The 144,179-nt window shown below is 39.9% G+C and overlaps 1 protein-coding gene and 1 non-coding gene across 2 annotated transcripts; both read right to left on the bottom strand.

The window, feature by feature from the left end:
- Window positions 1–13,352: 13,352 nt before the first annotated feature.
- Window positions 13,353–71,140, bottom strand: STMN2 (stathmin 2). Its single transcript, XM_005898577.2, has 5 exons — window positions 71,021–71,140; window positions 41,745–41,840; window positions 36,973–37,145; window positions 23,036–23,227; window positions 13,353–14,702 (listed from the first exon to the last, which is right to left on the bottom strand). The coding sequence occupies exons 1-5, from the start codon at window positions 71,037–71,039 to the stop codon at window positions 14,643–14,645; spliced, it is 540 nt and encodes a 179-aa protein (XP_005898639.1). The 5' UTR covers window positions 71,040–71,140; the 3' UTR covers window positions 13,353–14,642.
- On the bottom strand, window positions 56,681–56,752 carry TRNAY-GUA (transfer RNA tyrosine (anticodon GUA)). Its single transcript has one exon. It is a non-coding gene; the product is annotated as a tRNA-Tyr (tRNA).
- Window positions 71,141–144,179: the final 73,039 nt, after the last annotated feature.

Genomic DNA, 144,179 nt, shown 5'->3' on the forward strand with positions numbered 1-144,179 from the left:
TGATAATATATAACCTTGACGTACTCCTTTTCCTATTTGGAACCAGTCTGTTGTTCCATGTCCAGTTCTAACTGTTGCTTCCTGACCTGCATACAGATTTTTCAAGAGGCAGGTGACCAACTTAGAAGACATATTAGAAAGCAGAGACATTACTTTGTCAACAAAGGTCCATCTTGTCAAGGCTATGGTTTTTTCTGTGGTCATGTATGGATGTGAGAGTTGGACTATAAAGAAAGCTGAGTGCTGAAGAATTGATGCTTTTGAACTGTGGTGTTGGAGAAGACTCTTGGGAGTCCCTTAGACTGCAAGGAGATCCAACCAGTCCATCCTAAAGGAGATCAGTCCTGGGTGTTCATTGGAAGGACTGATGTTGAAGCTGAAACTCCAACACTTTGGCCACCTGATGTGAAGAATTGACTCATTGGAAAAGACCCTGATGTTGGGAAAGACTGAGGGCAGGAGGAGAAGGGGATGACAGAGGATGAGATGGTTGGATGGCATCACCGACTCGATGCACATGGATTTGGGTGGACTATGGGAGTTGGTGATGGACAGAGAGGCCTGGTGTGCTTTGGTTCATGGGGTGGCAAAGAGTCAGACACAGCTGAGTGACTGAACTGAACTGATACCTTTATGAGGTTGGTACTATTATCATTCCCCAAATTTACCTGAATAAACAGAGGGAGAGGGGTTAAGCTCCTTGCTATAGGTTGTAGGTTTTGAGACTGGTACAGAACACCAAGGGAGTAAGAGTGAGAGTAGATCGGTCCAGGGACTGATCCCTGAGGGGCTCCAACACCTAGAGGTTGGGCAGAAGCAGAGGATTCTGCAAAGGAGATGGAGAAACAGCAACACTGAGATGAAAGGAAAGCCAAAATAACTTAGGGTAGTGAGTGCCAAGTGAAGAAAGATGTCATGGAGGAGAGAGTTATGTCAAATAATAGGTCAGATAAGATGAGGGTTGAGTATTTACCGATTTGTATCTGGCACCTGGAAATCACTGATAACCTGACCAGAACAGCGTACATGTAGTAGAATGGAGGTAAAAGCCTTATTGGAGAGGGTTCATGAGAGAAGAGGAGACACAGGGTAGTGAGGGGACCCTTAGGAATTTTGCTGCAAGAGGGAAATGTCAATAGCTAGTGGGAAAAATCAATAAAAACTGTTTTATAGTGGGAGAAATAATAGGCCGTTTGAATATTGAAACTGTAGAAAGAAAAACATGATGAACTAGAAGGGAGAGGAAAGAATACCTGGAGCGATCTCTCTGAGCTGGTGAGAAGAGGTGGGATCTAGGGCACAGATGGAAGGGCTGCCTTTGAACAGCCCACCTGTAGTAACAGACAGGATGGCCGAGCGGAAGTGTGGAAGGTGGAGCAAGGTGTTAGTGGGAGTGTGTGGAAATGATCATACAATTATTTCATCTGCTCGATGAAGGAGACTCATAAGCTAAGTGTGAGGACAGGTAAGAGGAGGTATTTAAATTTTCAGGTGGTTTGAGAGAGTATAAGAATAGTAAACTACTGTGCTTAAAACAGATAGCTAGTAGGCACTTGGTGTATAGCACAGGTTGCTCATCTTGGTGCTCTGTGTTGACCTAGATGGGTGGGATGGTGGGGGGATGGGTAGGAGGGAGGTCCAAGAGGGAGGGGATATATATATATATATATATCCGCTTGTGTGCATGAGAAGTAGCTTCAAGTCATGTCTGACTCTTTGTGACCCCAAAAACTGCAGGCTGGCAGGCCCCTCTGTCCATGGAATTCTCCAGGCAAGAATACTAGAGTGGGTTGCCATGTCCTTTTCCAGGGGATCTTCCCAATCCAGGGATTGAACCTGACTTTCCTGTGTCTCCTGTATTGGCAGGCAGATTCTTTACCACTAAACGAAGATCATGGCATCTGGTCCCATCACTTCATGGGAAATAGATGGGGAAACAGTGGAAACAGTGTCAGACTTTATTTTGGGGGGCTCCAAAATCACTGCAGATGGTGATTGCAGCCATGAAATTAAAAGACGCTTACTCCTTGGAAGAAAAGTTATGACCAACCTAGATAGCATATTCAAAAGCAGAGACATTACTTTGTCAACAAAGGTCCACCTAGTCAAGGCTATGGTTTTTCCAGTGGTTATGTAAGAATGTGAGAGTTGGACTGTGAAGAAAGCTGAGCGCTGAAGAATTGATGCTTTTGAACTGTGGTGTTGGAAAAGGCTCTTGAGAGTCCCTTGGACTGCAAGGAGATCCAACCAGTCCATTGTGAAGGAGATCAGCCCTGGGATTTCTTTGGAAGGAATGATGCTAAAGCTGAAACTCCAGTACTTTGGCCACCTCATGCGAAGAGTTGACTCATTGGAGAAGACTCTGATGCTGGGAGGGATTGGGGGCAGGAGGAGAAGGGGACGACAGAGGATGAGATGGCTGGATGGCATCACTGACTCGATGGACGTGAGTCTGAGTGAACTCTGGGAGTTGGTGATGGACAGGGAGGCCTGGTGTGCTGCAATTCATGGGGTTGCAAAAAGTTGGACACAACTGAGCAACTAACTGAACTGAGGGCTACCTGGAAAGCCGAGATATATATATAGTTGATCCAGTTTGTTGTAAGCCAGAAACTAACACAACACTGTAAAGCAATTATATTCCAATTAAAAAAAGAGAATAAAGCAGGAGAAATAAAGTGTGATTTCTGGGGAAAATTAAGGGCTCACTTGGGGTTCATGTTCATGAATTTAAAGAAAGACCAGTGAGAGTAGCTCTGTGGTATCTACAGCTGTGTTCATCTGCATTGGTCCAAGCATGGACTAGATAGAATTAATTTAGCTGGCATGTGAGTCTGGCCAGCTGAGAACAACATATTAAGGGAGGGAGTTGTAGGGAGGTGTAAGGTAGAGATTGCAGTTGTCCATGAAAAATAAGCTGGTAAGGAGGGAAGGGATGACTGAGGAAAGTAAGGAACATGGAACGGCTCTATCAAGGAGCTGAAGTCTCAGAGTGAGTGAAAGATAGGAGTTCAGGTACCAAAGGGATTAGACTGGAAAGACAGGAGGTGGTGATCAAAGAATAGGTTGGTAGAATGGAAATAATGGGGGGAATATTATTATTGATAATAACTGATAATAATATGATTATTGATGAGGTCTAGGAAATAACCTGTAGACTGAATGATTGAGGAGCAAGATCACTAGAGGAGGGGAGGTCAAGGAACTCAGCAGAATGTGGGAACTTCATCTGGAAGGATATTACCATTAACACAGAAGTAGAGTTGAAGAGAGCAACAGTGATCCAGGAAATGAGGGAAACACCCCTGGGGGGTTAGTAGTGAACCCTAGCAATGAAGATAAGAGATTGAATAGTCTGGTGACGTGAGATGCAAGGGGGCTTCCCAGGTGGCGCTAGCGGTAAAGAACCCGCCTGGCAGTGCAGGAGACATAAGAGACCAAGGTTTGATCCCTGGGTGGAGGGCATGGAAACCTTCTCCAATATTCTTGCCTGGAGAATTCCATGGACAAAGGAGTCTGGCAGGCCACAGTCCATGGGGTCGCAGAGAGTCGCACACGACTGAAGTGACTTAGTACGCATGTACATGAGGTGCAAGTGTGGGTGTTTAGGGAGGAGTGAGAATGATCTGAAAGTGGAAAATAAGAGCGCAGTCCTTGAGAAGCCTACAGGGGAAGCAGAATCCTCAGGGGAGAGAGGGAAAGACATTGTTTCCACTGGGACTTTCCACTGGGAAAGACATTGTTTACATGGGGAATTTAAGGCTTAAAAGAGACAATGCTTGTACAGTATTCAGCACAGAAATGCCAGGGATTTTTTTTTCTTTTTCTTTTTGTTACCAAACCCTGAGAACTGTGCCGGTGCTGGACTTTCCCATTTTGGAAGAGAGCTCAGTTCAGTTAGACTCCATTTCCTCAGGAACAAATGATAGCTTCAGGCTTCAGAGCCCTGGATGAGCTGCTGACTGAAGTGGCATGATGAGCAAACAGAATCAACAGCCTACATGGTGTGATCTGTTGGGACCAGTGTTGGTTTCATTGGTGCCAGTTGCTCGAAGTGTTACCATTAAACTCCTATCAAGGAGTTGCCTGTGAGTAATTTTATTGTTTTTCCTCTATGTGCGTGCTAAGTCCCTTCAGTCGAGTCCGACTCTTTGCGACCCTATGGACTACAGTCCACCAGGTTCCTCTGTCTATGGGGATTCTCCAGGCAAGAATATTGGAGTGGGTTGCCATGCCCTCCTCCCAGGGATCTTCCAGACCCAGGGATCAAACCCAAGTCTCTTATGTCTCCTGCATTGGCAGGCGGGTTCTTTATCACTAGCGCCACCTGGTGTTAAAAAGTTTTCCTTTGTCTGCAGAGGTTTAATTTTCTGATCATCTAAAATGGTCTTCTGTATAAGATGGCCACCCACTCCAGTACTCTTGCCTGGAAAATCCCATGGATGGAGGAGCCTGGTGGGCTGCAGTCCATGGGGTCACAAAGAGTCGGACATGACTGAGCGACTTCACTTTCACTTTTCACTTTCATGCATTGGAGAAGGAAATGGCAACCCACTCCAGTGTTCTTGCCTGGAGAACCCCAGGGATGGCGGAGCCTGGTGGGCTGCTGTCTATGGGGTTGCACAGAGTCGGGCACGACTGAAGTGACTTAGCAGCAGCAGCAGCAAAGATTAATTTCATGCTCAAATAATTTGAAATCAAGAAGAAACTGTTAGACCATGGAGGAAGGAAAGAAGATAACTCATATTAAGTACTGACATATGCCAAGCATTGTGGTAAATATTTTCCTCATTTGAATGATTCATTTGTTCATTCATTCATTAACTTGCCAAAAGTGTGAGTGTGTGTTTGTGAGTATGTGTATCGAATCCTTGCTAAATACTAGGGATTCAGCAATAAAATAGACAGAGATTCTCCTCCTTGGAGGAACTTATGGTTAAATGAGAGAAACAGCTAAGCAAATAGAAATTATAATATAATGGGACATATGTTAATAATTAAAAATTGAAAAATATTTAGTAAGCACTAGGTACTCTGTAAAGATCCTTTACATTGGTTCATTTAATCTTGTCAGCAGTCTTCTCAGACACCATGTTAATCATCTCATAATAAAGCTGTGTTACAAACCATTTCAAACCTCAGTGGCTCGTGACCATAAATATTTACTTCTCTTGCGTTTTTTTTTTTTTTTTTTTCTGCTTTAGACTATTGGTCATCTGGACTTGGCTCCAGGCTTCTGACTGGATTCAGGTCTGCTCATGTGTCCCCGTGCTCTCCCTTTTATAGCAGTTCCTCCAGGACATATTAAAGCCCTCACTCATGGCAAGTCCATTAGTACCGCACTGGTCAAGGTCTGATGCATGGTCAAGCCCAACACCAGTGGGTGGGGGACGTCCTCTGCCTCCTTCAGTGAGAGTTCCTGCAGTCACAAGATGAGAGTGAAGAGCTAAGAACAGTGATTCAACCAAGCGTAGGTGCTGACTATTGTGTCATCTCCAGCTTGCCAGTGAGGACGTTTAAAGTAAAGAAGTTAAGCAACTTGCCCAGGGTGAGAGAGCTAGGAACCTTAATCCCTGGATCCCATGCCCTTGACCACTACACTATTTTGCACAGGCTACTTGGGAAGGACATAGGGGAGGTGGCTTACCAGCCTATAAGGGTATAAAGGGTTTAAGCAGGATCTGTAGGTAAGGAAGGAAGTAAGATTTGGCCAGATTGGGAGTTTCTGTCTGGTTTAGCAGTGAGGGGGGCATAGGTAATGGTAAAAGCAGTTTCACTGGAGAGGTGAGAGCAGAAGGGAGGTGGGTTGGTTAAATGGTGCATGGGAGGTGTAGAAAGAGAAACAGGCTCTGGAAGCTTGACTAAGGTGGGTAGGGAAAAAATAAAACAACAGGATGGGAATAAGATAGAAGATTAGCACTGGGGATTTTTTCTTCAGAGACCTGAAAGTTAGTAGAGAGGTCCTGTTGCCTTAAGGTTTGATCTCTAGAATATCCATCACATCCTTGCCCTTCTGTACAAGATGGTCCTGCTGGATGGTGGGAAATGAGGAGAGAGAAGAGTTGCTGCTGCTGCTGCTGCTAAGTCACCTCAGTTGTGTCTGACTCTGTGTGACCCCATAGACGGCAGCCCACCAGGCCTCCCTGTCCCTGGGATTCTCCAGGCAAGAACACTGGAGTGGGCTGCCATTTCCTTCTTCAATGCATGAAAGTGAAAAGTGAAAAGTGAAACTGAAGTCGCTCAGTCGTGTCCAACTCTTAGTGGCCCCATGGACTGCAGCCTACCAGGCTCCTCCGTCCATGGGATTTTCCAGGCAAGAGTACTGGAGTGGGTTGCCATTGCCTTCTCTAGAGAAGAGTTGAATGTGACTCAAAAAAAGAGGGAGAGGGAATGAGTTCAATGAGTGTGTGTGCTTTTGCATATAACATGTAATCTCCCTCAGTGTCTGTCTTCTAGCCTACAGAACTGAATGGATACATTTATTTAATTGGCATTAGATACAATAAATATGAGGTAACATATGTATTGCAAGCAGGTTTGAGAAGACTTTCTTGATGTCCCCATTGCTTGAAATGGAATCCTACGCAATATTCCAAGCTTATAGTAGGTTAGTAAAACTTACTCCATCCTTTCACATACAAAAGGGTCTGCTGAAGCCTCAGTCATGGAACTATGCGGGTTCAGTTCAGTTCAGTTCCTTTGCTCAGTTGTGTTCGACTCTTTGCGACCCCATGGAGTGCAGCACACCAGGCCTCCCTGTCCATCACCAACTCCTGGAGTTTTACTCAAACTCATGTCCATTGCATTGGTGATGCCATCCAACCATCTCATCCTCTGTCGTCCCCTTCTCCTCTTGCTTTCGATCTTGCCCAGCATCAGGGTCTTTTCAAATGAGTCAGTTCTTCACATCAAGTGGCCAAAGTATTGAAGTTTCAGCTTCAGCGTCAGTCCTTCCAATGAATATTCTGGACTGATTTCCTTTAGGATTGACTGGTTGAATCTCCTTGCAGTCCAAGGGACTCTCAAGAGTCTTCTCCAACACCACCTCAAAAGTGTTAATTCTTTGGCGCTCAGCTTTCTTTATAGTCCAATCTCACATCCACACATGACTACTGGAAAAATCACAGCTTTGACTAAATGGACCTTTGTTGGCAAAGTAATGTCTCTGCTTTTTAATAAACTGTCTAGGTTGGTCATAACTTTTCTTCTAAGGAGCAAGCATCTTTTGATTTCATGGCTGCAGTCACCATCTGCAATGATTTTGGAGCTCCCCCAAATAAAGTCTGTCACTGTTTCCCCAGTTTCCCCATCTATTTGCCGTGAAATAATGGGACCAGATGCCATGATCTTCGTTTTCTGAATATTGAGTTTTAAGCCAACTTTTTCACTCTCCTCTTTCACTTTCATCAAGAGGCTTTTGAGTTCCTCTTCACTTTCTGCCATAAGGGTGGTGTCATCTGCATATCTGAGGTTATTGATATTTCTCCCAGGAATCTTGATTCCAGCTTGTGCTTCTTCCAGCCCAGCGTTTCTCATGATGTACTCTGCATATATGTTAAATAAGCAGGGTGACAACATACAGTCTTGACATACTCCTTTCCCAATTTGGGAAAGTACAACAACAAAGTCTGTTGTTCCATGTGGGTTAGGAAAGTATAACTTTTAGAGGTAGTTGGTATAAGCATGCATGTGAAGCTTTTTGCATGCCAGAATTCATACAAGGATTTTTTTATTGGAGAATAATTGCTTTACAATGTTGTTTATCATACGAGGTTTTGAACTTTCACTTTGTTATCTTTTAAAACAATGCAGGTGACTACAGCTCAGAATAAACCAATGAAGAAATTCAATTTGCCTTTCAGTATTTGAGATAAATAGTCCAGTTGGTTAGGTCAGGTTTGCTTCCCAATATCACAGCTTTAATTGGTTTCTTTGACATTTAGGATTCAAATGAATTGAAAATATATGAGTGACTTGAAAGTGGTTGAAACATTCAATTCTGGACCAGGGATGATGTGGCTGACTAGGAGATGAGTTATGTGATTGTGAAAAGAATTTCAATTAATTAATATTTATTAGTGAATAACAGGTAATCTCAAAGTTAAAGGGTCATAAAATAAAAAGAGCTCATCCCATTCCTGATATGTGTCTGTCACAGATGGGAGCTGTGCTCTGCTTTATCTTCTTCCAGGTCACCGTAGGAGGGGGAAACCAGGCATGGTGAATTGTGAATTTACTTTTAAGGTTTCTGCCTGGAAAAGGCACAAGATACTCCAGCACATATAACACTGAGCAGAGAAAGTCACACACCACACCTCACTAGAAGTGTCAGGGAAGTAGAATCAATCCCAGAAGGAAAGAAGCCAGAAATATTTAGTGAACAGCACTAATGACGAACAAATAGAAGGTATCCCAGTTGTCATCGCACTATTCTCTGATTCTGACTGTGGTCTGGACTGCAGGTGGCCATGGCCTCTGCTCACCCCTCCTGATTCTCTTTCCGTCTTTCTGTACTCTGCTCAGCTCCAGAGGCTGACTTTTATGTAATCCATCTCCTGGGCTCCCTTGCCCTCTGGTTTCTCATTGGATTTGACCACTGCAAGTCTTTGGCTATAGTTTGAAGAGTTAGGGAGGAAAGAAGCCAGGATATCTATTCTACGGATCCTTCCTTGCTGGGCTGCATTTGTTAGAGGCTGAATTCTTCTCTTCAAGGTCAAAGGCCCTAATCAGACAGGCTTCTTCTATAGCTACAACTGTCTCTAGGGTCTGTAGTCCTCAGATGGAAATGGCTTCTCTCTGATGGTACACCCAAGGTCCTTTACCACCCTTTGCTGATTTCTTTTAATCTGTCCACATCCTCATAAAAAGAGAATCTTCACTAAATATATGTCATTTACCCTTTATAGTACGCTATCTGTTTCTTGCTAGGGGATATGATCAGTAAAAGTGTAATGACTCTTGGATCTACAGTTTTGGTGGGCAGCAGGCTGGCTAAGAGCTGCTCAGATTCCACGGAGGGTGTTTCCTCCAATGCCCTAAGGAGAATGAAGGAACAGGAAGATCTGCTTAGGTCACAGAGCAGAGCCATGGACTGGGAAGCTCCTCTCTGGGAGCAAGATAGAAGCAAGGAGTGTTCCCTGTTCTCAAGGACAGAGGGGCCTCTCAATGACTGGTCAATAGCACACTAGAATTTCTATCATCAGTGAATGCCACGTGTTCCCTATTGCTTCCCCTTTGAACAAGCTTGTTTATTGTTGATTATCTGTCCCCATTTCACCATTGTATATTGACTGTGTTAGGGAAGATAAGCTGTCTTTTTAATTTATTTGTCTCTGGACAAGAGGACTCATGTCCACATCTGTTGGAGAGGGTACTGTGCATCACAATGGACATTGAGCTTGATGTCATGGCCAAATGTGACTTAGGGATTTTACATCTTAGGGACAGAGTGAATGTGTTTACATGAGAGGAGGAGAGTGAACCTGTTACTTGGTGACCAGTAGGGTGATAGTCATTGATGCTGGCTTTCCTTCTGAGCTTATGATGGAATGACACTTTTCTGCTCATTTGGCATTAAATGTGGTTGTGTCACTTACTTGTTAGAGCCAGTGGTAAAGAGTCTACCTGCCAATGCAGGAGACACAAGAGATGAGGGCTTGATCCCTGGGTTGGGAAGATCCCTGGAGAAGGAAATGGCAGCCCATTTCAGTATTTCTTGCCAGGAAAATTCCATGAACAGAGGAGCCTGGTGGGTTACAGTCCACGGGTTTGCAGAGTCAGACATGACTGAGCACACAACACACCACGCCATCACTTACTTTGATCAATAACTTGTTCTACTTCTGGGTGGAAGCTTTGAGAGAACCAGTGTGTGAGTTGACATGCTTAGGTAACATTCCAGATATGGGTCACCCCACAGGTCTTTGGCCCCAGAGTGAGGAATACAGCAGAGAAGCGTCCACCATGACCCACGTTGAACTTGTACAGCTGGAGTAGGAAATGAATTTTTGTGGTTTTATTTCACTGAGATTTGAAGGATTTTTTAAAAATCACAGCTCAATCTAGCCTCTGCAGACTGATGTTGTAGGGAAGATGATTCTAGACAGAGTACAGTCTATGCATGGAGGCCAGAAATTGCATGTCATTGGTGAATAATTTGGTGCCAGGATGAATAATTTGGTGTCTTAGGAGAGTGATGTTCTTGAGAAAAGAAAGGAATGCTGAGAACACTTTAATAACACTTACAGAAGTACAGATTTTATCCTGGTGATAAAGGGGAGGACGTAGTGGATTATGGGAGAGATTTGATCAGAGTGTAGCGGAGGCTATAGACTGGAGCAAGAGACTTATTAGTTGGTTGCTTTAAGAGTCTAATAGTATCCAGGTTAGGGCAGTGGCCATGGAAGTCAAAGAGCAAGGAAAGAGGGGCAACCTGGAGGTCAGTCAGTGCTACATTATGATCATTTGGAGGTGTGTGGTGGGGACAGTGAGAAATCGAAGATGATCTGAGATAATCTGGGGGAGCTTGGGGTTGTTAGTTTTGCTTTAGGATCCATGTTTGCCTTAGTGGTTTTCAGCAAATTGCCTGATTAGAAATCAAGGATGATTGTTTCGTCTTATTCTGAGAATGATCCTTTAATTGCTAAAGTCAAGGGTGTCACGTCTCCCCCTTCTCATTCTCTCCTTCAGTGGGAAGAGTGGTGGCAGGGGTGGAGTATGGTGATCAGTACACTTTTACCTTTGCCTTCTCTGAAATGTTGTGAAGTCTGATGCCTGATCCAAGGAGGAGAATCACATTTATCAGTCCTCTACTGTTTCACACATTATTGAGACTAGAAGAGATGCAAGGAGGGTGAACCTTCAAATCAATGGGATTATGTGAGTTTTCTTTAAAGAACATTTCAAAGTCATATACACAATTTAAATGTAGTCCTGAGGAAATCAAGACTCCATGAAAAAAAAATCTGCAAGTGTAACCAGGCAAATAAACTGCATATTTCACAAAATGGCACCATCTCTACAAAGAGCTCCTAGTTCATCTCTTAAAGGGACAGGGGCATCTTCAGGTGTTTCAGCGTGTGTGAGTCGCTTAGTCATGTCCAACTCTTAGTGACCTCATGGACTGTAGCCTTCCAGGCTCCTCTGTCCATGGGAATTCTCCAGGCAAGATAGAGTGGATTGCCATGCCCTCCTCCAGGGGATCTTCCCGATCCAGGGATCGAACCTGTGTCTCCTGCATTACAGGCGTATTCTTTACTGTCTGAGCCACCAGGGAACTCTACTGAAACCATATGTCGTATGAAAGACATAAGACCATTGGTTCCCTGACCTCGCTCGTCTCTTAACCCTACTCCAGCCCCTGGGTGTTTTCTGTTTCATTTTATTATTTTTTAAGTGTAATTGTTCATTTTTTCTTCTTCTTGGATTCTGTTGTGTTCCACTCCCACTTTTTTGAATGGGATCGAATGTTTCATTTCATGGCCACCTCACTCCCCAATGGAACATACCCTGACCGAAATAGATGCTCTCGGTGTGGCTGCCACCAAGAATCTCCACTACCAAGTCCATTTCATTGTCTTGGGCTTCTCAAGTGGGTGTGCAGACAGGTAGCATTAGTGTCACCTGGGACCATGAGAGAGTGCACATCCCCAGGCTTATACAGATTCCGGGAATCAGAAGCTCACTTTTTTTTTTTTTTTTTCAACAAACCCTCCAGATAGGACTCTGAAGCATAAATGAAGCTCAAATAAGGACCACTGGTCTAGGGAAGTACACAGAAATAACCTGTCTGCTCCGCCGTGGTGAGATTTGAGGATGGTCTGCTGATGAGCTACTTACTAGTAAGGAGATTGTGAGAAGTGGGTGTTGGGACCTGGAGCAAAATCACTTATCCCTCTCAGGGCCTTAGTTTCTTCATCTTTGAGACTAGGCAGCAGGCTGGTTGGCAGCTCCAATTTAGGCACCACAGAGTAACACCAGGAGTTTGTTGATCGTTTCTAATATTTCAGAAAGTTTCAGAGAACTGATGGGATTATGCTTTCCCTCAATATATTTTGAAGACTGAGCACTTCTGGACTAAAACAAGCTATGTGACTATGAGCTTCTCACAGTGATTTGTTTTCATATTCCCAGGGCTTAATCATAGGCTCTGCCCCAGTGGAAGCCCTTCAAGTAATGTTTTCCAAACTGAAATAAAAATTACTGTGAGAACTCATAGATACAGAGAACAAATGAGTGGTTGCTGGAGGGGAGGAAGTTGGGGGTGTGTAAAATAGGTAAAGAGGATTAACAGGTAGAAACCTCCAGTTACAATCCATGTATAACTTGTAGCAACAAACATTTTGTGCTATTAAAGCTATCACACACAAAAAATAAATAAACCACAAGGATTTAACAAATAGCACAAAGAAAACAATCAATAATACTGTAATAACTTTGTATGGGGACAGATGGTTACTAGACTTTCTGTGGTGATCATTTTATAATGTATGCAAATGTCAAGTCTTATGTAGTACACCTGAAACTAACATACTATTGTAGATCAAACTGGATTTTAATTTAAAAAAATAGTAGATAAATAAGGAAAAAGTATCACTGTGAAAAAATAGCTTATTTTCTGCTCATCAGAAGCTCTGATTGATTTCCCAAAGGAAGATCATGGAATTCATGTTTTTAAGGATGTGCTTCGATGTTTGCAGTATTAGATTCCCACAAATAAAGGATATTCAAGATAGGGACCAGGTGGCCTCCACCTTAAACTTGGCTTGTTAGCACGCCTATGGATGATAGCCCAGTTTGCTTATTCATAAGTCTGTGTGGTTTCAATTATTTATGATTTTCTGCTAGAACTGGATGTGGTTCCTTTGGTCCTGCAGGATCCATCTGGGTCACTGACAGGCCCCCTGCTGTGTCCATGTGTGCAGTGTGTTTATTGGCAGTGCAAAATTTAGCAGTGTGGCGCGGAAATCGCATTTTAACAGGCTGCGGAAGGTGTCCAGTGGCCGCGTGGGAGAATGTGAGGCTGTGCCAGGAACCTTCCAAGCGCTTTGAGAGGGGGTCTCTTCCTTAGACTTAGTGGTCTGAAACCGTGGTGTCTCCTTCAATCTTGACTGTTTTCAAGGGGAACAGATTGAAGACTTCTCCCGCTGTGTTGGGCTGTCAGAGGGAGAGAGAAAAGTGACGCTTCCTGCTGCTCTAGAAGGGAAGTGAATCAGCAGGGGCCCTGGTTTCCTTCAAACTCTAATTATTGTCTGTTTCTGAGACCGTCTAATCCAACAGCCACACTAGTAAAATCTGAACTCCAGGGTCAGACACACAGAAGGGCAAGAGAACAGACCAAACCTGTATTAGTTCACAGAACTCCAATTCTTTATTAATCACAGCTTGCTCACAATGACATACAGGAAAATAGCACTAATGAAGAGTAAATATGCAGGCAGCAACCTTCAGGAGTTGGGAGTTGGGGGAGAAACGACTTCAAAACTGCGATAGGTACTCACGGTGGGTATTTGGTGATTCTCTTAGTTGGCACAAATGCCCTGCCTAGCCCCCTTGACTGCATCAGCCCTCACAGATGGAATAATTTTTTTTTTTTTAATTGGCAGGATTGCCTCACACTGGGGAAGAAAGACCAGCTTAAGTGAAAATCCGCAGTGTTTTTGATTGTGTTTGCGTGTGTGTTTGAATGCAACAACCAGCTCACAGTTTCCAAGTGGAAAAATATTCAGTAGCATCATGTACTTGTACTATAGGTAAGAGCTTAAAATGAACATCATCAACCATGGCATCCACAAATAAGCCACCTGACACATTAATTCATTCCATCAAAAGAACTTAAACTAGAGAATTAAGCCCACTTCATGAAAAGCAATTTCACGGCTGCTTGAACCATTTGGGTTGGGATCTGTGTTCAGCACTTTAAAAGGTTCAGCTTTTTGCTTCTACCCAGATTGATCTCAGATCTGTCTTTTTCATCCATCCCTTTCTAAAGCCAAAGCACATTTGTAGCACATAATCCAGTAGAAGCAGAAGTAAATGCTATGAGTAGTGGTGTTACTTAGCCTGGTTTTGTAGTTTCTAGGCAGTTAGTAGATTATGAGCGAACAAATGTGGTGGTTTGTGTGGAGTTATAATACCGGTGATCGAAGTATGGCCTCAGTCAAGTCCAAAGATTACCAAGCTGTCTAGGTCATTAGGCAATGGTGGGTTTCTAGCACCAAAGACTGTCTACTGACCTCATTTTTCTGTTGGAATGTAAAGGGCAGGGAATGGAGTCAGACGTGGGGAGCTTCCAAAAGAACAGACCTAGCAAATTCATTTGAGTGGAAAGACACAACATCGAAAGCCTGTTACAGGGCATGTACGATTATGAAATAACTTGCATAATGCAATACTTGTATTTTTTAACAAAAATGTAAGTATTTACAAAATAAGATCCAAGGTATTTTTTAAACATCAAGCAAAACATTCTGCAAAGAGACCGCATTGATTTTTTTTTTTTATTTTTGATTCTGTTTTTTGTTTTTTATAATGAGTTCTTTTTTAAACCATGTCATACATTTCCCATACTGATATCGCATGATCCATTATAATATAGGCAGGGGGGTTTACTAATGGTGGGGCGTGCCATACCCTCTGTCGCTTCAGCCAGACAGTTCGACCTGCAGCTCCTTGTTCCTGCGCACCTCCGCCGCATGCCTCTCCTGAAAAACACCAGAGAGTAGACATCACGCGCCTCGTCCACAGAGAAGCAGGAGAGCCCGCCCCTCCCAGTAATTTACATACTACGCGCTTGACAGAAAGTAGCTCCTCCTCCCCCACCCCCACCTCCTTCCCATTTAGTGTCTACCTCTGCTGCTGCTGCTAAGTCGCTTCAGTCGTGTCTGACTCTGTGCGACCCCATAAACGGCAGCCCATCAGGCTCCACCGTCCCTGGGATTCTCCAGGCAAGAACACTGGAGTGGGCTGCCATTTCCTTTAGGAGACAACTTTCTCATTTCACAAGAAAGTAAAACATGGCATCCAATAAGCGTCATGTCACAGAAGACCATGGAAAACTAATAGTGTCTATAAAAAAAAAAACTATCCCTGTATTTTATTAAAATAGTGACCAAAAGATCACATGATTAAGACAATTTTCTTTTTCATTTTTTTTCTTTTTTGATTGAGAGAATTTTGACTCTCAGGACTACTGTCTGAATCTAGCGAACAGCAATGAAATACCATACAGTCTCGTCTGTCTTTTAAAAAATTTGTCCCTGTATTTGATTAAAATGATGACAAAACGATCATATAGATCATATAGTTAAGAGAATTTTGACTACTAGGACTACTGTATAAATTATCAGAATAGCAATAAAATAGCACACTGTTTTCTCTATGATTTTTGATGGTCTTTTTCCTTTTCTCTAACACTTTAAGGGATTTGTAACTGCCAATGGACACTTTGGGAGGATGAGATGTAGGAAGAAGACCCTATGTATGCTTCCTAAATTCTTAACTCCTTAATCAAAGTCTTTCAAAACTTGAGTCGTCCAAATGACCTCTCCAACCTCACCCTCTACTCTTTTCCTACACCTACTTGATTTCTTGGTTTAATGGAATTGTCATGAGATATTCAATTGTTGTGATTCCTAGTCTCTCATCGCCATCTGTCAGAAGACTCTTTAAATCCCTGTAGTGGTTGTCTCTTTCTTCATGAAGATTTTCATTAGACTGAAAACTGTCTCACTTTCCATTTGTAAATGTGCATAAATCTCTTTCACGGGGCAGCCATTTTATTCTAACCTGTACTTTGGGCATTGCTGCTCCTGTTTCATCTGCTGTCTTTGACAGGTGCTTATTTAGAAGTTCCCTGAGGGCCAGGGCTGTATTTTTTCACTTTTGTTCCATCTGCAGGGCCCAAAAGAGTGTTTTGCGTATGTATATGATCAATGAATGTTTGTTTACATGAGAAACTGAGTGCTAAACTTGACTTGGGAACTAAACTTTCTGAGGAGGGAGTTGATAGGCAATGTGGAATGCTATTTTTGGTACATCGTTCTTCTAAGCACATGGTTTTGCCTATTATTGTCTATTTTCTAAGTTATGTCTGACTCTTTTGGGACCCTGTGGACTGTATCCTACCAGGCTCTTCTGTCCATGAGATTTTCCAGGCAAGAATACTGGAGTGCATTGCCATTTCCTTCTCCAGGGAATCTTCTGGAAACAGGGATTGAACCCACATCTCCTGCATTGGCAGGAGCCAATGAGCCACTTTACCACTGAGCCACCGGGGAAGCCCCTTGTCCATTATAGGGGCTAAATAAGTGTTGGTAGGTATAGCTAATATTCTAAATAGAAAAATAAATGTTGATAATGATATTAGTATTTTTCAATTTTAATTTAGTCCCTTGCCTATTATAGGATCTAAATGTTTATTAAATTAAAATAGAAAATGATTATTATTATTATGTATTTTCTATTTAGAATATTATTTATATTGCTGTTTCCCCCCTGTAGCTCCAGAAATTTCTTGTAGCTCTACAAATTCCTTTAGAGGCGATGACCTTGACCAGCCATAAAGTAAATCTTATCATTAAGCTCTATCGATCTCAAGAAGTCTTTGCTTATAGGTTCTTTATAATACTAAGCATTTACTAGTCACTTAACATGTACCAGTTCTGCATAAGTACAGATTTTACCTGTATTAATTCCTTTGATCATCACAACAATCCTGTGATGGAGACTCTATTATGGTTCCCATTTTACAGATGAAGAAATTGAGGCACAAAAAGACTAAGCCATTTGCCCAAGATCACATAACCAACAAGTAGCAGAGCTGAGACTTAAACTCAGAGAGCCTGGCTCTGCAGCCAACCCCACCCCTCAACCACTGCTATGTAGTTTTAGTGTGAGTGAGCAGAGAAAATTTTATAGTTGTGTGGAAAAAAATGTGTCGTTTCAAATGTAGGTCCTTGGAGAAAAAGGCATATATATAGCCATACATTTCCTTCAAAAATACAGAATTACAGTAAGCAGCAAGTTGATTCTAGAGAAAGAGTTTAAAAGCAATTTTATGTAATTGGTTTAAATGAGCTTTTTGTCTGCACTCAAAAGCCATGAAGAGAAGGGGAAAAAAGCATGTATAGAGAAATCATGTCCTGTTTGGAAATGTCAAGGGGGAATTAGCATGGATGCAGCTGACTCTTCTTTTTGTTCTGCTCTGATGAGGAAAAAGATGCTGTAAAATCTTTTTCTCATGCAGGAAGAAACTAATTAGTAAGAGCTCGGTTCTGACAAAAATTGAGAAAAAGCTCAGACCATCACTATGTTAGGAAAAAAAAAACCAGCCTCAAGTCTAAAGATTCATATAAACCCAAATTTACAATATAACAGGAAAGATTATAATTAGTATTATTAGGCTCCTTTGGAGCACACTTATTACTCAACTTAAAAAATTAGTTGTAAAGAAATAGATTTTGCCATAGGAGAGAACAAATATAATCTGTGAACTGAAGAAAAAAGAAAAACAGGAAATTTAAAGGCTGTGCTCCTAGGGAGAATATTGTTTATTTTCAGGTATTTTAGTAAATCTGTTATTTGAAAATTTTATATTCAAATCATCAAATACACTTAAAATTGTAATGCAATTCCATATAAAAATGTGGGAGAATCAAATGGAGATATGCAGTGGGCTTGTCATTTTCAGCAGTCTGTTTTTTCAATCAGCAAAATGTTGGTAATTGTCTATAAGACCTTCTAGAACTAACATCCCCCAAAGATGTCCTTTTCATCATAGGGCACTGGAATGCAAAAGTAGGAAGTCAAGAGATACCTCGAGTAACAGGCAAATTTGGTCTTGGAGTACTGAATGAAGCAGGGCAAAGGCCAACAGAGTTTTGCCAAGAGAATGCACTGGTCGTAGCAAACACCCTCTTCCAACAGCACAAGAGATAACTCTACACATGAACAACACCAGATGTTCAATACCAAAATCAGATTGATTATATTCTTTGTAGCCAAAGATGGAGAAGCTCTATACAGTCAGCAAAAACAAGACCAGGAGTTGACTGTGGCTCAGATCATGGACACCTTATTGCCAAATTCAATCCAGTCTGCTTACTGTGAAGAGTTGGCACAAGTTACATTTTTAACTTAGCATAAACGTCTGGAGTCAGAGAGACTTGTTCAGACTCCAAAGTCCTTAGCTTTGTGATCTTGACCAAATGGCTTGATTTCTCTAAGGACCGGGTTCCTTAGATGTGAAATGGGGATGATTACAATATTTCCTTCTGGAATTAAATTCCATAGTATGTGCCAAATACCTGGCTTACAATGAGAAATCAATGAAGGTTAGCTTTGATCCTCTTTTTCCTTTCATGATTCATTTATAAGACATATTGCGTAGGAAATAGTTACATAGATGTCACTCATGACTCAGAATGACAAAAAAACGCCCCCCAAACCCAAATATCAGATGAGAAGGATGAAAGGTTACAATAAATGGAAATTGATAATGGTTGAAATCTCTACCTAGTTATATGTTATCAAAATTACTTCTGAGATAAAGAATCACAGAATCTTACTCTCTTAAAATCTTTGTATCTTTTTAAACTAAGTCATATTAGTAACACCATTATCACTAAGATAGTACCTATTATGCTTTCACTTGACCTTTCATCCATTGTTAGAGGTGAAAGTATCAGTTACATCGAAACAGGCTCATTTCTATACTTTGTGATTGAATAAGTTATAGTAGTTGTCAAGGAAGTCTGTTTTCTTTTCTTTTTTTCTCTTTCACTCCTAAACACCTAAAACTCCTTCAGTATTTGTTACAAAGTTTCAGGCTGGGAGGTCTTGGCATTGGCTAGTGAATGACTCAGTAAAATTTTGAAACCAAGATGTCTTACAAGTTGGATTAAGAGAAGAATTCATCAAGATTCAGTAGAAATCTTCTTAAATGACCTGCTAGGTGAGTTAGTAGTCCCCATTCCCTCCATGTTCTTTATCCAGTCTCCTAAATCTAGCTATCATCTATGTGGTGTTGTTTAGTTGCTAAATTGTGTCCGACTCTTTTGCAACCCCATGGACTGTAGCCTGCCAGGCTCCTCTGTCCATGGGATTTCCCAGGCAAGAATTCTGGAGTGGGTTGCTATTTCCTTTCCAGGGGATTTTCCAGATCCATGGATTGAACCCACATCTCCTGCATTACAGGCAGATTCTTTACTACTGAGCCATCGGGGGAAGTCTTAATGAATATATGCCTTAAATGATTAGATCTGCCTTAACTGATTTTTCATGATTAACTATTCACTCCAGTTCCTGGTCGGGTTTGATAACAAAGCTGCTACTACTCATGGTGCCTAATGTGTCAAACGGTGAGTTTTCTGAGGGATATAGTCTAGTGCATGAGGGGAAGAAAGAAGTGTTGGGTGAGGGAGAAAGAGTCTCTTATCCTTTCTGCATGGTGTTCCCCGTCCCCCTCTTTTTGAGAAATAGAAATTCAAAGAATAAAAACATTTTCAATTTCACCTCAGTGTTTGTCATAATCCCCAGGTACATTATTGTGTCCTGGACATGACCGTTTATATCAATTCAAGTGACAAAAACACATCAGCCGACTGTAGGTCTTTGTGGCTCAGGTATCTTTTTGTCCACACCCTTGTCACTTGATTCTTGTCTGTATAAGTGGGAGCGTTAAGAATGTAGTGCTAAGGAAAGAGAAATGGAAATTTTAGAAAGAGTAACATTCAAAACTGTACTGAGCACGAGGCTAATATGTGTCATAATATATGTTTGGTAAATGTAGCATCATTACAACTGCATTTATTATCATTAATAATTCTTAAGCTAATGATTAATAATCATGAGGGTAAGTTCTCATACAGGAGATAGTAGAAATTGTGGGGGGCAGGAGGAATCCTCGGAAAAGAACAGAGAGAAAAGAAGGACCATGAGCTAAATTGTGTATGTATGCATTGATGTGTATGTATGTATTCAAAAATATTTGTGGAGTTCTTCCTCTGTGTCAAGTAACATTCTAGGTGCTGCGTTTTCAGTGGTGAACCATATAGACACAGGATTTCCCTACATATTACTTACATGTTGGTGCTTTTATATTTTTATAGTTGCTCATTTATTCAATAAACAAATAGTCATATATGTAAAAAAGAGTGTAACATTATTCTTTGAAGAAAGAACACTTTCATGGAACAAAGATGAAAATATTTCGAGATAACTTATAACAAGAAAATAAAACATTTAAGAAGTCTTTAACTCAGAGTTTAACTCGGGCTAAATACAAGTGTCTACTTTGTTGCTGTTTGTTGTTCAGATGCCAAGTCATGTCTGACTCTTTGCAGCATGCCAGGCTTCCCTGTCTTTCACTATCTCCCGGAGTTTGCTCATGTCCATTGAGTTGTTCATGTCCAACCAGTGTCTCCTGGTAAGCTTTGAAAATAATGCTGATCTCTGGGTTCTGCCCCAGATGATTACATCAGAAGGTCTCATTTAAAAGAGCTCATCAGGAAGTTCTAAAGTGCAACTGGAATTGTTTTTGTTTTAGGCTTTCAGCTAAAGGCTTTGAGGGGCTTCCCTCTTGGTAAAGAATCCTCCTGCTAATGCAGGAGATGCAAGAGACGTGAGTTGGATCCCTGGCTCAGGAAGATCACCTGGAGAAGGAAATGGAAACCCATTCCAGTATTCTTGCCTGGAAAATTCCATGGACAGAGGAACCTGGTGGGCTACAGTCCATGGAGCTGCAAAGAGCTGGACATGACTGAGTAACTGAACACGAGCATAAAGGCTTTGAGCTAACATGCCTGGGACTCTGAGAGGTTTGTGGGAATTCATGAGCGAATGACACGGAGGACACCATTGTAGCCACCACTGAGGGACAGGCTCTGTTCAAATACTCAGTTCAGTTCACTAAGGAGGAGGGGGGCTGAGGGCTGGGTGGTAGGCAGATTGTTGCAAAACCTCATGTGGAATTTTATCACATCTCTTGGCTAATTGGTAGGGCCAGGGAAGACTGTCAAAATGGTGGGCAATTAAAATGTATAAAAGGCACTTAGTGTGGTCACCTCATGACAACTTACTAAGTACCATTTCAGTAATGATCATCTTTTGTGGGAGACTACAGAAGAGCTTATGTTATATTGGCAGTTTCATACACTTTCAGTATTATTATTGACCCTTTTTTTTAAGTTCTAACTTCACTGTAGTAATTTCATTCAGACAAAAGGCTAGATATTGGCCATAATAAAAAATTTACTTTTTCTTATGTTAGGAAAAAGGAAAGTAGTTTTAGTATATACAAACACATATACCATATGCAAACAAAAAACAGTGTATTTAAAATACATCAAATGGAAGTAAAGTTGGTATTCTGTAAGGAGTATCTCCACTTTACTAAAAAGATAACAGATCTCGGCAAGTGTCACTAGCCATGGAATAAGGGAAAATGTGGCCTTACATATGATGTGAGCTGCATAATTCAGCACAAGATAGAATGCTGTCAGCTGAGATTTATATCAGAACAGACTACAAACCACTAGTTTTCAGACTTGGCTGCATACTGGAATCATCTGGAGAGTTTAAAAAAAAATAGGGTTGCTTGAGTCCCACCCATGGAGATTCTGCAGCTTGATGTGAAGAATACTAATAATTCCATGGGCTCAATATTTATAGGACAAACTGTATGTATTCATGCATATACGTATGAATGTATGTTCGTCTGTATGGAGGAGCCTGATTCTGGGTGACAGTGGTAAGACAGAAAAAGGAGCTGGCGGAAGGGTGTGGGTGGGTGAAGATAAATATGCAGAGAAAAACAAATTGCCCATTAAAAACCAACACTTCTGGAAATACTAGTTAAATATGCAAATTTTATGACCTCTTTTACAATTGAAATCAAGAAGGATGTGCTGTGTGTTCGAGTGTGTGTAATTAAAAAAAAAACAGTAATGCTCCTGGATTGCCGTGGAGTGATATAAATCTTGTACTTGAGATTAGAGGTCTAATTGCCAATCCTGGATAAGATCAGCATGCCCCATTCCTAGCAACGCCGTTTTATTTTATTTTTTTAGGGCCTATGATGAGAGATGAAGGTTGACTCATAATTATCCTGAATAAAAGATATTATAGTTCTGAGAGAATAATTTCCAGAGGATCTCCAGTACTGCTCATCCTGACTGATGGGAATGGCCATCGTATATTCAGACTGATGAGAAGAAAAATACCAGGGTGCCAGATCTGGAGGTAATGAACTTCCTCTACTAGTTTTCCATGGTTTTTTGTTTGAAAGTTGCTCAGTCGTGTCTGACTCTTTGCGACCCCATGGACTATACATTTCATGGAATTCTCCAGGCCAGAATACTGGAGTAGGTAGCCTTTCCCTTCCTCAGGGGATCTTCCCAACCCAGGGATTGAACCAGGTCTCCACATTGCAGGAAGATTCTTTACTGACTGAGCCACAAAGAAAGCCCAGTTTTCCATGTAGATTTTCCTACAAGGGCTTTCCACTGTTCATAAATATTCTGTCCTCTTTTGACAAATATATTTTTCCAAACCTATGGAAACATGTCCAAATATATTTTGACAATAAGTTACATATTTAATATTATATATTAATTAAACATTAGACCAAATATTAAATATATTATTTTGTATTATTGTTTTATAATAATGTTATTTTAAAAAATATTCATTATATTATTGATATGTATTATTGTTTATATAAAATAGTTAACATTTCCAATTTTAATATTTTTCCAGTAGGTGAGTTTCTAAGATTTGTACTGAAGCCTCATATACATTTGAAAAGCAGGAATCAGCCTCCCTCAGTCTATTCAGTACTGGAAAACCTGAGAGAATTCCAGCTGTAAGTCACACTTATATTCCTCAACCACATTGCAGAGTGGGAGACACTGCCCATGGGGTTAGGTGCCTTCCGCACCTGCAGCAGAGTTTAAGTCTCTGATGCCTGGTATTTGAGAATTTACTCGCTGTGTGTTGCATATGAATGTGCATCTGCTCGGTTCTATGTTACGATTACCTTTTCCTGCAGACGTTCAATAATAGCAGCTAGATTCGCCTCACGGTTCTCCTTGATTTGTTCCATCTTCAGGATCAGCTTCTCCTCTGCCATCTTGCTGAAGTTGTTGTTCTCCTCCAAAGCCTTCTGGAGGACCTCTCGCTCGTGTTCCCGCTTCTCCGCCAGTTGTTTCAGCACCTGAGCCTCCTGAGACTGGGGAAGAGAGACACAGCCATCTCAGAATCACCCAGACACAAACCTGGCCGAACAACCACTGATTCAAAAAAGCATTCTTTTCAAATGAATAGTGCTTCTAGCCTTGAGCATTATTGTCAATTTCCTTCTCATCTTCACACCTTTGAGTTTTCTATAGAATCAGTGAGTTGGGAAGAGTGGTGAGCTGAATTTTCAGCTGTGAGTCTTTTGAAGAGACTTTTAAAGAAGGAATTTAACCCTGCTGAAAGAGTTCTTGTTTTTGTTTTAATGAGTTGCTGCTAAGCGTCTATGTAACTGGGAAAGCTGTAACCAATCAGTGGATGACAACATCCCTGGAAGCCTGCGGAAACTAGGTGAGGACTGGGGTGAGTTCCCGTCTTTTCCCTGCCTCATTGTTTTGATCAGCTGTGGGCTCCGCCCTGCAACGAGCCTTTCAGCTTTCCCCGGTAAAATTGTCAAATTCTCTTTCTTGTTTTATTCCATGCCTACCTCCACCCTTTCTTCCCTTGCACCAAACTGTCTTTGGAGACTTGTGAATACTGCAAACTTCATGGCCATGTGGCCACAGACAACAGAAAGTCCTTTTATGGACCCGTCTTGAACATGCCAAAGCCACGTGGGTCATCTTTGAAACCCTGAGATTGCTCAGGGATTACAGAAGAATCATCAGAGCCCTGTGTACCCCATTCCCACACAGCCCCCACATTCTGTGCACTGTAATTCTCCTGCAGCATCAGGAAGCTGAATGGTTCTGTATGTTAATCATCACAGGGTGCTTGGTAAATATGCAGAGGCCTAGTATCCATCTCAAGATTCTAACTCTGTGGTTCCTTGGTGAGACCCAGGAATCTATATTTTTGATAAGCATCCCCTGTGATTGTAATGCAGGCAGTTCAGACTACTTTCTGAAAAACACACTGGCATGGGCTTTGGTGTCAAGCCTGTGTTTCAGTCCTGTGTTGGTTGCCCTGGATACATTAATATCTTTCCACATTCATCTTTTCCTCCACAATCAAGCAGCTAAGAGAAGCCTTACCCAAGACTGAACTATCCAGGTTTAAGACTAAATTATTACACATTCATAATTCTGGGATAATTCCTTGGGATCAGTTGGTCCTCTGAGGTGAACTTTCATAGGAGTAATTGTAAATGTGAATATCTAAACAATGGTAGATCAAAAAATATTCCATGGGCTAAGTATTGATTACCATTAAAAACATTAATAGACATTTCAGTTGATGGGAGTGCTTGTGGGACCTTACTGGAGAGCTTTTGATGTATAAAAGATATGAATTCTGAGAGGGGAAGAAACTTCTCTTCAGATAAAATTCTACAGGAACAGTAAAATCATATAACCTTAAGAGTCTTTCCGGATGTGTTTGACATTTACCAGGAATATGTCTAGTGACTCACTGGACATTAAACAGACAGTTTTGGGGACTAGCCCCACTTTTTGGTTTAACCCCATAGTAGTTTCCTGACATCTTCAGTAGACCCAATTTCATTCTTGCTGTGTTACAGCTTGCACAAATCTAATATGAAAAATGATAAATATTAATAGAAATTCAAGATCTAATGGAACCTTTCTGGAATCCTTCTGGAAGAAACAAAAAATATTTTCTAGTTTATTCATCCTCCTGCCTCTAGGTGGGACTATTGGTAAAACATCCTGCATTGATTTTGCTTATCTCTTGCTACCAGGATTACAGAATTGCGACACGGGGCAAGGGAGACTGGCTAAACGTGTGTGTGTGTTTCAAGTTTCTCTCTGAGAGAAGTCTTCATGGGATTATTATTTTATTGTATTATTATATTATTTTATTTATTTATTATATTATTATATTATATTATTATTTTTTTGCATACTGGTAAAGATAGTACCTGTTTCATAGGACTCTTTGCCAGCATCAAATGAAACAATGTTTGCAAAGTATTCAGCACAGTGTCTCATATCGAGTAAGTTAGTGCTGAGCAAATGGAAGCCATTATTATTGAAAGTAAAACTCAAAACACACTGTGACTGGAGCTGATGGCAACTGAACTTCCTGCTACAACTAAACCCAAATGTAGAATCTTGGTTATCTCACATGTTCAGGATATTTGTTCCAATCCCTTTAGTTGTCACCAGTTAGTGGACTCCGGTGTCCTCGTGGTGCCAGCCAGCCCTTCCCTAACTCCTTTGTCTGCAGTACACTGAATGGGGCTGTGTTGATAGGAATTGTCACAGTTGAGGAAGTACCACAAAAAAGTAAGAGGAAATGACTTGGATTTTTCATTTCAGAAAGTTCATTCAATCTATATAACCTCCAGTCCAGAAAACCTTCAGAGAAGGCAATGGCATCCCACTCCAGTACTCTTGCCTGGAAAATTCATGGATGGAGGAGCCTGGTGGGCTGCAGTCTATGGGGTCGCTAAGAGTTGGACGCGACTGAGCGACTTCACTTTCACTTTTTACTTTCATGCATTGGAGAAGGAAATGGCAACCCACTCCAGTGTTCTTGCCTTGAGAATCCCAGGGACGGGGGAGCCTGGTGGGCTGCTGTCTATGGGGTCGCACAGAGTCGGACACGACTGAAGTGACTTAGCCTTAGCCAGAAAACCTTGTAGAGGGAAAGAAGTCTGGGTTATCACAAAACTTGGATGCAATGCATCCAAGAATTAGAGATAAGTTTAGAGCCTTACATTTCTCTTGTATTGGGCAGAAAACCATGTGGCAGCTTCAGGAAATCAAAGAAAACCAAATCAATCAAAATAAAGCAAAACAAAGCTTAACTTTTCAAAATCCACTACAGCAGTGGTTTTAGATTGTATTCCTCTGATATCATGGACATCATATATATATATATATATATATATATATATACACATGGACATCACCAGATGGTCAACACCGAAATCAGATTGATTATATTCTTTGCAGCCAAAGATGGAGAAGCTCTATACAGTCAGCAAAAACAAGACCAGGAGCTGACTGTGGCTCAGACCATTGTGAACTCCTTATTGTCAAATTCAGACTTAAATTGAAGAAAGTAGGGAAAACCACTAGACCATTCAGGTATGACCTAAATCAAATCCCTTATGATTATACAGTGGAAGTGAGAAATAGATTTAAGGGCCTAGATCTGATAGATAGAGTGCCTGATGAACTATGGAATGAGGTTTGTGACATTGTACAGGAGACAGGGATCAAGACCATCCCCATGGAAAAGAAATGCAAAAAAGCAAAATGGCTGTCTGGGGAGGCCTTACAAATAGCTGTGAAAAGAAGAGAAGCAAAAAGCAAAGGAGAAAAGGAAAGATATAAACATCTGAATGCAGAGTTCCAAAGAATAGCAAGAAGAGATAAGAAAGCCTTCTTTAGCGATCAATGCAAAGAAATAGAGGAAAACAACAGAATGGGAAAGACTAGGGATCTCTTCAAGAAAATCAGAGATACCAAAGGAACATTTCATGCAAAGATGGGCTCGATAAAGGACAGAAATGGTATGGACCTAACAGAAGCACAAGATATTAAGAAGAGGTGGCAAGAATACACAGAAGAACTGTACAAAAAAGATCTTCATGACTGATAATCACGATGGTGTGATCACTCACCTAGAGCCAGACATCCTGGAATGTGAAGTCAAGTGGGCCTTAGAAAGCATCACTACGAACAAAGCTAGTGGAGGTGATGGAATTCCAGTTGAGCTATTTCAAATCCTGAAAGATGATGCTGTGAAAGTGCTGCACTCAATATGCTAGCACATTTGGAAAACTCAGCAGTGGCCACAGGACTGGAAAAGGTCAGTTTTCATTCCAATCCCAAAGAAAGGCAATGCCAAAGAATGCTCAAACTACTGCACAATTGCACTCATCTCACACCTTCGTAAAGTAATGCTCAAAATTCTTCAAGCCAGGCTTCAGCAATATGTGAACTGTGAACTTCCTGATGTTCAAGCTGGTTTTAGAAAAGGCAGAGGAACCAGAGATCAAATTGCCAACATCCACTGGATCATGGAAAAAGCAAGAGAGTTCCAGAAAAGCATCTATTTCTGCTTTATTGACTATGCCAAAGCCTTTGACTGTGTGGATTACAATAAACTGTGGAAAATTCTTCAAGAGATGGGCATACCAGACCACCTGACCTGCCTCTTGAGAAATTCGTATGCAGGTCAGGAAGCAACAGTTAGAACTGGACATGGAACAACAGACTGGTTCTAAATAGGGAAAGGAGTTCGTCAAGGCTGTATATTGTCACCCTGTTTATTTAACTTCTATGCAGAGTACATCATGAGAAACGCTGGACTGGAAGAAGCACAAGCTGGAATCAAGATTGCTGGGAGAAATATCAATAACCTCAGATATGCAGATGACACCACCCTTATGGCAGAAAGTGAAGAGGAACTCAAAAGCCTCTTGATGAAAGTGAAAGTGGAGAGTGGAAAAGTTGGCTTAAAGCTCAACATTCAGAAAACAAAGATCATGGCATCCAGTCCCATCACTTCATGGGAAATAGATGGGGAAACAGTGGAAACAGTGTCAGACTTTATTTTTCTGGGCTCCAAAATCACTGCAGATGGTGACTGCAGCCATGAAATTAAAAGACGCTTACTCCTTGGAAGGAAAGTTATGACCAACCTAGATAGCATATTCAAAAGCGGAGCATTACTTTGCCAACAAAGGTTCGTCTAGTCAAGGCTATGGTTTTTCCTGTGGTCATGCATGGATGTGAGAGTTGGATTGTGAAGAAGGTTGAGCGCCGAAGAACTGATGCTTTTGAACTGTGGTGTTGGAGAAGACTCTTGAGAGTCCCTTGGACTGCAAGGAGATCCAACCAGTCCATTCTGAAGGAGATCAGCCCTGGGATTTCTTTGGAAGGAATGATGCTAAAGCTGAAACTCCAGTACTTTGGCCACCTCATGCAAAGAGTTGACTCATTGGAGAAGACTCTGATGCTGGGAGGGATTGGGGGCAGGAGGAGAAGGGGACGACAGAGGATGAGATGGCTGGATGGCATCACTGACTCGATGGATGTAAGTGTCAGTGAACTCCGGGAGTTGGTGATGGACAGGGAGGCCTGGTGTGCTGCGATTCATGGGGTCGCAAAGAGTCGGACATGACTGAGTGACTGATCTGATCTGATCTGACAACAAAGTCCATCAGCCAAGGCTGCTGAAGGCAGCAGATACGTGAACCTTCTCCTCAGTGAGTTAGTAAGTCCCTTTCCCCTCCACCTCCTCCCATAGATCAGAGCTTCCAGTGCTGCCCAGAGAGGATCTACCTGGACTTTTTTGTGTCCCTTTCTCATGGAGAGAGTTACCACAGACAGTTATCAAGAGGCAATTGTGTCATTTCTAGTTTTAATAGTTTTCAAGAGGCAATTGCATCATTTTAAAATTTCAGATGCTTAAATTTGGAACTTTGTGAAATTGCATTGTAGGTTGAGGTTTATAGTTGCACTTTTAATTTTCTTTTATGAAAGAGTCGAAAGCAGCCAGGAGACAGCAGGGGAAGAGGATGGAGAAGGGAAGCCTTTGGCATTAAAAGGGTAATAGAGCAACACATTCCTTTTCAACTCTGTTGCCGGAATGGGACACATTTGGTCTGTGTGAACACACTTTCCCACGGGGCCCATGAACAGTAATGGAGGCAGGCTTATTGCCCTGAGAGGAGTGTGGCATTTGGCTCAGTTTGAAATGCCTCAATTAACAGCGTTAGTACTTTTGCAGTCCTTGGGGCTAAATGAGATTACCCAGCCTAGGTGTCAAGTGCATTTCTTTAGTTCAATTAATGGGGTGAAACAGAAACAGAAGGCAGAATAGAGTGTTCTCATGTGAGGCCGCTGCTAAATGAAGCGGGCCTGCCAAGCTGGGCCAGGCGACCCTTCAGGGCCGCTCACCTGTTATAGCCACCAGTGCCTCCACAGAGGTGTTCGTAGGACCTCACAATTATATACGTTTCAAATATAGGATGAGATGATTATGGAGAGAATTCCTCACTGAGAAAATGTCTTCCTCCCCATTTTGATCCTTCCTCATAAATACTCAACTCTTAAATTCTTCCACGGAGCTAACAGACCTGAGGGCCTCAAGCTCAGTTTCTAAGATTTCTGGAACCGCATTGCTGCAGAAAGTCATAATTCTTCCTTCTTACAAAGCCCGGCATTCAGAATAACTTCTCTAACTTTACTCCTGGGGATAAATTGCTTCTCTCATGAATATAGCTTAATCTCTCAGTCACAGCCTAGCTGGTTCTGATTCTCATATTTCTATCAAGGAGCAAATAAGCATTTGGTCCAGAGAACTGCCCTAAAACATGACATGAAATGAGTGTGAGGATCGAGCACACAAAAGTGGAAGAAACACTTTCCTTAATTTCAGTAGAAGTGAAGATTTTGCTACATCGTTGAGTGTGTGTGTGTGCGTGCTCGGTCGCTTCAGTCAAGTCCGACTCTTTGCAACCCTATGGACTATAGCCTACCAGGCTCCTCTGGGATTCACTAGGCAAGAATACTGGAATGGGTTGCCATTCCCTCCTCCATGGGGAATGGCAAGCCACCTTCCCAACCCAGGGATCGAACCCATGCCTCATGTCTCCTGCATTGGCAGGTGGGCTCTTTACCACTGGTGCCCCTGGGAAGCCCTGGTTGAGTGGGTATTCTTGTTTTATTTCTCACTTGAGCACATTAGCAGAAAGGAATCTTGATTGCCTGATGGGGAAGCTGGAGAAGCGGCATTTGTTGAAAGTTGTTAAAAATAAATTGCTTAAGGAAAAAAGATCTGACCCTGGAGAAACATTTCTGAATAGCACGTACCTAATGTTGAAGGTCACAGAAATTTGGAAATAGAAACTGAGGGCATGATAATGATCAGCTGGTATAATGCAAATGTCAAGGCAAAGTATTTACAGAACTAAGACATCCAGCATGACGTTCTGGGAGATGAAGGGACGGATGGTCTCCATATTGCTATTGTAATAGTGGAGGCTTGTTAATGATGAACGGCCTATTCAAGGCATAAACTTCCTCACGCTGAACTTGGTACTGCTGGAATAATTACAAGAGAGGTATGTGAAGGGAAAAATAATGAGATAGTGAGCAGAGTTATTGTACATTTAGGAACACTTTAACTATATAATTTTCCAAAGAGGTTCATTACCATTTCTTATATTACTGAGTATAAGCATTTAATTACTATATAAATGAAATGGAAGATAAATTTGAGTTAAGTGGTATAATAAAACTCATTTTACTTTGTGTACACAGAGCAGATTTAAGACTATAGTTTAGAGAGTGCTAGTGTCTATCTCTGTATGTTCTGAAGTAAGCATATTTCTAACTTGTTATGTTCCTGTCCCCTTGCATCATTTGGCTATATTACTATTCCTTGCCTTCTAGAACCATTTATCAGACATTAGATATCCTAGTTCTTAAGTACTTTTGTGGTAGTAGGTTAGAGGATGTGTATCTTATTATTTGCTTTCCTATTAACAGTGAAAAAACAGTATTAACCCAGCTAAAGTCACAAATAAAGCCTCGTTAAATATGGGTTTTATAGAGGGTTTACTATTCACTTTGTGTAGAAGAATCAGATGTATAAGATGAAATTTAAAATGATTAAAATCCAAAGACCTTTAGAATGAGCCCTTTGCCAGACTCTGTAAGGCACTCACTGCGGTTAACTCCCAGGAAAAGAATCACAGAAGGTGGGGAGGGGGGCACTCTACACAGAGGGGATAACATGCATGAAGAGTCTGTAGGGCACGTGTTATGTTCTCTAAGGAGCAGAATGCTTCCTGAGTGTTGAATTGTGAATAATCTAACACTTTGACTCACAATCCATTGTTATACAAAGCACCCCCTCTTTTTCTGACTTCGACTTGAATTGCTGTCTGCAATGTGAGATGCCTGCAGACAGAAGAGGCAAGCCTATCAGATTTGGTGACAAATGATCCACTTTGAGGCCATATTATTAAGAATAAGCAACACGACTTTCTTTCAGAGGTTCAGTGACTTTGGAGTTGATCGTGCCGATATCGTCTGCGTGCCAGTTATAGCTTACTGGAGTGGGTGAGTAGTATTCTTTGTAATTTAATCTATGTTGTCATGAGATTTTATCAATGTCATCCAATTCCTTAAATTTTCATCATTTTTTCATAATATCAATCTTTTTCCAGCTACTTTTAGTTAGGCTGAACTATTTATATATGTTACTTATCAAACTGTTCTTATAGTTTGATAACTGGTATTTTATAATGTTTAAAAATAGTCACAAAATGTATGTAACATTTCAATATCTGTGTTAATGAGAAAATTTATAAAATCATGAGTTTACTAGATTGTCATCTCTGTGAGGCTGGGAACTAGGTATGTTTTTACACAAAAGTAGCTCACACTTTCACAGTGCTTGTGGTATGCCTTTATGTGGAGTAACTCTTCTAAATCACACAGTGACTCCAGGATGTGGGTCCAACTGTTAGTCTCATTTTACGGATGGACAAAATAAAACAGAGAGAGATTAGTGACCTGCCCAATGTCACACAACCATTAGGTGGTGAAACCAGGCTTTGATCAAAGGCATTCTCTTAACCATGTGTTCTTAACCATGATGTTTTAAAAGATATTCTTAAACACTATGCTTGGCTTACAATAATCATATAATTTATTGTCTAATCTGAGATCCTTATGCAACTGAGACAATACTGATATCTACACAGCAGGAATAAGCTGGAGTTGTCCTGGGCCAACTGGGACCTAGGGTTGACTTAGCTCTGTTGCCTCTTACTAAATAAATGTTTGCTGTGTAAATAAATAAATGGATGGACAGATGGATGACTGAAGTGTTCATATCATTGCATCCATGTGGGTAAGCTGCTGGATGGAATATTTAACTTCAGATAATGAGCTTTATGTTGACTTCATGAGGTAATGTGGTTTGATGGAGATGAATACTGATTCTCAGAGATAATCAAAGAAGGAAGAAAAAATCAGGAAAAGGACTTCTTCCTTTTATAATACTCTTCTATCAGCTCACCAATGGAGCATTAATTCTGGTTCAGAGGAACCTGATGGGAGGAGCGTTCAATGTAGTGACCAGATGGTCGGTGCTGCCATATCAACAGATGGAGTAGGGAGGTGGGGAAACTGCCAAAGCATTGAACACAAAGCGAATTTGAGCCCACAGGGAATGCCCCAGAGGCAGCCCTCCAGTTCTAAATTCAGCAGTCTACAGCAGCACAGCCTAGGTCACGGCTTCCCAGATGTGGTCCCTTGACTCAGGTCCCAGGAGCAAATCTTTCAAGAGTACCAATGGAGGGGGAGTACCAATGAGTACCAATGTTAATAGGTCAGTTGTGTCCAACTCTTTGTGACCCCATAGACTATAACTTGCCAGGCTCCTTTGTCCATGGGATTCTCCAGGCAAGATTATTGGAGTGGGTAAGGGGCCTTGGTGGCTCAGACAGTAAAGAATCTGCCTGCAGTGCAGGAGACTCACCAAGGAAGCCCAATGGAGGGGGAGAGGTCTCATAGCCTTTTTGTTTTAAAGGCCATATCAAAAATCATATTTCACCTTTGTGTCTATATTTACTTTGAGGTAGAATTATGTCAGTGTAGTGAGTTAATGCTTATTTTATGATATTCAGTAATATTAATTGGTAGTTATAGATTGAAGGCAGGAGGAGAAGGGGACAACAGAGGATGAGATGGTTGGATGGCATCACCGACTCAATGGACATGAGTTTGAGCAAGCTCCGGGAACTGATGATAGACAGGGAAGCCTGGCGTGCTGCAGTTCATGGGGGCGCAAAGAGTTGGACATGACTGACTGAGTGACTGAACTGAATTGATAGATTGCTTTGATCATAACCATGACAAAAGGAACTGTTTAATACCTATTTAAATGTCCTGTTCGGCTGGCGGAATCTTTACAAACTTTCAGCTTGTAGGAAAGGAAAGAACTAGGGCAAAACAAATGTTGTTGGTCACTAGCTAGGTTGGACATCTGTGTATTTTTGAAAGCTTTCAGTGACTCCTCATTTCTCAGATAAAATGGAGTTTGAACACCTAACTTGGCATTCAAGGCCCTCTACAATCTCACCTCACTCCTCTCCAACTCCTTACCCAAGTCCACTAGCTCAAACTCCTATGTCTTCCCACTGCCCTGAAAACAGACTTTCTGTACTCTCATCTCTGGGAACCATTCTTTACTCTAGAATGCTTTCATGTCTTCTCTATTTATCTGAAACTATTTTTCTAGTCACTCAGGTTTTTAAAGTAGACATTTCTCTGTAAAGATGCTGTGATTCACAGGGAATGAACTGGTTTTTATCTTTCTAATGACCTCCTTTTTCATTTGAAGTCGGTCTTTAAAAATGCTACTTTCTGACCTCAATTCCTACCATCTCCCCCTGCTCCTTCTGCCCTGCCATTCTGTCCTCTGTGTTATTTCCAGAATAGTCCTAGCAGATTGCTACCTCAGGACCTTTGCACTTACTATTCTCTTTACTTCAAATTCTGCCCCCAGAGAAGAGTCATGTGGCTTACTCCTCACCTTCCTGCCTTTTTACAAATGTTCTCCCTCACTCCCTTCATGGTTTCTTTCCAATGTTCTTACATTCAAGAGGCCTTTTCTGACCACATCATATGAAGAGCACTTTTCACCCCAGAACTACCATTTCCCTCTGTCCTCCTTTATTTAGTACCATCTTACTGGGCTGGGCATGTGATCCAGGACAGGTCACTGAGACTCAGTTCTATAACTTTTGTTAGAACTATTAGGAAAGAGAAGCTCTCTTTCTGCTGGAGTTGCTGATTTGTGAGAAAAATAATTTGGGACTGACTGAAACAAAAATTCCTTGATATTGAAACCAATTAGTTGCAGAAAGAAAAGAAAAATGTAAAAAGAAATATCAATCTCCTGGATCAAGCTGGTTTTAGTCCCATAGTCTCTTCTGCTTTGAGTTGGTGTTTTGCTTATATGCTTGTCCTCAGTTACTGAGATATATGCACTTGCTAAAGGCTCTTTGAAGAGAATTAGAAGTTCTTCAAATGAGTGCTAATTAAGTCAGCACAACCCAATAAAAAAAAAAATCACTTAATGATTTCTTAAGTTGGCACTTTCTATTAGTTACATTTTCTTCTAATTAACACTACCAGGATGTAATCTATATAATAATTTTTTGCCTTGCAAATTTTAATAAGAGCAGAAATGTGAAGGAATGCTGATTTTTAAAGGGCTCCAAAGAACATTTTTCCTGGGTGTCACAATGTTGAAAGATTACATTTGTAGATGTCTTTTAGTCACTCAGCCAATTTCTAGTTCAATTCAATTGTTCAAACATAAAAGTGTTGATAATTTATTGTCCTCAGGGTACATGAATTTTACCATAATCAGTAATTAGTTAACTCAGGGAATTTTATGAGAATATCCAGTTAATTTTGGTCATCTCTGTGTTCTTTTAATATTTTCCTTCTAATTAAATATGCCAGCAACACCTTAAACCATGATGTTGAATTTTCATCTCTAATTTTCAAATTCAGGTTAGTGAGTGGCTTTGAATTCTAATCAAGTCATAGCATCCCTATATTTCAACCTATGTCCTATAACTATTACCTATAAGATGCCAATGCTTTGGAGAACTTTAAATTACCTTGACTGTAACATGTTCTCTACTACTGTAGTTAGTTATTAATATCTGTTGGAAACAGACTCGAAGGACAGTAATTACATTAATACAGTTTTACTATGAGAACAAAGTTATAAAGGACAGCAAAAAGTCTGATAAATTTTTCTAAAACAACTTCTTATATATATATTTCGGGTTAGTCACTTAGTTTCCTCCTTTTGAAATCCAACTGTATAACAACAACAATTGGCCAAATACGATAAATAATATTTAAAGAAATACTCATTGGATGTTAAGAGAACTTCACGAGTAAAAACTGAAATTGTGATCAGGATTGACACAATATAGGAAGACTTTCCAACTATAAAGGTTAAGACAAAAAGTAGTTTTGGGTTCAGAAAATTTAATCTAGGATTTACGATCTTTAAGTCTTGTTATTTGATGATATATGGCAACCCACTCCAGTACTCCTGCCTGGAGAACTCCATGGACAGAAAGGCCTGGAGGACTACAGTCCATAGAGTCTCAAAGGGTCGGATACAACTGAAGCAACTTAGCACACACGCACAGGTAAGTGTGTGCATTTGTGTGATTGTGTGTATATGTAGGTATATACAAGCACATAAACACACACACACTTTTGGGTTTGCTCTGCACTCCCTGTTAAAGAATTCAGTTTTTAGGAAAAGAGCTATCTTCATTTTCTTTGTAGGTATCCAACACAGAAGTGTTTAATTTATTGGCTGACTTTTTACAAGCATCTAAATGAAATTTAAAATGATTATAAATGCCATTTCCAGTCACGTTATAAGATCATGCATGCAGCATATTTTTAGTGATGTGGTTCTAAAAATGTACCATGATAAAGTCAGTGAAAAGTACAACATAGTAATTTTATTTGAATTAATCAAGAGCATCTTGATGGGATGGACTTCCATAATCACAAAACTGGTACCCCCATATTCAAGCATAATTTCTGTCTCTATGTACATAGTCCTTGGGGTTTCTGAATGTCTTCCACTTTTAATACCCTTGGCTTTTTTTATTCAGCTGATTGTGGAAAATTAAAGATTTAGTTCTGTAAGAAAAGCTCCTGGATACAAATAAAGAACAATGGAAAAAAGAGAAAAAATGCCATCAAGGCTTAGATATGAATACAGGAAGATACTCATAGATTCCAGAGAGGGTACTGACCTTGGATGAACTAACTTCAAGGACAGGCACTGAAGCCTAGGGGACAGGGGCAAGCCCCGGGGGTGAACAGCATTTCTGGGCAGGAAACATCTTAGCGGGGTACCTGGTGCTTTTTTGTTCCAAGGAAAACCATCCACGATGCGGACTCTGAGAGGGAGGACTCAAAGCTTTGGCCCCTCACCCCATGCAACCCCTGGAGGCGCCTTATCTAAGGCTGTGCTTTCCTGACAGTGAGGATAGGCTAAGGCAGGGAGGCTTTTATCAAAAGGGACCCAAGATAGGGAAAGGGCACTAAAGCATTAAAATTCAGTGTCTGAGACCTTTGGTTTTAACTACCCTCAAAGCAGCAGATTTTACTTGAACTAGTCTGGATCTACATCTAGAAGACCTACATGTGTTGGAATGCTGCAGGTTCAGGCATCATTGTCTCTTGGAACTTCTGCTAGTGTGTGTGTGTGTGTGTGTGTGTGTGTGAAAGAGGAGGGGGCAGGGAAGGGAGAGAGGGGTAGAGAGAGAAGGTAAGAAGGGAGAGCAGAATTAAAAAACCTATGGATATTGAAGCTCCAACTAAAATCTTAATTTATCTACTTAAAAAGTAACTGTAATAGATATCAGTACTATATGTAACTTTGTTCTGTATTTTCCAGTGTTAAATAAGTGTTAGTCCACTCAGTCGTGTCCAATACTTTGTGATCCGACAGCCTATAAACCTCCAGGCTCTTCCGTCCATGGGATTTCCCAGGCAAGAATACTGGAGTGGGCAGCCATGCCCTTCTCCAGGGGATTTACTTGACTCAGGGATCGAACCTGGGTCTCCTGCATTGCAGGGAGATTCTTAACTGCCTGAGCCACCAGTGAAGCCCTCTATTTCCCAAGTCTCCTGTAAATGTGTTATTATGCTTTCATAATTTAAAAAACAAAAAAAAAACCTATGAATAAGTTACCTTTCTTCTTTCCTCTGCAGCCTCCAGTTTTTTCTGGATCTCCTCCAGGGACAGGTCTTTCTTCTTGGGAGAAGCTAAAGTTCGTGGAGCTTCTGAGATGGGAGATGGTGGTTTTAAGATCAGCTCAAAAGCCTGGCCAGAGGCACGCTTGTTGATTTGCTTCACTTCCATATCTGAGAGATGAATATTTGAGAAGGTTAAGCATACAGAACACAGGCACGCATTTACTTAAATAATTTGCACTCTGGCAGTGAAAAGTGGCCTTGTTATTCTGATGAAGATGAATAAAATGCTACATGTGATCATTTGCTCTACCTTGTTTTGAACATATAAGACCTCTTTCTTTAGTATATTTAAGGATCTATTTTAACTGAATAAATACTTACAGTGTTAGGAAATTCAACACTGTCCATAGGGAGTTAAATCATGGTAGGCATGCCCAGAAAAAAGTTAGCCTGACTCAGTTTTAAACTAAACTTTATTTTCCTTTTGAATAAACAGGAGCCTCATGTGAAAATCAAGTAGCTCAGATTAAGGTTTATTTATTTTTTGGGAAATCACCTTAGTTGGAAACATTTGGAAACATAGTTGGAAACTAATTAACGAGGAAAGTAGCAAAGTCCTCCAGTTCTCACACCTAATCCTATGGTTGGGAATCACAGGAGCTGGGTTACAACCAATATTACATTCAATATTAGCCTTGAATGGTTGGAAATACTGGGTTGGCCAAACAAACATTTTGGCCAACACGATATTCAACCCATTCAAGGCTAATGTGCAGGGTTTCCTACTGGTTTCTGTTTTGCCTTTCAGTGTGGCTGTTGATCTGAGTCATCAAGCAGCATAACGTCAGCCCTGGGGAGGACACTGTCATGGGAGCCCCTGTCTTCAAGGTGCTTACAGTCTAATGAAGACAGTAAGGCAGAGTCCCACGGTAATGCCTTTGCTTGTACTTTGTTGCTACTTGGAATGCTTCATCATTCCCCCGCTGTAGACAGGAGCCAGGGGGAAGAAGCATTGTGGTGGTTATCTAATTTGTACACTCTGTACTTTTGAACAATATTTACATTCAACAACTGCATAATTGCATAATAAGTCAATGGAAAAAAACCTGAAAATAAATGCATAATATGATTCAAAATATAAAAATATAATTTATAAAATAAAATAGAGTGACAGCTAGCATCTGCTAGGACATTAATGCAATTACACATCTTACAGCTTAGTGAAATATGCTGATTTTAAAAAGCTCATTAGACAACTCTCAACAGTATTTTTGATTTTCATCCTCAGACTGCATCCCTCTCATTTCAGCCCCCTGTTTCTTGTTCTGTCCTCTGAACCCACCCAAATTTAGGCTACTCTCTGTTGTGCATCACCATCTTTCAAGTATTTTAAAATAGTTACAATCTTCCATTTCAATTTTTTCCCCAGGTTAAAACATTGGCAGTGCCCCAAAATGACACTGTTTTTAGATCCTTACTGCTACATCACTCCCTAACTTCACAGGGCTTGCTAATTTATTAATGTCCCTTGAAAATTGTGGTAACCAAGCTGGCCAGGTTTCCAGGCAAGTTCTCACTAGAGCAGAGCAAAGAAGAAATATCACTTCTCTTGATGTGACTATTTGCTTCCATTAAATTCTTTTAGCAATCTGATTAGCGTATTTTGAGGTTGTGGTCTAGACTGATGCCAGGTGAACAGGAACTGAACTTATTTAGATCTGTGAATGTTAACAGATCATATGTGTACTCTCAGTTGCTAATCATGTCTCTTTGTGACCCCATGGACTGTAGCCCACCAGGCTCCTCTGTCCACGGGATTCTCCAGGCAAGAATACTGGAGTAGGTTGCCATTTCCTTCTCCAGGGGATCTACGCAATCCAGGGATTGAACCTGCATCTCCTGCATCTTCTGCATTGGCAGGCATGTCTCTACCACAAGTACCACCTGGGAAGTGTGCTTATACAAAGTCAGTTCAACAAGTATATTAAAAATGATGTGGGTTTTTTCACAATTATAAAAATATTCAAAATCTTTGTGAAGGCATCCAAATTTGTACTTATACCTTAAGTACAATTCTATAAAAAATATGTAAACTTATGGAAAAGGATTTCAAGAGAACAGCAGCAAACAAAAATCACTTGTTTGGTAAAGTGATGGGATTTTAAATGGACAGAATTAGAAACTCCAAAATCAGAACTGCCTGAATTTGCATCCATATAGCGATCCCTGGGTCAGGAAGATCCTCTGGAGAAGGGAATGGCTACCCTCTCCAGTATTCTTGCCTAGAGAATCCCATGGACAGAGGAGCCTGGCAGGCTACAGTTCATGGAATCGCAAAGAGTCAGACATGACTGAGCGACTGCTACTACTTCTACTACTACTACTACTACTAGTAAGCCCTTCTTACTAGGCGTGTGATACTGGGAAGATTTTCTTTTCCTCATCTAAAAGATGCAGATGAAAAGCACCTTTCTCACAAGACCATGGTGAAATTAAAAGATAAAGGATACTTGTCCAAATCAATCAAATTACATACATTAAATATATGCAGGCTTTTGTATGTTACCTCAATACAGCAGTTAAAAAAATTCAATTGTGAACAAGTTCCAAAAAGATTTTAAAGGATACTAAATGTAAAGCACAGGCTTTATAAATGTAAACAATTCTTCTTCTTCTTATTAATTCTTATTATAATGTTGGTCTACAGTAAATGCTTGTTGTAATGTTGTCTACAATAAATATTGTCCAGTACAGAAACACAAGGCAAGGTTAAAGACTTTGGGAATTTGAAATTCTCTACCAATTCTTTAAGGAAATAGTGCATGAGCCATGGTGAACTGTCTTTCTTACTTCTAAGACTCAGCTTATATACAGCTTCTGATTTTCAGTTCCCCCTCTGCAATCCCTAAGAAGGCAGACACCATCACTATCTTCTGTGTCCTACCAGTAAATGTGTATAACCTCTGTCTTAACCGCACTGTGCTCCACTCGCTGGCTATCTGCATGCTGTAGTTCTCCTCTCCAAGGCCATGAGTGCCTGGAAGAGGCCTTAGCCGTGCTTGTCATTGGCTTTCCTGAGCCACAGTCATCACTGAAGCCCCAGCGACAACACACGGTGATACATCAGTGCCTCAGAAGAGTAGTCCAGTGTATTTGCTGACTGCATGGACTTACGCAAAGTAAGCATGGGCCTGCCTGCTAATGAGAATTTTGGTTGGAAACTGAAACTTTTGTGCATGAAAGGCATTCCCTTGTGAAACAGTTAATTCATATTCATGATAGAATCAGTTTGGAAGAAAAACTCCTTTGAGTCCTGCAGTATTTTAAAGGCATAGAAGCCGTTAACTGCCATACATCCCTTTGCCTTACCTGTAATGTATTTCCTTACACACACAGAAAAGAAAAAATTGTCATGAGCCAAACAGGTAGCCAAACATCCCTCATTTTTACTACACATGTAACAGCACCAAACATTTAGATAAGTGGACAGAAATAAGTGAAGATGGGCTTCCCAGGTGGTGCTAGTGGTAAACAATTTGTCTACTAATGCAGGAGATGCAAGGGACGTGGGTTTGATCCCTGGGTCAGGACGATCCCCTGGAGAAAGAAATGGCAGCCCACTCCAGTACTCTTGCCTGGGAAATCCCATGGACAGAGGAGCCTGATGGGCTATGGTCCATGGGGTCGCAAAGAGTGGGACATGAGTGCATTGAGCACATATACATCACGTCAAGTGAAGATGGTATTGTTGATAATGACAGCTACCATTCTCAATGCTTACAAGAAGACAGGCTCTGTGCTAAACATGAAACCATTTAAATGCCACAAACTTGCGTTAAACCATTTAAACTCCACAAAAATGCTGGTAGGAAGATACTAGAGTTAAATAAGGCTCAAAGAATCTGAGTTACCTACCCAAGGTCAGGCAGATAGTGGCAGAACTAGGATGGTCATCAAACTAAGCAGAATGAACAAGGATAAATCAAACCAAAAGGTTTTCACTGCAAAATAAGGTTCACAGCTATGCCAATAATTTACCCTCTTTATCTGGACTTCAGTCATAAGTCAGTTTTATTATTGGAACATTAGGTTGTTGAGATGCATACAGAAAATATGGGGATTTTATAAAGACCATGTGTACTAAGTTGTTCCTGTCGCGTCCGACTCTTTGCAATGCCATGGACTATAGACTACAAGGCTCCTCTGTCCAGTCCTATGGACAGAGGAGCAATAATACTCCAGGCAATAATATTGGAGTGAGTTGCCATGTCCTTCTCCAGGGGATCTTCTCAACCCAGGAATCAAACCCGCGTCTTTTATGTCTCCTGCATTGGTGCTAGCGCCACCTGAGAAACCCTCATAAAGACTATATTAAAGCATAAACTGTTGGTGGCTGATTTTCTTTCCTGAGTTTTCTAACTATAAAGCATTTTCTTGCAAACGGTGATCTCTAATTATAGCTTAGTGTATTATGTTATTTGCAAAGAGAAGCTTTGAACGTATTGTGGATATTGATATGCTGGATAAGATGGCTAATAACAGCTCAGCCATCTTTCTTAAGAGACATTAATGTGCTGTTATTAGCATCAAACTCATATTGTTTTCAGCAAATAGCAATCAATAAGACCCATTAGCTAGATCCGGCAAGTCAATAGTAAGATCTACAAAATATTGATTTCATTATATGAGGAGCTGTGAAAGAGAAACAACCACATCCAAGCTTTTTAAGCTGGTCCAGCCAGCAGGGGCATTTTGTAGGCAACTCACCATCGTAAGTGTAGATGTTGATGTTGCGAGGTTCCGGGTAGAAGCAAGAGCAGATCAGGGACAGCATGGACAGTTCCTTCATTTTTTCCTTGTAGGCTGAAACAAACAGCTCAAGATTAGTATCTCTCATTTCCTGAATTTCTTCTGAATGCTTCATTTCACCTGAATGATTGTTATAGCCTCCTGTAGAATGAATGTTGGTAGGGACTCTCTCTCACAAATTCGATGGAAACAGAACTCTGGGGTGCATATTTCTTATTACAGAGGACATAAAAGGCAAATTACTGCAGGTTAGATAAGAAGTGAGGGGAAGGGAGCTAAAGAAAAACAGGAAGGTAGAAGGAATTGAGATCCAGCAAGGTAGGAGGGAGAGACAGGAAAGATATGGAGGAAACAGAAACAGACAAAATGGACAGAGATAAGTTCATTCTATACATGTGTGCGCAGGTCTGTTGTATATAAGTCAGTTTCAGGAGGTGTGCTTTGTTAAATCTGAATGGCCACATATTCATTTGGGAAGAGGCAGAGAACTCATCAGGACAATTATTAAGCAAATACATCCTCCAGGTCCCAGTGCTGCTGCCTTCTCTTCATGCCCAAGCGCACTTTCATTTATCTCCCTCTTTCCACAAACAAACCTGGACCAGAGATCTGATAAGGATCTCCCTTCCTCTCTGCACGCTCAGTTTGGATGCCAAGCAGCTGCAGGGATTCGGACCTCCTTCCTCCTTCAGCCCCCACAACTCCCATTTCATTTTTCCCTTTTCCCCTCAAGAAGCCTCCTGCCTAGGTGACCGTGGGGGCCTCTTATCACTATTGGCCATCACTGAGACAACAGATGGGGATAAGGAGGTGGGATTCTCTAACCTTTGTTGATTCTTAATTCTCAAGAATAATAAATTAAGGAAAATGAAAGAAGAATCATAGAGAGACTTTGTTCACTAACTTATGAGAACATATAAACAGATGGTGAGGTCCTAACATATTGAACCTCACAGGGAGCTAGTGCCTCTTGGCAGGGTCTTCTGATGGTTATGCAACCCATGGGAGAGGAGTACCTTGGGAAGGTGAGAACTCGCAGAAGATTGTTTGGGATTATTGCCAGGTGCATCTGCAGTTAGCCAGTAGAAAATAGATTGAATATTTGGATGCTTTAGAGATACACAAATTTAAGTTGGGAAGGTTCTAAGAGATCATTTAGTCAACTGTCCACCCACCTTACCATCAATTTTCAAAGGAAATGGACCACAGAGGCTGATGTCATATATGACTAGTGACAAAGTTGCGGTCTTGAGAAAATGTAGTAAATCAAGGTCTTAAGATTGCCAAGAGGTTTCTAGCTACTTGTAAAATTGTCTAGGCAAGAATACTGGAGTGGGTAGCCATTCCCTTCTCCAGGGGATCTCCCCAAACCAGGGATCGAACTTGGATCTCCTGCATTGTAGGCAGATTCTTTACCATCTGAGCCACCAGGGAAGCCCTGTGAACAGCATACAAAGGTCAAATATTGCCATATTGCATACGGTGCAACCTAACACATCCTGAGCCTCTGTCTAAAAGAATCTCCTTCCCTATTTAATTTCCTTATAATAAGCAACACAATTTGCCTTGTACCAAAACAGTTCTGCTAATACCTATTCTCTGAGATTTTATTGATTGCCTCTGGAATTTTAGAAGGCTGAAACCATGTGTCTTTGTCTTATGTGACTATTTAGTTAATAAAAGTATGTCCCTTATAAAGGTTCAAGCCAATCTTCACATGGATGTTCAGTGTGAATCACAATATCACATAAGAACATTCTGTGGTTCATTGTGTATAATTCCATGAACAGATTAAAACCAAACAGCAAGGCTTTGTAGCTTGTAAGGTTTTTAGTAAGAGGATGCCATATGGTATCTGAAATGCTTTGCAAAATTAAACACATATTAGAAACACACGTTAAAGATATCAACCTTATTAGGGAAGGACAATCCAAAAGCAAAATAAAAGATATTTTGTGTCATAGGAAAGGGAACCCTCCTACACTGTTGGTGGGGATAAGTGCAGCCACTATGGAAAACAGTATGGAGTTTCTTTAAAAAATCTAGAAAATGAACTACCATATGATCCAGCAATCCCTCTCCTGGGCATATATTCAGAAAAGATGAAAACTCTAAATTGGAAAGATACACGCACCCCAAAGTTCATAGCAACAAATAGCCAAGGCATAGAAACAACCCGAGTTCCCATCAACTATATTTATGTATTATATACTATTCCCATAATACATTATATATATATAAGAGAATGATACATTGCCATTTGCAGCAACATAGATAGACCTAGAGAATATCAAACTAAGTGAAGTCAGACAGAGAAACACAAATATTACATGATATCACTTTTATGTGGAACCTAAAAAATAATACAAATGAATCTATATCCAAAACAAAAACAGACTCATAGACAGAAAACAAACTTACAGTTACCAAAGTGGAGAGGAATTGGGGGCAGGGATAAATGATAAGTATGGAATTAACAGGTACAAACTACTACACATAAAATAGATAAGCAACAAGGCTTTACCGTATGGCACAGGAAACAATATTCAATATCTTGTAATAACCTATAATGGAAAGTAATCTGAAAAAATATAACGGAATCACTTTGTTGTACAGCTGAAACTAACACAATATTGTAAATCAACTATACTTCAATTAAAAAAAAGAGACTTTCCTTCTTATAGCAGTAATAGATTAAAGGTGTAGAAGAAAAAGATTTTCTGCAAAAGAAAACACTCTTCACCATCAGTCCTTAGTTTCTTGGAAATGCAGCTCACTAATTTTCAGTGAGGTCACTCACTGCTCTAATTGTGCTTGATATGGGTGTATATGTTGTCGGGAACCTGCACGTTTGGTGCCCATGTGTGATGTATAACTGTGACTGACAGAAACGCTGTTTTTCCTACTCTAAGGTGCTCTGGGGACAACCCAGTTGATATCTGTGGATGATTTCTTTCTTGTGTGTGATTTCTTTAATAGCATCCTTCTTTTTCACTGGGGTATAGTAGCTTTACAATGTTGTTAGTTTCTGCTGTAAATTTAAGTGAGTCAGCTGTGTCTGTTCAGATATCCCCGCCCTTTCGGACCTCCCTCCCACCCCCATCTAGATCATCACAGAGCACCGAACTGAGCTTCCTGCTGTATATAGTAGGTTCCCACTAGCTACCTGCTTTACACATGACAGTGCACTTGGTTATTTTTAAAAATCAGGGCCTGTGACTCTACATGGCATGATTGACTCTGTCTAGCAGTAGATATGGAGAAGGCAAGGGCACCCCACTCCAGTACTCTTGCCTGGGAAATCCCATGGATGGAGGAGCCTCGTAGGCTACAGTCCATGGGGTCGCTAAGAGTCAGACATGACTGAGCGACTTCACTTTCACTTTCATGCACTGGAGAAGGAAATGGCAACCCATTCCAGTGTTCTTGCCTAGAGAATCCCAGGGACAGAGGAGCCTGACTGACGACTGACGCGACTTAGCAGCAGCGGCAGTAGCTATGGCGTAGATTTTCACTCCTATAGTTGCTCTGAATCCTAGGCAACCCCTTAAAGCCAGTTGAAACCACAGCCCAAGGAAATTCTGATTGTTGCCAGGTAGCAAAGTAAGTCATTAAATGTTAATTGCTCAGTCGTAGCCCGACTCTTTGCGACCCCATGGACTGCAGCCCACCAGGCTCCTCTGTCCATGAGATTTTCCAGGCAAGGATACTGGAGTGGGTTGCCGTTTCCTTCTCCAGGGGATCTTCCCAACCCAGGGATCGAGCCTGGGTCTCCTGCACTGCAGGCAGATTCTTCACCGGCTGAGTTGGAAGGTAGCAAAGGCAGCCTGTGAAGATGGGTCTCTTCCTCCCTTGCTGCACTACCCACACTTTCCCCTAGGTGGCACTGCCCTTTCTAATCCTCTCCTCTCATCTACATCCTTCCCAAGATCTGAATCTCCATTCAGATCCCCGCTCCTCACTGTTTCCCTCTCTTAGGGCTGCTATCCACATTGATCTCCTATTGTTCTTGCTGCTACTGCTAAGTCACTTCAGTCGTGTCCGATTCTGTGCGACCCCATAGACGGCAGCCCACCAGGCTCCCCCGTCTCTGGGATTCTCCAGGCAAGAACACTGGAGTGGGTTGCCATTTCCTTCTCCAACACATGAAAGTGAAAAGCAAAAGTGAAGTCGCTCAGTCGTGTCCGACTCTTCGCAACCCCATGGACTGCAGCCTACCAGGCTCCTCCATCCATGGGATTTTCCAGGCAAGAACACTTGGAGTGGGCTGTCATTTCCTCTTGTTCTTAGTAGGCTGTAATACCTAATCTTTATTATATTGCTCTACTTGATTATATACTGCTCCTTCACTGGAAGGACTGATGCTGAAGCTGAAGCCCCAGTACTCTGGCCACCTGATGCAAAGAACCAACTCATTGGAAAAGACTCTGACGCTGGGAAAGATTGGAGGCAGGAGGAGAATGGGATGGTATAGAATGAATGAGATGGTTAGATAGCATCTCTGACTCAATGGACATAATTAGAGCAAACTCTGGGCTTTCCAGGTGGTGCTAGTGGTAAATAACCTGCCTGCCAGTGCAGGAGACATAAAAGACACTAGGTTTGATCCCCGGATCAGAGATATCCCGTCAAGGAGGAAATGGCAACCCACTCCAGTATCTTTGCCTGGAGAATCCCACGGACAGAGGAACCTAGTGGGCTATAGTCCACGGGGTTACAGAGTCAGAGATGACTTAGCAACTGAACAACAAGACTCCTTCATTACTAGTTTTTGATGTGTACTTTTTGTTTATTAAACTAAGCTCTTTAAAGGCAAATGTTGCATCTTACTCATTTATAAACTAATTTACAGCATAGTCCTGAATGGAACAGAAAGCAGTTGCTTTGTGAATCACTGTTGGCTATTTTGCTCATTGATTTTGAATGTCTCTCAATTAAAAAGTATTTATGGTCACTATCCATGGTCAACAGTTTCTGTGAGGCATTATGGAATTACAAAGAGATATAATATATGTGTCCTCATTCTTAAGGAGCTTTCAAGTCAGGGAAGTGAAGTATACAGATGTAAAAAGCGATAGTGTGAAACTGAACCATGTTAGTCGCTCAGTTGTATCTGACTTTTTGTGACCCCATGGACCGTAGCCCACCAGGCTCCTCTGTCCATGGAATTCTCTAGGCAAGAATACTGGAGTGGGTTGCCATGCCCTTTTCCAGAGGATTTTCCCAACCCAGGGATCTAACCCTGGTCTCCTTCATTGCAGGTATATTCTTTACCATCTGAGCCACCAGGGAAGCTAAAAAGCGACAGAAACACATGCAAAATAAGGTAAGTGTCAAATAGAGGTACAGATGATTCGTACTAGAAATTCAGAAGAACCTCCAAGTCCTGGGTTTGTGGAGAGGGTGGTCAGGAATGACTTTATAGTTAGAGTTGCCAGATGTAAAGCAAATAAAAATACCAACATCTAGTTAACTTTAATCCAAATATTGCATGGGACATACTGAAAGCCATTCTATGCTTTTCTGATATTCAACTTTAACTGATTATCTTGTATTTTATTGGGTTCCAAAAAGCTTATTTGGGTTTTTCCATAACAAGTTCCCAAATGGACTTTTTGACCAACCCAAATTTATTATTGTTGACATGGAAATGGTCTCTTCTAAAGAGACCATACGGAAAACTTTTATGGGTGGAACAGTGAATTCACTTAAGGATGAATGACTCAGCTCATTCCAGGGAGCATCATTCACTTAATCTTTGTGAATGGCGTTCTCCGTGTTTCAGTACACAGCCTTCTCAAAGACTGTGCCACAGAGGGATGTTAGAAGTTGTGCCCTGATAGTAAGTCTTCTTTGAGGTTGTATGCCAGGATTTTGGGTAAGATGTTTTGAACTTTTGCTCATGTAAAAGGATTGTTGTGACTTAAAACATTATGTTTATATTAAAACAAAAATGAATATATACTACAATGTTAGTATTTTAAGAATTTTAAATGTGTAAATTTAAAAGAAATTTGAACTTGAGAGTTTGATCCCACCCTTAGGAATATTTGTGTGAGAAAGTTTGAGAGTACAGAGTTGGCATTGGGTTGATTTTCTGTAAGTTCTGGTTTGCCTGTGTCACCCTGGTTGAAGCCCATTAATGACATCCTCTTTCACGGTTGGAAAATTTGTCTGTTACAAGTCATCCTAGCAATAGGTAGTCGTTGAACATTTTGAAAGTGGAATTACCTGATAAAAGGCTCTTCTTAGATCTATTTGGACATTTTATTCAGGAAAGACATCAGGAGACACACTGAATAAAGTTAAGAAACAACTGAATAAAGTTCAGTAGAGAAGGCAGCGTGACTTTGGGAAATGATAATGCAGAGGGAAAGGAAAGAGAAGATGCAAGGGATTTTATGAAAGGTGAATTGATAGAAATCTGGAGTCAAGGGTAGAGGGAAGAGAGTGAGAGAGCCTCATGGCTGGGTAGCCAAGGGAAGCTCTCCAGACAAAGTGTTGCTAAAACTGAGTCCAGTAAGATAAGCTGGCTTTGCAGAAAACAGACCATGGGTTGAAGTACTGAAATATATATAATTTGGATAAACTTTTTATTACCAATAAAACAAATCCCAAGCAAGGGCAAAGGCTATTAGAAACATGTTATTAAGATTTCACTATTGAAATTTCACCCTTTGAATTGACAATCATTTCCTTCATTGGTTTTTGGAAGTCAGCATATATTAATCTTTTCACTACACTCAACACCAAACAGAGTGTACATGCTTGTAAGGATGTGGGCAGAGGTAGGTAATTCCATATAATAGTTTTCATTGTTGGCTGCATTTGCTATTAACTATTAATGTTTTCAAGTAAGTGTATTTCTCTAGTAAATTGATTTAAAATTCAACCCACATGATGTATAATGATTTTATAGCAATATCCACTTAACCTAATGGTGTATGAACACATAGTTTTTCCATTTTTTCCAAGTGGCTACAATGAACTCTGAATAATAGCAATGTGTATGCTAAGTTGCTTCAGTCATGTCTGACTTTTTCTGACCCCATGGACTGTAGCCTGCTGACTCTTCTGTCCATGGGATTTCCCAGGCAAGAATACTGGAATGGGTTGCCATTTCCTTCTCCAGGGGATCTTCCTGACCCAGGGATCGAACCTGGGTCTCACGCATTGCAGGGAGATTCTTTACTGTCTGAGCTACCAGGGAAGCAGGTGGTAAAGAATCTGCCTGCAGTGCAGGAGACCTGGGTTCAGTCCCTGGGTTGGGAACATATAACATATATTATATATGTATAAAATTGTTTTTCCCATTCTTCTAAATATATATCAGACTCCAACCCTTTGCCTAAACTTTCAAATACATCTTAATTTTATACATATTGTGTTTCAACAAGAAAATAATGTATATTATTCATGGCAATATACCGCATTGTTTTTGAAAGGTCCAAATAATTAAAAATGAGTTTTTAAAAAATGTTCAGTTTTGTATTTCACTTGGCTTGTGTGGGAGTGGCCATCAATATGACTTCTCATACTCACTTTGTTATTTGGCTTGGACAAAAATATCATTTGGTTACTCATTCTGAGAAAAATTTTATTTGACTTTTCAGTTTTGGCTAATGCTGAGTGTAAAATAAAGTGATATGTATTAGAATTCCTATTAATATATGAATGACAGTTATGGAATGCTCTGGAAATATCATTTATATACATTTGGGAGGAAATACTTCATAATTGCTGAATGGGCTGCTTATCTGTGTCGCCACAGAACAGTGTTCTTAACATCTGTATGAACAGTCATCCAGGGCACTGACCACTTGACTATGGACTTGTGTTTCAGGGGGTCTGGTGAAGGATGCTCAGGGTCTGTTAGCACCTTCCTTTCTTCCTTTCCTTTCTCATGTTTTCCCTGTGATCACCTTAGTCCAGCAAAGGTTTTTTTTTTTTTTTTTGCAAGTCCTAAAATACACAACTTGGAGTCAATCTAAATTTCTTCTTTTGAAAGGTCTCTAGGCAGAAAGTCAAGGGCCAAGGTAGATGATATACGGAAGGTAGGATATAGTTCCCTAGCACTGGGTTTACAGCAAGTATATTTGCATTGGTTTCTAAGAGATTTCATTGACAACATTTGAAGTTTTCCAATTTGTTACATATAAACAGTAAATTAAAACACCTCTTTCTTTGAGGAAAAAAGGCCTAGCATTTTCAGGTAGGGGCATCTTTAGAATCTGGCCAATGGGGGTGACAGTTGTGGATATTCTTGGTAGTCCTTTGGGTGCTGGTGACACGGTTTCAATGACATAAGGGGAGAAACAGGGTCCTAAGCTAATCAGTTCTAAAAAGGCTCAAGATTTATACCCACAGTCATTAAACACCGAACCCACATTCTACCACCGATCTCTTAACTCTGTCTTCCTCTGTAGCCCTCCTATTTTATAAGTCTTCAAATAGGTGAGAATCAGTTACCTATAAGCTCTTTTTTTGATGCTTTATTCATGTCATAAATTAAGCTCCTGCTGCTCACTTTAACTTGATTTTGACCATATTGTGTGTGTGTGTGTGTGTTGTGTTTGGTAGTCTGATTGTTTTGGAGTCCTAGAGCCTCAGGTCAGATTATTTTCTAAAAGTCAAATCTATCAACCCATTTAGAAATACTTTCAAGAGCCCCAGCACTGATTTTCCTCTTGAAGGATGAAATGCATGAAGATGACTTTATTTAAAACATTTGCATACTATATTGGCTTCTATCTGGGCCTAAAAAAACTTTGCTTGATGAATATGTAATTGAGAACTTAACATTTACATGAAAAAGAAATCTCAGATTTTTCATGATCTATTTTAACATCCCAGAAGATCTCTGATATGAGGTAATGTTCTAGATATTTCTGCCATGATGATGTAATGCTAATTGGCATAGTATAAATATGGATTCAGCTGGTATTTATTCCATGCACATCTCCCCATAAGAATTATGATCTCCTAAGCTATAATAGCCACGGAGGTTTTGAAAGGTTAATATTTTGATCAGCCAAAGCAGCATATTTTTTCTGTAGGAATAGATATCAAATCAAATCAAGGGACATTTAAGAAGGTCAAAGCTGTACAACCCATCATTGGATTTTGCAGAAGCATATGAGACTCTTAAATTACAATTCCATTGATAATTGGTCGAGCAGTTGTAACAAGGAAAAGAAACTGGGTGACCCGAATCAGTCCCTGTGGTCAAAACTGTAATAAAAGCAGTAAATTGTATCAACTTGGAACTTCACCTTACTCTTACTTCCAAGCCAAACGTCCGTTGAGTTTAATGAGAATTTAATCATGCAGGGTGCTGTTCTTTTATCTTTCCCCGTGATGAAAGAAATTCTTGTAGTCTTACATGGAGACCAAACTACACTACGGTTTACACAGGAGTAATGGAAGCACTTTATTTTGTCTGCAAGTCAAGATTTTATTACCAAGCCTAATTCTAGGTATCAAAGGGTATATTTTTCTTAAGTCTCCAGCAGTAGTCACAAGCCTAGGCTGATAGCTAAATTGGTTGGGACTAAAATGAGAGAAAACCAGAGTGGAAGAACAGAGAGTTTGTTCATTTGGCTGAGTGAAGTTCTCATAGAGCAATGGCTTTTTTTCGCCCTTTTTTTCTCTTCTTCCCTGTGGTCTCCTGAAGTGGAAAGTGTTAGTTGCTCAGCTGTGTCTGACTGTTTGCAACCCCATGGACTGTAACCCACCAGGCTCCTCTGTCCATGGAATTCTCCAGGCAAGAATATTGGAGTGGGTTGCCATTCCCCTCAGCGGGGGATCTTCCTGACCCAGGGATCAAACCTGGGTCTCCTGCATCACAGGCAGATTCTATACCATCTGAGACACTATGAAAGGGCCCTTCAGGGGCTGCCTTGATGTTTTTTGAATTGTGTCTCCAAAATGGCCAAATGTGACACCCAACTGATTTAAATCTTGTCCTATTACTTTTTAACTTTTGACTGAGAGTAGAAAGATACTTTGTACCCATTCTTAATTCAGCAAAACTCATACTTCCTATGCAGACTGACTATGATATAAATTCTAGAATCAAAAATGTTGTGGTCATCAATGAGGAGGATATTGGTTTCTTTATTCTTTTTCTTGTAATATGTAGCCTTTCTCTAGAAAATAAGCCCTGGGTTCCCCTTCCCATGGATTTTAGAATTCAGTCTGACTGTGATTCATGTTTCTGAATTGCAAGATCAGATCAGTTGCTCAGTCATGTCCGACTCTTTGCGACCCCATGAATCGCAGCACGCCAGGCCTCCCTGTCCATCACCAACTCCCGGAGTTCACTCAGATTCATGTCCATCGAGTCAGTGATGCCATCCAGCCATCTCATCCTCTGTCGTCCCCTTCTCCTCCTGCCCCCAATCCCTCCCAGCATCAGAGTCTTTTCCAATGAGTCAACTCTTCGCATGAGGTGGCCAAAGTACTGGAGTTTCAGCTTTAGCATCATTCCTTCCAAAGATTGAAAAAGGAAGTATAAAACTGCATATATGGTGAATTTCCTATTATATTCTCAGTGCAAGCAAGAACTTTCAGAAATAAAAAATGCAAGGCTTTTATGACAAGTGAGAAACAAAAAAATCTATAAGATTCACATAACTTTATCTCACTTAATGGGCCAGTTGACTTTTTCCTTGAATTGATCAATGGTTTAGATGCTGAAGATACAAGGAATTCAAAGGGAGTCCTCTCTGTCATTACAAGATGGGGTTGCCTATCTTCAGATAATGGAATATGCTAATTTATACAGAACATTAAGAAGAAAACAATCTGACTAAGCAGGGATTCTGCAATAATTTGTGGGACAATTCCTATTAGTTACGTGTGTGTGTGTGTGCGCTTGGTCGCTTTAGTCATGTCTGACTCTTTGTGACCCTATGGACTATAGACTGCTAGGCTCCCCTTTCCATGGGATTCTCCAGGCAAGAATACTGGAGTGGATTGCCATGAGCCACCTGGGAAGTCCCCTGTTAGTTATATCCTGATTTAATTCCTCTACCAATCTGAAAATTTGCTAGAAGTTGAAAGCACAGTTCTTGAAGTTTTCACACAAACCTCTACTCCCTTGGAATGCTGGAATGTTTCTATGCATTTGAAGAGTTCCATATTGTTGTTTTAGTTCTGAATGGGTCTTAAAAAACCCTTACTACTTGTAATAGTTACTAGCTGCAACTGAGAATAAAAGAAGTATTTAACTTACTGGTATTGTTAAATAATACTTAATAAGTTTCCATTGACTAGAATTCCTATCTGGGTAGTACACATGCTGTATTTACAGCAGTCTCTCTAAAGTTTTTCTTAGGAAATGAATGGTATATAAATGATTAATAGACAATATTTCAGGAAAAGGCCACAAAAGCCTCATATAGGAGCCGGTATGTTGTTTGTTCCTCAAAACCTGAGGAGAATGCTAGAGTCTGACTGTAACATTTACTCACTGGTGCTCTAAAAGCTGGATTTTCAAAGCATGTTGCTCAGAGTTGTAATCTAGTCATCCATTCAAAAACTGTGTATTAAATGCCTAGGTAACTGGAGTAGGGAACAAAAACTGAGCAGTCAGGTAAATTTCTCCCCCTGAATGAAAACAAATCTTGTGACCTTGTTAGTCACACTTAAGTAATATGTCCTGCAGTCATTCTGTGTCACAGAGAATAGAACGAACACATATATATTTAAAGAAAAACAGAAAATAGACATTATCAAAATTTAGAACTCCTACCAGTATTAAAAAACACTAATTGAGTGATACTCTTCTTGAATATCTCTGGGAATGGATGAAAGTACCAGAGCATTTGAAATGAATGTGAAGTCTCTTAAAGGTGCAGCTTTCACTGGGTGATTACCTTCAGCATCTATTTTCGAGGCAGCTAAAGAGTATGGAAGGAATTTCGAGGTTAACCTAAATATGCCATGGAAATTGCTTTCTGTTTTGAAAATCAAATGCTACTTTCTCAAGCTTTATCATGTAAAGACTCATTTTCTGAAATAAGATTCTTCCCATCATATACTTGAACTTACATAAGTATAATTTTCTGCAAGGGATGAAAAGCAATATAAAAAGCAAGTAAGTAAAATGTCAGAAGGTTCTGAATTCCCCAGTCAATTTTGGGTGATGACTGTTACAAACAAGATTAAAATATAAAAGGCAACTTGGTCCAAGAGAAGTTTTCCAAATTTTCTTTCACATCTTTTTGTTTCTTCTGGAAATAAAAGCTCTTCTAAGAAATTGTCACTTTCAGTGGCACAAAAGTTTTATATGCTTGTACTAAGATAAATGTAGTTTTGTTAAGTTACTGTTCTTTGTGTGACAAAATATCCTTTTTTTTTTTTTTTTTTTGTAATAAAGCAAATGGCTACAGAAAGGCTAAAGATACTGAAATTTGGGTTTTGATTTATTTGAAAAAGCAATATATGTCACAAAAAGTCCAGAAATATTTAAAAAGTAACTGTATGTTCTCTTAAGGGTGGATTTCACAATCCATTTAACCTATAAGATACAAATAAAAATAACTGAGTGATCAGGAGAGTTTGTTCATACTTTGAGAAAATATATTATTACTGAGGAAATAATGTAACAAAACATTATTATGTTCTGGTAATGCATTGTTTTTCTGCCTCTACGAAATCTGGTTGACTCGAATTGGTGAGCACTATTTCTCAAAAACTTACGCTAAGATCATCAACATAAATATTATTAGGTCTGCATTTTGTTTAATGCAATTGGAATCACTAGCCATAGCATCTCAGAACTGGAAGGAAGAGCAGAATTTTGAAGGCATCTCAGAACTTAAGATTTTTATGTTAAGACTTTGGACAAGCTATTTAATGTCTCTGGACTTTTTTTTTTCCTTCTCATTGATAGTTGGTATTCCCAAGCTCTGGAATTTTATGATTCTACAAATTTAGCAATTTTGTCTTTAAATGGGTTAGCTTTCTCATTATGTGCTGATTCATTCTTTTGTGTTTTCTGCACTAAGGGTTTCCTTTATCTACCTTCTTTTAAACAAATTAAGCCATTACATTTTTTAAGAAAAGGAAAACTTTCTCTTCATATTTTTGCTTTGTAAATTTTCCTCTTACCAAAACTTTGTATTTCATAATAAATATTTACATGATAGACATAAAATGTTATATATAATGTGATTAATAAAGCTACTTATGGTTTGAATTTCAAATTGTCTAACTATTCAAGCAAACAACTTTACCCCATACTACATGGAAGATCTATTTTTGGCTTTAAATATGTATCTATTTTCACAATTAGGCAGACCAGGTGATGCATAAAATGTAAGGTTTTGAATGCCATCTGGAGTTCTTTTTGAGTTCTTAATACTCATTCGTAAGATATGAGAAAGATTACATATCATTATAACTGGTTGAGTGAGATCAGACTAACATGCATCTTATTTTATGTAGCAAGTGGCCTTTGACTTGCTCATAAACATTCCTAATTAAAAACCTGAAGGCAAAATGGTATCTAGTATTTGACCTGTATAGATAAATATTAATTAGAATTTGGCATAATAAATTGCTCATATTATTTTAAAATCACAGCTTGGTAATACATAATACTTACAGGCACAATATGGGTTTTCCTTTATGTTCTGTTTTGCCTAGATTTGTTCAGCCTAAACACATTCATAAAAAAGTGTGCTTGTGGTTTGGGATATTATTCACAAGTTCAAAGAAGTGTTCAAGTAATAATATATAGAGCAGGACAGAGGATCTGAATACTAGGTTAAGGTGAAAATTCAGAAATGTCTCTAATGGTTGTGGCTTCCAAAACACAGAAGGGACTCAAACTTGATGGTTTCCATTGCAAGGGGCTTTGCAATGGCAGGTAAAAAAAAAGCCACAGTCATATTCCTAGCTTGTTTCACAAAGCTTAGCCCTTATTCCTCTACTGTTGTGTTTGCTGTTAATCATTTCTTCCCAACCATATTTAAGGTTCTGAGGGTGAGAGAAGGTGTCTCATTTAACGTGTGCATACAGAGTTGTGTGAGGCAGTTGCGCTCAGTTGCTCAGTTGTGTCCGACTCTTTGCGACTCTGTGGACTGTAGCCTGCCAGGCCCCTCTGTCCGTGGGACTTTCCAGGCAAGAATACTGGAGTAGGTTGCTATTTCCTTCTCCAGGGATGTGGCAGTTAGTGTTCTATAAATTCTAATCTTTTGGTGGCTGAGCAGGGAGGAGGTGTCACAAGCTGCAAATGATACCAGCCCCCCCACCCCACTGTTCCCCTGTCCCCACCCCCACCCCCATCTCTCTGTGGCTCAGCTGGCTTCCCCACAGAGGATAGCTGAAGAGTGGGGGGGTTAAGAGCCCAGATGTTTGACCCAGACTGAGCTCACTGATTCTCTCCAGTAAATTTATTAACTTCCTTTTGCGCTACAGACAGGAATTTCTGTGCTTTGCAGTGGCCTGCTTCTGTAACTTAGCTCTTATCCCATAGCTGGAACTATGGCGATAGTTTCAAATGGTACTAGTTAGTAACACAACAATAACTGCTCAGTTTCCAGGCAAAATTTAAGCTCACCCTGTCTTTCATAAGGTCAACTTCACAGCTGGTAATCACGTCCCTCTATGTAAGGAGAAAAAAAGAGGCAGGTAAATGTTTCCTCTGCATTCATTTATAGGTTCTGTTGCTTTTCTGGGCTTTACCTGCTTTCTCAGCTGGTAAAGAATCCGCCTGCAATGCAGGAGACCCTGGTTTGATCCTCGGGTTGGGAAGATCCTCTGGAGAAGAGACTGGCAACCCACTCCAGTATTCTGGCCTGGAGAACTGACTGCCAGGATCCACTCCATGGGATTTTTCAGGCAAGAATACTGGAGTGGGTTGCCGTTTCCTTCTCCAGGGAATCTTCCCAACCCAGGGATTGAACCTGGGTCTCCTGCATTACAGGCAGACTCTTTACCAGCTGAGCCACCAGGGAAGCCCATGATACTGACTAAAGATAAGTAAATATTTCCTTGGCATAATAGAAAAAACATGAGTAAGAACTCAAGACTTACGCTCTACTTTAGGATCTATCCGACTTTAACAAATTTATTAAACCTTCTAAATATGAGTTAATCCAAAAAATGAGGGTAGGATACGATATCATTGTAGAGACTGAATTAAATGATGTTTTGTGAAACTCAAGTGCTAACTAGTATAAGATATTGTTATAAAGATTAATCCTCTCTAACTTGTTCTTGGCTTTTTGACTTTTGAAGTCCTGCAGAGTGTGGCTATAGTGAAATGCTGTGGCATTTTTCTTCTTGTAATTCTGAGACTTAGCTTCATCCTTATCTCATCAAATTACTGAACACAAATGGAGCCCCTGCTCTATCCAAGGGAGGCTGTAGGCACTGTTGCCCATGCAGGTTCTGGGGTCAGACTGATCTATTTCAAATCCTAGCCCGAGCACCTACTAGCTGTGGGTGGCTTGCCCTCCCTCCCTTGCTCACCTGTGAAATGGGGATGGTAATAATCTTAAGGTATTTGGCACAGTTTCACTACACTCAGCACACTAAATACTCAATGCACATTAGCCAACAGTATTATTACTGCCAGCCATGAGGGGAGATGAGGTACATGAAATGTGGTTCCGCCTAAAAGAAACCCTTGGTATAGTTGCATATAAGACAAATAATGTCTGTAGCAACACACAAAGTCAACAACCATTCTTGGAAGGCAGTTGGAGCGAATAGAGAGAGCTTGAAGCCTGAAACCCACCTCTGCCCTGAACAATGTGTGTGACTTCGACAAAGTTACAGAACTTCCTGTGGCTTCTTCCTTCCTTCCTTGTCAAGGGGGGATAATGAAACCTGTTTAAGAGTTGACATAACAATGAAATAGGAAAAAGGGCAGAGGAGTATACATGTCACTGGTTCATGCGTAGTAGGAGGACAATAAATGACAGGGAATATGATGACCACAAAAAGGTGCTACAAGTCAGTATGTGGCTAATTGCCCAGTGCATTGCTAGATGGTAAACCTGTAGAGTTCACAGGAAGAAAGATCAAGGAGAGCTAGATTTGAAGTTGATTTGCAAAGCCTGCTTACTCTTTGTTTCTAGGAGACCAAACTCTTTTTCAGAAGCAGTTCTGAGAAACCTTATTTGACTTCGCTGACTGGTCCTCACTCCATGTATTCACTTCTAAAATTTATCAAAGTGATAAAATGTTGGCTATTTGTTGTCAGTAGCAGCAAAAATGGGTAGGCATTTATTCTTTTCAGCTATGTAAGCAAGCCATAAAATTCATTGCTCTCTCCCAATTTATATATTTTTCTGCAATTCTTTTACTGACAATGAAGTGTGTGTGTGCGTTAGTCACTCAGTCATGTCCAACTCTTTGCAACCCTATGGATTGTAGCCTGCCAGGCTCATCTGTCCATGAACTCTCCAGGTAAGAATACTGGAATGTGCTGCCGTTTCCTTCTTCAGGGGATCTACATAAACCAGGGATTGAAATCACGCCTCTTGAATTGCAGGCAGATTCTTTACCACCTGAGCCACCAGGGAAACCCCAACACACACACAGCAGCAAAAGTGGGTATGCGTTTATTCTTTTCAGCTCTGCAAGCAGGTCATAAAATTCATTCTTCTCTCCCAAGTTACATTTTTCTGTGACTCTTCTCTTGCATATGTTGGAATATAGCTTTCTGAAACTCAAAACCAATACAGACTGCTACTGTGTATGCTTAAAAAATTCATTTTAAGAAAAATTTCAGCAGATGGAATTCAATTCTTTCAAAGCAGCTTAATTCAATATTTCTTCAGTGTTAATGCTGAACTTATAAAAAATGTTCATCCTAGACACTGAATTGCATTTTCTTTTGTATGTTCTACTACTAAGCTCTTTTTAAAACCAAGTGTTTTGTTAATGGAAGAGATGTAGGTCTTTTCTCTGTACTTTTGTGTTTTGGTTAGGCATTTGGAACCTTGTTTGACTTTTTAAGGGGAGAGAATGTCTACATTTTCTTTACAGCTGAACTTTTCTACTCAGTGTAATATATTATGACCTCGTGAGTGTTTAAATTGTATTGATGCTTTCATATAAAGCTCCTCCTTTGTCATTATTTCTTATTTATGAGAAAGTAGAAAGTATGAGAAAGTATATTTTATCATCTGCATTTTATGGCCTATAAATGTGAACAATATGAAGCATTTTTATATGTAGATGGTAGTCATCAACAGAATCTAATTTGTAAAAGGACTACACTACACTTGTAAATATAAACGTTTCTATTAATATGCCTGCAATTATGTCATAAATATAATTTCAGGTTTATGTACCATATATTTATATGAATTGATGGATTGGAGGCAAATCAAAATAGTGATAATGCCCCTTTAAGTCAGTAGTCAATTATGCTCCCTTAAGTCTCTGTAACATCAGATGTCAGATGAATGCTAATCTTACTTATCTTAATTATTTAAATAATAACATTTGACTAATATTTTACAGTATTTTACTGATCAGTACTTGGAACACTACTGATTGAAAAGGTATTATTTTTATGGATGACTTGGAGAACAATACTAAACTGTACATTTCTGTATCCATTTCCCCACCAGAGTTATCTAAGGAGCATTCTGTTTTTACTGCTTGGCTTTAGTTATTTCTGTTGTGCTTATTTACTAATGGGTGGAGAATAGGAAGGCTAAAATGGTCCAGGTAAGAAATATCTGAAGTTATTCCTGAAAGAAAAGATGTAGCTAAAGGATGGGTGTTGAAAATGGAGGAGAGCAGGAGAGTTCCAGGTAGGGAGCAAATTGAAGAAACAGGAAAGAGAGATTATGAAATAGTCAAGTGATGTCAAATTTGGATAAAACTGATGGGCTAATAAGATTTTAAGAACAAGAGACTCTGTGTGTGTGTCTGAGTGTGGAATGTGATATAATTTCCCCCCAAACTGATAGGTTAATAACCTTTTTAAGAACAAGAGACTGCTCTCCAAGAAAATTCAGTGAAGACTTTTACATTTTAATGCTTCTGGAATCAGTTTTTATTTCTATTGAATATGATATTTTATGTTGATGAGCCTTACTAGGTAGGCAAGAGGGTTAGTTTTATTTATTTGAGGGAGGAGGAGATATGAAATACAACAGAGAAACATGAGATGAGAAATAAATTCAGAAGAAATGTATTGGATTGGCCAAAAAGTTTGCTCAGGTTTTCTCTAACATCTTATGGAAAAACCTGAATGAACTTTTTGGCCTACCCAATACTTTTGATTCTGGCATTTCCTGGAATGGATTTATCTTAGAGATATATGATATTGGCAGCTGTTTCTTAAATAGTGTTATCAGTTCTCCCTCTACCACAAGGAATTATTTAGTAATGATAATTTTCTAAATTCCAAGTAATTGTAGTAAATTTGTTATTACATGTAAAATTTACAAAGTAAACAAATTTAGTTGTTTAAATTAATATTTTTGTTTACCGTTTTCATCATCCATTGAAGGTGGCAGGGAAGGGGATTACTATTTGGATTGTGAAGTGAAAGTCGCTTAGTCGTGTCCGATTCTTTGCAACCCCATGGACTGTAGCCTGCCAGGCTCCTGTCCATGGAATTCTCCAGGCAAGAATAATGTTGTGGGTAGCTGTTCCCTTCTCTAGGGGATCGAACCCAGGTCTCTCGCATTGCAGGCAGATTCTCTACTGTCTGAGCCACAAGGGAAGGCCGTGATGGATTTGGATTATGAAATGCTTAATATTGAATTGTTTACTTAATCCTCTCAACAACCATGTGATTTTCTAAAAAATCAAAGTATAGTTGATTTCCAACATTGCAATAGTTTCGGGTGTACAGTATAGGGATTTAGTATTTTTTCATATTATACTCCATTATAGGTTATAGGATAATGGCTGTAATTCCTTGTTGCTTACCTATTTTATACATAGTAGTCTGTATCTGTTCATCCCAAACCCCTAATTTGTCCCTCCGCTCTCCCCTTTCTCCTTTGGTAACCATGAACTTGCCTTCTATGTCTGTGAGTTTGTTTCTGTTTTGCATGTATGCAAAAATAATATTATTTGTACTTTTTTTAGATTCCACATATAAGTGATACCATACAGTATTTGCCTTTTTCTGTCAACAACCATGTAATTTAGGTGGTATTATTTTTCCCTGAGATATATTGTGAGATATAATTGAGAAAATGGCAGTATAGAGATGATAATTCACTCAAGGATTATCAGATAGTGAGTAGATGGGGCAAGACTTAAAACTATGTCCATCTAACCCGCATATCCACTTCTGATTTACCAGAGTTGCCTTAACAGCCTTTGGGTGCATCTCTGTGCTTCCTAATCGATGGTCTTAGTGTATCATGTTCTGTCTTGTGATGATACTGCAGGGTGGTATAGTACAATTGTTAAAATGGCAGATACTTCTATTTATAGTTATAAGCTATTATTACTGGTTATTATTATTTTTTTGTATGTTCAGGGTCCTGTTTTCTTCAAAAAACTAAATTCTCCAAGGGTGCAGACCATGATTATTTATATTTTCACAACACCTTGCATAGGCTTCAGAATGGAATGGGTGCTTGAATCTATTTTAATTAATGCCATTAACCATTAATAACTTTAGACTGAAGGCAAACCCACTCAATGCCTGCCTTTCTTCACTTGTGCATATTTCATTACTGGACAGGAGAAAGTGCTAAGCTTTATTAGCTTACTTAATTATATATTATCATAACATATCTAATACAGGTGTAATATATATGATATATATCATAGATATCATATCTAATCTAATTCTACCTAATCATATAATATTAAGATATACAATGTATATTAGATATCTACATCTTTTTATCAAAGTATAATTCACTTTAATATTATATTAATGTCAGGTAAACAACCTATTGATTCAATATTTTTACACATTATAAAATGATTCCCACAATAAGTTTAGTTACCATCTGTCATCATGTATAACACAAAGTTATTACAATATTATTGACTATATTACCTATGCTGTACATTATATCCTTGTGGCTTATTTTTTATAACTGAAAACTTGTACTTAATGTTTCTCACCTATTTTGCCCAATCCTGCACCCCCTCACCTATCTATGAATTTCTATTTTGTTTTGTAGATTTCATATATCAATAAAGTCATATACAGGTCTAATAAAGATGTGTATTTTTACTAGACCTGTGTTCTAATAAAGAAATATGTATATAAAGGTCTAATAAAGACATATACATATCTTTATTACACATATAAATATGTATAATAAAAATATATATTATATATACCATATATATGTTATATATACTATTACATATATAATGCAATGTGTTCTGGCTCTAGCTCTAAAACTTATCATATGTAAACTTGCTTAAGTAAGTTTTTTGAGCATTTTTAAACAGAGTAACATGTATACTATGATCATTTCATAGGGAGTATTTGAAAGTTAAAAAGGATGGAGCTTGTGAATATTTTCTGAAAACCACAAGGTCCCATGCTAATTCTTCTTTTGAACATTTTCAATCTCCTATGTTTATGTGCTTCTTTTTTAATTCTAAAAGGAAAAAGTAGGTCAGAAGTAGAATGAACAGATGATTTTTAAAGTGACAGGAGTCTTGGATCATGTAACCGGGACATCAAAAGGCTAGAATCGACTCGTGATATTTCCTGTGTTTGAACAACTACAGTGAGAAGGATGCTAACTGACACTGCTCAGATAAAGCTAAGACTTAAGTAACAATAGACATTAGTGTGTTAGGAAAGAAAAGAAGCACGGAGTAGTAAAGACAAGTCTGAATGTTCTGAAGCAGGGTTCCAAGGCAGGCTGCATAGCCTCCCTCCAATTGCTTGACATGATTGGTGCTCCTCTCCATTAGAGTCTAGAACTGTTAAGAAGTAACATCTTGATATGATATTCTCGTCTTCTCGTCTCAGTTCTGAAACATCATTTTATAGATTGAACTTTATCATGTGAGTTAGGCTTCTATTTATTAGAAAGCCCAAACTGAAAGACTGTTATTAGGCTTACTGTAATCAGTTTTGTTCAGTGGAACAAAACTGGCTCCATTATGGTTGCTTTTAAAAGGGCGAAAAAAAAATCTTCCAAGATAGGGAGTAGAAGGAAAATCTAAACTTTAAAATACTTTCTTGTACAAGTATTTGTGGAACTATGTCTAGATGAATGTCATCAATTTCTTTTTATACTGATATAGACATATAACCAAGAGATTGACAGATTCATATCACTGAGGATTTATTGTTATACTAAGTACTTGTGCTAATGAATGATAAACAATCAGACATCTAAAGTACAATTATTCCAGAAGAATAACTGCTAAATAAGCGTTCTTATAGCCACCACTTTATAATTTAAAAAATCAATTCCAGAAAGCATTACATTTAATGTACTATACAAGAACTATAATTATCTATGTTTGGTCACAAAAACAAATTTTTGGAATCTTATAATTTTTCAAAGTATTAAATATTTTAATCTGGAGGTCAACAAAATTACAAATGAGAAAAACCTTAAAATTTTGGTTATGGTTTTATGGTAGAGTATGTGGCTTCTTTTCTTAAGTACAATTCCTCGAGAAGCTGTATTTCCAGATGACTAGCAAAATGATTGCTGAGATGCATTAATTAACCTTTATATTCACATAAAAGTGTTTTGCAAGAACAAATGAACACAAATTGTTATCTTTAATCACGACTAATAAAAATGGGCTATATAAACACAGATTTTACTACTGCAAATGTCTCCTTGACAAATGACAGGACCTGATTCCTTTATTAAAAGATAATTTAAAATGTTTCACAGGTGATTCAGAACCTTCTCACAGATCAGTCTTGCCTGCCTGCCTGCTTTTGAGACAATGTGATGGAGAAATCTTCAGGTAATGTCTAACGGTTATACTCAATGTGGGTACCACTGCTGTATCTCTTTTAGCCCTAGATATATTTTATAAAACAAAATATTAAAATTATACATCTAGGGCCTATGGAGACAGCTGAGAGTCCATTTGAAATATGTCAACTGGGATGATACTGATAAGATTTTTTTTTTCCAGAAAGAAAATCATTGTGTCCACATAAGAAGTCCCTGCTGTGCTCTCAGCTGAGCCTTCAGCGAGCCAGGTGGTGCCATGTATTACAGCCCCCAAGGTCTCATAGCTCTCTTTCTCCAAAAGCCTGAATCATGGCAATTACTGTAATAAGCCCCAGGTTAGCTATTATAGCGAGTCATTAATTTGAAGGTGTTTCATCTTCAAGGTGCATCTGTGCTCAGAAAGGATGAGCCCATTGGGCCTGTTAAACAAAATGGCAGTATCACTGGCTCAAACCCCACTGAGAAAACCTCTGACATGTAAGGTTACCCATTAAAGATGAAGATTCTGGAGCCAGGACACGTGGGTTCAAATTCTGGGTCTGAGGAACTATGTGACCTTGGGAAAGCCATTCCTCTTCTCTGGGCCTCAGTTTCCTCATCTATAATGGTACTGACTGTTGAGGAGGCCTGGATAATGAAATGTGTGAAGTGTTTAGTGTCTAGCATGTTATATATGCTATGTAAGGATGAAATCAATAAAGGAATTTCTTATAGACACTCTGAAATTTACTTCTGTGCCAGAAGAATGACTCTTGAAAACAACCAGCATCATAGGAAAACTATTGATTGAAGGACCAATCAGCAAGTTTTTTTGGCTCAGTCTTCAAGGACCACTAGTTTAGATTTTTTTGTTATGTCCTGATGAAGTACACATCCAGCTATCAAGACTGCTAGGATTAAATGTTCAAAACATGTATTACTTTAATAATGCTGTCTTCTTCCTTTTGAAATGTACTAGGAGTTGCAAAAATGGAAAGTTTCCTAGCTTTTGAGAGACCCTGAAATGGACAGGAGGAACAAAAAAATGGATAACCTTGAGGCTTACTCTAATTTCACGGAGAAAAACAGTGTATTGTACTGTCTCTGGTCAGCTCTATTTTGGGACCATGTTTTTAATGCCCTATTTGGGAAATAGTAAATTTATAATTTGAGATATTTCATGCATAGTATCTTTTCTATGCATAGTATCAGGATAGCATTTCCAGAGATGTGGTAATGTTTGGATGGTCAGCAACCCACTGCATGGAAGGATTGACATAGGATATCTTTGATGATATTCCTTGACGGCACATTTCTTTACCTCTAGGTCACCTTTTTAGAAAGTCTGCATTGAATAACAGAAGTCCCTTATTAGTTTACATAAGCAGATAACACACACATAATTTGTTTTCAAATATCCATCCATACTCAGTAGATTATTAATAATTTGCTAATATGGTGTCCAGGAAGAAATGCTCTTAGATAATTTGGTAAGTGATAAATGCAGGATGTATTGAGAGAAAATTTTAGTGCTGCTAGATCCTCCTTGTTAATTTCTTTAGTGTGTGGAATACTGGCAATGAATTAGTCAATGTGGTAAATGGGGTTACAGACTTTTGCACAACATTCCACAAGTAAAGGTTCTGAATTGAACTTTTTGTTCTGCATGTTGTTTTGCGAATGACAGGAACGAGCATTATTGTGATCCTTCTCAGCTGTACCACAGGTTACATTCTGTTCTCACACACACACAGGCACATACACATGCACAAATTCTTATTTCCACATTCTCCTGAAGGTCTTCTGCTGAGTCCTGCAATACGAATATATTTTAAAAGTCCAATTAAAAGAGAATGGATGGCACAGAACACATAACTCCCAGAGGAATAAAATCCCTAAGTGTATGAGATTGGAGGTGAAATATTTTGTAAAGATTGCCATAGCCTTGAAAATGTTAAGACATAATGTCAGAGCTTACTGTGGAAGGTACGTATATATTACAGTTTTATATTTCTTAAATCAATGTATTTGGTGGTTAGAATCAGCATCTTCTGGGAACTTGTTAGGAATGCAGCATATCTGGCTTCAACCAGACCTACAGTATTAAAATTTGCATTTTAATGAAAGTCGGGGGTAATTCACATGCATATTATATCTGGGGAACATAGTAATATGAACTGATTAAATATTTTACGGTTGGATTATAGTTACATGAAATATAAGAGAAAAAGAATTCCCTACCAATGCAAACATTTAAAAAATCCAATTTTGATAATCCTAAAAATTGGCTTATGCTTATCTGTTTCTTCTTATTTCATTAAAATTAACATCAATTTTCTACTAAACTAATAAAACTACTACAAGGGGATACTCAATAATTATTGAAAGCTGACAAAACATTAGATTTAAATATTCGAGCTGAAATCACACTGGATTTAATTTAAAAGAGATATCCTTTAAATGGAAAAAAGCTGAAAAAGTAGGAAACAGTAACAGCCAATTGGGGGGTGGGGGAGCCCTCTCAGTATCACATTGTATCTGTCTGCTTTAGCCACTAACTTGCAAGATCCCTGAAGGTGGAGAGTGGCATTCAGATGCGTCCACAACAATGAGCACATTTTAAATAAATGAATAAGTAAACAATGTTTTTGTTTAATTAATTTATTTAAACGTTGAAACATTCTGTACCTATATAATCTTGATATTACTACTGACCACTGTCTACTATGTATCCACTCCCCAAATAATATAAATTACATTACAATAACAATGTAATGATACCAGAAAAGTAAAATCATCAGAGAATTAACCAGGAGGTACACCTACTTCCTGAACTGAACACCTACTCTCAGATTGTTAAGATGGCTCATTTCATGTCTCCTTGAAAAAGTGCACAAACCCTTTTCATTCACTAGGTTAAGCATGACATTAACTTATCCAGTAAGCAAGTGAATCCTTCAGGCAAAAGAAGTTATTATAATAAATAGCAAGTATTTGAAACAGGGCTTAAATAAGCAAGTAAAATTTGCTTAAAAAGGCAAATCTACTTTTTTGAGAACATGATTGCCCTCTAGTGGTGTGAAAAGTTAATGCAGGCACTAAGCTTTCACAGTTCGAAGAACCAGCAAAGAGCCTCGGTTCTGGAAACATCTGGGTCGCTGGCTAATTAAATTTTTTTTTTTTCCCCGAAAATTTCTTGCGTTTTTTTTATACAAGGTCACAGATTGTGTGACAACAGAATAATGTGTATTTGTCTAAGACCACAGGGGAAACTAGAGTGAATTGGAGTTAAATATCAGCAGCCTGGGGTGACCACACCCAAAAAAGGTAGCCCTCGGCTCTGAGACCAGCTTCCTCCAGCCTATGTGAGCAATGAGCTGGTGGCCTATGTGAGCAATGAGCTGGTGGGAGTGGGGCTGGGGTGGGGTGGATGTATAGTTGGCTGGAATAAAAAACACAGTTATTGATAAATCAGGCATTTTCTTAAAAATGGTTTGGCTTTATCAATGACAAAAATCCTCATTATGCAATTGATTTATCTTCCATTTCATTTTTAATTTTACAAATTTAGCTTAAAAATTCTGCTTGATAGCTACAACTAGATAATCACAGAATTGAGTAATTATTTTGATCCTAAATTACAGGGAGGAAGACTATTTCATTGCATGAACCGGCTTTATGACACTGGGAGAGGACATTTCTTGAATCTGAGGAAAATGTAACCTCTTGCAGCATTTCACCACTGAGAACCAATTATTTGATGGAAGATACAATGTGTCAAATGCTTATTCCGGGTTCTATCCATTAATAATGAAAAAATAGGAAAGTAAGCAAATGCATTTTGAATGTAACTATACAACTCGGCTAAAAATGTTAATGATTAAGGGCAGAGACAATTCCTCTGACAATAAAAACACTCCTTTTCTCCTTAGAATAATTTAGTACAAATCTGTAAGTCACACCACAAAGGCATGATTAATTTTAATTAACTTTAATTTAAAAGTTGTAGATTTTAATATGACAAACCATCCAATCTTAATCACCACTGAAAAAATTATTTTCTTTCAGGTAAGACAACCACCAGCAAATGTATTAATTTATATCATTAAAACAGTTACTTGCCTTTGGCTACACTGGGTCAGTAATGCTTACTGTAGGCTCAGCTTACTCACCTGGTATGAACTATACATATAAGATTAAATGATAAGCTACTGCTATTTCTCTTTCCATCTTATCCTGAAATTTTGACCAAATCCTCCTCTTTCGACTTCTAGTTATTTATGTATCCATTTAGACGGTGTCCACTTCATTAGAGACGATAACAGAGAGTATTATACGCATCTAGTACAATCATGCTGAATACAATAATTGTTTAATGAATCAGGAGAAAGCATCCGCCCTGGTGATTAATTGATTATGCGTTGCAACTGGAATGATTTCAAAATCCATTATTTTAATAATGCAGAGGTTGTACTTCTTTTCCTGATTTGCTTACTCATGGCAGAAAGGGCCCTTGCATTGATCATATTTGGGGTGGAATTTTTATTAATGGAACGATGGCTACTGTTTCACGACCCACATTTCTGTGCAAAATTGAGTTTCGAAAATAAAAAAGAAACAATTAAAATTTTGTGCATAAAGTACGTTGATATGTTTATAGATATGGCCTATGGAATACAAGTGCTAAGATCATAATATTTCAATTATATATATATATGCATATTGCAGCCACAAACAATTCTCTGCGGAGAATATTCCAGCAATCTTTGGCACACAAGCCCTGCCCTTAGCAAGCACCTTCACTTATGAACATACAAAATCCCTACAACAACCAAACATATACTTGTTTTATAAAGTATAATTAAAGAAGAAATGCATTCTTTTCTGGGAGAGGGGAGTTGGGAATAGAAGGAAGAAAAGCTAGCGCAGCAAGGGTTAATCCTCATTGAAATGCGATCATTCAAACCGTTTGAACAAATACGGCACCTGAGTCATCAAACAATAATAATTTGAAATAACAGCAGTAATACTGATGATGGTGATGAGTTTGCAGAAGTCCTCCTGCAGCAGAAACCTCTCGGTGGGGGTGCAGAGCGCAGAGCCAGATCGCCCCCATCCCCCATTCTCAGACACTTGCCCGACTTGAGGGTGAACCACGCCTGTGGGGAGTTGGGGTAGTTCAGGACACTGCGTAGAAACCGGTCTCCTGGGCTGCACCCGCGGGGGGCGAGCGCCCAGCTCCGGGGAGGGGCGCGCAGGGCGCGGCGCGGGGCTCTGCAGGGCTGGCTGCGATCCACGCGCCTGCTCGCCAAGTGCGCCCCCATCTGGCCAGCCGCTGTCGGGTCTGCGCCCCAGCTGGGAAGGGTGGGGCCGAGCCCTCGCTCGAGGAGCGAGGGTCTCTCGCACCAAGACCACCCAAGGGGTCTCCACCTGAACAGGGCGTGAGTCGTGTGCTTCGGCTGGGGGAAGCAATCCCAGGCTCCCAGGACTGTGGGAGGGCAAGAGAAGCGCCCCTCGCACTCCTGGAAAGGGGTCACCTCTGCGGCCCGGCGGCCGGCAGGGGTGGGGCCGCGCCTTTGTGTGGCCGGGCAGGGCTCGGGCCGGCCTCTCTGCAGAGCCACTCGGTGGGCTGGGAGCGGCTCCGAGCCCGTATTTGAGCAACGTCCGGGGTCTGGGCACATCGAGGGGCGTCCTGTCTGTTCTAGACCTCGGGGCTGGAAAAGAGGGCACTAGGACTGCAGATCGCTCTAGGGCCCCCCTCCCCAGCCCCCTTCCCTTTGCCCAAGAATCTGAGCCGGAGGTCTCCCCGGCTGCGCCTGGGAGGGTGGGGCAGGGCGGAGTGGTCCAGAGCAAACCTCTTTCGCCTCTTTTCCCTTCTACGCATCCCGCTCCGGGGGAGGGGTGCTTCCAGCCGCCGCCCGAGCTCCAGCCCCTCCCTGCCTGTCCCCGGGGGCCGCCGAAGGGCCCTGGAGGCGCAAGACCCAGGGGTTGGGGTTGGAGGCCTTGGATCCGGAACCTCGTTTGGTATCTGTCTCTTGATACCGGCTGAGCCTATGAAAATTGCGGATATTTGGCACTGTTTGACCTACAAAACTGTTATATCACTTGGCTCAGTTAAAGACCTTGACCTCTTTTGTATCTGAATTATTATGTGTACTCATATCTAGCTTCCAAAAGCTTTTCCCGCACCGATCAAATGAGTGAAGGAAGAATTTATCGCGTTTAAGTCTAATCACCCTAGGTGATGTGGTTTTGAAAAGAAAAATGTTTAACCCACTTTTCTCCTCTTCTCTCTATAGACAGAACAATGAGGCCAGGGTGGGGAAGGCGGGGGTAATGGTCAGGTCTCACTTGGAAGCCGAGGCTGGGAGTCTGGAGCGCGAGGCGCGGGGCGTGGCGTCGCTGTCTACCCAGGGCCGGGCTCCAGGCTTCGCGCTGCGCTCCGCACCCGTGCCCCCCTTTACGCGGGAGATGCTGCACCGGGTGGGGGTGGGGGGAGGGCGCCGGCGCGGCTCGCACAGGGTGGGGCAGTCCGCATTGTGTGCCCCGCGCTGCAGGTGCCTTCCCCTCGCCCCCCCACCCCGGGACGGCTTGTCTTCACACAAAGAAACCCCACCCCAGCGCCTGCGAAACCGCTGTCCCTCCCTAACCGCGCGCGTCCCCGCCCCTGCAGCTGCCCACCCGCGCCCTCTGTGCCCTCCCGACTTCCTTTCTCCATCCCCTCCCTCTCCCTAAAACAAAGGAGTGTAGGTCTCCCTGCAACCCCGCCCCGCGCCCTTGCCTCCCCACACCGCGCCCCAGGACTAGCGGTTTTTGCCACCAGACAATACCATAAAATTTGCCCGGTTCTTCACCCGCCTCTCCTCGTCTCCACCCATCTTCCGAACAGCCTAGATGGGACCACTTTGACTTTACATTTTTCTTTTTCCTTTCTCCCATCCTCTTTCCTCTTCCCTATTTTCCTACTTTCTTAATCTTTAACTAGAGAAGAAATAAAGGACGTTACAAAGCACTTTCCAAAATGTCCCTTAAACCCATTTGAGGCATATAGTTAAGGTAACCCCCTCCCCCCATGGCTAAGCCTTAATTTTAAATATGGAAACAATAAATTCGCTCCCCATGGGACGGCAACTTACCTGCTTCCACCTTAAAAAAAAAAATCCTTAGCTTTAGATTTTCAAAGATCCCCTCTTTGCCCTCCCTCATACCCCGGAGCTGCCTCCATCCTTCCCGATTCCTGTGTTACCAATAATGTCTTTTCTTCTAGAAAATATCTCCGAATGCCTTCCAAGCTCTAAGAGAAAAGGTAAGAGGTGGGCTTCAGGTGGAGCCGAGAAAGAACGAGGCGCGATGCCTTACCCATTGCTGTTTTAGCCATTGTAGGGATGTGCAGATGCTGAGCGGTGGCGAAGGCGGAGGGTCCGGCTACAGCAGCGCAGAGAGCGAGAGAGAAGACTGAATAAGGCACTGAGTCTGCAGAGTGGGACCGTGCGAGAGAAAGAGCAAGAGGCAGGAGCCCATGAATAATTATCACTCAGAAGCTCAAGCAGATTGGCTCCCAAGGTCCCCTGACATGACTCCCGCAGAGTCAGAATCTCCAAGCATTAAATATTGATCGGCCAATGGTGCTGGAGTACAAAGTACCAGAATGCAGTTTGAAATGGAAATCAGTCCTTCCCAGGCAGCTCCCCCCGTTTTGGGGGCCTGATAGTACAGTCCAAGTAGAGTGGAGCCTTAGCCCAGAATCCTTCTAGGAGCTAAGAACTGGGCTGTACCTACCTAGGAGCCAGGAGGCTTGACTTGATTCACACTTGTTTCATTGCACAAATAGACGTAGGAAAAAGGAAAGGGTTTCAGAGGCCTGAGAAGTCTTCACAACCTGCTGACTGTTGGAAACGTCTATTTAAACGTTGTTTTTACTTGTTCGTGTTTTCTCTTTCACCTTTGGCCATATCTTTGGTAGATTCTAGTCTCTCAGGGTGACCCCATGTCTGGCTGTGGTGACAACTAAAAGCAGAAAGGCACGATTGTCATTTGTCTCCTAGCACAGCTGAACTTAAATGTCTCTGGACTCCTGGGGATCTCTCAGCAGAGCAAGATCTGCTGCTTTCTACTTTTGGCACACAAGGAAGGGGCTGCTGGGTTGCTAGGGAATAGGGACAAGTAGTTATCGTCTCTCTGGGGACTTTGGGAAGATGAGTTAACCTCCTGTCCAACGGGTAACAGGGCAGACCCAGATTGACTGGCTGACTTGAGCATTGGAGGAGCCACAGGTGGGTGGATGCTATGGTGCCCTGGAGATATAGGATTACACCGATTGAAACCTCAGTGACCTTTCCAGGGCTCTAAGGACAACCCTTTACACTGAAAGCTTAGTGGAGTTGAAAAATGTGATCTGGAGCAAGATTTTTGGCCTGAGAGCCAGAGTCACTGTTGATACAGGGCAGAGAAAAGTGGGTCCATGTTTCAGGCTGAGCAGTATGAGGACCTCTGAGATCGGTTGCAGAAAGTGATTTTTCATTATGAGCCAGCTGTTCATTAATTCCTTCCTACTCACTAAATGAATGCCATTCATTAATTCATTCTTTCTCACTTGACTCCCATGAATATTTATTGAGCATTTACTATGTACCAAGCTCTAAGGACACAGCAGTGAGCAAGATTTTAGGACTTGTTCACATGGACCTCATGGACTTTTTTTTTTTTTATTTAAGTATATTTGAATTGCAATATTGGGCTTATTACTGTTGTGCAACAAAGAAACTCAGTTATATATGTGTATATATATATATACAGTTATATATGTACACACACACACACATATATATACATTCTTTTTCATATGATTTCCATTATGGTTTATCACAGCATATTGAATATAGTTCCCTGTGCTATATAGCAGGACCTTGTTGTTTATCCACCTTATATACACCATTTTGCATCTGCTAATCCAAAGCCCCCTCTCCTACCCTCTCCTACCCATCTCCCCATCAGCAACCACCAGTCTTATTCTTTATGTCCCTGATTTTGTTTCTGTTTCATAGACAGTTTCGTTGGATTCCTATCATGGTTTTTACTTTGTTTTTCTGACTGACTTCACTTAGGATGATAATCTCTCATTGCATCATGGAGTTTTTAATTACGGTTAATTTAACTCTTCTGTGACTTCACTGAAACTTCCTTAAACCTAAGTCCATCCAGAGTCTGTGGTTTTGACATTTGAAAAATAGACAAATAATCTCTAATCCTGTTGTATTTTAAAGCTAAAAGATTAGTGTGTTGTTGAAATCAGATACATGTACAAAACTTTGGCAAGTTTTTAATTTTATAGAAATGGTTAGAATTTTTCTCATAAGCTATCTTATGAGATAAGTTTTTAGCAGCTTTCTGTCAAACCGCCTTTCAATTTCTTTCTAGCCTCATGAATAATATGCAGTTTTGAATGCATAACACCATTTGAAACGAACAGGGTACTCTCCTTGGTGCTGAAATAAATATCTTCCTTTCCTATTGTAAGACATTTTTAACTCAATGGATATCTTGCTGAATGATAGAAAGCTACAGGAGCACGTGCAGTTCTGACCTGCTGAATCATAAGAAAAATAAAAGATAGAGTTGAGATCAATAAAATCATTTCTTGAACAGGAAGATTAGAAGTTATTTTTCCTGTCGTTGTACAGGTCTGTGACTATGACACAGCAAGAGAGCAATATGGAAGTTGGCAGTGTCTGGAAATAAATAACCTTTTTCTCCTTCTTTATAGTCATCTCCCATTTTAAATGTGAGAGCTAATTCCTTCTCAGTGAAGTAGCTACTAGTCATGAGATAAGGGATTACAGTAGGTCTGTGTGATTAATATCTTTAAAGTGTTCCTCTTCTTCCCACCACACCCTTTCCCCTTAGAATGTGTGTCATCTCTACCCATTATTAGCGTCCTTGGAGAAAAGGTCCCTAAGTCATGGTGTTAATGCCTTTAACAACCACCACTGGCAGCTGAACAAGATCTATTGCACTTTTGATCACTATCAATAACACAAAATAAAACACACATTTTACGGTCTAATCTCTCAATCTCTGGTGAACTTTACCTACTGATGGATAGGAATGTGAGATTGAGGTCAGTATACACAGGGACAAGTATCAAATGTGTAAATCTTTTCTATTTCTGACTTTCCAGATGCTACCTAGCATCTACTTACCTAGCTACCTAGCTACCTACTTAACCTAAAGTTATGTATTATTTTCAAATAATGTCAAGCAGGGGAGGTAGTAGGTTAATATGACTTAGTATAGAATACGGGCTTCCCAGGTGGCACTAGTGGTAAAGAATCTACCTGCTAATGCAGGAGACGTGCGTTAGATCCCTGGGTTGGGAAGATCCCCTGGAGAAGGAAATGGCAACTACTCCAGTATTCTTGCCTAGAGAATCCTATGGACAGAGGAGCCTGGAAGACTATAATCCATAGGGTTGAAAAGAGTCGGACACAACTGAAGTGACTTGGCACTGTACAGCACACAGCACTGTGGAATATAAAGATAGGAGACCATCATCAACTGGCTAATAAAAACTAAGTTAAAAGAGCTGAGTTGCATCAATTATTGTTTTGTATTTTCTTTTAGCATAACAATGTCTTAACAATGTTTTAACTCAACACATTATAGCCTGAGATGATAGGGGCAAAATAGGAACAGAGAAATTATTTCATAATCACTAGCTCAGTCATTACTCATTCTTTTGTTCTGCTAATTCATTCAGTAAATATTTAATGAAATTTCAGGCTTTTATATTGTGAAATCAGCTAATTTTTTCCTTATTGTCTAAAAATTATAAAATATAAAAATTATAAAATCAATTAACTGCCACCTCTTTAAGAAAATGTTACTAATTTTGGAGGATGATTGTTATTATCCTGTGTATCAGTTAGAATGCTTTGGTTGCAAAGAATAGAAAAAAAATGCAAACTGACTTTGATAATAAAAGGGGATTGGTTGGCTCATCTAACTACAGAGATTGAGTGGGTCCCAGAGGTCAGAAGATGAGAATCAGCTTTCCTTGAAGCAAATGGTTTTGATGGGGATGTTTTTGTTGTTTAGTTGCTGCTGCTGCTGCTGCTGCTAAGTCGCTTCAGTCGTGTCCAACTCTGTGCGACCCCATAGACGGCAGCCCACCAGGCTCCCCCATCCCTGGGATTCTCCAGGCAAGAACACTGGAGTGGGTTGCCATTTCCTTCTCCAATGCATAAAAGTGAAAGTGAAGTTGCTCAGTCGTGTCCGACTCTTAGCGACCCCATGGACTGCAGCCTAACAGGCTCCTCCGTCCATGGGATTTTACAAGCAAGAGTACTGGAGTGGGGTGCCATTGCCTTCTCTGTTAGTTGCTGAGTCATGGTCAACTCTTTGGTGACCCCATGAACTGTAGCCCACCAGGCTACTCTGTCCATGGGATTTCCCAAGCAAGAATACTGGAGTGGGTTGCCATTTCCTTCTCCAGGGAATCCTCCTGACCCAGGGACTGAACGTGCATCTCCTGCATTGGCAGGCAGGTTCTTTACTACTGAGCCACCAGGGAAGCCCTTGATGGGAATGGATGGATACCAAATGAAACAATAAGTACTAGATCTGTGCCATGCAGATAAGGACAACAATTCTTATGTTACAGCATTTGGAGTAAATTGAAGGGCTGCCATGTGTAAGCTGCCTGAACCACCATGGATATTTAATAAGCTATAGCTACTATGTTTTAGTTTTCAACACATTTAAACTTTTAAAGTTAGATACTGGGTGGTGTGTATCTTTGGATCCCTTTTAGTGCTTGGCTACACGATTCACATGGTCAGTTCAGTTTGGTCACTCAGTCATGTCCGACTCTTTGTGACCCCATGGACTGCAGCATGGGTGGATAGTCAATAAATGTTTGTGAAATAACAACAGTTTTCAAAGCTGTTGAAAATAAATCAAAACGATTAAACCCAGTGAAGCCATAGCAATACTTTCAACCACCTTTCTTTTCTTAGCTCATCTGGGGAGCAGGTACTAAGCTGTTTACTATTGTATCTTTATTCATATCCTGCCCTACTCCCAAAAGGTCATAGAGGGATAAAGCTCATGTTAATAGAAGATCCTTGGCAATTTTTAAAATCTTTAGCATTAGTCAGAGGAAGTTGTGAAAATCAAAGGTGTGCTAACAGAGATTTAATTACTGTGAGTTTTGGTGTATTGTGTATTCTCTCTTCAAGGAGGCCTGAGGTGTTGATATCTTTCCAAACTGAAGAGAACAGTTTCTTTGGAGTATTTAACTGATGTCATCTAATATACTCAGGTGATTTTATGCTAAGAATAATCTGTCTGGGAAAGAATCTTAAAGTAATTATTAAACGTGAGTGAGATAGGAAAAATATTGTGAGAATTGAATTAATTGTTTTGACTGAAATTCAGTTGATCACAAAGAAAACTTATAAAAAAATCATAGAATTTTTTTAGGTGGTTGGAAATTCAGTTAAAGTTGAAAATATCTAGAGATGTACCTAAAATAGTAACACATGAAAAAAGTTAATTGACTAACATTTTGATGATTTTGCCATATTCTTGTAGATTAATTAAAAATGAAAAGGATTTGACATCCTTTATTATTTTTTTTTTTTTTAAATTTATTTAAAAAAATGTTTTTATTTATTTATTTGGTCATACTGGGTCCTATTTATGGCTTGTGGACTCTTTAGTTGAGGCATTCTAACGCTTAGTTGCAGCGTGTGGGATCCAGTTCCCTGGCCATGAATTGAACCTGTGTCCCTTATAGTGAAAGCCCAGAGTCTTAACCAGTGGAACACCAAGGAAAGTCCCTTATTTTTTATTTTGTAGTGGAGTGTAGTTGGTTTATAATGTTTTATTAGTTTCAGGGGCACAGCAAAGTGATTCAATTATATGTATACATGTATCTATTCTTTTTCAGGCTTCCCTGATGGCTCAGTTGGTAAAGAACCTGCCTACAATGTAGGAGACCTGGGTTCATTCTCTGGGTCGGGAAGATACCCTGGAAAAGAAAATGGCAACCCACTCCAGTATTCTTGCCTGAGAAATCCCATGGACAGAGGATCCCGGTGGGCTACAGTCCATGGGGTCGCAAGAGTCAGACACGACTTAGCAACTAAACCACCACCACATTCCTTTTCAAATTCTTTTCCCATTTGGTTATTACAGAATATTAAGCAAAGGTCCCTGTGCTATACAGTAAGTCCTTGTTGATTTTCTGTTTAAATATCGCAGTGTGCTTATGTCATTTCCAACTCCCAGTCTGTCCCTCCCTCCATCCTTCCCCCCTGGTTACCATAAATTTGTTCTCTAAGTCTGTGAGTCTGTTTTGTAAATAACTTCATTGGTATCAGTTTTTTAAAGATTCTGCATATGAGTGGTATCATATGATGTTTGTCTTTCTCTAACACACTGTTATGATCATCTCTAGATCCATCCATGTTGCAGCAAATGGCATTATTCCATTCCTTTCAGTGGATGAGTAATGTTCCATTGTACACATGTACCACATCTTCTTTATCCATTTATCTGTCAGTGGACATTTAGGTTGCTTCTGTATCTTCGCTATTGTAAACAGTACCACAATGAACATTGGGGTACTTGTATCCTTTCAAATGATATTCTTCTCCAGATATATGCCAAGGAAGGGGATTGCTGGATCATATGGGAGCTCTATTTCTAATTTTTTAAGGGACCTCCATAACTATTCTCAATAGAGGCTATACCAACTTACATCCCCACCAACACGGTCAGAGGGTTCCCTTTTCTCCACATTCTCTCCAGCATTTATTGTTTGTAGTGATGTCCTTTAAAAGAACCACCGATATGGTTTATTTAAAGGGAAAGTCATTCCACGGAGGGAGTTTATGTTCTTTATTAATGAAAAAATATATTTTTTCATTAATAGAAATGTATATTTAATGAATGAAAATATAATGAAAAAATATATTTTCATTCAATGAAATCTATATTGTTTGGTGAGTTATAGTTGATTCTGCAGTGGTGAATTAACATACCTTATTATTTTCCTCTTAGATTGGTTATTAATAATGGAGAATGCTGGGACTTGCCTGGCAGTCCAGTGGTGAAAACTCTGTGCTTCCAGTGCAGGGGGCATGGGCTTGAGCCCTGGTTAGGGAACTAGGATCCCACATGCTGCACAGTGTGGCCAAAACAGGGAAAAAGAAGAATGCTTAGTTAATTATTATCTCCTTTTTTGTACCTATGATTTCTTTTTATGTCCGAATGGGACTTATACATATTAGTAATTAGAATAATTTACCCAGAAGCAAAGTGACTTATTGAAATTAGTAAGTCTTATTGATAATTTTATAATTGAACTTTTTGGGACATGAATTTACTTTGATCATAAGAAGGACTTAATATAAATTTAATAAGTTGAATTTTTACATTAAATTGATAATGTTGAAAATTATTTGCTATCTTGACAGCAGCTACTGTACTGTTTTCCTTCTTTCTGTGAGCTGATTTGCAGTTTGAGTCCAAGGAGAACATTAGTAGGATACCACTGAAGCTGGGAAATTGATTCCTCTTGGGATTCCACTCAGCATTTTAGCTTACAATACTCTAGTGAGAACACCGTGGACACAAAATATTGAAGTGCCTGGAAGAGAAATCTAGGAGAAATATGACTCACTCCATTTATCCCACAGGCCTTATTTTTTATTTTGCTTTTTAAATAGAAACCTCATCATAAGCATTGCACTATACATACAGGTAACATTAGTTGCCTAAGATCTTGGTCTTATTCAAATCACATCTGGAAGGAGGAGGAGGGGAAATTAGGAACGAGAAAAGAAAAAGCAATTTATTGTACTGCCTTCTGAAGATACTTTTCCAGAAGGGATAGTTAGGGAGTTTGGGATTGACATGTACACACTGCTATATTTAAAAGGGATAACTGCAAGGGCCTACTGTATAGCACAGGGAACTCTGCTTAATACTATATGGCAGCCTGAATGGGAAGGGAGTTTGTTCATGGCTGAGTTCCTTTGCTGTCCACCTGAAACTATCACAACATTGTTAATTGGCTATATGCCAATATAAAAGAAAAATTCAATTAAAAAAACAAAACAAACAAAAACACAAAGATACTTTCCCACTAATCATTTATTAACTCATTCTCTTATCCTCTGAACTTCCCCCACCCCATCCTGCTTTATTATCAGATGGAATTGAATTAATAGATATAGGTAGAATTTTTTAAAAGTGATTTCATTAAGAATTCAATTTTACCATAACATTAACCTTGAGTTCTCATATAGACAGTAGAATTTCATTCTGTATTTTCTCATCTTTTTATATCTTGATGGATTTGTCCTTTTTTCCCCCTGCAACTGCTTCCTCAATCATAATGTAAGTAATTACATCTAACTTTTCAGGAATTCAGGTCAGTGACAAGGGATAAATGTGCAGATTTAGGTAGCAAATGGTGCCTATTGTGGCAGAAAAAACATTTCCCACAGTTTTGCTCTTTGAGTTTATTTAGGAAATGCAGGAAATGTCCTCTTTTGGAAAAAAGAGTTTCAAAAAGGATTTCAAAGTTAAGAATATTTTTGTGATGAACAATTTCAAATGGACACAAAGGAAGAGAAAGCAAATAATGAACTCATATCAATCAGGTTAAAAAAATAATCAGAATTTCCTTGCTTCTATTCTTATTTTTCTTTATTTTTTTCCACCTTTGTTGGAATCTTTAAGAGAAAATAGACATTATTTACATTTTCTCTTGCATATCTAAAGTAGGTATCTCTCTTAAACATATGACCCTTTTCTTACATAAATGCAATTCTAATACCACACTTAATTATAATGATTCATTGGTAACATGTAATACCTGGCTCAGAATTACATTTTCATGATTGCTTTGAAAATGCCTTTTTATAGTTTATTTGCTTGAAATGGGACCTAACTATGGTGCACACATTCTATTCAGTTTTAAGTTTCTCAAATCTCTTTTAATCTGGAGCAACCCTGCCTTCATTTTAAAAAGTCTTGCATTGAGTTATTATAGAAACTGGGTTAATTGTCCTATGAACTATTTTCCATTCTGGATATACCTCTTTGCTTCTATGTAGTCACTTAACTTTTTCTTGAGCTTCCTGTAAATGGAAGTCAACTTTTGGGTCTTGATTAGATTGAGGATCATCTTGCTAAAGAATAACTCAGATGTATTCAGTTTGATTAAAATCATAGCTGATATTTACTCGTATGTGATAGAGATCAACCATGGAAACAAAGCAAGCGATGGTTTTATTATTTATTTATTTGGCTGAGCCAGGTCTTAGTTGCAACATGTGGGATCTTTGATCTTCTAGTTTATGCCCGTGAGTTGTTAGCTGTGGCATGTGGGAGTCAATTCCCTGATTAAGGACTGAACCAAGGCCCCCTACATTGGGAGCATGGAGTCTTAGCCAGTGGATCACCAGGGAAGTCCCAGGAATGGTTTATAAAACACACACACACAACATCTGAAAATAAAATATTATTTTTGGCTCTTAGGCAAAGTTATTAGTTAACATTTATTAGGGGGAACATTTTTCTTGAAGCAAGGTGGCCTTCATCAGGACTGGCAGTTACCAGGGAAAGCCACTTTAGTTATTTATGAGTTTTCTGAGAAATTCTGTGACTGCAAGTGATATGTCTTATTTCTGAATATGGCTACTGCTGAACTCTTAGCTGGACTTCTGCTGAACTCTCCTGTATCGTTAAGGTAAGACTGCACCATTTCTCTATTAGAATAACTTGGTCCTCCATTTGGTCAAAGTTAACCTGAGTGAGCCATAATGGGTTCAGTCTTTTTGATACAGTAGCATCAGCTGAGTGTCAGCCTGGCATAGCGACACTTTGGTAATTTTTAGGCACCTGCATATCATTCACTTGAAAAGGCAAGATAAATCCTAACTATCAAAAGAAATATTTGAAATCCCTCTATTTGTACCTAGATTTTATTTATTTATTTAAAATTTTATTTTATTTTTAAACTTTACAATATTGTATTAGTTTTGCCAAATATCGAAATGAATCCGCCACAGGTATACATGTGTTCCCCATCCTGAACCCTCCTCCCTCCTCCCTCCCCATACCATCCCTCTGGGTCGTCCCAGTGCACCAGCCCCAAGCATCCAGTATTGTGCATCGAACCTGGACTGGCGACTCGTTTCATACATGATATTATACATGTTTCAATGCCATTCTCCCAAATCTCCCCACCCTCTCCCTCTCCCACAGAGTCCATAAGACTGATCTATACATCAGTGTCTCTTTTGCTGTCTCGTACACAGGGTTATCATTACCATCTTTCTAAATTCCATATATATGCATTAGTATACCGTATTGATGTTTTTCTTTCTGGCTTACTTCACTCTGTATAATAGGCTCCAGTTTCATCCACCTCATTAGAATTGATTCAAATGTATTCTTTTTAATGGCTGAGTAATACTCCATTGTGTATATGTACCACAGCTTTCTTATGTACCTAGATTTTAATTGGCCTAGAACCAACCAGGAGTGTAAGGCTCATAGATCAGTTTGCTGCTGCTAAGTCGCTTCAGTCGTGTCCGACTCTGTGTGACCCCATAGATGGCAGCCCACCAAGCTCTGCCGTCCCTGGGATTCTCCAGGCAAGAACGCTGGAGTGGGTTGCCATTTCCTTCTCCAATGCATGAAAGTGAAAAGTGAAAGTCAAGTCGCTCAGTTGTGTCCGACTCTCAGTGACCCCACGGACTGCAGCCTACCAGGCTCCTCAATCCATAGGATTTTCCAGGCAAGAGTAGTGGAATGGGGTGCCACTGCCTTCTCTGATAGATCAGTTTAGGCAGTCTTAAAAACCATGTGCCTATCCCCCCCTCAAAACTAGTTATTCCACTTTCATGGATCACATATTTCAGTCTGAGGAAGAAATTTGCATGATGTCTGGTGTCTTGAATCTTTTCTGATGAGTTACCATGTGAAGCTCCCCATCAAAAATATGAGAAGAGGGATTTGTTTAGAATCCCAAGAAAGGCAACATGATTTTGTCAAAGTGTAGATCATTTTTGAGGTCCGTCTAATTACAGAGAAAAAGTAATCCCTTGGATGTGTATTGTTGTTATTTAGTCTCTAAGTCACTGTAGCCTGCCAGGCTCCTCTGTCCATGGGATTTTTAAGAGGATTTAAAGATAAATCAGTTCATATCAGTTGCTGCTTGATTGCAATTAGTCTAATTGCAAAGAACAAGCATTCTCAGTAGATTTAAACAAGCCATGTGATGGTTCTGAATTAGTTTATGACAAAATAGTTGAATCATAACTTATATTATTAGTCACCTGTTCCTTTACATCCCATGGGTGACTTTGAGGTCTAGATATATGTGACAGCAGTAATTGTGGGAGACCTAGAGTTCAATTCTTCCCTGGTGGCTCATATGGTAAAGAATCTGCCTGCAATGCAGGAGACCAGGGTTTGATCCCTGGGTTGGGAAGATCCCCTGGAGAAGGGAATAACAATCCACTCCAGTATTCTTGCCTGGAGAATTTCATGGACAGAGTTGCCTGGTGGGTTATAGTTCATGGGGTCGCAAAGAGTTGGACATGACTGAGCGACTTTCACTTGAGTTCAACTGGGGCATGTGTGTTAAATATGTTTGGGTTAACACTTCTGGACAAGGTAAGAGTTTCCACAATTGGGCATGTTGGCAGCTGTGGCAATTGTCTGTTTGTTTCTGCAAATTTCCTGTGTCTGGAGATGTTTTAGGGAGCCCACGATTTGATCTCTAATGGGAATGGATATCCAGATCATAAGGTCCTTAGTACATATGTGTTGAGAAATATAAATCCATGGGTTGTGTGTTTCAGAGTTTAAGAACAGCATTAGTGATGAGAAACACTTGAAAAGGTCCCTTTCAATATAGTTTTAAGACTAACTTTCATGGCTGTCTTTCTCTATATAACTCAGTCTACTTATTGTGCAATAATAAAAGCCTACTAGGCGTGTATTCACCGGAATCTCTTTAGGAAAAGCAGTCTGAACCTATTGGGTACACATCCTATCTGCATAGGATACAAGGTTTTAAAAACAGCGGAAAAGATCAGGATGTAATAAGAGTAATGTTAGTCAGCAAAAACATGAGAGTTTATGGGGGTTTTGTAATGTAGATTATAGCATAATTAAGACTAGGGTAGGCATGCAAAAAGTTTTGATAAATTCTCTTTTCATTTTTATTCTATTAAAAATATTTTCTAATTTTACTTGTTTTGGCTACTTAGATACAGCCATCATTTAAAAGTGGACACTTGATTTCCAAATACATGAGATTTTTAAAGTATCTTTGATATCAGTTTCTCATTTAGATATTTTCTCAATTAAATGCTTTCTTCTCTGCAATCATCTGTGGTTTTCAGTCTTATAACTTTATTGATTTCAATGGCTAAGTCAAAGATTTCTCTTGGTAAATGTCACATTGCACTTGAAGATTAGTGGATTATTTCCAAATATCCTTTGATATTGATCTCTAACATAATTCCACAGTGAGAAGAGAACAGACTCTGTATGATTTCAACACCTTTACACCATGAAGTTTTTACACCTTGTTTTATGTCCCTGGATATGTTTACATTTGATGGGAACTTAAACAGAATGTGTATTCTACAAATTCTTTGTCGCTTTAAAAATTGTATAAATCTTCATTGGGTTGAACTGGTTCATAGGTCTACCATATACTTACACTTCTCTGTACATTCACTCTATTAATTTTTGAGAGTTTGATATTGAAATTCCAACTAAAACTTGTAATTTATCTACTTAAAAAATAATTGTAATGTATAGTGGTACTATTTAAAAAAAGACTAGGATAGAACTTTAGGATAAGGAGGATTAAACTCTTTTGTACATATTAACTGTTCTGATTTAAAATACTATGAGTTCAAAACTTTAAAATATAGTGATATGATTATATATCTTCAATTTAAAGACAACAAAACTTCCCCCCACCCAAAGAAAGTAAAAAAACCCTTCAAACCTTGAACTTTGAATGCAGTTTCTTGTAAGTGTAGTAAGAGTGTGAAAATCCTGGAATCCTTTTGCATATACAATAAGATTGAAAAGCTGACTAAATGTACTATTGTTGGAGTCAGGCTCGTCTCTGTAGGAAAGAGATATAAATACAGAATTGGGGAAGTTAGAGAAGAATTTGTGGTGTTAGATTCTCTTACATTGCAGGCAGACTCTTTACCATCTGAACTACCAGGGAAGCCCCCAGATTGGAATTAGGGATATAAGAATTCATAGTATAAATGAATTTATACTAATTCATGATTTGAAATATACCATATTTATGATGAAAGTCTGTATTTCTTGGTTCTATCCACTGAATGAGCTTAGAGGCAATTATACCCCTGTGCAATACTACCTGGATTTTGGTTTTGAAAAATAATTCTCCACTAAAAGGAACTAGGGCAGGATGATTTTGTCAAGCTCACCTTTTCATGTAGCCAGCATGAGAGTGCCATCTAGATACATGGGCAAAAATATTCCCTAAGGGTTCACATTGAGGGCATGTAAATTTATTGATATTGTAGAGAACAAACCTTCTAGGTAGAGTTAAACAAACCATGTAATGGTTTCTGAAGATCTTAGAAATATGGTTGACTCCAGGGCTGGAACAGAAAAAATCTGAGATGAGTCTGAAGTGCTTCATTGTGTCAAAAACTGAGGAAGTTCTAAAAAGAAATGAACGTTGTAAAAAGGACACTGGAGCCAGTTTGAGGAGCTCTTGATGGGACAGTCTTATCAACACAAATATATCAGTAATAGATAAGAACTTATGAAATAAAAAGCTCTTCTTTATCACAGAGTGTTACAGAGTTGGGAAAAAAACCACCAATCTGCAAGTACCATAGTGATAATTGATTTAGGCAAGAATGATTAATAAATGCTAACACCATGAGGTAAAAGTGTGATGGGGACCAGAGAATTAAACTGTGTCAGAGTATTTCCCCACAGATTACTTATTAAGTACAAAAGGAATATCGATAATATTACATGGAGAAATCTTGTTGACACCATCTGCACCAAGCTAACATCATTAGTAATGTGATAAACTGATATCCTGTGACTCTTGATGTGTTGCACTGACACAGCATGGGCTACTTTTGTATTCCTGACAAGCAGGCAAAGACTAACTGTGACAAAACATTAACAAGTCCGAGTGCATAAAACAACCACCTGCACTCTTAACAAATATTAATGTCATAAAGGCAAGCACAGGTGAGAAACTGCTCTAAAGAAACCAAAGAGAAACTAAAGAGACACTACAACTCATTGTAACAAGTCATCCTAGATTGAATTCTGGATCAGGAAAATAATATGTGAAGAACATTGATTGATTGATTGATAATAGTGCTTACTGGCTGAGCATGAGCTCAAATGAGTGCTTAGCATATGAGTGTTTAGTTGCTAAGTTGTGTCTGACTCTTTTGCGACCCCATGGACTGCAGCTCACCAGGCTTCTCTGTCCGTGGGATTTCCCAGGCAAGAATACTGGAGTGGGTTGCCATTTCCTTCTCCAAGGGATTTTCCCTACTCAGGGATTGAACACGTGTTTCTTACATCTCTTGCATTGGCAGGCAGGTTCTTTATCACCAGCACCACATTAGGAGATAATTAATATGTTATATTGTGATATCACATGGATATTGGGTTTTCTAAATGTGATGACTATATTGTGGTTATGTGAAAGAATGTTCCTATTCTTAGGGGATAAACACAGAAATATTAAAGAATAATGAGTCATGATATCTACAACTAACTTTCAAATAGATCAGTGTTAGTAATTATTAAAGAAAGGAGAAAAAGCAATGTGTAAAATGTTAACAATTAGTGAATGTTGGTATAGGGTATATAGGAATTAACTGAACAGAAATTATTGTTCTTTGCTATAAATTTGGATTTAAAAATATAAAAATGTAAAAACTTAAAAATATCATCAATTCATTTTACTTCTCCAGGGCTTTGAGGCTTATAGGTCAAGTTTTGTTTTAGAGTAAGCATCTTGTATAGCTTCTTGAGCAGTGTCATCAACAAATAATATATTGGGGCTTCTGTGAGAACATTAGTCACAACAGGATGGGTCATTATGGACAACTGCTAATTTTGATTTCTTTTTTCTGCCAGCTTTTTTGAGATATAATTGATGTATAAATTGTATAAGTTTAAAGTGTTCAATTTATTGATTTGATATATAAGATGATTACTACCATAAAGTGTTAGAGACCACCTCCATGGCATCACATGATTTAATTACCATTTCTTTTTTGTATTATCAAAAACCCAACTCCGCATACTGAATAGAATAAAGTCGAAAGTCTATTGAAAGACTTTCGACCTGTGAGCCAGGAAAATCAAGGCTATGGTAGCAATGAATTCCAAGTTACTCACAGACTCAGGAGTTTTTGCAAGGTAAGCATGGAATTTATTTGGCTTTTTTCAGCTAGTTAGTTCTCTAGTGGTTTTCTTCCCTATTTGAATCAGGATAGTGAGTGAGGAGAGCAAGGAAGTTCCAAGATGGTGTGAAAAGATTTGGTGTTTGGAAACTGATTGCTGTCCTCTGATAATTTCTGAGGAGAGTTGTAAATTCCTGTAAAGTTTGTTTAAGATTCTGTTATATGTTTGTGTTGACCATCTCCATTTTGTTCTTGTCATAAGTGTTCGATCGTTTCAGTTTGGTTCTATGGTTGTGAGAACATTTAAGATCTGCTCTCTTACCAAATTTCAAGTATATAATAAAGTATTAGACAATGGTTAAATATTCATGGAATTCACCTTTACCAAGAAGGGAAAGTGAGGTAGCTGTATTTAGATTTGAGCAGCATTTGACTGAAAGGGATGATAGAGGATGAGATGGTTTGATGGCATCACCAACTTGATGGACATGAGTTGGACTCAAGCTCCAGGAGTTGAGTCAGACACAACTGTGTGACTGAACTGAACTGAGCCTTTATAAGCCAATCATGGAGTAGGATCTATCAAACTCTGAGAGTTTGTAATCTAGCTTATTAATATTCTCTGGAAAGGACAAAGGTATACCAGTATATTTTTTTCTAATGTATTTCATACTCACTCAATGGAAAAACCTTATTGCATTCTCATAAAAAATTGGGATTTTTCCTCTTTAAATGTGTACTATTTCTCTAAACTAAGCAAGAGGTAGCTCAACTTCAAGTTTTACTAATATTTTGTTGTTGGCATGAAATGCTTTCTTTATATCTTGATTTGGTTCTTTTTGTGTATTTCTATGGGATTCCTATTTCTTTTCTGAAGAGAGGAGAAAAAAATCATGAATTAGAGAAATTCAGACTTTTCAGGAAGTCCTGAATCTTCAGACAACCCAGAACCCATAAATCCAATTCCAACTGCATATTCTTGTCAGCGCATTTACTCAATTGTACAAATATTTAGAGTTTTTTTTTGTTTTTCAAGTAATGTGAATGTTTATATTACTCCCTTATTATCCTTATAATGTCTGTAGGATTTCTATTTAAGTTTTATCTTTCGTTCTTGACATTGGTAATTTGTGTCTTTGCTCCCTTTTTTTTTTTTCCTTAATCGTTCTGACTGTTGGTTTCATTTATTTTCTCTATAGTATTTTCTGCTTCGTATCTCGTTGATTTGTACTTCCCCCCTTATTATTTCCTTCCTTCTGCTTGACTGCAGATCTCAGGAAAGGCTACCTGCCCTGGAGGTGACTGACAGTTATCAGGAAAGCATTTTTAGCTATTTTCAAAATACCCTGTGACTGTGGAATGTGTGTGGTATGTAGATTTCTGGGTAATGGCTGCTGGACATCTGCTTTTGATGTCTCCATCATAGTTAAGCCAGGAATGCCTCCTTCCCTTCATATCGATTCCCTCAAACTTTTTTTAAGGATTCCTCAGGGGTAGTGCTGTGTGTCCCATGTCACAACATATTAGGGTACATGGACTGTCTAAGTTTTTGTGGTGCCAAGATTGATCAGTGGGTTTTGGGTGGTGGTAGCCTGATCCCTCCTTGTAAAGGTCCCTTTCATCCAATGATTTCATCTGTTGATGATGTTTAAATCAGTTATTTCACTGGGGTCATAAAACATCATTTAAAAAATTCTCTACTTTCTATGTTGAGGAGGGCATGGCAACCCACTCCCTATTCTTGCCTGGAGAATCCCATGGTCAGAGGAGCCTGGCAGGCTGCAGTCCATGGAGTCACAAGGAGTAGGATATGACTGAAGCGACTGAGCACACGTGTACATACTTTGTGTATCACAGTTCTATACTTTCATCCACATTATGCCATCAAGGAGAACTTTGTCTAATTAAGAGGGAAGATTTTGAATCCTTGAAATATAGTTAGCAGAGTGAAGGCAAGATGGAACTTAATTTTACAATTTTCAACTGAAATTTTTTGCAGTAAGTATTTATTTTTCATTTTTTAAAATTTATTTTTAATTGTAGGATAATTGCTTTATAATGCTGTGCTGGTTTTTGCTGTATAACACTGTGAATCAGCTATAAGTATACATATATCCCCTCCTTCTTGAGCCTCCCTCCCAACCCCCATCCCACCCCTCCAGGTCATCACAGAGCACTGTGCTGGGCTCCCTGTACAGTACAGCTGCTTCCGGCCAACTATCTGTTTTATATATGGTAGTGTACATATGTCAGTGCTGCTGCTGCTACTTTCTCAATTTGGCCTACCCTCTCCTTTCTTCTGGAGAAGGCAATGGCAAGCCACTCCAGTACTCTTGCCTGGAAAATCCCATGGATGGAGGAGCCTGGTGGGCTGCAGTCTATGGGGTCATATAGAGTCGGACACGACTGATGCGACTTAGCAGCAGCAGCAGCTCCTTTCTTCACTGTGTCACAAGTCCTTTCTCTATGTTTGTGTCTCTATTCCTGTCCTGCAAATAGGCTCATCAGTACCCTTTTTCTAGATTCCATATATATGCATTAAGGTACAATATTTGTTTTGCTCTTCCTGGTTTACTTAACTCTGTATAAGAGGCTCTATGTTCATCCACCTCACTATAACTGGCACAAATTCGTCCCTTTTTACGGCTGAGTATTAGTCCATTGTATATACATATAATAAAGAAGTAGGGATTTTTAAAATGCTATATATTAACTAGGTTTCATTTTTTCACTTTATTTACTTGTTTAAAATATATCTATATTCAATATGTTTTGAACAGTTATGCTCATTATTATATTAACTAATCAAATCATCTCAAATTTGGCCAGTAGCCATTCCTTCACGTTGGCTCCTTGACTTTTGGAAATGATTCTTTGATAATTTCCTTGCTTTTTAGCACAGTAAAAATTTCATCTTGTATATTTCCAGATTCACATTTAGAATCAGCTATTCCTCTGAAAAGGACATCTTTTTGGGGTGTTAGTTCTAAAAGGTCTTGTAGGTCTTCATAGAACCGTTCAACTTCAGCTTGTTCAGCGTTACTGGTTGGGGCATAGACTTGGATTACTGTGATATTGAATGGTTTGCCTTGGAAATGAACAGAGATCATTCTATCATTTTTGAGATTGCATCCAAGCACTGCATTTCGGACTCTTTTGTTGACCATGATGGCTACTCCATTTCTTCTGAGGGATTCCTGCCCACAGTAGTAGATATAATGGTCATCTGACTTAAATTCACCCATTCCAGTCCATTTCAGTTCATTGATTCCTAGAATGTCAACATTCACTCTTGCCATCTCTTGTTTGACCACTTCCAATTTGCCTTGATTCATGGACCTGACATTCCAGGTTCCTATGCAATATTGCTCTTTACAGCATTGGACCTTGCTTCTATCACCAGTCACATCCACAGCTGGGTATTCTTTTTGCTTTGGCTCCATCCCTTCATTCTTTCTGGAGTTATTTCTCCACTGATCTCCAGTAGCATATTGGGCACCTACTGACCTGGGGAGTTTCTTTCAGTATCCTATCATTTTGCCTTTTCATACTGTTCATGAGATTCTCAAGGCAAGAATACTGAAGTGGTTTGCCATTCCCTTCTCCAGTGGACCACATTCTGTCAGATCTCTCCACCATGACCTGCCCATCTTGGGTTGCCCCACAGGCATGGCTTAGTTTCATTGAGTTAGACAAGGCTGTGGTCCTAGTGCGATTAGATTGACTAGTTTTCTGTAAGTATGGTTTCAGTGTGTCTGCCCTCTGATGCCCTCTTGCAACACCTACCGTCTTACTTGGGTTTCTCTTATCTTGGGTGTGGGGTATCTCTTCACGGCTGCTCCAGCAAAGCACAGCCATTGCTCCTTACCTTGGACAAGGGGTATCTCCTCACCACCACCCTTCCTGACCTTCAGCATGGGATAGCTCCTCTAGGCCCTCCTGTGCCCACGCAGCCATGGCTGGAATGTGAAGTCAAGTGGGCCTTAGAAAGCATCACTACGAACAAAGCTAGTGGAGGTGATAGAATTCGAGTTGAGCCATTCCAAATCCTGAAAGATGATGCTGTGAAAGTGCTGCACTCAATATGCCAGCAAATTTGGAAAACTCAGCAGTGGCCACAGGACTGGAAAAGGTCAGTTTTCATTCCAATCCCAAAGAAAGGCAATGCCAAAGAATGCTCAAACTACCACCCAGTTGCACTGATCTCACACGCTAGTAATGCTCAAAATTCTCCAAGCCAGGCTTCAGCAATATGCAAACCGTGAACTTCCTGATGTTCAAGCTGGTTTTAGAAAAGGCAGAGGAACCAGAGATCAAATTGCCAACATCCACTGGATCATGAAAAAAGCAAGAGAGTTCCAGAAAAGCATCTATTTCTGCTTTATTGACTATGCCAAAGCCTTTGACTGTGTGGATCACAATAAACTGTGGAAAATTCTGAAAGAGATGGGAATACCAGACCACTTGATCTGCCTCTTGAGAAATGTGTATGCAGGTCAGGAAGCAACAGTTAGAACTGGACATGGAACAACAGATTGGTTCCAAATAGGAAAAGAAGTACATCAAGGCTGTATATTGTCACCCTGTTTATTTAACTTATATGCAGAGTACATCATGAGAAATGCTGGACTGGAAGAAACACAAGCTGGAATCAAGATTGCTGGGAGAAATATCAATAACCTCAGATATGCAGATGACACCACCCTTATGGCAGAAAGTGAAGAGGAACTCAAAAGCCTCTTGATGAAAGTGAAAGTGGAGAGTGGAAAAGTGGGCTTAAAGGTCAACATTCAGAAAACGAAGATCAGGGTATCCGGTCCCATCACTTCATGGCAAATAGATGGGGAAACAGTGGAAACAGTGTCAGACTTTATTTTGGGGGGGGGGCCTCCAAAATCACTGCAGATGGTGACTGCAGCCATGAAATTAAAAGATGCTTACTCCTTGGAAGGAAAGTTATGACCAACCTAGATAGCATATTCAAAAGCAGAGACATTACTTTGCCAACAAAGGTTCGTCTAGTCAAGGCTATGGTTTTTCCTGTGGTCATGTATGTATGTGAGAGTTGGACTGTGAAGAAGGCTGAGCGCCGAAGAATTGATGCTTTTGAACTGTGGTGTTGGAGAAGACTCTTGAGAGTCCCATGGACTGCAAGGAGATCCAACCAGTCCATTCTGAAGGAGATCAGCCCTGGGATTTCTTTGGAAGAAATGATGCTGAAGCTGAAACTCCAGTACTTTGGCCACCTCATGTGAAGAGTTGACTCATTGGAAAAGACTCTGATGCTGGAAGGATTGAGGGCAGGAGGAGAAGGGGATGACAGAGGATGAAATGGCTGGATGGCATCACTGACTTGATGGACGTGAGTCTGAGTGAACTCCGGGAGTTGGTGATGGACAGGGAGGCCTGGCGTGCTGCGATTCATGGGGTCGCAGAGTCAGACACGACTGAGCAACTGCTCTGATCTGATTCCTCTGAAGCTGCTGCTGCTGCTAAGTCACTTCAGTCGTGTCTGACTCTGTGCAACCCCATAGATGGCAGCCCTCCAGGCTCCGGCTTCCCTGGGATTCTCCAGTCAAGAACACTGGAGTGGGTTGCCATTTCCTTCTCCAATGCATGAAAGTGAAAAGTGAAAGTGAAGTCGCTCAGTCGTGTCCAACTGTTAGAGACCCCATGGACTGCAGCCTACCAGGCTCCTCCGTCCATGGGATTTTCCAGGCAAGAGTGCTGGAGTGGGGTGCCATTGCCTTCTCCATCTGAAGTTGCTAAGATGTTTTAATAGCAAATGGCATTTAGGAACCATAATCTAGGTGTTAACTGTGTTCAGTTCTATTTGGTTCTATTGGTTCTAGGCCCCTTCAGTGAACAGAGCTAGGAAATTTGTTTTCCAAAGTAAGGAAAAATCAGGAGCTTATAATGATTTTTCAAATTCAGATCAAACATTAAAATAATTTAATTTTTTGATTTTATACTTGTACTTTTTCTCTTACAAGAAGTATTTTACTATGTAATGCTATCAAATTTAATTACATATTTACCTGTATATCTATAATTTCAAGGTAAAACTACCAGTAAGTATACTACTATTAAGATTTCTTTTAAACTCTTTTTATTCACAAAATATGTTATACTCAACTAAATATGAAAAGTTAAAAAAACTGTGGAAAACAATTTCTTTGGCGTTTTCTTATGTCTCTAACTTGAAGTACAATTCAATTCATGCTTTCACATTGTTTTTCATATTTAAGGGCTCTTACTTCAATTCTAATTTCATCCATCCTCTACCTTCTCTCTCTTTTTTAAATTGCTGCTCATTACAAGTTTACTATAACAAATTCTTACTTCAAATGCAATTTGCCAAATAAATATGAATTCTTTTCTTATATAAAAGATAGCATACCATCTATGTTATTCTGCATTTTAAGTTTCCACTTAATAATATATTAGTGTATATATCAGTGTATGTTATGTATCAGTGTATCAGTATATGATATGATCTTCTTCAATCCTGTTTAAGACTATGTAATATTTAATTTATCATAATTTATGTAATCATTCCCTACTGATGACCATTTGAGTTGTCTGATAACCATTGAGGTTTTGGTATTAAAAATAATTCTGCAATGAGTAATTTTATATATAAAAAATTCTGAATTTTTCCGTTTCTTGACAGATACCTATAAGTAAAATTGCTGAGTCAAAAAGAAAGCATGAATAATTCTAGTTATTGCCAACTTCTCTTCTATCAGTGTTATCTCTTTCTGTATTCTCACTGTCAAGGAGTTGCTGTGTCACAATAAAAGAATACAGGATCAAAATTTTGGATTTTTGCCAATCTTATAGGTGAGAAGTGATATCGTAATAAAATTTGGTTTGTGATTATGTTGCTAAACTCATCTGTTTCATTCTTCTTGTATGTACTGTTTGTTCACATCTTTTGCCCATGTTTCTATCTGGTTGTGGTTGTTTTGCTTCAATTTTTAGAATATCTTTGTACTGGGAACTGTCATCCTTTTGTAAATTATATATCTTTTCTTAGTATATCCTTTGCCATTGTTTATATTTTTTCAATACAAATCTCATATTTTAGTGCAGTCAAACATTATTTATTTTATTGTTTCTGAATTTTGAATATTTTTCCAACTTCCAAGTTGTAAAGAAGTTCATTCTTATTTCTCCATGATATAATTTAAAAATTAATTTTTATATTTTAGATCTTTGATTTATTTGGTATGAGTGTGAAATGAAAATTCAATTTTATCATTTTTCAAATGTTTGCCTTTTGCTCCAACCCTACATAAAAATGTCTGTCTTTTTCTCACAAATTTGCAGTGCCACCTTTATCGTATATACTTTTAAGGGTCAAAAGTTTATACAAACTTTTCTGGTATCAAAGATAGGTGTTCGGTTTAATAATCTGCCTTCTATTCAAATAACTTCAACTCAAACTCATCCTTAAATTTTGCTTATTTAAATGCAAATAGATTAAAAACAGAAGTAAAATTTCCAAGATGTTATCCTACACCCTACTACAAAGATGTATAAGGCATGGACTTTGTAATTAGGAGCTTATAGTTTAATAAGAGAGATGGATATGCAAAAAGACTATTTTAATATATTTTTCCATATAAAGTATTTGTGTCATGTGTGCTAAGTTGCTTCAGTTGTGTCTGACTCTTTGTGACTCCATGGACTGTAGTAGCCTGCCAGGCTCCTCTGTCTGTGGGATTCTCCAGGCAAGAATACTGGAATGGGTAGCCATGCCCTCCTTCAGAGTGTTGGGTGGGTGGGGGGGGGAGGTGTAATTTCCTTGGTTACGTCTCATCACAACAAAAATTTGAAGTGATGGACCAGCGTTACAGCCCTCAGACGGACCAGTGTTACAGCTTTCAGATGGACCAGCGTTACAGCTCCCTGTTACAGCTCAGTTTTATTTAGAAAATAAAGGAAATACATCCTTGGGGCGTGAGGGCATGCTGACTCAAAAGACTTGAAGAAGAGAGAGAGAGAGAGAGAGAGAGAGAGAGACCCCTCCTCCCCCAGCCCTTTGGCTCCTCTTTTTAGTCCCTGGGACTGCCTTATGTAAATTGGGCTAGCCAGAAGTGCTGTTTGTTCTACCTGAGGTCTCCTCGGACCTTCCTTTATTCTATTTTTGTGGATTTTTCCCTTCCTTGTCTTTTAGCCATCGCCATTCTGGGCTCCTTTATCCTATTCCAACTACCTCACAAGAGGATCTTCCCGACCCAGGGATCGAACCCTGGCCTCCTGCATTATGGGCAGATTCTTTACAGTCTAAGCCGCCAGGGAAGCCCAAAGCACTTGCAAAGATATATTAATATATGTGGACTTGGGGTTTTCAAAAACAAGATGTAAAGAAACTATGAAGACAAAACAACTGTATTTATTTTATGCTTACTCCTTATTTTTAATCTTGTTTGTTCATATTTTCAAAATAGCCCTAACAGACTGAGTGATTCAGTGATTAAGAACAATATGCAAAAAAGAAAAAATTACTGGTGTGAAAGGCAGAACACAAGGTTGATAAATTCTGGTGAAGAAGAAACTCTGCATTTTATATTCAAGGCCAGGGTGCTTTATGAAAACATAAACTCTGAATTCTCTCTGTATCTGAATGTTTTCCCACCTAGTCAGAGGTTTCTACCCTTTGGTGAATCGTCAGCTCCAGGACCTGCAATAATGTACTAGATGGAATAGTTTCTAACCACGTGGTCACCTGGACTTGCTTTCTGCCTGAGCTTTTTGACTTTTAACTGACCCCTCCTCCCCTTTTTAAGGTTTAAGAGGACTTTCATTATTGGGAAAGGGTAGTTCTAATTTTCTACTAAGAAGGTCAATTAAAGATCAATTTTATTCCTTCTTACTTGGCATTTGAATGATTAGAAAAACTTTTCCTCATTTGTCAGAAGCTGAGGAAGCTAACTGAAGGAAGGATATGAGGTTGTTTCCTTAAGGTAGAAGTTGTTCAGGAAGAGCTGCAGGTAAATGAATTTCTCCTTCAGAACAAATGTCAATTCCAGACTAGCATTGTATACTGAAATGCTACCCTGAGGAGAGAGGTGAAAGAGAGGAATGGTAAAGAGGTGTCTTAATTAATAGCCTTAAGTGAGAAATAGCATGTCATTTCTCAATCAGTGTCATTTCCAGGTCCTGTAAGGAGATTATTTATGGGGAGGGGTTATATGGCAATTCATACATCATTTGTATCCACATCTGCCCCCTAGGTTTGGTAAGATGGATTTAGAGGTTTAATTAAAAAATACATATCACTTTCAGCTGTTCTTTTGCAGTTTGGCTGATCTCCCAGGTTGAGGTTGTATTTGTATTCATGGAATTACTGTATTTGCTTCCTTAAAATATGGTAGAGGAGAAATGTGAGAATATCCCACATATCATGGGATGAAATAAAATCATGAGAATTAGAGTGGAAAGAAAAATAAAGTTGACCACTTAGCTACAAAATAGGACTTGTCTACTTTAACTTTCTGATATATTCTCATCAGAAGAGGATACAGAAGCCTATTGTTTCTCAAGGGCTTCCAAGTCAACTAATTCTTTTGATGTTTAGCTCAACAAATAGTAAAGTGTGGCCCCTTTATAGGCTTCCTTGATGGCTCAGACAGTAAAGAATCCACCTGCAATTCAGGAGACCGGGGTTCAATCCCTGGGTCGGGAAGATCCCCTGGAGAAGAGAATGGCAACCCACTACAGTATTCTTGCCTGGAGAATCTCATGGACAGAGGAGCCTATTGTGGTATATAGTCTGTGAGGTCGCAAATAATCAGACATGACTGAGACACTAAGCCCGAGTGTGCATGTGCATGCATGTGACTGCATTAGTAAGTTTTGAATGCTCACTTTGTACTAGGAGAGATGGGTTTAATCTATATATTACTTAATTTGATTTAACCCACATGTTAATCTTATATGATAGAGATGATTATCCTCCTTTTACAGATGTGAAATCTATGGGCTAGGAGAGTTTAATACTCTGTGCAAAGTAACAAAGCTAAGATTCGGACACCAGTCTGTCTGATTTCAAAACATATGTCTTTAGAACTATGCTTTATATAGAAATCTAAAAATATTTTAGATTTAGAACTTTATTTTAGACTTAAAATATATATTAGAAATTTGATATAATATCTTCGGGAAGAATGAGAAGAGGTCATGACCAGGAATTTGAGATCTGGACACCAGTTTCTATGGAGTGTGGATTATAAACATCAAGATTTATTTACCTATGTGTGTATGGATGAATAAATGGGGTAGTAAATGTTTAACTGAGAAATTGCTGTTCATATATGCATAGTTATAGAGATATATAAAAATTCCTTAGCTGACTAATGGGATTGTTGCATGTTATAAGTTGGTTGTATGTGTGTGTGTGTGTTAGTCACTCAGTCATGTCTAACTGTTTTCGATCCCATAGACTGTAGCCCACCAGGCTCCTCTGTTCATGGAATTCTCCAGGCAAGAATGCTGGAGTGGGTAGCCATTCCCTTCTCCAGGGGATCTTCCTGACCCAGGGATTGAACCCAGGTCTCCTGCATTGCAGGTAGATTCGTTACTATCTGAGCCACCAGGGAAACCCCCATAAGTTGGTTGCCAGGGACTTAGTACACAATTCCCTGTAGAACCAATGTTCATCATGCTTATGTACTAAGACCAATCTGTAGAAAAGTCCATAATTTTGTTTTTTGTAGTCATATCCTCAGACTCATGAATGGTGCCTGCCACTTACTGAAGCCCACTCAAATTAATTTAAGCAAAAATAGAAATATGTTAAAAAGATACAGTGACCCAGGGAGAGGACTGACTGATTTGATGGGTTTGATCTCAAACCAGTCAATCCTAAAGGAAATCAACCCTGATTATCCATTGATAATCCATTGTCCATTCAGCTAAAGCTGAAGCTCCAAAACTTTTGGTCACCTGATGTGAAGAGCTGACTCATGGGAAAGCACCGTGATGCTGGGAAAGATTGAGGGCAGGAGGAGAAGGGGATGACAGAGGATGAGATGGTTGGTTGACATCACTGAGTCAATGGACATGAGTTTGAGAAAACTCTGGGAGAAATGAAGGACAGGGAAGCCTGGTGTCCTGCAGTTTCATGGGTAGCAAAGAGTCAGACACGACTTAGCAACCAAACAACAACCACAATAATGAAGTGAAGTCAGACACCACACCTGAAGTGGAAAGTCATTTTCATCCATTCCATCCTTGCTCTGTCTCCCTCCCTTGGGTTTACGTGGTATCTCTGCTCTTTCTCTTTCTCTTGGCTCCTCCATTTCCTTCTCCTTAGCAGACTGACACTCACTTGTGCACATAGTAGAAAATGTGTTTGTGTGTGTGTGTGTGTTCGAGAGAGAGAGAGAGAGAGAGAGAGAGAGAGAGAGAGAGAGAGAGAGATGGAGATAGCAAGACAGAATAAAGATTTTTTACCATCACTTTAGAATCGTGAAGTTGAGGCTTCCATTTACTATCACTCATCATCTGAGTTTGTCTCTGATTTTTAATAGAAATTCAGAAATCTGCTTCTTCCAAATATTCACACTTTAGAGCTTGTAAATGCACTTACTTGTAGATATATTTTCTCTGAAGTTTATGACAAAGCCTTTTGCAGTGTTGTCTGTTTATTCCTTAATTTCCTGATGGAAACTGCCTCTATCATCTTTCTAGTGTCTTGAATTACTCCCCTCTACTACCTTTGGAGGTATGAAAGTTCGTTCATTGTGAGGTATTTATTCTCCTCTCTTTTTATTCCTTTGGGCAATTTCACTTTTTGCTTTTTAAAAATGCCTAATTATTTACTCAATTTAAATAATTCATCTCACCTACTAGAAAAGTGGGAGTTCAATACATCTCACACTTGTATTTCTGAAATTAGGAAATTTATATACAAAAATAGAACAAGGTAATAATGAAATTATGCCTCATTTATTATGGTGACACAGTGAGATTACATGTAAAAGTCCTGATTGTGGTGATTGGCATGTAGAAATCACATTGTGTGTGGGTGTCTGTGTGTGTTGCCTTATCAGTGAGGAGCAGGTGGTCTAGTGGTTAGGAGTCTGGCCTCTGGAGCTATACTTACTTGGTTCAAATCCAGGCAACATCATATAGTAACTGTGACTTTGAGCTACCTTCCTAACCACATTGTATGTAGTTTAATCATCTGCAAAATTGAGATAATAGTACCTATCTCAAGGTGTGAGAATTAAATGTGATAATTCACAGTAAAAATCAAAAAGCAGTAGTACCTGATATTCGTAATTATTTGGTAGATATTTAATTACTAATATCATTTAACAGATAATCTCCCTTCTCCATCATTTATGGTATAATATAGAAAGGAGAAAACTGGGTTGCTATTTCTCCATGATATTTCATGGCCTCTATACATACATTATCTGATTCTTTACCAGCTTTGCCTGAGGGATTTGATCAGCCTAGAGGGGAAAAAATAAGACTTTCAGTCTACTCTGGGTTATCCTCAAGAATCTATTTTCATTTTAAAATTTCCAAGTTAGAAAAAAGGTAACCAACTGAACATTCTTGAAAAGGATTCAGTATTTTCAAGACCTGGTATACCCAGAGATAGCCTCAATTTCCCCAGCCACGCTAAGGATAGCAGCAATTTATCTCGTTGCTATGCTCTTTCTCTATTTTAATATACATAACTTCTCGTACAAATCTGTATTTTACCCATGCCTATAAATCTGGATGTCTCTCAAGTTCTCTCATGGTAATATGGAGGTGCACATATGAAAGACACTAAAAAGCCTAGCAAGGAGCTTCCCTGGTGGTCCAGTGGCTAAGGCTCCGTGCTCCCAATGCAGGGGACCTGGGTTCGATCCTTGGTCAGAGAATTAGATCCCATATGCCAAAATGAAGATCATGCAGACAGCAATGAAGAGTGAAGATTCTGTGCGCCACAGGCAACTAAGACTGGCTGAGTACAGCCAAATAAATAAGTGTTAAAAATAAAAAAGCCTGGAAAGAAGACTACAAAGAACTATGCTGTGGTCTGAATGTATCCTAGCTTGTTGTTCACTCACCAAGTTGTGTCTGACTCTTTGGGACCCCATGGACTGTAGCATGCCATGCTTCCCTGTCCCTCACCATCTCCAGGAGTTTGCTCAAGTTCATGTTCAGTATCCTAGGCCCCCACTCCCGATTCATTTGTCGAAGCCTAGCTGTCAAAGGCCTGGAGAAGGCAATGGCACCCCACTCCAGTATTCTTGCCTGGAAAATCCCATGGACGGAGGAGACTGGTGGGCTGCACTCCATGGGGTCTCAAGAGTCGGACACGACTGAGCGACTTCACTTTCACTTTTCACTTTCATGCATTGGATAAGGAAATGGCAACCCACTCCAGTGTTCTTGCCTGGAGAATCCCAGGGATGGGGGAGCCTGGTGGGCTGCTGTCTATGGGGTCTCACAGAGTTGGACACGACTGAAGTGACTTAGCAGCAGCAGCAGCAGCTCCCAAAGGCCATGATTTTAGGAGGTGGGTTCTTTGGAAGGTGATTAGATTAGGAGGCAGAATCCTTATGATTGAAGTCAATGCTCTTATAAAACGCTTCAGAGAAATCCTTCTCCGTTTCCTTGCAGTGAGGATACAGTGAGAAGGTGCCTTCATGAAAGAAACAGGCAGAGAAACTTCAGCAGAATGTGATCATGTTGGCACCTTGACCTGGGGCTTCCCAGCCTCCAGAATGGCGGGAAATAAATTTCTGTTGTTTATTAGCCACCCAGTCTGTGGTGTTCTGTTACAGCTGCCTGAACAGACTGAGATGGACTATTAATTGTGCTTTGCCTGTAAGCGTGTCATAAAAAGTGACAACTCGGCTCTCACTTATTTATTTCTTCCATAAAGCTTCCATAGGAAAAGATTTATTAAAAATTCAGAATATAGCATAGTTTCCTCAAAGGATAGAAACATATTGACAAATGATAACAGGTTTTGAGCATAGGACACCTGAGTGAGGAACACTGAACTCAGCCAGGAGATCTGAGCTACAGTTACTCTGACTATAGACACTCCGCGTGTCTCACATGAGATGTCACTGCCAGTTGGGCATCATGACTGCTCTGTTTCAAGCATAACATAATTGGAAGTATGAAAAAACTTTGAAAGTTATTGGCTAAGTCATCCAGGGTTATGCAGATTATTTGACTCTTGAATATTTACCATGTGCTCATGGGAGAGTCACTTAGACTTTTAATACATATGTTAAATGGAAATATTTACAAACACTTATTGTGAAATATTTGACAGCTTTGGCAATGTATAGGTCCGGGCTTAGATGCAAATGAGAGCTTCTAATTACTCTCTTGAGAAGACATGCCTTTAAAGAAAATGGGGTAAGTGACAGCTTAAACATCCTATTTTAAAATCCTATCTTTTGGAAAAACATTGCAAAAACAAAGCTTTGCAAAAGATAATAGTTCTAATTTGTTGGATCAAATAAATGCAATTTGTGCCTTTCACTGTTAGAGGTTGTAGCCTATAGATATACATGTAGCATCAGTGAAGGAAAATTACTCCCTTATTGTATTTGAAAATTCCTCTGTAGTAGGAAAGGGGACTGATCACAGAATTGGAAGAGACTTAAATGGAGCCTTTGAAGAAACTGACTCCCTGATAAGAATTCAAGTCAGAGAACTGAGTAGGTCTTAGGGAAGGCCCTCTGCAAAGCAAGACAGCGCACATCTGGGTATACATCTTTGTCAGGCCTGCCTCAAGTGTATTTAGGATTTAGGATGTATTTAGGAATCAGAAGTACAAAGTAGAGCATTCAGTGGTCATGCGCTCAGAAGTGTCTAGGGAATTTAGCAATGCACAGCCACAGGCCAGGTAAGATGGATCCTAAGGTGATAGGGGTTCAGGAGGGTGCACCTGTTGACCAGGTGTGCTCACACGGAAGTGCTAATGCATTAAGGCTGCCAGGGCTCTGCACTGTTATGCAGTGCAAAGATAATGCCAAACAGGCTGAGGAGTGTGCGCGGGCGCGCGCACACACACACACACACACACACACACACAGAGGCCAGGAGCAGCCAAGCAGAATAATGCTAGGGCTAGGGACGTTGAGTTGAGGAATTGCAGAATGAGCATCTCACAGGTGCCCACCCCTCCCACTCTCAGTCTCCGCCCTTGTTCCACCTAAGGCCCCAAGGAAATCAAATAGAGGCCAAAAAGCACAGGCATGGAGGGCATGATGATCACCAGCATGGCAGCGTGGCTGTTGTTGGTCCTGTTAAGGCACTAGCCTGGCGGGCTTAGGGTGCACGGAACACCCGGATGCAGGGGGCCCTTCCACACCGCTCCAGCTTCTGGGGGAACCTGTTGCAGCTAGTTTGAATGCTTGGACTGGGTACCTGTGGAGGTGGAGGTGGTCCTGATGTGGGGTGGGGGCTGGGGGCGGCAGGCAGAATTCTGGATTCGCAGAGATGGGACTGGAGGCTGGAATTTCTGTTCTCTGAATGAACACGGACTTCCTTGGTGTCTCAGATAGTAAAGAATCTGCCTGGAATGCAGGAGACGTGGGTTCCATCCCTGGGTGGGGAAGATCCCCTGGAGAAAGGAATGCCTACCCACTCCAGTATTCTTGCCGGGAGAATCCAATGGACAGAGGAGCCTGGTGGGCTACAGTCCATGGGGTGGCAAAGAGTCAGACATGACTGGGTGACTAACACCAAATGATGACAGAGCTGAGGGCTCTGGGCCCATGAGTCCTGAGAGAGGCTGAGGCACCTGGAGTCCTGCCTTCAGGGATGGAAAGAGACTGGGGTGGGGAGCTTCCATCCAGGACATTTGGTTGTGAGGGAAGAGGAGACTGGGTGGGAAGGCAGGCCTGGAGGGAAAAGGGGCAGTGGGCTTGAGCTCTTGCTTCAGGACTGCATCCTGCTCCATGCCTTCCTCCATGCTCCTGGGTCCTAGGAAGCAGGAACCTGGGGTAGTCTGGTCCTAGGGAAAGGCAAGCAGAGAGGTCTGTTCCGTTGAAGGTGGGGAGGTGTTGAGGACCTTGCCACCTAGTTCTGGGGGGCCCAGGGGCTGGGGAGCCTGGACTTCTAGATCTTGAGGGAAGAGGGTGTGGTGCTGGACTTCTGGGTCTGAAGGAGAAGGGACCTGGGGGTGGGGTTCTAGGGTCTCAGCTGTGGAAGAGTCAGGAGCCCAGACCAGTAAGCTGGACACCAGCTCAGTGTAGCTCTCTGGTGTGGCTGGGCCCTGCCCTGTGGTGATGCTATGCAGCACTACAGCAGTGTTGGGCACATCAGTTCAGTTCAGTTCAGTCGCTTAGTTGTGTCTGACTCTTTGAGATCCCAAACAGCAGCATGCCAGGCCTCCCTGTCCATCACCAACTCCTGGAGTCCACCCAAACCCATGGCCATTGAGTCAGTGATGCCATCCAACCATCTCATCCTCTGTCATCCCCTTCTCCTCTTGTCCTCAATCTTTACCAGCATCAGGGTCTTTTCCAATGAGTCAGCTCTTCTCATCAGGTGACCAAAGTATTGGAGCTTCAGCATCAGTCCTTCCAATGAGCACTCAGGACTGATCTCCTTTAGGATGGACTTGTTGGACCTCCTTGCAGTCCAAGGGACTCCCAGGAGTCTTCTCCAACACCACAGTTCAAAAGTATTAATTCTTTGGCACTCAGCTTTCTTTATAGTCCAACTCTCACATCCATACATGACTACTGGAAAAACCATAGCCTTGACAAGACGGACCTTTGTTGGCAAAGTAACGTCTCTGCTTTTAAATATGCTGTCTAGGTTGGTCATAACTTTCCTTCCAAGGAGTAAGCATCTTTTAATTTCACAGTTGCAGTCACCATCTGCAGTGATTTTGGAGCCCAGAAAAATAAAGCCAGCCACCGTTTCCACTGTTTCCCCATCTATTTGCCATGAAGTGATGGGACCGGATGCCATTAGCTCAGTTTTCTGAATGGCACATCAGCGTTGACTAAAAAATGTAGTCACAACTTGAAAGTAGAGAGTTGGGAAAGTTTAGGACTCCAAGTCCAGGAGACAGCATCTCAGTGCTATGGTTGGTCGCTCAGTCATGTCCGAGTCTTTCTACCCCATGGATGCAGCCCACCAGGCTCCTCTGTCCATGGGGATTCTCCAGGCAAGAATACTGGAGTGGATTGCCAGGCCCTCCTCCAGGAGATCTTCCCAACCCAGAGATCGAACCCCGGTCCCCTGCATTGCAGGCAGATTCTTTACTGTCTGAGCCACCAGGGAAGCCCAGGAATACTGAAGTGGGTAGCTTAACTCTTCTCCAGATCTTCCTGACCCAGGAATCAAACCTGGGTCTCCTGCATTGCAGGCATCTTCTTTACCAGCTGAACTACCTGTGAAAAAGTGCTCCAAGGAGGCAGGAGTCAGCTATATACAAGTTTGCGACAAGGGGGACAGGCAGTCTGAACAACAAAGATCAGGTATCAAGTTAAGAAATTTAACATTCTCTGTGTGGGAAGATGCAAGAGTCCTCAGCTATCTGGGGCCAAATCCTGTTTCCTTGTTCACCTTATGGAGTGGCAGATGACTGATTTCTGTATACCCTGAGCTCCTCAACAGTCACCGAGGGGGGAAGTTGGCGGCATCTGCTGGATTGTGGTTTTGGGATCCCTCATTCATATTTGGAAACCAGATCACTGACATTTCTTGTGTATGGTAGGAGATATTTTCATTTCAAAGTAGTATTGCAGGCGGGTGGTGTTTCTGGCTGTGGGGCTGTGGGGTCAAACTCTTCACACCCAGAAATGGTAAGGCTCCAAAGACCAGGGCTGCTTCATTTTTTAAAGCAAGTTCATCACTTAGAGCAAAGACTTAAGCTGAGTCCACCCTTTGTACTCCAACACTGAATTAAATCTTATTTGTGGAGTTTTGGGTGAAGTAGAAAAAAGAACCTTATTGCTTTTCCAGGCAAAGGGGGGCCACAGTGGGCTAATGCACTCTAAACTGTGAGTCCTGACCCAGGGGGTCTTGTTGGGAGTTTCATAGCAAATGACCGTAAGAGACTGTCTGTGTGCTCAGCTCGTGGACATTCTTCTGATTGGTTGGTGGTGAGGTAAGTGGGAGTCAGCATCATCAACCTTCTTGTTCCAACTAGTCTGGGGTCTTCTGCTTGTGGGCAGCATACCGTTAACTTCTTCCACTTGGTTGGGGCTTCAGTGCCTTCAAAATAGCTCAAAGATATGTATTAGTATACATGGGATTCCCTGGTGGCTCAGAGTCTGCCTGCAATGTGGGACACCTGGGTTTGATCCCTGGGTCGGGAAGATCCCCTGGAGAGAGAAATGGCAACCCACTCCAGTATTCTTGCTGGAAAATCCCATGGATGGAGGAGGCTGCCTTGGGGTCGCATGGCAGTCCATGGGGTTGCAAAGAGTTGGACCCAACTGAGCGACTTCACTTTCATTTCATAGATATCCGTTGAGGGGAACCAGAACCTTGCTCCAAGGCTGTATTATTGTTTCTTGATTGTTTCTCCCTTGTTTCTGCACCCCATCCCTTCCCTCAGATCAGTCGCTCAGTCGTGTCTGACTATTTGCGACCCCATGAATTGCAGCACACCAGGCCTCCCTGTCCATCACCAACTCCCGGAGTTCACTCAGACTCACATCCATCGAGTCAGTGATGCCATCCAGCCATCTCATCCTCTGTCGTCCCCTTCTCCTCCTGCCCCCAATCCCTCCCAGCATCAGAGTCTTTTCCAGTGAGTCAACTCTTCGCATGAGGTGCCCAAAGTACTGGAGTTTCAGCTTTAGCATCATTCCTTCCAAAGAAATCCCAGGGCTGATCTCCTTCAGAATGGACTGGTTGGATCTCCTTGCAGTCCAAGGGACTCTCAAGAGTCTTCTCCAACACCACAGTTCAAAAGCATCAATTCTTCGGTGCTCAGCCTTCTTCACAGTCCAACCCTCACATCCATACATGACTACAGGAAAAACCATAGCCTTGACTAGATGAACTTTGTTGGCAAAGTAATGTCTCTGCTTTTGAATATGCTATCTAGGTTGGTCATAACTTTTCTTCCAAGGAGTAAGCGTCTTTTAATTTCATGGCTGCAGTCACCATCTGCAGTGATTTTGGAGCCCAGAAAAATAAAGTCAGCCACCGTTTCCACTGTTTCCCCATCTATTTCCCATGAAGTGATGGGACCAGATGCCATGATCTTCGTTTTCTGAATGATGAGCTTTAAGCCAACTTTTTCACTCTCCACTTTCACTTTCATCAAGAGGCTTTTTAGTTCCTCTTCACTTTCTGCCATAAGGGTGGTGTCATCTGCATTGCCCATTGGAACTCAAGGGAAGTCATGGAGGCTGAATGAAGCTTACCCTGAAAGCAAGAAAATGGGGAGGTGGAGGGGAGCGCATGCACAAAAAAACTTTTGTGCCCAGGAGTACCAGGGTCCTGCTCCATTTCAAGATGGGAGTCCAGCTTCTAGGAAAGAAGACTGTAATTGCTTCTGAGTGGAATTACTGATCAAGAAAGCTTGTGGGCCATCTTTCTAATTGATGCTTAGAAAAAGCATCTCTTTGGTAGGGAAGAAGGAAAGTCCAATGGGAGCCTACTATTTGGCAGCTTCTGGTTTGGGACTTAGTTGGTGGTGTGATCTCTTGTTGTTGTTGTTGTTTAGTCACTAAGCCTCCTCTGACTCTTTGCAACTCCATGGACTGTAGCCTGCCAGGCACCTCTCTCCATGGGATTCTCCAGGCAAGAATACTGGAGTGGGTTGCCTTCTCCTTTTCCAGATCTCTCATTACAGCTACATAAATGTTGTGAACCATCTGAGAGAGAAAAAAGCTCCCTCTGGGAGAGGGAGATGGCTGATTTGGAGTCCTCCTTTCACAACTCTCCAGTTCTGTACCACAAAACAGAGCCTCATGGGTACCTTAGCCTCTGAGATCATTTCTGTTTCCAGAAGGTTGCAGGAAGATTTACGAAATTCTAGTCCTGAAGACCAACTTTACTCTCATCTCACTGATGGGCAGTCCCTGATTTGTTTCCAGAAACTAAGCTTTTGCTGACTTCCTGTGGGCAAGTCCCTGCCTTATTTCAGTAGCCAAGTCCCACTCATATAGCCTCATCCATCCTGGTTCTCTTCTGATACTGCAGCCTTGCCTCATGCCATCTCAACCCTCCCAGGGACTGGAGTGTGGCCCCTAAATCACAGCCACCTTGTCCATGTACTTGCTTCCTACTGGTTGGCTTGCTGACCAAGCAAGATTTCCTTGACGCAGTGCTCTCCTGTGATAGGGCCACCTCTGAAGTCTGCTCTATTCTGGACTGTAAGACCCCTGATGGCAGAGATATGTAAGACCCCTGAGGGCAGAGTTGGCTTCTATCTTGTTCTAAATAGATAGTTGGCTATCTATCTAGCATTGTATCTCTAGGGTCCTGAGTGGTGCCTGAAACATACTAGCAGTCTAGTAAGTTTGCTTTTTTGCTGCTAATATCTGCTCTAGTCATCTATGTTGCCCTGACTAATCCATCTTACCTAGTTCTGGAGTCTGAGGTCTCACCCTCCCTCTCTGATTGATTCCCAATACTGACATACATAATTTAGTTGCAGTCCCACACTAATTATTATTCATAGGAATAGTTAGTGCTTTTCATCATCAAAATGTCTTCCAATTTTAGTTAATTAATCAACCACAGGTTTGTATGGAGGTGACTATAAAATCTGATATATGGTGATAAATCATTGTAAAATAGCCTGACAGTTTATATGGAAAGAGATAAATGGAAGTTACTTTCAGATTAACCATTGTAGAGAAGTCAACCTGAGGAGTATGTTGTGATTACCTTTGCACAATGAGTCAGGGATACCTGGGTTCAATCTTCAATCCATCACTTCCCGCCTGACTATCATGAGCAGGATGATTAACCTCCATCTCAGTATCCTTGTGTGTGAAATGAGGGTACTGCTAGGATCTACATCAGAAAGCTGTGAAGACTAAATGAAAATAACATGCAGAACACCAAATACTGTGCTTAATACACAGGGAGGATTCAATAAATACGTAATGATTGTGTAACTCCATAAACTGCTACTCAAGTCACAACTGTAAAATTCCCTAAAACTTTGAAGCAATGGAAATTTACTTTTTGGTGCAGTACAAAGAGTGGCAGGAACGAGACTTCCTCTTCTCGTTATAAGGGTGGACTTGGGCAAGTCACTTCAAACGACCAGGTTGTGTAGCTCCTGGGAAGCATGCTTCACAATATGCAATAGAATGGAGGCCCTTGGAGCTTGATCTGATATCCTGACATCTTAATTTTCTTCTGTATAAAATGTGCATATTAATTATTACTTTCCAGAGGTGGAAGGATTAATTGAGGCAATGTTTATGAAACTCATGGCCTACCATATGATAGGTACTTGAAAAGTAGTTATTATTTTGGAAAAATAAAAATATATTTAGTAATTAATACCATGTACAAAGTTAGCTCTAAAGTCATTTTAGTTCATAAATATTGAAATACATTGTACTTAACTTGGTTTTGAAGTAAAACTGTAATTTTAGAACTATGAAAGCCTGAGGAAAATTTCCGCTTTATAAAAAAAGCAAAATAATCTTCAGGAAAAGGACATTTCCCCCAGTTCTTTTCTTCTTTAAATCCTTGGAGGTCTGAAGTCTTCTTCTTGAGAGTCTCTTACTCTTGATGTGTAGGTTAGATGTATTCTATTTTGAATCTCTCCAATGCAAAACTCCTCTCTTTGATAAAATCCCAATATTCTTGAACTTGAATTTTTTTTCTCTTTACATCTGTATTTCTTCTTGACACTGTTATTACCATCTTCTATAATTTGATTTCCAGTTCACTTTTCCTCCTGTTTGTATTCACTTTTTGCATCTCTTTTGCCATCTTTCTTCCTGCTCAGACCTGCCAGCTTTGAAATTTGCCCTAGCATCAGCTCAGGTTCAGGGAAGACCAACCCATGTGCCATCACCTGGGTGACTGCAAGAAAGCCTTAGGAGAAGCTGCATTAAAGTTCCAGAGGGATCTATGGTCAGGCGTTTGGGGCAGAGACCTAGCACTATGCTGCTGCTGCAGCTAAGTCGATTCAGTCCTGTCTGACTCTGTGTGACCCCATAGATGGCAGCCCATCAGGCTCCATTGTCCCTGGGATTCTCCAGGCAAGAACACTGGATCTGGTTGCCATTTCCTTCTCCAATGCATGAAAGTGAAAAGTGAAAGTGAAGTTGCTCAGTCGTGTCCGACTCTTAGCAACCCCATGGACTGCAGCCTACCAGGCTCCTCCGTCCATGGGATTTTCCAGGCAAGAGTACTGGAGTGGGGTGCCATTGCCTTCTCCGAGCACTATGCTACCCCCTACCCAAATTTATCTACAGTCCTTCCTTCAAGGCCACTGCATACAATTACTGTGTAGCCTGTTCAATAGATAAGGGCAGTGGCTGAAAGAGTGGGGCATGAAATCCAGCCTGCTCATGACTTACAGAGCTGTGCTCTATTTATGATGCTATATATACTTGGAGGTATATATAGCTTCCTAGGTGGTGCAGTGGTAAAGAATCCACCTGGCAATGCAGGAGATGCAGGAGACTTGGGTTCTATCCCTGGGTCAAGAAGATCTCTTGGAGGAGGAAATGGCACCCCACTCCTGTATTCTTGCTAGGAAGATCCCATGAACAGATGAGCCTGGTGGGCTACAGTCCACAGGGTTGCAGAGTTGGACACGAATAAGCATGCACTTACACACCTACTGGGAAGAAGGATGTGTTTATCTAATTCACACAAATATATCATCTGAGTTATCAGGAGATCTGCCTTCTTTTTGGGAATTCCTAGAAATTCACACAAGGTGGAAAGAACAGAGGTCATTTCATTCCATTGTGTGGACAAATTACTCTCTCAGAATGTTTTGTACTTTTCCCCACTGCTCTGTTGCTCATGATTTTCTCCTTGCTTGGAATGTCTTTGCCTCATCTCTTTCCTCACTCCTCACCTTGGCTGTCCAATCAGAGGCAACCTCCAAGTTTATCTTAAACATCATCTTTATGAAACTTTCATGTCATCTTGTGGCAGACACACTCTAAGGTGACTCCCAAATGAGTCAATTCTTCATATTTTCCCCTCTTAATTGCAGGCAGAACTTGTGATTTACTTCTAGCTAATAAAAGATGGCAGTGGTAATGGGATAGTTGCTGCATGGTTATCTTAAGTTATAGAAGATTGTCTTAGCGGACTGGAGAGCGAGATCCTCTTGCTGGCCTTGAAGAAGTAAATGCCATGTGTGAAAAGGCTTGTGAGAGGGCTGTGGTGGCCTCTAGGCACTGACAGCCAGCAGGAAAATAGGGATGTCAGTCCTACAGCTGCAAAGAGCTGAATTTTGCCAGCAGCCACACAAGCCTGGGAGAGAATCCTGAGCTCTAGACAAGAATGAAGCTCATCCAGTATTTGGATTTCAGCCTGATAAGACACTGGACAGAGGACCCAGCTAAGTCAAACCGAGACTTTGGCACATAGTGACCATAAGATAATCAATAGGTGTTTTTGTTTTTTTCAGGTAAGGCTTTACTAGGGCCCCTGCTGCGCCGGGAGAGCAAGAACAAATAACAGTTTCCCTTGCTGGTCACTCACTGAAGGGGAGCAAACTTGTTCCTTCTATGGGGTGAGGGTATAGCTGTTTTAATGTGCACCTCCTTCATTGGACATAGTAAGTAACAGGTCTCTGACTGCCTTCATGATGTATTGTGATATTGTTTTACTTTTATATTACTTTTGCTATAATATCTGTCAAATTATATTGTTATTGATCATTAACTTGTCTGTTTATTGTGCTTGATTTAATGATCGCAGGTTATGTAGAAACATCTAAGCAGGGAATCAAGACATAAATAACAATGCACATTCATAGAACATGTCCAAAAGGGGAGAAAACCACTGGGCTAGGTGACATCAGTCTTTGTCTAACTCAGAAAAGCTGGACAATGCTATCCAGTATCTTTTACTATTGCACACAAGTGTGTGCCTGCTGCATGCTAAGTTGCTTCAGATGTGTCTGACTCTTTGCAACCCCATGAATGATAGCCCACTGGGCTCCTTTGTCAATGGAATTCTCCAGGCAAGAATACCGGAGTGGGTTGCCATGCCCTCCTGCAGAGTATCTTCCCCACCCAGGAATAGAACCTGAGTCTCCTGTGTCTCCTGCACTGGCAGGTGGGTTCTTTACCACTAGCACCACCTGGGGAGCCCCACCCACAACTGCATCACAGGAGACAAGAAATTCATGTCATTGTGTCCATTTGTAAGAAAGGAGAGAGATATAAAAAGACATTCTTTGGTAGTTTACAAGGCAAAGAAATGTATGGTAGTTTACAGGGCAAAGAAATGTATGGAGAAAAAAATACATCCTCACAAAATTAGTAAACAATTTTTATTTATTTGATAAGTGAAGCTCTTTTTAGAAGAAAAAATATAATTTTTGGTTTTTATATTAAGAAAATATAGATTTGTCATATTTCCCCCCAAATTGACATCTTATTTAAAAAATTAAATCAAATGCACAGATCAAAATGGTGACATAGCTCATTTCCAACTTCAGACCAATTATCCATTATCCACAGGCAAAGTACCATTGTGAAAACCCAAAAAACCCAGATGTGGGGCTGAAGCGCTCCCAGGGACCACAGAGATCCTGAAGGACCTTACCTTAGAAGGGTAAGGGAGTAACTGTACTCTGACTGCATTGCCCGTCTCCCAGCACTGCACAATAATACACTGAGGGTCTATGGTTTCTCCCAAGAGCCCAAGGTAGACATCCAGCTTCCTTGTCACTGCTTGGTGCTTCCCAAGAGACCCAGGGAGAGCTGAGGAAATCCATGGGGCTTGACTACTGAGAATCAAATAGAAACAGAGAAGGTTGTCAGGGCTTACAACAATTAGCACTGTGCCTGTTAGAATGTCTACTATCAATAAGATATGAGGTAACAAATGCTGGGGAGGATGTAGATCAAATGAAACTCTTACTACAGACAGCAGTATAGAGGTTCCTCAGAAAATTAGAAATAGAACTTCCATATGATTCAGAGATGCCCCTGCAATATCCCAAGGAAATAAATTCACTGTCTTGAAGAGACATCTGCACCCCTATGCAGATATCTGTGTTGATTGTAGCATTATTTATGATAGGCAAGTCATGAAAACAGCTTATGTCCAGTAACAGATAAATGGTTTGAAAAAAGGTAAATGGAAAGAAAATAATGAATAGAATATTATCCAGGGATTAAAAAGTAAGGAAATTCTGTCATTTGCAACAACATGGATGAAACTTGAGGACATTATGTTAAGTGAAATATACCAAGTGGAAAAAGACAAATACTGTATGATCTTACTTTATGTGGAATATAAAAAAAAAACACAAAACAAAAAAATCTGAACTCATAAAAACAGAATGGATTGATGGTTGCAAGGGTAGGAGTGAGAACTAGGAGGGGAAATGGGTGAAGCTGGTCAAAGGGTAAAACTTCCAGTTACAAGTTCTGAGGATGTAATGTTCAGCATGGTAACTATAGCTAACAAGAGTATATTTTACATTTGAAAGCCACTAAGAGATTTAATGGTGTCCCAGGTGGTGCAGTGGTAAAGAATCTCCTTGCCAGTGCAGAAGAAGCAAGAGACTTGGGTTCAGTCCCTGAGTCGAGAAGATCCCTTGGAGGGGGAAATGGCAACCCACTCCAGTATTCTTGCCTGGAGAATCCCCATGGACAGAGGAGCCTGGCGGGCTACAGTCCATGGGATTGCAAAGAGTGGGACACAGCTGAGCACACACTGAGAGATTTAAAGGTTTTACTATACAGAAGATTTTGCAGCTTTGTGACTATGTGAATTGAATCTTTAATTTTCCTGCAGTGTATACATATATCAAACCATTCTGTTATAAATCTTAAACTTATATACACTGCTTTAATATAATGTTGCAATGTCAATTTTATCTCAGTAAAGCTGGAAGAAAATAGCATTTCCATAGTAATGTTGAAAGACAAAATGACGTTATATAAAGTGATGTGAATAGTGAAAGAGTCCCATTGATTACAAAGCATGTCCTCCAAACCCTGGGCCTTCCTTTCTTTTTGCTCTAATGCTTCTTTGACCAAAGCTCCACTAAAGCAGTTACTGTATTGTATTGGAATTACATGTCCATTATCACATGGGCGAGGGTGTGCAAGGATTTGGTGAACACAAAGGGAGAGCCTGTGTTGTGGCTGTCAGCTTGGATGGAAGAATATTGGGCCAGTGATTGTTAACATCTGACCCTTCCACCAGAAATGAGAGACCCAGTGAGTGTCAGATCCCCACCCACTGGATGGAGGGCAGTGGGTGACAATGGAGAAGGCAGCAGGAAGTATTCACTGCCATGTTCTATGAAAATGAAAAGATGGATGGATTAGGGATTTTATCTCCCCACACACAGCCCTTTGATTTAAAGCCCTCCTTTATAATATTTGTTAATATTTTGAAGCTTTCACCCTTGTGGCTCAGTTCTAGAGCAGTGCACCTGACGAAGAATAAAGTTCATAGAAATTTAAATATTTAAACATATTTACAATATTTGTAAATATGCCAGAATGTGGAAGCAACCTAAGTGTCCATCAACAGATGAATGGATAGAGATGTGGAACACATGTACAGTGGAACACTACTCAGCCATAGAAAAGAGTGAAAGTTTGCTGTTTGCAGCGACATAGATGGACCTGGAAAATCCCGTGGATGGAGGAGCCTGGTGCGCTGCAGTCCACGGGGTCGTGAAGAGTCGGACACGACTGAGCGACTTCACTTTCACTCTTCACTTTCATGCATTGGAGAAGGGAATGGCAACCCACTCCAGTGTTCTTGCCTGGAGAATCCCAGGGACGGGTGAGCCTGGTGGGCTGCCATCTATGGGGTCGCACATAGTCGGACACGACTGAAGTGACTTAGCAGCAGCAGCAGCAGATGGACTTGGAGAGCATTATGCTAAGTGCAATAAACCATACAGAGAAAGACAAATAGTGTATTAAATGACTTAACTGTTGGACTTCCCAGATGGCGCTAGTCGTAAAGAACCCTCCTGCCAGCACAGGAAGTGAAAGAGATGCGGGTTCTATCCCTGGGTTGGGAAAATCCCCTGGAGAAGGGCATTGTAACCTACCTCAGTATTCTTGCCTGGAGAATCTCATGGACAGAGTAGCCTGGCAGGCTATGGTCCAAAGGGTTGCAAAGAGTCAGACATTACTGAAGTGACATAGCATGCACACACATGTCAGTTATGTGTAGAACCTAAAAAATAACAGAAAAGAAGCATGCTCACAGACACGGAGAACAAACTGGTGGTTATCAGGCAGGGAGGGGGAAGTGGCAGTATAAGGTGGGGGAGTGGGAGGTATGAACTACTGGATATAAGATAGGCTACAAGTATGTATCCTACAACACAGGGAGTATAACCAGTATTTTGTAGTAACTATAAATGGAATGTAACCTTTAGAAATTGTTTAAAAAATCAATAAAATAACAAAATCATTAAGTTTTTCTTTAACCCTATGAAAAGGACCCATAAACCCTCCATACTTCTTTAAATCCCTCTTTTCTCCTCCCATGGACTGTTCAGTTCAACTGGACAACCAAGTGCCTCATCTCCTTAGCGCCTACTCTCACTTCCCCACCCCACCACACCTTCCCTCTCAAGTCCAGAGGCATTTCTTCCTATTTCATGTTCCCTACACCTCTGAGCTCGTTATTATGTAAATTGACTTAGCTTCTTTGCTAAATTGTTGCCTTCTTCTAGGAATATACTTATATTCTGAACCTGTTCTTCCAATTTTCTAGTACCAGCACAGCTCTGAGCGCTTGAAATGTGGCTAAGCCAATTTGAGATATGAGGTGAGTAATACATACTAAATTTCAAAGACTAAGTGTGAAAAATGAATGTAAAATATCTCAATTTTGCTATTGACTGCATATTGAAATTATAATGTTTGAATATATTGGGTTAAATAAAATATATTATTAAAAAAACAAATGCATGGGATTTATATAACATTTTCAAAAGCTTATAGTAAGAAAAACTTGGCTTCTATGGTTCAGTATTTTATATATTCTAACTCTTTTTTCTCCTGGTGCATAAGCCCGTAATTTTTCAAATTTTCATTTTGATCATTATAGCCTTAATAAAGGAACCTACTTTATTGCCATCAAAAGAAGAAAACCTCTTATTATACTGCAGAATCAAAAAAGATTATGAATAATTATTCATATAAGCTAAGTCTGCCAGGCAATTACAAAAGCAGTTCACTTTTATTTTTACTGTATCTGCAGAATTCCTCCTCTGACTCTGTTTTTATAGGTCTATGCTTTCAAATATGAAAAATGGCAATAATTTGATTTTAAAATGGAAAATGATAAAGAGAAACCTATGAAAATCAAACATCCAATCAAGCGCTTTATTCCAAGGTATATCTTATTTTATTCTTTGTCTATCTAACCTGTTCTATTATTGAAGAATAATTTGAACCCATTGAACCATTTTGATTTAGGGCCATTTGTCAAACTGATTGTGGACTAAATTGGGAAATAGGAAGTGCTTGCACTTAGCATCCTTTTTGAGCCTCCTGATTCTGTTCCATTCATCTGTTGTCCTCTGGCACTTGGGGATGGTCCCCCAAGTGGGGGAGGTGACTCTTGATTCTTCCTTCCTAGATACTATCTCACATCAGCGGTTTCCTCCCTTCCAGGAAATCCAAAGTTACTTGTACCTTATCTCTTTTCTTCATCACTTTATTAGGTAATAGGCTGGCAATTCAAGTAAGTAAGTTTGTTCAGAGACATTACTGCCTTTTTCTTATAGAAGTGCAATAATTATTTTAGATGGCATTTTAGAGTTTGCCAAATACTTTCCCATGTATCTCATTTGACATTCACAGAAACCTAGGAAGCAGAAATGTCTTTCCCTGTTTTGTTGTGGAAGAAACTGAGAGGTTAAATGACTTCATCAAGTGGGGTTCAGGATGGGGAACACATGTATATCCGTGGGAGATTCATGTTAATGTATGGCAAACCAATACAATATTGTAAAGTAATTAGCCTCCAATTAAAAGAAATAAATTTAATTTCTTTAAATTAATAAATTTAAAAAAAAGAATGAAGCCCAAGGTTGGGGGGGAAAGATTAGGTGACTAATTAGAAAATCCAAGACTCTTGATTCCAGGCTTTTCCCTTTGACTGTAAGATCCCTGACTCTGGATAATATATTTTCAGCCAAAGAAGATACAGTGTAACTTCAAGCATTATATTAAGCAAGTGGGAGTTGTATTATTAAAGCAATCACCTTGTTACCCCTCAAATCATATCACATTGTTAATGTCCTCCTTTGCTTTTACTGGTTATTCTTATGCAGCAGTGTGCATGCAATTTCCTGTGATGTTAGGATTGATGTATACGCACTACTACCTGTAAAATAGCTAGTGGGAACCTGCTATGAAGCACAGGAAACTCAGCTCAGTGGTGCTCTGGAATGATCTGGATAGGTGGGAGGGGGAAGTGGGAGGGAGGTCCAAGAGGGACGGGATATATATGTATACACACACACACACACACAGCTGATTCATTTAACTGTACAGCAGAAACTAAACTGTAGAGCAACTACTTCAATAAAAAAACCCCAAAGCCTATGTTAGCACCCTATCTCAGATTGAATGAATTGAAATTTCCAATAGATGGGGAATAAATGGTAGTTTTTAAAAAAGTTCACTGGTGGTTATTATGCCTGTCCCAGGTTAAAAACCATTAGCACAAATCCTGATAAGTAATTACTTTTTCTTGTCTTAAAGATCTGGTCTTAGAGGCAGTCTTGGCCCAAACTCAGTTTAACTCATGGTAGCACCATGTTCCCTGGCAGCCTTTCCTATTCATGATATGAGGTGAATGGTAGTGGGGCAGGTGTGTTGTGATCAGTCTAGCCAGGCAGTCATAAACTAATCTACTACTGAGACTGTTTTCCAGGATCCCATTGTTAACAAATTAGGAAATGGGGTTTACTATATGGATTACTCAGATGGCAGGATAGGAATTGAAACCATTTGGAAGTTACATATTTCTATCATTTTGGCACTCTGTAAGCCAATTTAGAAGATTAAGAATTTGCTAAACAGGGTCAGTGGTGATATAAATGGCAATAGAATCAGACTGAGAATGAACATAATGCTCATATTTTAATTTCCTCATTTTCTTCCAGTTAGAGCATTACTTTGTTTACCATGACTCTTCTCTATCAGCCTTATAAAATGAATGCTACTTATTTCAGAGGATAATTGGTATTAGTGTTATCACTTATCTATTGCTGTGTAAGAAATTCTATAAGACTTATTAGCCTGAAACAACAAAAGTTTTATTTGCTAATGATTCCATGAGTTCCATTCAATGGGTCATCAATTTGGGCAGTTTTTGAGTTCTGCTGGGTAGTTCTCATTGTCTTCCTGGAGCCATTCACTTATCTGTAGTCTTCCAGTGGCCTAACTGGGACTAGATTGTCTAAGATGGCCTCAACACAAGGGAGGTGGTTAGTAGACTGTCCAGCTTGTGTACTCTGCTCTACTCTAAATCATCTGCTTAGTAGGTGAGTTCAGGATCTTTCACATTATAGTCTTCAGGTCCCAACTGGGCATGGAATAGAGAAAGCTCTAATGGGCAAGTACTTTTGAAGTCTTTGTTTATCTCATGCTTGCTAATATCTCATTGGCCAAAGCAAGTCAAATGGCCAAGCCTAGATTCAAAAGGTGAAGAAGAAAAGAACAAAAACAAAAACCTTCACCTCTTGATAGTGCATGTATATGAGAGGTTCTCTTTGAAAATGACTGACCACAGATAGAAAAAAATTTGTATATGATTATTTAAAGCCCAGAGAAATCCAAATGACAAATAGCTTAAGAATAAATAAAATAGCACAGAGAAGCAGAGTAGAAGGTTGTAAAATAAATTGAAGCATTTATTCTCAACATTAACAGATAGAGATTTAAGTAAACATTTTCTTAATATCATTCAAAGTTTGCTTTTTTTCCTCCCCAGAATGGTTTTGTCTACTGGGAAAGATTATATTAAACATCATTTAAATATTTAAGCCCTGAGGCATACCAGGTCATGAATTGTATTAATTTGCACAAAATGAAAGTTTGCATAAATGGCCAAACATAATTTCCATCCTAGAATATTTTATCATAATTAAGAAATATCATATTAAAGTGTGAGTATATTGCTCAAGCGAACTAGAAACATGTCACCAGTTCAGTGCTCTGACTGTGAAATGAGCAGTATTTACTCTTGAAAACTTCACTCAAGTAATGAGGGACATTAATTCTAAGCAGGGTTTCAGTTATTGCTCTGAATTTAATCTGATCTTTTAATTCTTCTGTGCCTATAAAAAATTCATGGTTTGAGTTTGATGTGTCGCATATTTCTGGTAAGCACACACACCTTGATTCTAATTTGAGGTATATTTAAGAACAAGACAGGCAGGATAAAATGCTTGATCTTTCTATAAAGTACAAAGTACATGACCAAAGAGAGCTCATTAAAGTAAAAAAATACCTTATGTGAAATTTGATGGGAGTCTCTGCCTAACTCTACTCTTGTGATCATCCACTTACTTTGAAATTAAAACATCACAAAACTACTCCTTTTTATCTCTATAGTTCCCAAGCTCTGACATCACCCATTTCTATCTCCCTGGTCTATCCTTTTTCTTGCTTTCTCCACACTGCAGTACTCATTTTAGTTCAGCTTACCCATTAATTCCACTCATGGGCTGTCCATGCCTGTCCCTTAGCTATCTTCTCCCATGCTTTTTTATGTGAGCTTTACTTCACTACTAGAAACTTTCCTTCATCTTCAGACTTTCTTTATGGGTTCAGTGGAAATGTTGCTGTTGTTCAGTTGCTCAGTCATGTCCGACTCTGTGTGACTTCCTCAATAACACTATAGATATAGACATAGGTATAAATATAGACACAAAGAGGTCAAACTAATCCATCCTAAAGAAAACCAACCTTAAATAGTCATTGGAAAGACTGGTGCTGAAGCTGAAGCTCCAATACTTTGGCCATCTGATGTGAAGACCTGACTCATTGGAAAACACCCTGATGCTGGGAAAGATTGGAGGCAAGAGAATGGGGTCGGGGGCAGAGGATGACATAATTAGATAGCATCACCAACTAAATGGACATGAATTTGAGCAAACTCTGGGAGATAGTGATGGACAGGGGAGCCTGGTGTGTTGTGGTCCATGGAGTCTCAGAGTCGGAGATGACTTAGTGACTGAACCGCAAAGAAAACAACATGGATGTTTAGATACGAACAAAGATGATAGATTTTTTGCTTTCTTTTGTGATTCTTGTGAACTCAGGAAGGCTTGACTCATTCTCTGCATTTCAGTGCTTTTTGCATTTCAACTATTTCCTGCCTTTGCTTATTCTATATGCTACTTCTCATATTCAGTTCAGTTAGTTCAGTTCAGTTGCTCAGTTGTGTCCAGCTCTTTGTGACCCCATGGACTGCAGCATGCCAGGCCTCCCTGTCCATCACCAACTCGCAGAGCCTACTGAAGCTCATGTCCATTGAGTCAGTGATGCCATTACAACCATCTCATCCTCTGTCGTCCCCTTCTCCTCCTGCCTTCAATCTTTCCCAGCATCAGGGTCTTTTCCAATGAGTCAGTTTTTCACATCAGGTGGCCAAAGTATTGGAGTTTCAGATCAACATCAGTCCTCCCAATGAATATTCAGGACTGATTTTCTTTAGGATGGCCTGGTTGGATCTCCTTTCAGTCCAAGGGACTCTCAAGAGTCTTCTCCAACACCACAGTTCAAAAGCACCAATTCTTCCGGCACTCAGGTTTCTTCATATTCCAACTCTCACATCCATACATGACTACGGGAAAAACCATAGCTTTGACTAGATGGACCTTTGTTGGTAAAGTAATGTCTCTGCTTTTTAATATGCTCTCTAGGTTGGTCATAACTTCTTACAAGCAGCAAGTGTCTTTTAATTTCATGGCTGCAGTCACCATCTGCAGTGATTTTGGAGGCCAAAAAAATAGTTTCTCACTGTTTTCACTGTTTCTCCATCAATTTGCCATGACCTTAGTTTTCTGAATGTTGAGTTTTAAGGCTACTTTTTCACTCTCCTCTTTCACTTTCATCAAGAGACTCTTAGTTCTTCTTCACTTTCTGCCATGAGTGGTGTCATCTGCATATCTGAGGTTATTGATACTTCTCCCAGCAATCTTGATTCCAGCTTGTGCTTCATCCCGCCCAGTGTTTCTCATGATGTACTCTGCATATAAGTTAAATAAGCAGAGTGACAATATACAGCCTTGATGTACTTCTTTCCTGATTTAAAACCAGTGTGTTGTTCCATGTCCAGTTCTAGCTGTTGTTTCCTGACCTGCATACAGATTTCTCAAGAGGCAGGTCAAATGGTCTGGTATTCCCAACTTCTTAAGAATTTCCCACAGTTTGTTGTGATCCACACAGTCAAAGGCTTTGGCATAGTGAATAACACAGAAGTAGATATTTTTCTGAAACTCTCTTGTTTTTTGGATGATCCAATGGATGTTGGCAATTTGATCTCTGGTTCCTCTGCCTTTTCTAAATCCAGCTTGAACACCTGGAAGTTCGTAGTTCATGTACTGTTGAAGCCTGGCTTGAAGAATTTTGAGCATTACTTTGCTAGTGTGTGAAATGAGTGCAATCGTGTGGTTGTTTGAGCATTCTTTGGCATTGCTTTTCTTTGGGATTGGAATGAAAACTGACCTTTTCCAGTCCTGTGGCCACTGCTGAGCTTTCCAAATTTCCTGGCATATTGAGTGCAGCACTTTCATAGCATTATCTTTTGCAATAGCTCAACTGGAATCCCATCACCTCTACTAACTTTGTTCATCGAGATGCTTCCTAAGCCCTACTTGACTTTACACTCCAGGATGTCTGGCTCTAGGTGAGTGATCACACCATCATGTTTATCTGCATCGTGAAGATCTTTTTTTTGTTTGGTTTTTCTGTGTATTCTTGACACCTCTTCTTAATATCTTCTGCTAGGTCCATACCATTTCTGTCCTTTATTGTGCTCATCTTTGCATGAAATGTTCCCTTGATATCTCTAATTTTCTTGAAGAGACCTTTAGTCTTTCCCATTCTATTGTTTTCCTCCAGTTCTTTGCATTGATCTCTGAGGAAGGCTTTCTTATCTTTCCTTGCTAGTCTTTGGAACTCTGCATTCAAATGGGTATATCTTTCCTTTTTTCTTTTGCCTTTCACTTCTCTTCTTTTCACAGCTATTTGTAAGGCCTCCTCAAACAACCATTTTGCCTTTTTGCATTTCTTTTTCTTGGAGATGGTCTTGATCACTGCCTCATCTACAATATCACGAACCTCCATCCATAGTTCTTCAGGCACTCTATCAGATCTAATCCCTTGAATCTATTTGTCACTTCCACGGTATAATCGTAAGCAATTTGATTAAGGTCATACCTGAATGATCTAGTGGTTTTCCCTACTTTCTTCAATTTAAATGTGAACTTGGCAATAAGGTGTCCATGATCTGAGCCACAGTCAGCTCCCAGTATTGTTTTTGCTGACTGTATAGAGTCTCCATCTTTGGCTATAAAGAATATAATTAATCTGATTTTAGTATTGACCATCTGGTGATGTCCATGCATAGTCTTCTGTTTTGTTGTTGGAAGAGGGTGTTTGCTGTGACCAGTGTACTCTCTTGGCAAAGGGAAGGCACTTCTTATATTACTCTCTTCATATTTTTTTCTTGAAAATTTTTTTATTGGAGTACAGTAGCTTTACCATGCTGTGTTAATTTCTACTGTACAGGAAAGTGAATAAGCTATACATATACCCCCTCTTTTTTGGATTTCCTTCCCCTTAAGGTCACCATGGAGCACTGAGTAGAGTTCCCTGTGCTCTATAGTAGGTTCTCACTACTTATCTGTTTTATACTTAGTAACTCTTCATATTGCTTACCTCCCACTAAACAGTGACTTTAATATCCACAGTTTATGAGATGCTGAATCAAAGTTCCTTACTCAATATAATGCCACTGACCCTAACTTCCATTTCCTCACATTGCTCTTATTACTCTCATATCCTGGATTTTGCCATTACCAACCCAGCTCCATCCTACAGATTGCTGACTTGTTTTTATGTGCTACTTAGCTGACATTTCTTCACATTCACTAAATCTCACCCTTACCCTTTTCATGAATAAGCATTCTCTCTCTCCATCCTCACCCCCTTTGCATAAGTTGGCGCAGTAGAAAGAGAAAGAGGCAGAAGGCCTGTCTCACTCTTCTTCCACTGCGTGGTACCTACACGACCTTAGCTGACTTCCAAGTTCTTGGGATTGCAGCTTCTTTTTTTTGTACAACGGAAACAAAATAAAAACCTATTTCACAAGATGAAGTGAATTCTCGAAGGACTGAGTTGAAGATTATTGAACATATAAATCTTCTTGAGGTTATTGTTTGCTGTTATAAGAACAAAAGGAACATTTATAACAAAATATCATAATGAGTAGTCATCTAGCATGCCCAGTCATATTGTAACCATAAAATGATGACATCTTTGTAGATGTGTGTTGGGAAAGGTCATCAAGAAGATATGACCATAAAAGAGATAGCTAGTGGGAACCTGCTGTATAGCGCAGGGAGTTCAGCACAGTACTGTGGTGACCTAGAGGGGTGGGATGGGAGGGATGGGAGAGAGGTTCAAGACTGAGAGGATATATGTATACATATAGCTGATTCACTTTGTTGTACAGCAGAAACTAACACAACATTATAAAGCAATTGTACTCCAATTAAAAAAAAAAGAGAGATGTGATCATTAGTTTGACCTGTGAGCTGAACCTGGTATTGGAAGACTGCTCACTCCCCAGCCTGCCCTTGGAATGTGTGCTCCATCTACCTTCCCCTCCCTAGAAACTACCCAAAGATACAGTTTTGAGACAGTACTGTGATTTTCAACCATCCAAACTGTATATGACTGAACCCTTAAAGCCTCCATATAAATTTTTAAGATTTGGTGGGGCATGGAAATTTACTTGTCTTGAGGATGCTGAAGACAAGCTGCACAAATAAGTTCCCTTGCTTGTAAAAGCTACCAATGTGGAGTGATTTGCCTCTTTCTTTGGTCTCTCTCTGCTCCCCATGTATGGGGGCAGATTTCAGATGATGTCCAGGAAACACATAAGAAGGCTGCAACCAATAGCTTATGGAAGTTTTAGGAAATCTGACCAGTGTAGGTCTGACCAGAGTCTACTATACAGTCTTTGGTGAGTATTAATAGAGCTACTTTTGTAATACATTTGAACACATGGGTTTGTATACCTCTTTGACTTTCTGTGATACCATTTCTCAGCAACTTCTGTTTTATCTTCTTTTGCATCTAGGTAGTATAATGTTGGGAGAAGGCAATGGCACCCCACTCCAGTACTCTTGCCTGGAAAATCAAATGAATGGAGGAGCCTGGTAGGCTGCAGTCCATGGGGTCGCTAAATTTGGACACAACTGAGCGACTTCACTTTCACTTTTCACTTTCATGCATTGGAGAAGGAAATGGCAACCCACTCCAGTGTTCTTGCTTGGAGAATCCCAGGGACGGGGGAGCCTGGTGGGCTGCGGTCTATGGGGTCGCACAGAGTCGGACACGACTGAAGTGACTTAGCAGCAGTAGCAGTAGCAGTATAATGTTGCCCAAAAAGTCATTTAATGGTGAAGTGATTTATTACATTGAAGATCCATGGTGTTTCAACTGGGCTTTCATCACTACATTTTTTTCTCTTGCTTGTTTCATAGATCACTTCTTGAGCTGTCGTCCTTCTCTCCGCAGGCTCCCATACCCTCCCACTTCATTCAGGCCAACTCATCTCATGAAGTGGATTTATGCCTTTTAACTGGACTTAGTAGCTTTGAGGCCTTTATTTATTACTATTATGTATTTTGGCTGTGCTGGGTCTTTGCTGTGACCCAGTGCTTCTCCAGTTGTGCCACACGGGACCGAGTTGCACATGTGGGATCTTAGCTCCCTGACCAGGGCAGGGGATTCTTAACCACTAGACCACCAGGGAAGTCCCTGAGGCCTTTACTTTTAATTAATGGAGTGTTATTACTATTGCTTCCAAGGAGAATCATAGAGGCAAATTTGAGTCCTTTGCCCTTTAATTATTTATACATCCAATTACTTACCAAGTCCCATTTTATCTCATATTTTCCTCCTCATTAAAATTTCTGGTATGCTATTGCCCTGGGTCAGGTTCTCATAACCTCAATCTGAGTGTCCTCAGAGAGTTCCAGCTGTTTCTTATCCAGTTTGTCCTGCACATTTTTCTTAACCTGGGCTTTCCACCAGAGCCAGGCCACTTGGCAACACATGTTACCCTGGGCGCAAATATTAATAAATACACTACTGAGCCTCCATTATTGCATAAAACTATGGAAAAATCGCCAAAGTTTTCACAAAACATTAGACCCATTGTGTAAATCTTCCTGAGAAAACAGCTTGCCTTGATTAAAGGAGAGAAGGCATGCTCCCAAGGAATGAGATGCCTGGGTTAATTAATTCAAATTTATATATTGAATGTGGGAATCATGTGATGAGTAAAGGAAGAAGAATTTGGATACAAAATTTAATTTTCAGATTCTGAATACTTGATTTAAGATGGTTTGATCTGGTGCTTAAATTAAAGCATCATTTAATTTATGATGCTTTCTTTATCTGACAATTCTACATGAAGTAGTTGACTTTCATGAGTCTGGTACCAAGAAATGTTGAATATATTATATTGGCACTGAAAATGGTCTACATCCTGAGAGGGTGTTGCCATTAGTGATACATAGTCAGTTCAGTTCAGTCACTCAGTCGTGTCTGACTCTTTGCGACCCCATGGACCACAGCACGCCAGGCCTCCCTGTCCATCACCAACTCCCAAAGTTTACCCAAACTCATGTCCATCGAGTCGGTGATGCCATTCAACCATCTCATCCTCTGTTGTCCCCTTCTCCACCTACCCTCAATCTTTTCCAGCATCAGGGTCTTTTCAGATGAGTCAGCTCTTCGCATCAGGGGGCCAAAGTATTGGAGTTTCAGCTTCAACATCAGTCCTTCCAATGAACATTCAGGAATGATTTCCATTAGGATGGACTGGTTGGACCTCCTTTCAGTCCAAGGGACTCTCAAGAGTCTTCTCCAACACCACAGTTCAGAGCATCAATTCTTTGGCACTCAGCTTTCTTTATAGTCCAACTCTCACATCCATACATGACTACAGGAAAAACCATAGCCTTGACTAGACAGACTTTGTTGGCAAAGTACTGTCTCTGGTTTTTAATATGCTCTGTAAGTTGGTCCAGAGAAGGCAATGGCACCCCACTCCAGTACTCCTGCCTGGAAAATCCCATGGACAGAGGAGCCTGGTAGGCTGCAGTCCATGGGATCGCTAAGAGTCAGACACGACTGAGTGACTTCACTTTCACTTTTCACTTTCATGCATTGGAGAAGGAAATGGCAACCCACTCCAGTGTTCTTGCCTGGAGAATCTCAGGGATGGCAGAGCCTGGTGGGCTGCCATCTATGGGGTCGCACAGAGTCGGACACGACTGAAGCGACTTAGCAGCAGCAGCAGCAGCTAGGTTGGTCAAAACTTTCCTTCCAAGGAGTATGAGTCTTTTAATTTCATGCTACAGTAACCATCTGCAGTGATTTTGGAGCCCCCTAAAATACAGTCTCTCACTGTTTCCACTGTTTCCCCATCTATTTGCCATGAAGTGATGGGACCGGATGCCATGATCTTAGTTTTTTGAATGTGGAGTTTTAAGCCAACTTTTTCACTCTCCTCTTTCACTTTCATCAAGAGGCTCTTTAGTTCTTCTTCACTTTCTGCCATAGGAGTGGTGTCATCTGCATATCTGAGGTTATTGATATTTCTCCCAGCAATCTTGATTCCAACTTGTGCTTCATCCAGCCAGCATTTCTCATGATGTACTCTGCATGTAAGTTAAATAAGTGGGATGACAATATACAGCCTTGACATACTGCTTTCCCAATTTGGAACCAGTCTGTTGTTCCATGTCCACTTCTAACTGTTGTTTCCTGACCTGCATGCAGATTTCTCAAGAGGCAGGTCAGGTGGTCTGGTATTCCCATCTCTTTCGGAATTTTCCACAGTTTATTGTGATCCACACAAAGGCTTTGGCATAGTCAGTAAAGCAGAAATAGATATTTTTTGGAACTGTTTTTCTGTGATTCAGCAGATGTTGGCAATTTGATCTCTGGTTCCTTTGCCTTTTCTAAATCCAGCTTGAACATCTGGAAGTTCTTGGTTTATGTACTGTTGAAGCCTGGCTTGGAGAATTTTGAGCATTACTTTACTAGTGTGTGAGATGAGTGCAGTTGTGTGGTAGTTTGAGCATTCTTTGCCATTGTCTTTATTTGGGATTGGAATGAAAACTGACCTTTTCCAGTCCTGTAGTTATTGCTGAGTTTTCCAAATTTGCTGGCATATTGAGTGCAGCACTTTCACAGCATCATCTTTTAGGGTTTGAAATAGCTCATCTGGAATTCCATCACTTCCACTAGCTTTTATTGTAGGGATGCTTCATAAGGTCCACTTGACTTCACATTCCAGGATGTCTGACTCTAGGTGAGTGATCACACCATTGTGTTTTCTGGGTCATGAAGATCCTTTTTGTCCAGTTCTTCTGTGTATTCTTGCCACATCTTCTTAAAATCTTCTGTTTCTGTTAGGTTCATACTATTTCCACCCTTTATTGAGTCCATCTTTGTGTGAAATGTTCCCTTGATATCTCTAATTTTCTTGAAAAGATCTCTAATCTTTCCCATTCTATTATTTTCTTCTATTACTTTGCACTGATCACTGAGGAAGGCTTTCTTATCTCTCCTTGCTATTCTTTGGAACTCTGCATTCAAATGGGTATCAGATCAAATCAGATCAGTCGCTCAGTCGTGTCCAACTCTTTGCGACCCCATGAATCGCAGCACGCCAGGCCTCCCTGTCTGTCACCAACACCCGGAGTTCACTGAGACTCACATCCATTGAGCCAGTGATGCCATCCAGTCATCTCATCCTCTGTCGTCCCCTTCTCTTCCTGCCCCCAATCCCTCCCAGCATCAGAGTCTTTTCCAATGAGTCAACTCTTCACATGAGGTGGCCAAAGTACTGGAGTTTCAGCTTTAGCATCATTCCTTTCAAAGAAATCCCAGGGCTGATCTCCTTCAGAATGGACTGGTTGGATCTCCTTGCAGTCCAAGGGACTCTCAAGAGTCTTATCCAACACCACAGTTCAAAAGCATCAATTCTTCGGCACTCAGCTTTCTTCACAGTCCAATTCTCACATCCATACATGACCACAGGAAAAACCATAGCCTTGACTAGACGAACCTTTATTAGCAAAGTAATATCTCTGCTTTTGAATATGCTATCTAGGTTGGTCATAACTTTCCTCCCAAGGAGTAAGTGTCTTTTAATTTCATGGCTGCAGTCACCATCTGCAGTGATTTTGGAGCCCCAAAAAATAAAGTCTGACACTGTTTCCACTGTTTCCCCATCTATTTCCCATGAAGTGATGGGACCGGATGCCATGATCTTCATTTTCTGAATGTTGAGCTTTAAGCCAACTTTTGCACTCTCAACTTTCACTTTCATCAAGAGGCTTTTGAGTTCCTCTTCACTTTCTGCCATAAGGGTGGTGTCATCTGCATATCTGAGGTTATTGATATTTCTCCCGGCAATCTTGATTCCAGCTTGTGTTTCTTCCAGCCCAGCGTTTCTCATGATGTACTCTGCATATAAGTTAAATAAACAGGGTGACAATATACAGCCTTGACGAACTCCTTTTCCTATTTGGAACCAGTCTGTTGTTCCATGTCCAGTTCTAACTGTTGCTTCCTGACCTACATACAAGTTTCTCAAGAGGCAGATCAGGTGGTCTGGTATTCCCATCTCTTTCAGAATTTTCCACAGTTTATTGTGATCCACACAGTCAAAGGCTTTGGCATAGTCAATAAAGCAGAAATAGATGTTTTTCTGGAACTCTCTTGCTTTTTCCATGGTCCAGTGGATATTGGCAATTTGATATCTGGTTCCTCTGCCTTTTCTAAAACCAGCTTGAACATCAGGAAGTTCACGGTTCGCATACTGCTGAAGCCTGGCTTGGAGAATTTTGAGCATTACCTTACTAGCGTGTGAGATGAGTGCAATTGTGCGGTAGTTTGAGTATACTTTGGCATTGCCTTTCTTTGGGGTTGGAATGAAAACAAATGCATATATCTTTCCTTTTTTCCTTTGCTTTTGACTTCTCTTCTTTTCACAGCTATTTGTAAGGCCTCCTTAGACAGCCATTTTGCTTTTTTGCATTTCTTTTTCTTGGGGATGGTCTTGATCCCTGTCTCCTGTACAATGTCATGAACTTCTGTCCATACTTCATTAGGCACTCTGTCTATCAGATCTAGTCCCTTAAATCTATTTGTCACTTCCACTGTATAATCATAAGAGATTTGATTTAGGTCATTCCTGAATGGTCTAGTGGTTTTCCCTACTTTCCTCAATTTAAGTCTGAATTTGGCAATAAGAGTTCATGATCTGAGTCACAGTCAGCTCTTGGTCTTGTTTTTGCTGACTTTGTAGAGCTTCTCCAATTGGCTGCAAAGAATATAGTCAATCTGATTTTGGTGTTGGGCATCTGGTGATGTTCATGTGTAGAGTCTTGTCTTGTGTTGTTGGAAGAGGGTGTTTGCTATGACCAGTGCATTCTCTTGGCAAAACTCTATTAGCCTTTGCCTTGCTTCATTCTGTATTCCAAGGCCAAATTTGCCTGTTACTCCAGGTGTTTCTTGAGTTCCCACTTTTGCATTCCAGTTCCCTATAATGAAAAGGACATCTTTTTTAGGTGTTAGTTCTAAGAGGTCTTGTAGGTCTTCACAGAACCATTTAACTTCAGCTTCTTCAGCGTTACTGGTTGGGGCATAGGCTTGGATTACTCTGATATTGAATGGTTTGCCTTGGAAACGACCAGTGATCATTCTGTCATTTTGGGATTACATCCAAGTACTGCATTTTGGATTCTGTTGTTGACTATGATGGCTATTTAATTTCTTCTAAGGGATTTCTGCCCACTATAGTAGATATAATGGTCATCTGATTTAAGTTCACCCATTGCAGTCCTTCTTAGTTACTGATTCCTAGAATGTTGATGTTCACTCTTGCCATATCCTATTTGCCACTTCCAATTTTCCTTGATTCACGGACCTAACATTCCAAGTTCCTATGCAATATTGCTCTTTACAGCATTGGACCTTGCTTCTGTCACCAGTCACATGCACAACTGGGTGTTTTTTTTTTTTTTTTTTTTGGCTCTGTCCTTTCATTCTTTCTGGAGTTATTTCTCCACTGATCTCCAGTAGCATACTGGGCACCTGTCCACCTGGGGAGTTCATCTTTCAGTGTCCTATCTTTTTGCCTTTTCATACTATTCATGGGATTCTCAAGGCAAGAATATTGAAGTGGTTTGCCATTCCCTTCTCCAGTGGACCAAATTTTGTCAGAATTCTCCACCATGACCTGACCGTCTTGGGTGGCTCTATATGGCATAGCTTGGTTTCATTGAGTTAGATAAGGCTATGGTCCATGTGATTAGATTGGCTAGTTTTCTGTGATTGTGGTTTCAGTCTGCCCTCTGATGCCCTGTCTCAGCGCCTACCGTCTTAGTGTGGTTTCTCTTATCTTGGACATGGTGTGTCTCTTCATGGGCTGCTCCAGCAAAGCGCTGCCGCTGCTCCTTACCTTGGACGTGGGGTATCTCCTCTCAGCTGCCACTCCTGTAATACATATTGTGATTAGAAAAAGTTAAATATTTATTTATTCATTAGTTCTTTATTAATCAAAATCCTCAATGCATGTCTATTACCTATCAAGTGAAGAGCTGATAGGTGACTAAATCAAAATTTGTAGCAAATGTCACCTGCCAAAACCCACGTTTGAGACACCACAAAACGAAGGGTTTCTCAAAACCCTAAGCTTGTGCTCAAAGTAAAAATCTTTTGCTCAATTCCATTGTAGAGTAAAAGAAGTATTCCTAATTCCTAGTAATCATAACTTTCAATGAAAGTAGTCAGATTCATAAAGCCCACATACTTAAATAGAGCAACTAATACTTCTGATTCTTGGGTAGTTATGGAGATACAACAAAGGGCAATAGATTAGCCAGTTCTATGATTAACTAAGATTGTTCCAAAATATTTTCCATGCCTTACATAGCAAACATCTAAAGCTAGTTCAGGAAGAATAATATTTTGGTCTCAGAAATTCTGAGAGAATTTGGAAAAATGCAGTTTAGTTCAATGAATGTGTAATGGATCTTCCCAGGTGAAAGTGAAAGTTGCTCTGTTGTGTCGAACTCTTTGCGACCCCATGGGCTATACAGTCCATGGAAGTCTCTAGGCCAGAATACTGGAGTGGGTAAGCCTTTCCCTTCTCCAGAGGATCTTCCCAACCCAGGGATCAAATTCAGGTCTCCCACATTGCAGGTGGATTCTTTACCAGCTGAGTCACAAGGGAAGCCAAAGAATACTGGAGTGGGAAGCCTATCCCTTCTCCAGGGGATCCTCCCAACCCAGGAATTGAACCGGGGTCTCCTGAATTGAGGGGGATTCTTCACCAACTGAGCTATCATTCCCAGGTGATGCAGTGGTAAAGAATCTGCCTGCCTATGCAGGAGACACAAGTTTGATCACAGTGTGGGGAAAATACCCTGGAGGAGGAATTGGCAACCTACTTCAGTATTCTTGCCTGGAGAAACCCATGGACAGAGTTGCCTGATGGGCTACAGTCCATGGGGCCACAAAGAGTCGAGCATGACTAAGTGACTGAGCACACACGTACACAAATGTGCAGTATTCTTTTGAGTGCCTTAGAGGATACACATATAAACAAGCACAAATATGAGATCTAATCTCTGATTTCAAAGATATGAGAGTCTGGTTGGGCATAAAGGGTGTATATGACTGAAACAATTAGTAAGCCATAGTGCCAGATTCTATTATTTGTAATAAAATAATGTGGTAATGACATAGCAGAAGAGAGATAAACAGAGCTGAATAGGCAACAGAAGTAGAACAAAGTATGTCAGAAAATTTAGGATAGAATAAATTAAGTTTCATTCCCTAAGAAAAAAATGGGTTTACTCTAATATTAACTTACATTGGGGTACTAATTAGCTATTTGGAAAAGGAAAGACAAAATGGTTCTCCTATTAATTAGGCAAAATAAAGTACAGTTGAACTCAGACAAAAAATTAAAAAAATATTGAAAGAAAATTCAATATGGAAGAATTTAAAAAATAACTACAGAGTATGTGGGGAAAGCCTGAATAAAGCTCTGCATGTGTGTGTCCGTGTGCTCACACACACACACACACACAGCAAAAAACCAGTAAAATGGAAGATGAGAAAATATTTGTATCAGGTGTGACAAAATTTAATATTTTTAACAAACAACAAATGGAAAGTTCATAAATAAAAGAAAAAGATGAATATACCATTAAGAATAAAATCACATGATTTTGTAATGTAGAAAAGACAAATATATAAATGGCATATATATATATATAAAGATGTTCAGTCTAACAAGTAAGCAGAGAAGAAAGTAAATACAGTAGAATGTTGTTTTTAACTTCTTATATTGGAAACTCTGAACAAATATTGAAGGTATTAATGAATATTTAAAATATGAAAATTTTATTTAAACTAATGAAAGGTAGTATGTTAATATTTATTCATATTTCATATAAGTATGCCTCTGACCCAGTGTGTTCACTTATGGGAATATATTCTTAATAAATTCTTGAAAATTAACAATTATATATATGTATAATATGGGGCATCCCAGGTGGCTCTAGTGGTAAAGGACCCGCCTGCTATTGCAGGAGAAGTAAGAGACATGGGTTCAATCCCTGGGTCTGGAAGATCCCGTGGAGCAGGGCATGGCAACTCACTCCAGTATTCTGGCCTGGAGAATTCCATAGACAGAGGAGCCTGGCAGGCTACAGTCCATAGGGTTGCAAAGAGTCAGACACGACTGAAGTGACTTAGTATGCACACACATATGTATAATGTATGTGTATATATGTATGTGTGTGTATATATATAAAGCAGCAGCTAGAACTGGACATGGAACAACAAACTGGTTCCAAATTGAGAAAGGAGTATGTCAAGACTGTATATTGTCACCCTGCTTATTTAACTTATATGCATAGTACATCATGAGAAATGCTGGGCTGGATGAAGCACAAGCTGGAATCCAGATTTCTGAGAGAAATATTAATAACCTCGTATACATAGGTGACACCACCCTTATGGCAGAAAGCAAAGAAGAACTAAAGAGCCTCTTGATGAAAGTGAAAGAGGAGAGTGAAAAAGTTGGCTTAAAGCTCAACATTCAGAAAACGAAGATCATGGCATCCAGTCCCATCACTTCATGGCAAATAGATAGGGAAACAATGGAAACAGTGACAGAGTTTATTTTGGGCTTCAAAATCACTGCAGATGGTGATTGCAGCCATGAAATTAAAAGATGCTTGCTCCTTGGAAGAAAAGTTGTGACCAACCTAGACAGCATATTAAAAAGCAGAGACATTACTTTGCCAACAAAGGTTCATCTAGTCAAGGCTATGGTTTTTCCAGTAGTCATGTACGGATGTGAGAGTTGGACTATAACGACAGCTGAGCACTGAAGAACTGATGCTTTTGAACTGCGGTGTTGGAGAAGACTCTTGAGAGTCCCTTGGACAGCAAGGAGATCCAACCAGTCTATCCTAAAGGATATCAGTCCTGGGTGTTCATTGGAAGGACTGATGTTGAAGCTGAAACTCCGACAGTTTGGCCACCTGATGTGAAGAACTGACTCAACCAAAAAATACTCTGATGCTGGGAATGATTGGAGGTGGAAGGAGAAGGGGATGACAGAGGATGAGATGGTTGGATGGCATCAGCGACACAATGGACATGAGTTTGAGCAGACTCCAGGAGTTGGTGATGGACAGGGTGGCCTAGAATGCTGCACTTCATGGGGTTGCAAAGAGTCAGACACGACTCAGCAACTGAACTGTCTGACCTACATGTTCTTTATTTTGCTCAGTCGTGTTTGATTCTTTGCAACCCCATGGACTATAGGCAGCCAGACTCCCCTGTCCATGGAACACTCCAGGCAAGAATACTGGAGTGGGCAGCCGTTCCCTTCTCCAGAGGATCTTTACAACCCAGGGTTTGAACCCAGGTCTCTTGCATTGCAGGTGGATTCTTTACTGTCTGAGCCACCAGGGAAAACCAAATATATATGCAAAAAGATTTATAATTTGAAAAAACTTGAAAACAACAAGAGGTAGTGAAGTGTTGTTAAAACTATCAACATTTTAGTCAAATTGCATGAATTTGAATTCTAGCTCCATGACATTTTTTGTAACATTAGACAAGTTATTTAACCTCTGTTGGTGTCAGTTTTACCATTTACAAAATGGGCCTGCTTCGAAGATCAAAGTACCTACCTTGAAGATCTAAATAGAAATTTATCCAAGAAGACACACAAATGACCAATAGGCACAAAAAATGCTCCATATCACTGATTATGAAGAGAAATGCAAAACAAAACTACAGTGAGGTACCACCTCACACTGGTCCTGGTCAGAATGGCCATTTTGAAAGTTACTCCAAGTAACAAATGCTGGAGAGAATGTGGAGAAATGAGAATCCTACTACATTGCTGGTGGCAATGTAAATTGGTGAAACCATTATGGAAAGCAGTATGGAGGTTCCTTACAAAGCTAAAAATAGAGTTATCATATGATCCAGCAATCATACTCCAGGGTGTATATCCGGAAAAAAACTATAATTCAAAAAATACATGTACCCCTATAATCATAGCAGCATTATTCACAATAACCAAGACATGGAAACAGTCTAAATGTTCATCGACAGATGAATAGATAAAGAAAATGTGGCACATATAAAAAACAGAATACTATTCAGCCATAAAAAAAGAATGAAATAATGTCTTTTGCACTTACATGGATATAGAGATGATCATAGTAAGTGAAGTAAGTCAAAGAGAGAAAGACAAGTAGCACTTATGTGTGGAATCTAAAATATGCCATAAATGAACTTGTCTATGTAACAGAAGCAGAGTCACAGACATGGGGACAGACTTGTGGTTACCAGGAGGGAGGGGAGGCAGGGGACAGATGGGTTGGGAGTTTGGGATTGCCACAGGCAAACTATTATATATTTATAGAATGGAAAAACGACAAGGTCTCAACTATATAGCACAAGGAACTATAGTCAATCTCCTGTGATAAATGATAATGGAAATATGAAAAGGATTGTATAACTGAATCACTGCTATACAACAGAAATCAACACAACTTTGTAAGTCAGCTATACTTCAAAAATTAAAAAAAAATACAAATAAAGCTCTTGAAACAGAATCTAGGACTTTGTAAACACTCAAAAATACAAGCTATTATTATTAAGAGATTGGCTAAAAATGATTGAGCTTCTATTTCCTCTGAGAACAACTAGAAAAGTTGGACAAAATATATAAATCCCATATATTTGAAGTCATGGAAGACCTAACAAGGCAATGAAAAATTACAGGGCCAAAAAGTAGGAGAAGAAAGAAATTAGTGGGTATATATTTGGGCCACTTTCCCTTGCTGTTGCTGCTGCTGCTGCTAAGTCACTTCAGTCGTGCCTGACTCTGTGCAACCCAATAGACAGCAGCCCACCAGGCTCCCCCATCCCTGGGATTCTCTAGGCAAGAACACTGGAGCGGGTTGCCATTGCCTTCTCCAATGCATGAAAGTGAAAAGTGAAAGTGAAGTCGTTTGGTGTGTCCAACTCCTAGCGACCACATGGACTGCAGCCTACCAGGCTCCTCTGTCCATGGGAATTTCCAGGCAAGAGTCCTGGAGTGGGGTGCCACTGCCTTCGACTTTCCCCTTGAGTGTGGGGCAAAAATTAGAGCTCAGAGCTTGTCGAGGAAGGTGGAAATTTGGTGCAAACACTAGTTTTTTGGGTGAAGTAGAAGAAGTTCTTCATGGAAGTGAAAGCCTCTAATGAAGAGCAACCAGGATGACTAAAGCTCAGGTTTAATAACTTAAATGCTAATTGGATTGAAATAATCTTGGATTGCTCCTATCTCTATGTATCTCCATAACCAGAATAAAAGTTAAACCCTCGTTCAGTGAAAACAATATTTTAGCCTTAAATGGTCTCTCAAAATCATTAGAATTTAGTGCCTAACATAAAAATAAAAACAAGGCCAAATATGGAAAAGTGTTAGTCACTCAGTTGTGTCTGAATCTATGCAACCCCATGGACTTTAGCCCACCAGGCTCCTTTGTCCATGGAATTCTCCAGGCAAGAATACTGGAGTGCATTGCCATTCCCTTCCCCAGGGAATCTTCCCAACCAAGAGATTGCAGCTGAGTCTCCTGCACTGCAGGGGGACTCTTTACCGTCTGAGCCACCAGGGAAGCTCAAACCCAGGCATACTAGGTGACAAAGCAATATGAACAAATGCCAAAGGAAACAACAGATAATAGAAATAGAAAAAAAATCTAGATAATCAGTTTATTAGACATGGACTTACAACAGCTCTCTTCAAAATAGTCAAAAAAATAAATGGGAATTTTGGCAGGGAATGGCAAAAAAACTGCAAATGGAACCAAATCAAGATTTTACACTTGAAAAATATGACAAAATTTATTCAGAGCTCAGTGAATGTGTTGAACAACAGATTAGTCACAACTGAAGAGATAATCAGTTATAGTTTGGAAAAATATCCAGAATGAAGTACAGGAAGACATGAAGTGGGAAAATATAGAAAAATTAAAACAAAGGTTAACAAGTTAAATAAAAACTTAAGCCCAATTGTGTGCTTCTTCAAAGAGACACTTTTAAAATATAAGGATTCAGAAAATACTAAAAGTGAAAGAATGAAAAAGTACATACTATGTAAACACTAATATATACAATGCAAACACTACAAGAAAGATGCTGTGCCAGTATTATTGTCAAACAACTCAGAAAGTAATGCACAAAAGGTCACTAAGAACTTGAAAAGATGGTTCATAATGTTTCAATTTGCCAGAAGAGTATAGGTATTCTAAACTTGTTTGGGTCTAACAATAATTTCAAAATATAGAAAGCAGAAATTGATGAAATTTAAAGGGAAAATAGATTGATTCACAATCATAGTAGGAGATTTCAAACAATTGTCCTGATAACTGATAGGCAGATAAATATCTGTAGGGGTACCAAAGAGTTTACAACATGAGTTACACACTTGACCTAATCACATTTATCAAACATTGCATTCACCTACTGATATATACATATTCTCTTCAAGCACACGTGAAACAATTAACTAAACTTTTATATGCTGTCCATAAAGCTAGTTTTGACACACCTCACACATTTTTACTTTTATAGAACATGTTCCTGGACTTCAATGGAGTTAACTAGAAATAAATAACAAAAGATAATTTGGAAAGTCTTGTGTTTGGAACTTCATCAACATACTTCTAAATAAATGATAGATCAAAGAAGAAATCACAGTGTATTTTATAAAATATTATGGACTGAATAAAAGAAATGATGTATCAAAATTTGTCATGCTGCTAAAACAGTGCTTAAAGGAAAATGTGTGGCCTTAAATGCATATGTTAGAAAATAAGAACTATTAAATATTAATTAACAAAATCTGAGCCATTACAGAAAGAACAGCAAAATAAATGCATAAGTTATGACACACTGTAAAATGGTATATATACAGAAAATTGATGTCATGTGGGAAAAAATAAACAGCTTATAGAATGGGTTTTAGAGTTTTGTCCTGTTTATATAACATTATTTATATATGTATTGAAATATGTATAAAAGTACACATACCAAACTCTAAAATAATGATCACCTTTTCACTTTCATGCATTGGAGAAGGAAATGGCAACCCACTCCAGTGTTCTTGCCTGGAGAATCCCAGGGACGGCGGGGCCTGGTGGGCTGCCGTCTATGGGGTCGCAAAGAGTCGGACACGACTGAAGTGACTTAGCAGCAGCATGGTGATGGCATTTTGGGTAATTTTTCATTTTTTTAAAATTTCATTGCTTCTTATTTGAAGAATATAATTCATAAAAGTAATTATTAAAAACTCCAATTAAATGAATAATAAAGTTATTTTTTATTCTAAAAAATAACATAAGATAATGAAAGAATTGGAGAAGGAAATGACAACCCATTCCAGTTTTCTTCCCTGGAAAATCCCATTGCTGGAGGAGCCTGGTAGGCTACAGTCCATGGGGTCACAAAGAGTCGGACACGACTGAGAGACTTCAGTAATGAAAGAATAACCTTGGACTAATCTCTGAAATGTGTGGAGTTAGCCATCAGGCAGTCGGTTTGGTCAGAGTAAGGAGAAATCAAAGAAATCTTAAAAGTGGTGATGGTCAAGAAAGCCTTCCATGAAAAAGCCAGGACATAAGCCAAACCCTGAAAAATTGGTACCATTTAGACAGATGGAAAGTAGTGGTTCTGGTATGCTAGGGTGGGCATACTCTGTCTAAAGACCTATATTTCACTATAGATGAGGTTTTTCCTTTCTGTTTCTCTTTCTGTGTGTCCACAAGTGTGTGCGGACACACACATTGTGGGGTTGTCAGTGGGAGAGAAAGCAAGGGTCATTATTTCTGTGCATGTCTGCTAAGTTGTTTCAGTTGTGTCTGACTCTTTGTGACCCCATGGATGGTAGCCAGCCAGGCTCCTCTGTCTGTGGGATTCTCCAGGCAAGAATACTGGAGTAGGTTGTGGTGCTTCCTCCAGGGGATCTTCCTCACCCAGGGATTGAACTTGCATCTTTTACGGTCTCCTGCATTGGCAAGCAGGTTCTTTACCACTAGCGCCACCTGGGAAGCCCGTAATTGATTCTAATGTCACTTAACGGCATCAGCCGTGTTCAAGACAGAATCCTGTCTTAGACTTTCAGACTCTTCCCTCTCTTTTCCTGCTTATATCTAATCAATTTTCATCTTGATTATATTTTAGATTTCAAATACTTCTCTTCTGTAATATTGTCCTTACTCTTCTTTAAGTCCCTAATTATTTCTTGAATATACTCTGCTATTTCCTACCTCTATGCCTGTGCTTCTGATGTTTGTTCTAGCTGGAATGCCTTCCTCACATTTTTTTTTTCCTCCTGGCTATGTTCATTTTTAAGACTTAAGTGAGGCATCATCCTCTCAGATATCTTCCTTGAGGGATAAATATTTATCTCTAGTCTTCTATGTTATTTTTATTTACCTTTGTCCTAGTAGTTAAAATAAAATCTTCAGATACTTATATTTTCTACTAGACTATAAACTTTTCTAGGGTAAAGGTTGTGTCTTATTCTATTGTGTAACCATAGAGATGACAGAGGCACAGAGTAGTTGTTCAACAAATGTTTGGTAATTTGGGTCATTGTAAAGTGATGAGGGAAATCAGTTCTGAATATTCATTGGAAGGACTGATGCTGAAGCTGAAACTCCAATACTTTGGCCACCTGATGCGAAGAGCTGACTCATTAGAAAAGACCCTGATGCTGGAAATGATTGAGGGCAAGAGGAGAAGCGGACGACAGAGGATGAGATGGTTGTAAATGGACATGGGTTTGGGTGGACTCCGGGAGTTGGTGATGGACAGGGAGGCCTGGTGTGCTGTGGTTCATGGGGTCGCAAAGATTCGGACACGACTGAGTGACTGAACTGAACTGAACTGAACTGAAAGTGATAAGAAGTTTGAATCTCAGTCTATAATTCCTATTGGGTCCAAGGATGAGTTCAGATATACAATGATCTAGGTGAAAATTTTTTTCATATTGCCTTCTGGAATTTTAAATACTTTCTTTGTTAAATTATTTTAATGATATATTATCTTACTTAAACTATAATTTAACTCTAAACAAATATGTTATTGAATTCTTCAGTACACGATCAAGAACTACTAGTCATCAACTTTGCTAAGTTATGGTGTCTATGGTCTATGATTGCTTCCCATTAATACAATCTTAAATTTGTATTTTGGAGATTACATTATAGAGACCTGTCTGTATTTGTACTGGGCTTAGGGTGATGTTGAATGTGTCAAAACAATGTATAATTTAGTTTATGAATTCATTAGTTTTGCTTTTATCATTGCCTGTTATGGGGCACAAAAACCAAAGTACTTCTGTTACGGAGACTCATTCAATGGAAACATAAAGCCCCTGGAAACAATGAACACTTTACATTGGTCAGTGAAAAGCACAGAGAAAATAACATGTTTTGAAGAGGGTCTGATTTAAAGTCTACAATTTTACCAAGGCTAAAGTTTTCTTTAATCTACAGTCTTTTTAGATCTATCCTACAAATTTGCTTTTGATAATGTCTAGTAAAAAGAAAATAACATAATGGGTAACTTTGGTGAATCCATTTCTCTTGGAAATGTGGAGCTTATTTATAATTTGGAGCAGAATGAGACCAGAATTAGTCTCTTTAAATGATATCATACACTTCAGAATTGCTTTTACATTTATTCTAATAATCTAAAGCAGGTAATGAGGGATATATTTTCTTTCAACATGTGACTGAGTAAAACTACCGGGTGGCTCAGTGGTAAAGAATCTGCCTGCCAAGCGGGAGACGTGGGTTTGATCCCTGGCCTGGGAAGATCCCCGGCCTGGGAAGATCCCCTGGGAGAAGGAAATGGTAACCCACTCCAGTATTCTTGCCTGGGAAATCTCATGGTATATCAGGAGTATATGAGAGGAGTATGGTGGGTTACAGTCCATGGGGTCACAAAAGAGTCAGACAAATGACTAAAACAAATAACAACAACAGATGTCTTAGTGATCAGAGTTTCGGATTTTCACATATTATGCATATGTAGATATTTTGTGGGCTTTTTTTTGAAATCACAAAGTTGACTTCTTCAAAATGGTTAAAGTTTGGTTAAAAAAAGTTCAGTTGGGAAAAAAATGTCATCTACTCTGCCTATAGAGGGAGTGCTTGTAATGCTTGTAAATACATCTGGTTTTATGGATTTGTTGAAGAATGATGTCCACTCTTCATTCTCCTCTAGCATACATGGCATCAGAAATTTTGAGAAGAATCTCAAAGAAGTCTCTGAATGTCCTCTACTTTAGAAGAGCCAGAATCTTGAATTAACATATCTTCAATTAGTGTTTCAGAAAATAGGGGCTTCTCCAGTGGTTCAGCAGGTAAAGAACCCACCTGCAGTGCAGGAGACACAGGAGACATGGGTTCAATCCTTGGGTCAGGAAGATCCCCTGGAGGGGCATGGCAGCCCACTCCAGTATTCTTTCCTGGAGAATCCCATGGACAGAGGAGCCTGGCGGGCTATAATCCAAAGGGCTGCAAAAAATTGGACATGTCTGAGCGACTAAGCACAAGTTGCAGAATAGAAATATGCCTTTAAAAATAACCATGTAATATGAAAATTCATGTAAAAGATATAATATGCAATAAGTATTTTTTAGTGTTTATTCTTTAAAATACATTTGTAAATAGCAAATAATATGCATTTATCTGCATAATAAAATATATGCATGTCTTGAAATGTATATAATATATATGTCTTTAAAATAAATGAATATATGTATCATATAAATATATACCTTCATCTAAGAAGAGTAATTTGATTGTGACCAGCCACATGTGAGAATGCCTTGCTTCCTAAATCCTTGCCAACTTTGGGTATTATCACTGAAAAATATTTTCTGCTTTGATACGTGAGAAAAGCATATTATTATTATTACCATTAGTATTTCAGGTTTTAATTCCTTATTGTGATCTAATTTCTTTTTAATATCTTGATTTTTCTTTTGAAGGTGATTTTCCACATACATTGCCTATTTTAATATGGAAGAGTTTATCTTTTGCTTAATGTGTCTATGCTCTTTATGTATGGTATGGATATTAAGCCTTTCTCAGTCACACATGTTGTGAATTCTTTTTCATTAGTCTCTTGTTTGTTTTTCAGCTTTGTTTAAGATAATTTTTTGAAATATGGTCATTCAATAAACCAGTGAAAAAGTCCTAGTTACACTTTGAAATCGACTGGACCCTTAGAGAACTTTTAGGGAATCTGGTTCTTGGAAGAATATTAGTGTTTTCAGCTGCCTATCTCCCAAACTGCCTAATTTATAATCATTCTTTCTTGTGTCTATGACCAATAGTCCGAGTGTTCTATTGTCCATTTACAGATAGTGAAATAAAAGCAGAGTCCCAGCTCTTTAGAAGTATAGTTTATCCTAGGCATGGAGTGTTTTTGCTGAAATCCTTAATATTAGAACATAGTTTAGTGAGCTGTATTCACCAACTTTAGCTGGTAATAAATGACAGATATCATCCAATTGCCTAGAGAGCAGCTTGATATTTTTTGAAAAAAAAAAAAAAAAACAACAAGATATTAAATGCCTTGTAGTATATTGATGAATGGCTCATCTGAAGCTAACCCATATCTGGAAAGTTCTTAGTTTTGAATCCTACTTGTGTCCACTATATGGCGCAGATTCTTAAGTGTGGCACAAATACTGAAGGAATGGGAAAGGGAGATTTTCCAGGCCAGAAAAACAAAGTGAAGACTGGATTCAACTTACCAGTTTGCTTGTGGAAAGAGAGTAGGGGCTTTTCAGTGGAATGTGAATTCTTCCTGGTGAGTGGGCCATCAAAGGTTTGATGATGTATATATGTAGGAATAAAGTGGAATGAATGCAAAACTTTCATCCTTTCACTTTTCTTTGAAGAAGTGACATTCTCTTTTTTTAAAAAAAAATATTTATTTTTAATTGAAGGATTATTACCTTACAGTATCGTGTTGATTTCTACCAAACATCAACAGCCATAGGCTTACCTGTGTTTCCTCCCACTTGAACATCCCTCCCACCTCCCTCCCCATCCAACCCCTCTAGGTTGTTACTAAGCCCGGTTTGAGTTTCCTGAGTCAAGAGCAAATTTCCACTGGCTATCTATTTTACATATAGTAATGTAAGTTTCCATGTTACCCTCTCCATACATTGTACCCCCTCTTTCCTCCCCCACAGCCGTGTCCGTAAGTCTGTTCTTTATGTCTATGTCTCCATTGCTGATCTGCAAATAGGTTCATCAGTACTCTTTATAAATTCCAAGGAAGTAATGTTCTCTTTGAAGTATCTCTTTTAAAGAACGCTCCTGCTGCTGCCAGTATTTAAGAGAAGAGTTCAGTTCAGTAACACAATAAACAGGCATCCTTTAAAATAAAGGTCTGCAAACTATTGGATCTAATGCCTGATGATCTGAGGTGGAGCTGATGTAATAACAATTGAAATAAAGTGCACAATAAATATGCTTGAATCACCCCAAAACCAACCCTCCCTCCCAGTCGATGGAAAAATCGTCTTCCACGAAACCAGTGCGTATTGTGTGCTGCTAAGTCACTTCGGTTGTGTTCGACTCTTTGTGACCCCATGGACTGTAGACTGACAGGCTCCTCTGTTCATGGGATTCTCCAGCCAAGAATACTGGAGTGGGTTGCCATTTCCTTTTCTAGGGGATCTTCCTGACCCAGGGATCAAACCCATGTCTCTTATGTCTCCTGCATTGGCAGGTGGGTTCTTTACCACTAGTGCCACCTGGGAAGCTTTAATGAAAGCAGTGCCTGGTGCCAAAAAGGTTGGGGACTGCTGCTTTAAAAAGTGGCAGCAGAGGGGTACTGGACAAAAACTGGCAAGGAAATGGGCAGTTACTGATGGAAAATTTAAAGGCATTTTGTGTCAGATCCCAATCTAATGTGAGTTGTTGGAATCTTTTGTCCTTTTCCAGAATTGTGGGTCCTGATAATTGTGGGTCAGGAATAGCGACTTCTAGTCCCCAGAAAGAGTGACGGATTGGCGTTGATTTCTACTTGAAGATCACCGTCTTAGGTCATCCTGCTCAGGCTGCTAGAATAATGAAAAGGCAAATGTCTTGGTTCTGTTGCTGTTTACTTTTCTTCGAGACACAGGCATGAGTATTATACTTTCCTCTAATTACAGGGCATTAAGTCAGAATTAGCAGTATACACATGACAAATGAATCTATGTAGCATGTTTCTCACCTACTTAATATCAAAAGTCAAAGTTTTATTATACTATATCACATTCCAGAGATTTTGTAAATTGAGATTTGGTAAAATCACCATTGTAAAATATACCATATAGATCAAATGGGAAGACCCAAGATACAACTTACTAAGATTATTTTTTAATAAAGAAGCTAGGCTTGAATAAGAATAGTTGTAATATGACAGCCGGTATATGGACACTAACTGATTTATAAAATCTTTTGGCTTATTAATAGATACTTAGGGAAAGAAGTGTTGCTTTAAATTTTAAAAAATGACATGCTGTTAGAATAAAAGCTGAGGTTTCACTGCACCCTTCGGAGAAGGCAATGGCACCCCACTCCAGTACTCTTGCCTGGAAAATCCCATAGATGGAGGAGCCTGGTAGGCTGCAGTCCATGGGGTTGCTAAGAGTCGGACATGACTGAGGGACTTCACTTTCACTTTTCACTTTCATGCATTGGAGAAGGAAATGGCAACCCACTCCAGTGTTCTTGCCTGGAGGATCCCAGGGACGGGGGAGCCTAGTGGGCTGCCGTCTATGGGGTCGCGCAGAGTTGGACACGACTGAAGTGACTTAGCAGTAGCATTAACATTAGAAGGATTTGGAGATGACCAATCAAAATTGATACTGTGTTGTTAATGTACATGCTAAAGAAATACTGGAATGGGGACTGGGAATAAGTGGGGAGAAGAGAGGAAAGTGCTTATTTTGGGTTAGTGGAATAAGGCTAATCACAACAAGTAAAAATTTCAGAAACTGATTTGTTAAATATTCACTTGACAGAAAAAGAACTAGGTAGATTTTGATTTCCTCAGAAAAGGAATAGGGAAAAAGAAAGTAAAAGTGAAAGTCGCTGAGTCGTGTCCAACTCCCCATCTTAGTTCCTTGACCAGGAAGTGAATCTTCACCACAGGATCACTAGGGAAATCTCAAGAATATCTAGTTCAAACTATAGCCTGACAGTCTCCTCTGTCCATGGAATTCTCCAGGCCAGAGTACTGAAGTGGATTGCCATACCCTTCTCCAGGGGATCATCCCAACCCAGGGATTGAACCCAGGTCTCCTGCATTGCAGGCAGATTCTTTACCAACTGAGCCATCAGGGAAGCCCAGGGAAAAAGAATATCTAGTTGATTTATTTATTTTTAAACATATTATTTTACTTTTATTGAATAAGATCTTTACTACCCTTTTTTGGTTCATTATAAGCCTTGTCCATTATTTTTTCCCAGCATATGGGATCTTGGTTCCCTGACCAGGGAGTGAATCCATGATCTCTGAATTGGGAGCATGGGGTCCTCATCACAGGATCACTAGGGAAATCCCAAGAACATGTAGTTCAAAAGATAGTAATAATAGTGATAATAACAATAAAACAACTAAGCATATAATATAGGTTATGGATTATAGAAATGCATTTTTACAATGTTAAATCAATCAAATTATATTAGCAATTTCACCTAGTAGGAATATTTGGAAAAACTATTTTAATAAGCAAGCAAATTGAATTATATTTAACAGGTAATTTTTGTATAAATGGTGCTTTTAGCAACAAATTATTTTGTCTTACTCTTTCATTTATACTATGTATTGGTATAGATTATTAAATGCTTAATAGATGCATGATTTTTGAGGGTAGTTAAAATATTTCCTCATAGCTCTTCATTAGGATTCTTTTCAGTCATCAAGTTTATATTGAGTACTTGCTGTGTTTCTGGCTTGGTATTAGGTATTTTGTAAATATATGAAAAATATAACTCACTTTCTAAT

Source organism: Bos mutus, chromosome 14 (genome assembly GCF_027580195.1).
Source record: "Bos mutus isolate GX-2022 chromosome 14, NWIPB_WYAK_1.1, whole genome shotgun sequence".
Lineage (NCBI taxonomy): Eukaryota > Metazoa > Chordata > Mammalia > Artiodactyla > Bovidae > Bos > Bos mutus.

Coding starts and splice junctions, on each gene's coding strand:
- STMN2 (XM_005898577.2), bottom strand. Junction 23,228..36,972: donor CTGCAGAGGAAAGAAGAAAG/GTAACTTATTCA, acceptor TCTCTTCCCCAG/TCTCAGGAGGCTCAGGTGCT. Junction 14,703..23,035: donor TTGAACGTCTGCAGGAAAAG/GTAATCGTAACA, acceptor GGTGTTTTTCAG/GAGAGGCATGCGGCGGAGGT.